General features: G+C 37.7%; 2 long non-coding RNA genes across 3 annotated transcripts; one reads left to right on the top strand and one right to left on the bottom strand.

Moving 5' to 3' along the window:
- Positions 1-5,005: 5,005 nt before the first annotated feature.
- On the top strand, positions 5,006-114,717 carry LOC110196484 (uncharacterized). Of its 2 annotated transcripts, XR_002321230.2 has the most exons (4): positions 5,006-5,236; positions 87,086-87,173; positions 112,576-112,719; positions 113,563-114,717. It is a non-coding gene; the product is annotated as an uncharacterized LOC110196484 (long non-coding RNA). The 2 variants fall into 2 exon arrangements; XR_013485897.1 differs by lacking the exons at positions 87,086-87,173; positions 112,576-112,719; positions 113,563-114,717 and adding an exon at positions 31,045-31,314.
- Positions 33,540-44,294, bottom strand: LOC110196485 (uncharacterized). The gene is made up of 3 exons (XR_002321233.2): positions 44,164-44,294; positions 43,320-43,378; positions 33,540-33,651 (listed from the first exon to the last, which is right to left on the bottom strand). It is a non-coding gene; the product is annotated as an uncharacterized LOC110196485 (long non-coding RNA).
- Positions 114,718-121,896: the final 7,179 nt, after the last annotated feature.

The raw sequence follows: 121,896 nt of genomic DNA, 5'->3' as shown, positions 1-121,896 counted from the left end.
CCATTCCCCTTGTCTTATAAGTGAAGCAATTGAGAGGAAAGAGTAGCTAATCTCAGAGCCAAGATGGTGGAGTACAACTGATATCTCCCAACATTCCCCTCCAAAATACTTTAAAAAGCTCCTCAAATCAAATTTTGGAGTGGCAGAGCCAACAAAAGGTCAGAGTGAGACACTTTTCTAGCCTGAGACAACTTAGGAAGTCCACAGGAGAGGTCTATAGCACCAGGGTGGGCACAGGTCCAGAGCATGGCAAGAGCACCAGAAATGGGCCTTGGAGACAGTTTTAACAACAGCAGCAGCTTTGAAAGCTTTCAGCCCAAAGATGGTAAGAAAGTTGGACAACTGGTCAAAAAGAGATTACAGGGGACCTTTGGCTGGCACTGGGTACAGCTGGTGCTGATTGGCACTTCTGTTGCTCATATGCAACTCTGGGTTGCAGTTCCAGGGTGGAGAGGAGCTTGTGGTCAGTTGCAAGGAAACAAAGGTCCTGGTTCACAGTATCAGGGCCAAGATGAGCTTTGGTGCTTGCAGAAGCAGGGAGACGGAGGACCTGATCACAGTTCCAGGGTAAGAGGAGCAATAGCACCTGGGGCTTCAGGGCAGCAGGGGCCCTTCCTGGATAAAGACCAGAGCACAAAGCAGGAAAGCAGTGACCACACCTCTCCCAGGATAACACCACCTTGGAAGCACCAAAAACTTGTAGAGCCCCAGAACTAGCTCTGAAAACAGCATCATGAAAAAGCTTGAAGCTTGGCACAGTGTCTCTCTACTCCAAGGTGACTAGAGCCCAACTTTAACATAAAGTGAAGAAATAGGCTGGGAAAATGAGTGAACAATAAAAAAAAGAACATGACTATAACAAGCTACCACAATGGTAGGGAAAACCAAGACATAAACTTAGAAGAAAACGATGAGAAAATAGCTATAACCAAAGCTTGTAAGAAAAAAGCTAATTGAATCCAAGTTCAACAAGAATTCCTGGAAAAGTTAAAGAAAGAGATAAGCATGCTAAAGGAAAAATTGGGGGGAAAAAATAAACAAAAGTGATGCAAGAAAATGAGGAAAAGAGAATTAAATGGCTCAGTAAAAGAAGACCCGCAAAATACAGAAGAAAGTGACAACTTAGAGAACAAGAATTGGCTTAATGGTAAAAGATACACAAAAATTCACTGAAGAAAAGAACTCCTTAAAGAGAAGAATGGGTCAAATGGAAAAGGAGGTATGAAAATTCACTGAAGAAAAGAACTTCTTAAAAAGTAGAAATGGCTAAATGGAAAAAGTGATACAAAAGCTCACTGAAGAAAATAATTCCTTAAAAATTAGAATTGGGCAAGTGGAAGGTAACGACTCCATGAGCCTTCAAGAAACAATAAAGCAAAGTCAAAAGAATAAAAAAAATAGAAGAAAATGTGAAATATCTTATTGGGAAAACAATTGACCAGGAAAATAGATAAGGAGAGGAGAGGTAATTTAAGAATAATTTGAACTTCCTGAAAGCCTTGATCAAAAAAAGAGCCTAGACATCATATTTAAAGGAATTATCAAGGAAAGCTGCCCTGATATCTTGGATTCAGAGAGTAAAATAGAAATTGAAAAAAATCCACTAATCACCGCCTGAAAGAGATCCCAAAATGAAAACTCTCAGGAATACAGTATAGCCAAATTCCAGAGCTCCCAGCTCAAGAAGAAAATATTGCAGGCAGCCAGAAGGAAACAATTCAAATATCATGGAGTCACAATCAGGATAACACAAGATTTGTCAGCTTGTATATTAAAGGAGCAGAGGGTTTGGAATATGATATGCCAGAAGGCAAAGCAGCTAGGATTACAACAATCATTTACACCCCCGCCAAAAAAATTGGGTAAATTTCCTGTTCAGGGGGAAAAATGAACATATAATGAAATAGAGGACTTCCAAGCATTCCTGATGAAAAGACCAGAGCTGAATAGAAAATCTGAATTCAAAGAGAAAACTTAAGAGAAACATTAATGATTTGTTGGTGGAGTAGTAAACTTATCTAACCATTCTAAGGAACAATTTGAAACTATGGCCAAAGGGCTATCAAACTGTGCATACCCTTTGCCCTAGCAATACCACTACTTAGTCTATACCTCGAAGAATCAAAGAAAAAAAAAGGGACATATATTTATAGTAACTTTTTTGTATTGTCAAAGAATTAGAAATTGAGGGGGATGGACATCGATTGGGGAATGGCTGAACAAGTTGTGGCATATGATTGTAATGGAATACTATTGTGCTGTAAGAAATGGTGAGGGGAGTGGTTTCAGGAAAAAAAAATGATAGCAAGACCTATATGAACTGTTGCAAAGTAAAGTAAGAACTAAGATTTTCTTGTATACAGCAATAGCAATATTGTAACAAAGATCGACTGGGAAAAACTTGGCTACTCAAATGATTCAAGACAATTCTGAAGGACTCATGGTGAAAAAATGCTATCTCCCTTGAGAGAGAGAACTGATGAACTCTGAGTGCAAAATGAAGTATAATTTTCTTGGTTTCTTATCTTTTTTTTTTATCTGGCCAGTATGGAGATACGTTTTGTATGATTTCACATGTAAAATTGATATCATATTGTCTGCCTTCTTATTGGGTGGGAAAGTGGTGGGAGGGAGAGAATCTAAAACTCAAAAATTTAAAAGGAAAGAATGTAAAAATAAATAATAATTAAAAAAAGAATAAATTGAAGGTTGGCAAGCTTAAATGACTTGCCAAAAGTTATACAAATGGCCAATAGCAGAACTGAGATTCTTCAATCCTCTGACTCCAAATCCATTGATTTTCTATATCATACTGCCTCAATTATGGTATAGTTAGTAAGAATACCTATCAGACACATTGTAAAGGAAATTCCTACTTGGAATAAGAGTTTGGACTAAATTATCCCTAAGGCTCTTTCCAATTCTGAAATTCAATGATTTTATGACAGCCTAATCTCTTAACATGACACACAAGCACACACATAATCAGTTTGTGAGATTATCCCTAAGAGGTAATGAATGAAAGATTCTTGGGGTAAGAGAGCCCTGTTTCAGCAATATCAAATTTCAAGCTATATAACACAAAGGAGGTACATATGAGGCCCAAAGAAAGAAATAAGTGACTTTCCCAGGACCACATCATAAGTAAGTAGCAGAGCTAGAATTCAAATCCAGATCCTCTGACCATGAATCTTATACTTTCATTTTTTTTCTATTATACCAAACTTCAGGAAACAAACAAGATGATAGATCAATAAGTTAAGCTTTTGAATTGTGTTTGGGTAGCACAAATATCCAGTACAGTTGAGATGGTCAGAGAGGGAGAGAGAGAGAGAGAGAGAGAGAGAGTAGGGTCCATAGCGAGGATACAGCTGGCAAGGGGAATGAGGGTGAGTGGTGCGAAACAAGTCTCAAAAGATGGGCTGGAGCCAATTTGTGCAGAGCTTTGAGACAGAAGAATTTCTATTTTATCTTAAAGGCAATAGGCACCACTAGAAGCTTTTTGAGCTAGGAGTGGAATGGTAACTGGAGGCTGGATCAAAGAGGCGGGAAACTGAAAGCGGGGAGACTTAGTAAGAGGCTACTACACTTCTCCAGGTGAGTGGATCTGAACTAGGCTGGGTGGCTGTATGAGTAGAGAATTGACAGATGTTATACGCGTGATGGAGATAGTATTGGCATGACCTAACAACTATCACATTTTATTTTGTATTATCTTTATGTTCATGTCATATCATCCACTCCTTCCTCCTTTCAAGACACTGTAAGCACCTTGAAGGAATGGACTCTGCCATTTTTTATCATTGCATTTCCAGGGAATGTGCATACCAGGTGTTTAATACATGTTTGAGTTGAGTTTAATTTTACTTGCCTATTGTCTACTACCAGATATCATTCTGCTCCTAGGTCAGCTGCAATTTGCCTATCCTTCCCTTGTCTCTCCTGTCTGGCATCATTGATTTTCACCTATTTCACCCCTGGAGGTCCAACTAAGCCCTAGTTATGATGGATTGTAGTGTTTATGAGGCCAAGGAAAGTCTTGTGGCTGCTTAATAAGTTTCTTTTTGTTGATTTTATTGCCTTCACATAAATAAGCCTAACAGTCAGACTCACTGACATCGCTCTCTTACAAGCTCACGTAGATATACACATAATCCTTTTAGCACTAACTGACAAGGTCAAGAAAACCATCAGATTTGAAATCTCAAATTGGAGCATGGAATTTACTTGAGACTCAGATGTCTGAGTCCCAACTACTTTGTGCCTTATTTTTCACCCTCCTTGTCCAGCCTTATCTCCTGTTCCAGAGTGATCCTAATTCACTGTGGAAATGGTTATAAATTCACCAGGCCTTTGTGCAATCCTTCATTGCACTTTGGCCTTATAAACAGTGCATGAACAGGCATAGCTACTACAAAACAAGAGGCCTGACAAAATATATAAAGAATGACCCAAAAAGTAAAACAAAGTCGGTCATTATAGTATGTGGAGCTGAAAGAGATTTTTAAGGGCATTTCATTTAGTCCTCTTATTTTACAGGTGAGGAATCTGAGATCCAATAACAGAATGGGACTTGCCCAAGGTTATGGAAAAGATAAGCAATGGAACTGAGATTTGAACTCAGATCATTTTATGCAAAATCCAGGGAACCAGAGTGTCCACTTCCTCCTAGACTTCAGTTATGAGGAATCTGATACGAAAAGTTGCAAACCACCTCTGCAAGACCTCATATGCTACTGGCTGTTTTGGAAATTACCTTTGTTTGAAGTACAAACATTAATAAAATTGAACATTAAAAAAAAAACTAGACAAAGTCTTTTAGATAATTTACATAAACTCATTTCTTTCATGCAGTGCCCCAAGCATTTTTTGATTGAAAGGTCTGCCTTTAAGAAAACTCATGAGCTTTTTCAGTGCTAATTATTGACTAGTCAGAAAAATTACTTCTCTGTCTGAAGGAAGAATTCTCTTAAGAAAGCATTTTTCTATGGACATGGGTCAAAGAGCCCCTGGCATGAAGCACCAAGGGTGTGATTCTTGCCTCTATTAGTTAAGTCTTTTGCTTTAAGGTAATAGTGTTAGGTGTGTTCCTCCCATTTTCCCTTAGGGAACCATAAATATCACTTTCAATTCTTCTTAGCTTACCCTTAATTGAAGAAGAAAGAAAACTAACTTTACTGGAAAGAGGGCTGAATGAATGTATTCTATAAATATCTTCAGAAGACTCTACTCAGGGGTAAGTTTCTTTTTATTTTCTAAAGGCAAGTACTTCTCTCTTTTGCTCTTATCTTTGGGATCAAAGTTCCTTGAGGGCAGGGGCCACAGTTTACACCCTTCTGAATCCCTAGAGTTGTGTCCATATTTGGTGCTAATGTTTGCTGCTGCTGAGGATGATGGGGGATAAAAAAATAGGAGCTAGGTAGGGTTATGTGTGTGGGGGGGGTGGTGTTGTCTAAGAATGAACTTCATTGGTCAGAAATGATAGACAGTATCTTTATTTCATATTAAGTATAAATTTCAGGATGGTATAGCACTGAAAGCCAAATATAGAAATGCAATTTTCAAGCAAGCATTCACTAAGATTTTTCATAAAATCTAGAACATACATATTTAAGGGTTTTTAAAAAAATATGAATAACCACCTATTTACACTTCAGATGCAAATCCTTATTAAAACCTTTAGGTCTGAATCTTCCAATTTGTACATCCATTTCCTGATGGGGGATGAGTACAGAGTGAGATGTGACACTGACCACTTTTACATGTAATTCTTATGACTTAAACCCCATCACCTAGGCCTTGGTTTGACATTTCCTCATCCTACTCATTCACAAAACTTAGATTCCTCTTATCAGTGTAATTTTTTTTTATAATGGAAAGGCTTGCTTTTAGGCACATTTAGTATGGCATCTATTTTCTTTCTTTTTAAAAAATTTTTATTAATTTATTTTGATTTATCAACAATCACTTCCATATGCTTTTAAGTTGAAATTTTTTCTCCCCCTTCCTCCCCCCCACCCTCCCCAAGATGGCATACAATCTGATATAGGCTTTACATTTACATACCCATTAAACATATTTTCACATTAGTGAAGTTGTAAGTAAAAATTAAAACCAATAGGAGGAACCATCAGAAACATGAAACAAAATTCAGCAGAAGGTAAAAATAAGTGATAGTGATTCAACTTCCATAGCTCTTTCTTTGGATGTGGAGAGCATTTTCTGACCCGAGGCCTCTGGAGGTGTCTTAGATCCTTGTAATGCTGAGAAGGGTTCAGTTTAACAATCTTAGTCATTGCATAACATGGCTGTTATTGTGTACAAAGTCCTCTTGGTTCTGCTCACTTCACTCAGCATCAGACCATATAAACCTTTCCAGGTTTTTCTGAAGTCAGCCTGTTCATCATTTATTATAGCACAATAGTATTCCATTACAGTCATATACCACCACTTGCTCAGCCATTCCCCAATTGATGGGCATTCTCTCAATTTCCAATTCTTTGCCACCACAAAAAGAGCTGCTATGAATATTTTTGTACATGTGGGTCCTTTTCCCATTGTTTGACCTCTTTGGGATATAGCCCTAAAAGTGCTATTACTGGATCAAAGGATATGCACATTTTTGTAGCCCTTTGGGCATAATTCTAAATTGTTCTCCAAAATGGTTGGATCATTTTACAATTCCACCAGCAATGTTTTAGTGTTCCAATTTTCCCACATTTTCTCCAACATTTATCATTTTCCTGTTTTGTCATGTTGGCCGATCTGATAGGTGTGATGTGGTACCTCAGAGTTGTTTTGATTTGCATTTCTCTAATCAATAACGATTTAGAGCATTTTTTCATATGACCATAGATGCCTTAATTTCTTCATCTGACCACTGTCTGTTCATATCCTTTGACCATTTATCAATTGGGAAATGGCTTGTATTCTTATAAATTTGTCTTAATTCTCTATATATTTTAGAAATGAGGCCTTTATCAGAGAGACTGGTTGTAAAAATTCTTTCCCAATTTTCTACCTTTCTTCTAATCTTAGTTGCATTGGCTTTGTTTGTGCAAAAACTTTTCCATTTAATGTAATCAAAATTATCCATTTTGCTTTTCATAATGTTCTCTATCTCCTGTTTGGTCATGAATTCTTCTGTTATTCATGGATCTGATCGGTAAACTATTCCTTGTTCTCCCAGTTTACTTATGGTATCACTATGGCATCTATTTTCAAGGTGATTGAGAAAACTATGTTTTTATTTTAGATCTTTTTTTCTGCCTTTGAGGAAAGAGAGGGGTAATTTTATATACACACAGATGTATATATATCTATGTATAGACACATCTATACATATATAGTGACATATTGCATCAAATACATGTATATATACATGTATGTATATATACATATGTGTAATTCCATGGCAGCAAAGGTCTAGTAACAGCAAAAAACCTGTCATATAATTGAGGGCTTTCCAATTGGCTGACATGGAGTCTGGACTTGTAGAACAAGTGAAAGAAATCAGTCCAGTGTGCTCAGCTGGGTGATTGCGTTTTATGTGGGACATTCTAAGATAGGACAACATTCTCTTCTGAGACCACAAAGCAGTGGGAATATTCTTGGCCTAGCTCTGCCCAAGGGATTTAGTTAAGGCTCAGATTAGAAGGCTAAAATACTGGTCAATCTGGGACAGAGAAGCTTGTTTTTATACTTCTAATTATTCTAACCTTCTAAAATCTGCCAATGATACCTCATCCTGAAACAGAATTGGCCTAGGGCTCTCCAAGTCTATGCTAATGACTAATGGAACGGTAGGACTAGTAGATGCTATCAAATTAGAAAAACTTTGATTATGGGCCCAGTTAATGACCACATATAGACTGTAGAACCTGCTTAGCTAAATTCAGCTCAATACCAGAAAGCTAAACACCAAGTGACAATATACTTTGTCTAAGACAACTCCTAATTAGAGGGGGGATATAGATGGGTCAATAAAGCAGCTATCAGTACTGCTAAAATCACAGTTCTTCAGAAGTATCAAAAGTATGGAAATCACAAATTACATTGATAATTTCATGGATCAGTGATTTTATTAGTGTGGCTAGTCCTTGTACTAATTCAGATTGGTACTCCTCCAAGTCTGCCCATTCTTGTGTGATTCTTGTCCATGGCTTTCCCTAAATTCTCCATAAAATACCAGTACTCTAGAGGCCTTCATCTTTTTGAAAACATTTCAGTTACAGCACTTAGGGGACTCATCTCTTGACTCATATTCACCATCTAAGGTCTCTGCCTCCTTTTCCAGCTATACATCCCCTTGATAATATCTTATATGCCACACATCATGCACAAATTCTGTTTGTTTGGTGTTGTTTGATGTGGTTTGGTTTGACCATGTGAGTAATTCAGGTTCACCCCCACAATGAACAAAAATAAATCACTTCACCCTGACATTATTTCTGAATCAGTATGTTCTCTTTTCCCTTGCAAATAAGTCCTAGAAAATCTACCCTCCCGGCTGGTATAACAAAAATGGAAAAGAGCGAACAGGTGCCAAACAGGGGCATCCCGTTAAAGGAAGAGAAAAAGGCATACGTGTGATGAGAAGTCAGGTGGGACAGATGGTAGGATTTAGAGCTAGGAGGCTCTAGACATTAAACAGTCCAACACCTTTATTTTACAGATGAGAAAACTCAGATACAAAGAAGCTAAATAAAAGTGACCTTACACAGGGTCACACAAAGAGCTAGCAGCAGAGCTAGAATGCAAAAACAGGATTATTTGATTCCCAGTCTAGGGCTCTGTCCTCCATTATGATGAGATCTCTGACAACAGGGAGTGAGGCAAGCTCAGGGACTGGGAGTCCAGGAGTCTCAGTGCCTCAAACCAGAGGGCTATAAATTAAGAGAAATTTAAAAAACAACAAAGGCAAAAACCCTGAAGCTAAAGGCAAGGTCCACTAGAACAGTAGGAAGATAATGCAGTCCAGCAAGGCCCAAGGTTACATTCTCTACAAACAGTGCTCATTTGCTTACAGTGTCTTCCTGACCAAACCACAAGTAACAAATGCAGGTACAGTTAGGTGAATGATACTAATTCTAGTCACTTGGACACCACATGAAAAACTATGGTTGAACTACCAACATCTGGGAACATATATGTCAGCAACTATTTCCACTGCCCCTAAATGGGCATTAATTTGAGGAGCTATTTAATTTGGGATTAGCAGATGTTGAACATCTGTATTCCATTTTCATCATTATTATCCCAGATATAACTACCCACTGTCACTTCATTTCAGATTCATTAGCCCTGACAAAGCAACTTCAGAATGAAGGTTATGTAACTGGTATGGCATGACTATTAGCTTCCAGGTTGGGTAGGATAGTTGGTCAGAAAGCAAGGACAAGAAAAAAAAATAGGGATGATAAGAAACGTACTACATTCACTGTTTACTATGCTATATACTTCCTTCACCCTACGCCCTGCTCCTTCCTGCATCGAGGAACTCTGAAGGAAGGATAGAGAACAGCTGGTTAAAGTACATGGTCACAGGACAGGTCTGACCATTTTGATTTGGCCATTTGCTTTATTTGGATACATGTATCCACTCTAGAAAGACAGACATGATCCAAATGGGAAGGAGATTCAAAAAGAAAAAGGCCAAGAGCCAAGAAAATGTGGAGGCAATCTCATTCTTTCGTTCATTCAATTAACATTTATTAAGTGCCTACTATGCAAGCAACATCACAAAATTCACATTTATTGTTGTTGTTCAGTCATTTTTCAATCATATCCAATTCTTTGTGAACTCATTTGGGTTTTTCTTGGCAGAGATACTGGAGTGGTTTGTCATTTCCTTCTCTAGCTCATTTTACAGATAAGGAAACTGAGGCAAACAGGATTAAGTAACTTGCCCAGGGTCACACAGCCACTAAGTGTCTGGGGCCAGATTTGTACTCAGGGAGATGAGCCTTCCTGACTGCAGGCCTGGCACTCTATCCACTGCACCACCTGGTTGCCCCATATGATTCACATAGGAAATGGAAATTTGTAATAGTTTAGTATAAGCACACAAAAATTTTTATTTGCCAAACAAAGAAGTTTTTTTACAGACAAAATCATTCAAAAGGACAAGAGGGATAAGGGTCTAGTTAGATTAATTTTTTGCATCTTCAAAATATAGTTCAGTATCAAATAATATTTATCATAATAAAGTCATCCTGTAAAAGGGAGAAAGGTTTCATTATGGCACATAACTTTATTTAGCAATTTTCAGATACGAAGGAGCCTTGGGAATAATTATGAAGTGGACTAAGGTTATTTGCATCCTTCCTCCCTTTTTGAGATTAGTCTCCTTTTTGCCTCATGTCCATCCTGTAGGGCCACCCCACCCTGATGCCATCACCCTGGCCCATTCCATCATTGCCTAATGCATTTTCGTGATGTCCTCCTGCTCACCATTTGGGACATGATGCAGCTACATTCTTCACTGTACCATTGAAAGTCCCCTTTTCTGTATCTATTTCCTGAGGACCCAAGTTATCGACTAGCTAACTACCCGCTAGCTAACAAACTAACCCAAATTAGAATCAAAGGCCTTACTAACTCAATTCCAGACTGCCTACTTTTTTCTTTTTTATAGGACAGATTATTAGATACTCCTAATGAGGGAAAAAATCATTTATCATGTCACATTCTTCAGATTTTTTCCCCTTGGATGTATGGATAAGAATGCATAAAGTAAATGAGATTCACAAAAGAAAAGATCTTTTGAAATTTGTGTGCATACCAGTGCCAGACAGCTATTATATATGATGTGCTCTGCTAGCATTTTTTAAAATAGTTGCAATCAGGTACTTGAGAAGTAGTTATGCTTTCTTTGAAAAAAAAAAACTTGTGGGAGTCTATGGGTATGTTGGTCTGAATTCCTGTGGCCCTAATCAAAATAAGCAGTATCATTCAACAATAATCCCTCACTGAAGACAGTGGAATAGAATGAAAAGACTGTTCGATTTCAGATGAGTTGTATTTAAATACGGTACTCAGGTGACCTTGAGAAATTCACCTTACATCTCTACTCAAAGAAACCCTCAGTATCTTTATCTGCAAGATGTAAGGGTTGGATTAGATGATCTCTAAGAGCCCTTCTAGTATTAAATTCTGTGATTGTCCAGTGCTAGTTTTGACAGCAGCCTTATGGACAGAACAGTTCTTTCTTAAGCATTATCTACTCTAATGGGAGGAATGTCAAGCCAGGTAAAATAATATCCTTCAAATGCAGAACAAATGTCCCCAGTTCTGCCTAAATAAAAATCCAGTCCTAGTGTGGTGGGAACAGTATCATAGCGCCATTTTCCATCTACGTTAGGTTAATACCTTAAAAGGCATTTAGACTTGAAAGGCAATCAAGACTTGATTGGCTCAGGAAGTTCAGGCTAGTGACATTACTTCCTAGTCTTCCAAATTCAAGGCAATGAAGAGGAGCTTTAGGCACATTCTGATATTTGGATTGTAGAAAATGATGGATAATTCAGGAGAGGGAGCTATGCTTAGCTAAATCAACTCAAGGTGTCTTCAATGCATATCCTTGTTGAACATCCTTTTACTGCTATGACTAAGTAGATCTTTTAATTGTTGAATGAACTGAGTCATATTCTGTGCTAGTTGCAAGCATAAACTACCAGGGAATGGGCATGAATCAGGTCCAGCCCATAACACTTAGAGACACATTCTGTCCATAAAAGAGGCTGGAAATTTTCTAAGATGTAGATCATTGGGTAGAGGTTCTAAGTTCTTTCATTCATTCCACATTTACTGAACAATTGCTGTAAGTTGGGTATTGTACATGGTGCTAGGGAGATGAGTATAGTCATTTATATAGAGATTTATTCTTCACAAAATACTTTACATTACTTGTTTTCTTTTGATGTTCACAAAAAACCCTATGATGGCTGTGAAATAATTATTTTTGTTTTATAGATAAAGAAATTAATTTTTTTCCTTACCCCATGCTGCCTCCAGTGACTTTATTGTCTAGTAAGGAAGAATATGCATAAATAGCCATAATTCGAGATTGTATGTGATAAATATCCTAAATGAGGGAAAACAAGGAACTATGAGAGCTCTAAATGAGAGTTAAATCCAGATGGAAGTTAGAGAGATGCTTAGGGAAGACTTCATGGAGATCATGGCACTGCCATTAAGTGAGAGACATCTCTAATGGTGGAAAGAGTTTGGGTTTTTTTGTCAGTAGACTAGGGATTTATTCCTAGCTCTACCCCTTACTGCTGGTGTGACCTTGGTCAAGTCACTACCACTCTCTAGTCTTCATTTTCCTCATATTGACTGGATGACTAATAAGATCCTTTTCTGATCTGACTTTGGTGATTGGCCTGGAAGTACCTGAAGGAGAAATAGTATTTCAGCAAATGGAGAAAAGGCACCTTAGACAGAGTACAGGATGCATATAAGGTTCAGACATACAGAACGTATTTAAGGGCCAGTGAGTAGAGTATTCATTCTACTTCATTATATTAGGAGCTCCATGAAGGCAGAGACTGTCTTTCTTTGTATCCTTAGCACTTAGAAAAGTCCCTGACACATGGGTATTGACTGACTGACCTCAGAAAGAACACACACACAAAAATAACCCCAAGATATCTTACTGGTCACATCGTTCTTGACCATATTCCCCTATAACGCAGAAGTCATGTTGTTAATAATGCCTTAAGATAAAAATAAAAACAATTAAGTAAAAACAAAACAGTTACAAACAGCTATTTTGTGCAAAGCTAGGCACTAGGTAAATACAGACAAAAATGAACTATTCTTTGCCCTCAAAAATATGTTTGTGGATAAGTAAATACAAAGTGTGGGGAGTAGATGTTCCTGGCAGTAATGTGTAACAAGCACTGGGGAAGGATTAAGTGACTATTGTTCTGTTCAGTGAAGCAAAACATTAACTTTACCTTACCCTGAGTTGTGTAACTATGTTTTATCATATTGTGAAATGTTTCTTGTTCAAGATTCCTATAAATGTTACCTCAAAAATGTCTTATAGGGAAGAGATGTCTAAGGGCATGAGGGGAATCTGTCACTTTGGTTTATTTCTCTCATTTCTCTCTTAAGTAGAACAATGCTTGAATTTAGAATAATCACAAAATTAATTTTTAAAAAATGTTTCTGGCAAGTTTGTGTGTATGGTTTAGAGTACAATATTAATATCATTTCTTGGAGAGTGCTCAGCGTATTGATGGGATTTTCCCCAAGTTGATTTGAATGGAAACCAGGGACAAATACATTACATTGCCCTAGCTTTCCACAATTCCTTTGTAGTTTTGTTAAATGGAACCCCAGGTATGATTTGAAGGATAAAAAAACAATGACCAGTGTGGTATAATCAGAGTTAAAACAAATTTTGGACTATTACTCAAGGAGAAGTTTAAATGAAGAATCCTAAGCAGAAGCTAGAGAAAAGTATTCACAAAATAGTCTAAAAATGCCTAAAGATTTGTCTAACCAGTTGACTTGATGCTGCTGGCTGGGGTTTGCATCACAAAAGATAGTAAGATATATCTTGGCGTTATAAGGCTAAGGAGCTAGAAGCCTTCAACACCTTCTGGGGGAGAAGGTCACTTAGTAGCTGATGACCAATAGATGGCAGCAAAGAGCAACAAAAGGAGCAGCAATACCCAGCAGAGAGATGTCCAGCCAGAAGGACAAAGAGAATGGCAGAATACCTCAGCGGAGGAAGAAGCTTATCCAAAGACATTACTAGAAGACGTTAATAATGCTACATCATTGAGGAAAAGAGTTTCCTTGTCTACATGTGGTTCATTCCATACCCCCTCCCTACCTCCACTCACTTGCATGTTCCCTAGTCACATGTATTCATTATGCATGCTGTCTCTTTGAAGGGTGGGAAAGTGTTTCCCTGGATATGTGTAGGATATTTTTCTGATCATTTATCTCGCTGTGCTGTTTATTTAAAAATATTTTTGAACTTTCTACTACTGCGATCTCAGTCTGATAAAAGAAATACATCAGTAGCGATGTACAAGCTATGGTTTTAAGGGGTTGATATCCCACAATGTTCCTTGAACCAAGGGAAGGAAGATGTGTACCCATGTGTAAGCATGAGTATAATGGCAGCAATATTTCCTTCGACACTGATAGGTAGGGTGGGCTAGCTTTCTCTAAGGCCCTACCCCAAGCACAGTTCTTTTCCTTAAGAGGTATTGAAACTTTCCTTGAGATTAGACTATCTAAAGCAAACCTCTTCAGGGAATTGATGTGGCTTTCTGGTCACCTGAGCACAAAATTCCTTGAGATGCTCCAGCCCCCTTTGAAGACTGCAACCACAACATATTAAATGACCAGCACTAGGAAGTTAGATTCAGCTGAATCAACATGGCACCCTCATTTGAACATCCTTCCCTTGGATTGGCTAAGTAAGCCTCCTTTTGTTAACCGTTACATAGTCTGTGAATATCTCATTGTGCTCCAGCATTAAACTCAAACTGCCAGAGAGAGTAGGGCGGAGCCAAGATGGCGGAGTGAAAGCAGTGACTTGCTTGAGCTCTCCTCCAAACCCCTCCAAATACTCATAAAAAATGGCTCTAAACAAATTCTGAAGCAGCAGAACCCACAAAAAGACAGAGTGAAACAAATTTCCAGCCCAAGACAACCTGGATGATTGATCAGAAAGGTGTATTGCACCAGGCTGGGAGCACAGCACAGCGTGGTGTGGGTGCACAGGCCGCAGCAAACCTGGAGCAGGCCTCAGAGGACTGAATCTCTTGGCAGCTGTGGAGGTTTCCAGACTCCTCAATCCACTAATGCCAAAGACAACTTAGAAGGTCAGTGGGAAAAGTCTGTTTCTGTCGGTGCTGAGAAAGGAAGGCGGGGTCTCAGCACCATTCCCCAAGAGATTGGCCCTGGGGCGGGGCAGCTGCTTCCTGAGCTTCCGGCCCACAGACTGAGGGGGAATCCAGTGGCTGATTAGAGAGGGATCGCAGGGATCTCTTTGCCAGTGCTGAGGCAGGAATCTCTTGCTTTGCCCTTGTGTGAATCTGGGTCACAGTTCCGGGCAGCGGTGCTGGGGTGAGGAGGAGCGCTGGCTTGGTGGAGATTATGGTGGCTGTACACAGAGAAACCCCTCCTCACAGTTACAGGACAGAAAGGAGTACTTGTGGTCACAGGCCAGGAAGGGAGTAAACACCTCACCCCTTATCATACCACCTTGGAAGAACTGAAAATTTACAGGTTCCTACAAGTATCTCTGAAAACAGCTGTACAAGCCCCCCCGAAGCTTGGGACAGTACATTCTCCACATTGGAAGAAGATTCATACCTTAACAAAGAGTTTAAAACTCAAGTAATTGGCCGGGATCATGAGCAAGCAGCGCAAAAAGAGTCAGACTATATTATCTTACTTTGGTGACAAAGAAAATCAAAATATACAACCAGAAGAAGACAACAAAGTCAAAGCTCCTACATCCAAAGCCTCCAAGAAAAATATGAATCAGTCCAGGCCTTGGAAGAGCTCAAAAGGGATTTTGAGAAGCAAGTAAGAGAAGTAGAGGAAAAACTGGGAAGAGAAATGAGAGTGATGCAAGAAAATCATGAAAAAAAGTCAACAGCTTGCTAAAGGAGACCCAAAAAATACTGAAGAAAATAACACCTTAAAAATAGCCTAACCCAAATGGCAAAAGAGGTCCAAAAAGCCAATGAGGAGAAAATGCCCTAAAAAGAAAATTGGCCAAATGGAAAAGGAAGTCCAAAAGCTTACTGAAGAAAACTTCCTTAAAAATTAGAATAGAGCAATTGGAAGATAGTGACTTTATGAGAAATCAAGACACTGTAAAACAAATCCAAAAGAATGAAAAATTAGAAAACAATGTGAAATATCTCATTGGAAAAACAACTGACCTGGAAAATAGATCCAGGAGAGAGAATTTAAAAATTGGGACTATCTGAAAGCCATGATCAAAAAGAGCCTAGACATCATCTTTCAAGAAATTATCAAGGAAAACTGCCCTGATATAGTAGAACCAGAGGGCAAAATAGAAATTGAAAGAATCCACACTCCTCCTGAAAGAGATCCCCAAAGGAAAACTCCTAGGAATATTGTAGCCAAATTCCAGAGTTCCCAGGTCAAGGAGAAAATATTACAAGCTGCCAGAAAGAAACAATTCAAGTACTGTGGAAACACAATCAGGATAACACAAGATTTAGCAGCTTCTACATTAAAGGACCAGGCATGGAATATAATATTCCAGAGGGCAAAGGAGATAGGATTACAACCAAGAATCACTACCCAGCAAAACTGAGTATAATCCTTCAGGGAAAAAATGGTCATTCAGTGAAATAGAGGACTTTCAAGCATTCTTGATGAAAAGACCAGAGCTGAATAGAAAATTTGACTTTCAAATACAGACTCAAGTGGAACATGAAGAGGTAAACAGGAAAGAGAAATCATAACAGACTTATTAAGGTTGAACTGTTTACATTCCTGCATGGAAAGATGATATTTATAACTAATGAGACCTTTGTCAGTATTAGGGTAGTTGGAGGAAAAAAATATATGTATATATGTATAGAGATAGATAGATAGATAGATAGATAGATAGATAGATAGATAGATAGATAGATAGATAGATAGATAGATAGAGGACACAGGGTAAGTTGAAGATTAAGGGGTCATATCTGGAGAATAAAATTAGGGGATGAGAGAGGATTATACAGAGAAGAAAAAGGGAGAGGTAGAATGGGGTAAATTATCTCACAAAAAAAAGAAAAGAAAAGTCTCTTACAGTGGAGGAAATGGGGAAGGTGAGAGGGAATGAGTGAATCTTATTCTCATAGGATTTGGCTTAAGGAGGGAATAACATACACATTCAATTGGGTGTGGAAATCGGTCTTACCCTACAGGAAAATAGGGGGAGAAGAGGACAAGAGAGCAGGGGGATTATAGAGAGGAAGGCAGATTGGGAAAGGGGTAATCAGAAGTAAATACTTCTGAGGAGGACAGGGTCAAAAAAAAATAGAATAAATGGGAGGGCAGGATAGGATTAAGGGAAATAGAGTTAGTTTTTCACAACATGTCTACTATGGACGTGTTTTGCATAACTGCACATGTACAACCTATATTGAGTTGCTTGCCTTTTCAATGAGGGTGGGTGAGGAGGGAGTAAGAGAGAAAATTTGAAACCTAAAGTTTTAAAAACATATGTTTAAAAAAATGTTTTCACATGCTACTGGGAAATAAGAAATATAGGAAATGGGGTACAGAAGTCTATCCTGCCTACAGGAAAATAGAAGGGGAAGGGATAAGAGAAGGGGGAGAGATAGAAGAGAGGACAGACTAGGGGAAGGGATATTCAGAATGCATGTAATCTTGGGGTGGAGGGAGGGGGGAGATGGGGTGAAAATTTGGAACTCAAAAACTTGTGAAAGTGAATGTTGAAAACTAAAAATAAATAAATTTATGTTAAACTCAAAAAAAAAAAAACCTGCCAGAGAACGGCCTGAATCAGGCCTTTCCTACAACAGGGAGCCCTAGAGGCTACAGAAGTACACTATCCTTTATACAAGGTAATAATTTATATGATTCATAAGCTATAAAATTTTATCAAGTTAGGGATTTTCACAGAGGGCAAAAAGAGAAGAGGTAAATAGAAAACTGTGGCTTTTGGTTCTTTTTTTTATGTTAAGGAGAATAACCTAACACAGGAATAAGGATCAAGAGTCCTAGATTCTAGTACTGGCTTGGCACTGACTTGATTAATCGATTGGACATAATAATTCTCCAGATGTGGAATTTTACTACAAGTCTGTTTATAAATCAGAACACCAGCTTGGATTCCAGAATCTATTGCCAGTTTCAGATCTTTCTGAACAGCCCAGGTGGTGCATCAGTAAATCATAGATGGCTTGGCTTGGCTTTGGTGCCTACATAATTCCATTGCAGCTGGCAATAGCATCTTCAGCCCCCTACTATGTTCACCTTGAAGACAGTGGTGTTGAACTCAAATAGAAACAGGGACCATTAAACCTTACTTAAGGATCTGTGCGGCCTTTATATTGACTTAGATTAGCATGTCAACATTATCTTCTGCTTTATTGTATTTTTACTAATTTTGTTAAATATTTCCCAATTAAATTTTAATCTGGTTTAGACTCTGAAGTTTGACACCTCTGGTATAAATCATCTTCACAAGGGCTTTTGATACTATATCCAAGAAGAAGGTGCAATTATTCCTACAACTGGTGTTCTCCATTCTCTTCTTGCACCCTGCTCCCTCTCACCAGTATTGCCTGTTTTTTTTAGAGCCATTGGGATGGGGTTCAAGTCATGGTTGCTGTTGGTACTTTATCCCTTCTAGTAAGAACTCAAAGTATGATTTCTGGTTGCCTTTCTGACTATACTAAACCCTGTTGATCTCAGAGCTAGTGGACTTTCTGATTGGGCAGAAAATCTCATAAGGTTTCTTTATTCTAAGGAGATTCTTATCAGTCCAAAGGTCGTGTGACATAGATTTCTACTCTAGAGAGAAGCTCTCAACTCTCTTATGGGGATGAAGATAAAACAAACTTCTATTGTACCAAATCAAATGTTTCTATACAGAGGATGAAAAAAGGCACAGAATGGAGGCATTATCTTGTGCCTCTGGTCTAGACAGTGTAGACAGAAATTGCAGTTGTCCAATTGGGCATAGAATTTTTGCCTGAATTTTTAGAGATAATGTTCATAATTTTCAAACTTGCTTCCTCAATATATATACTCAACCTCAGTGTCAAGACATTAAAATGCAATTTCAATTTATACTGAATATTAATCAAAAATCAGATAGGCTAGTTTTTCTATGTTTGGATTTGACTAAGTATAAGTGTCACCTGCTTTTATGATGATATGGACTTTCCAGAAGGAAATTTAACTTTAGGATCATAGATTTGGAACTAGAAGGAATGTGAGATGATTTATAATCCATTGATCTCATTTAACAGACAAGATTACCAAGTCCCAGAGGAGTCATGTGACTTGCCCGAGGTCACATGGGTTAGTAAGTAAAGGAGCCAGGATTTGAACCAAGATGCTCTGACTCATGTCCCAGGGAGTGTTTTCCTAATCTTCAAGGCTTTAAAATTCTACAGATGGGCTTTGCTCTAAATAATGACTCATATTTTCATATCATTTTAAAATAGAACACTAACATTACAATAACTTTGTGAAGTAGGTAGCAATAGGGACAAGGATGAGAACTGGACCTGGGATTTCCTCAACCACTAAAGCATTGTTAAGTGACTTGCCCAAATTCATACAGTTGGTATAGATCAGAGGTAGGACTTGAACTCAGGTCTTCTAGGTACCAAGGCCAACTCTTCACTTTGTCACAGCACTACTGTGACTTCCATTTGACAAGTGAGGAAACATAGCTCCCAAAAAGTGAAGTCAGAAATATAATTAACAATTTTAGCCCACAGGGAAATAAGAACAAAATGTGGATTAGGCAGCACAAAGCGCTGACCTTTGCAAGAATGAAGTTAAGATAATAAGACATTAGCATGAATGTAGTTGATCAAGAGGGATTAAGTATCGTTGATTCTGTATTCATAATCTCTTTCTCTCTCTTTTCCCCTTTTTCTCTCTCCTCTTTTTTTCTCTCTCCTCTCTCTTTTTCTTTCTTCTTCATTCACATAAACACCACCCTAGCCAAAATATTGATCACCTCTTGCCTATGATCTGCTTTTAGTTTTCTTTTTTATTATGATTTTAACAATCATCCAACAGTTCAATATAAAAAGAACAAAAAGACTGTATAATAAACTGTGAACAGAATTCTTTTCTACAAAGTTTGATTTACATGAATATGTGTTATACATACATATATTCGTACATATCTAATAAGGTCATAGTAAAAAAAGGCCTTATTAGTTTATGTCTCCTTCTGTACTTTATTTTTCATTTTTTCTGTGTAGTGAAAAGTGTTTTTCTGTTGCTTTTTTTTTTCATATATATCACTACCTATTAAACATGCCCCTCCAATAGAATCTTTCCCTTGTAACAAACAAATTAAATCAACACACTGGCAGTAACTGAGAACAAATTATTTTCTCTGTGCCTCTAGGCTATCCCCTCACTACCAGGTGGGATATTTCATCATTAGTCCTGGGAATTTATGATTAAATAGCATCTTGATCAGATAATCTTTCAAAATTGTTTATATTCATATTATTGTACTTATCATGTACATTATTATCTTGTTTCTGCTCACTTCTCTGCATCAGTTCATACAGGTCTTCCATGTTTTTCAAAATCCATTGTATTCATCTTTTTTTTAATGTTACAATAATTTTGCATGCAATTGTCTCTTAATTGTGCAATGTGGTAAGAAATGGTAAACGTTTTTATGTGGTTTGTTCCAGTTTCTTTCTAAGGAGGCAAGAAGGCAGTTTTTGGAGTTTAGTTAACCCAGAGGCTTCCTTATTGCCTGAGGCATAAAAAGCCTAGCTCAAGGGTGGTTGGTATTCCTTAGAATTGAGAAGATTCTCATTGCCTTGAAGCATGTCTTTCTGATTATAGGATCTGACCTGGTGGGGTGAAGTTCAAGGGTAGCAGTTCTTCTTAATAGTAAATAATATAGTTTTAATCAGATTTTGAGTTAATTTATTTTATTTTCCTAATGCTAGTGATCCAGATTTTCTAAAACCATTAGTAAAAGCCAGTCAAGCTCCTTAAGCACTCATTGACCTAATTCCCCAGGGTAAGTGTCGTACCCTGCTTTATTCCATTGGGAGGACTCCCCATATTTGGTTAGAAAGGTAATAGTCAAAGGGAGCCAGAATCCCACATCTGACTATCCAGTCATTGGATACTCCCTTTTCTGCATCACTCTCCCCCACACTTAAGCTTGAGAAATATGAAGTCTTCAAGAAACAAACCAGTGACTGCCAAATGTGCTGAATTAGGTCTAGCTCAGGCCATTGACTCAAGTTCAGGATTGGAGTTCAACATTCATTGAAAATAAAATTCAAAGAAAATATTTTTTTCACAATATAATTAAAACAATATGTTTTACTAAAACTTGACTCTGCTCCCTTCCATTTCTACATTTGCCAGAGCACTAACTTTGGGTCAGAAAGATGTAGCAAGACAATAGGGATTCCCCCAAATCTCAGGAACACTAACCATCCATAGATGGGACTTTTACGCCACAGGTAACAAGGAAGCCCTTAAACTTCTGAACTAAATTCCAAAGACAGCATCAAGGGAAACCAGCCTAGTCTATGAAAAAACTTTTGTTACTTCCACAGTTACTCTGACTCCAATCTCTTCCCTTTTTGATCTATCTTCTACATAATGGCCAAAATTATTTTCCAAAGCACAGGTCTGATCGTATCATTCCTCTACTCCAGAAACATCAGTAGCTTCATATTGGCTCTATGATAAAATGCTCGTCTGTCTAGCATTTGAAACCCATAACAATCTGTCTCCAATCTGCCTTCCTAGTCTAATTTAACATTATTCCTTGCTCTTCCTGGTACATGATATTTCATTTCCAGTCTCTATATTTTGCAGAGGCTAATTCCTTCCCTCCTCCTCCAACTTCTAGAATGATTACCATCTCATTTTTCTTTCTTAAAGTTCTTAGCTTCCTTCAAGATTTAGTTCAGAGGCCATTTATTATGAGAATCTTTTCCTGATCCCCCAATTTGTTAGTCCTCTCACCTCCAATAACAATAACAAAATTGTATTTATTTTGGTTAACTGAGTGTTAAGGTAGATCCTCCTGTGGGCAGCAAAAGGCTCTGAAACCCAAATGAATGCTGGGAATTGTAGTCCCAAACAGAATTTTCTCCTTGTCTTTGGAGGGACTGAGGCTATTTGGAGCTTTGAATCCAGGGGTAGAATTCCACCAGGCTGAGAGATTTTGAATAAAGACTTACAGTGGCAGGAGAAGTTGACAACAGTGAGCACATAAGCAATTGGTACAATGGTGGGTACAGAAAAAAAAAAAGACAAGCCGCCTGCAGGTGTTTTGACAAGGATCAGGGTGTTTCAAGTTGTCCTCAATAGCCACAGTTTATATTTGTTAGGAAAACATTCTTATGGTATTGACTAATGCTTCTCCTTTAAGATCATTGAAAAGGTTGGGAAAGTTAATTCCTCTCTTCCCTTTCCCAATCTTTCATCTGACAAAAACTTTCTATGCTATTTTTTCTAAGTCTTTAAGCTATTTTTAGTTCCTGAGGTGTTTCATATAAAACTACGATTCCTCATAAATTCTTTGTGATCTGTGCCTATTAGTGAATTATGTATAAGAAGACTGCAATGGAAGAAATTAGTAAATAGCTTGTGTTACAGCAATAAAGCAATGGAGAGGAAGAAATTTCTCTGCTTGTCAGGAGGTGCCAGGGACTCTTTTATTTCTCCCCCACCTCACTGTCCCCAACTCCAACTGGGAACTGAGCCAATTGGGAGAGAATCCTATGGTTTACATTTTATTAATAATGCTAATTAGCTAATAATCAGACAAACCATGGAAGTCACTACTAGGCTATGGAGTTGTTGGCTTGCCAGATTAAGTAATGAGAGTTTTGATAAAATTTCTGTCTTCCAGAGTAAGGAGGACCCTGGGAAAATAATCTCACTTTACCCCTGATCTGCCCTGTATTCTGGTAAGACTGACCAAACCTTGTGTCAAAGATGAGTGACTTCCTGACCTAGTCAGCCAAACCCTGCCTCATAATGCCATCTGCTGGTTACATTTCTACATGTTTTATGTTTACTCATCTGTTTTCATGTTGCTTTTCCCAATACGAAAGCTCATAGAAAGAAAAGACTTGAATTTGTTTTTGTCTTTGAATCTTCAATGCTTATCATAATAAATCATTTATTAAGCACATAGTAGTGGCATAATTAATGTTTATTGAGTTGGATTCGATTCATTTGACTTGTTACTTTTATTTATTCTTTTAAATGTAAATTTTTATTAACTTTAAATTTAAATACAAAATGAGAAAATAAAAAAGAGAACATTTCCACATACACAGAAAAACATGAGAGGATTCAATATAATATAATACATTTCCATTTCAAGAAAACCTGTACAATTAATGCTACATATTGTTTTCAAAGCTATCCAGCTTTTCTTAGCTTCCTTCTAGGTGTTCTTTTGTTCTCTGCTGTGTACTTTCTTTTTTCTTCTTCTTCTCTTCTTCTCCCCCCCTCCACTCCCTCTACCATAGAGGCTACAATTAATTGTGGAGATATATATATATATATATATATATATATATATATATATATATATAATATATTAGATAGATAGATAGATAGATAGATAGATAGATAGATAGATAGATAGATATATAGATATAGATATATAGATATATAGATATATAGATATATATAAAACATATACGCACACGTACACACACACACACACATAGGTAAGACCGAACTTCTGTTTTATTTCTTTCTCTGGAAGTAGATAGCATCTTCCTTAATTGGTCCAAGTCTTTCTATATTTTTCTAAATCAACCAGCTCATCATTTATTATATTACAGCAGTATTCCAACACATTCCTATCTGAGAGTTTGTCTATGAAAGTCCCCCCCCCCAGTTTTCTGCTTTCCTTCTATTCTTGGCTACATTGGTTTTATTTATACAAGAAAATTTGAATTTAAAATAACTGAAATTATCCATTTTACACTTTAACAATGCTCTTGCCTTATACTGTAGGTTAAGATCTAGTATTGCTGAATCACCTTCTTTTACCTTTTTTTACCCTTAGTTTCTTTGAAATTCTTGACCTTTTGTTCTTCCAAATGAATTTTGTTCTTATTTTTTCTAATTCAGCAAAAATTATTTTTAGTATTTTAGCTGGGATGGCATTGAATAAATAGATTAGCTAGGTAAAATTGTCATTTTTAAAAATCATACTGGCTTTACCTACCCATGAATAATAAATATTACTCCAGTTATTTAAATCTGACTTTATTTGTATAAAAAGCATTTTATGTATTTTAATGTAGTTCCTGTGACTGTTTTGGCATGTATACTCTCAGGTATTTTATACTGTCTAGATATTTTGTTTTTTTGTTTGTTTGTTTATTCATTTGTTTTAGTGAGGCAATTGGGGTTAAGTGACTTGCCCAGAGTCATAGAGCTAGGAAGTATTATGTGTCTGAGGCCAGATTTGAACTCAGGTCCTCCTGACTCCAGGGCCGGTGTTCTATCCACTGTGCCCCCCTAGCTGTCCCATAGTCTAGTTATTTTGACTTGTTACTTTTAACTATTGGAGGAGTGGAGGGGTTAAACTTTTGTGCTCTCTAAATTTCTGTGCAAAGCTCTACGTGTTCAGCCTAAGCTGCTATTCTGATTAAAATGAAGATCACAAAAGTGCAGGTTTCTGTAGGCTCCACATTCAGGGCTCTTTCTACTATCACATGTTATCTCTAAACAAACCATTTTTAAAGAAGCTTTTTTTAAAACACTTTGCATTTGTTCACCATGCAACAGAATTCAGTTACTACAGGTACAATTTTTTTTTTTAATTAAGGCCTTCAAAAATAAGTACAATCAGTTTTGCTTAACTTTTTTTTTTTTATTTCAAGGGAGAGAGCAATGAGTGAGCGGTGGGGATAAGATCATCAAGTAGTTGATTTTCACATAAAAAGAGAGCAATATAAAACCACTATAAACAGAAAGTCAACTTCATGATTAATAGGCTAATGTTCTGGAAAGCAATTTGGAATTACGCAAGAAAAGTTACTAAATTGTTTATACCTTTTGACCCAGAGGACCCATTACTACCCTCAAGGAAGTTAACAATAAGAAAATCCCTAACTGAATAAAAATATTCATATTAGTATTTTACATATATAGGACCACTTCTGGAATATTACTCTGAATGAAAAGATCTTACCCTTTCTCATGGTCAAATTTCCCAAATCTTTATTTCTGCAGACTAGGCCATAAATAGGCAATGGCCCTTTGTCCAGTAATCAATCACAAACCAGCTCTGGAGTTCAGAGTTTCCCAGATTTGTTTGTTTTGTTTTGTTTTTCAGTCATAGTTTTCAAGTTGGACTGGGGAACCTATCCTGGGGGCAAGATTTATTGTCTCGCAATGATATACTCGAAGCCTTGGCAGTAGCTAGATAGCTCAGTGGGCCTAGAGACAGGAAGACTTGAATTCAAATCTGTCCTTAGACACTTACTGGCTCTGTGATCCTAGTCAAGTGACTTAACTTTCTTTGCCTTAATCCATCAGAAAAGGAAATGGCAAACTATTCCAACACCCTTGCCAAGAATACCCCACTGCCAGTATTGGTGTGCTATGGTCCACTGGGTCACGGAGAGTCAGAGGCAACTGGATAACAAATGAAAGCCTCGCTTTCTTTACCAGGGGTGGAATGATCCACTCAAGTTTGAATAGGTCTCACCTTCTGTTGTTCAGTCATTCAGTCATCTCCATGGGGTTTTCTTGGCAAAGACACTGGAGTGGTTTCCGTTTCCTTTGTCCAGAAGTTAAGAGACTTGCCCAGAGTCACACAGCTTACAAAGTATCTGAGGCTGGATTTGAACTCACCTTCTACAATATAGACTTAATAGGAAACACCCTTATATCTCATTGTACCTGTAACTTGCCACATACTGCCTACAAATTTATTGAAATCTGATGGGGTCACATTCTCACATGACATAACAAAAATCTGAAAAGAAAACATGTGTCCAGTGATTAGGAGATGGCTGAATAAACTACAGCATATAAATATGATGGAATATTGTTGCATTAAAAAGAATGGAAAGTATGAATAATTCCAGGAAACACATGAGTACTTACATGAAGTATTGTGTAGTGATAAAAGCAGAGTCAAAAGAATAACATATACAATTATAATGATTTTTAAAAAGAGCAATATTAAATGTGAATAAAACTCTGGTCAAGTACAAAAAGAAATGCTGGTACCAAGCTATTGAAATTAAAGCACACATTCTTCCTTTCTGTTAAGAACTGTTAAACTATAAGGTTGGAAAATGACATGGGGTATCAGCTGCAATCATTCTAATAATACAAAAAGTAATTTATTTTGCCCTTCTGTTTTCGGGGAATGTAATTTGTAGGGGACTTTCCTTGGTTACTGGTTGGGAAATGGCATGTAGGCTGGGAACCTAATAGTGGATTCTCTGGGTCAAAGAGTAGGAACAATTTAGTAACTTTTCTTGCATAATTCCAAATTGTTGTCTAGAACTTCAAACTATTAATCATATAGCAATAAAAAAGATTTATTGATTGAAAATATACAAATGCTTTCCTTTTTAGTATTCTTAGGGAATATCTGCCACTGTATTTCCACTGAGTTTTTTTTTCTTCCCAACTTTACTTGGCTTCCTTCAAGTTCCAACTAAAATCTGACCTTAGGGGAAGCCTTTCCATATTTTTCTTAATTCTAGTGCCTTCCCTCTGTTGATTAGTTCCAATTGATCGTGTATATATCTTATTTGCACATTGTTGATTTTTAGTCATTAAGTCATGTTAGATTCTGTTATGCCGTGGACCATAAAGTGCCAATGTTGTCCATGGGGTTTTCTTGACAAGACACTGGGATAGTTTATCATTTCCTTCTCCCCTGGATTAAGGCAAACAGAGGTTGTCACTTGCCCAGTGTTATACAGCTAGTAAGTATTTGAGGTTGGATTTGAACTCGGGTCTTCCTGACTACAGGTCTAGCACTCTATCCACTGAGCCACCTCTCTATTTTGTTTGCGCAAAGCTGTTTGCGTATGGTCTCCCCCAATAGACTATGAGTTCCCTGAGAGCAAGGACTGCCTTTGCCTTTTTCTGTATCCCCTCGTTTTGTACAGTGCCAGGCACACAGCAAATATTTGTTATTGAATGAATACTATTACCGAATATATCATACCAAATGACTATTTTAAATTAACGGGGTTTTTTAACCGAATAAAGCCTCAGATATTTAGCGTTTTAATGAAGACAACGTATGATTACAGTTTTGAAAATGGTAAACAGGAATTTGGACCATTACCACTTCTTAAACCTCTTATTCTCTCTCTTTCTTATTACTATGTGATTATTTTGCTCCTGATTATCACTCCCCTTAGAGTGAGACCCAAGAATGGGAATCACTTTTGATTATTTGTTAACAGTAGTTTCCAGTATAATTTTAGTGGTATAATATTGTCATGTTGGAAATTTTTGCTTCGTAGATCTTTTTACAATTTGCCTTCATCCATAAGGTGACAATTGTTGAAAACTGGCTCTCTGTGGCTCTCTGTAATTCTTCTTGAAGGGTTTCCATTCATTCACCACACTTTTTCTTCAGAAAAGTCTACTCACTCCTATAGGGTATAGCAAATCAATCAGCAGGGGTACCAGGTATTATGAAACATTAATTAATGTATGTATATGTGTATTTAAGGTCAAAGGATAAATTTGAATCATGGGAAACCTTTTACTTATTTTAAATAGGAGTTTATTCATTCAATAAATATTTATTCAACACCTCACATGAGTAGTTGACTAAGCAAGTTACTTGAGGCAGACAAATGAAAAGACAACACAAAATTTGTAACCTAAAGGAGTTTATTAGCTAGTCATAGAAAGTTGTGGAAAGTTAGACAAGCAAAAAAAAGTGCAAGTTAAAAGAGATGTTACAAAGCTGTACAAAGAGTATCCAACTAAAGAATATCTGACCTTAAAATGATGCTTGTGGGGGCAGCTAGGTGGCACAGTGGATAGAACACTGACCCTGAAGTCAGGAGGACCTGAGTTCAAATCCAGCCTCAGACCAAACACTTGGCACTTACTAGCTGTGTGACCCTGGGCAAGTCACTTAACCCCAATAGCCTAAAAAAAAATTTTTTTTAAATGATGCTTGTAAATAGATGTTACTCTATCCCCAGTGACTCTTGCTGGACCTATGGAACCTAATGCCATAGAACCATTATACAAGAAAGTAGGGAGGACACTCTCTTTTCACCTCTGCCTAATGACTTGTGACTCCATAGATCTAGAGCTCAGGTCATTTAGTGTAGAGTTTAAATGACAGCTTCATTACTCTTGTGGAATTTATCATTTAATAGACTAGTCTGAGGAACTAACCACCACTTGTGATATTGTTTCTTTGGGAAAATGCACTCTGAATTTCAAACACAAAATTAAAAGATAAACTTTTGGGACACAACTCATTTGTGAGTTGGGGCCATATGATACAACATCCATATTAGAGTTTTATACACTCTACTTGTGGGTGCCCTCCAGTTATATAAACTTCTCAAGTCATAGGATCATAGGATTCTGGATTTAGAGTTGGAAGGGAATTCAAAATTATCTTGTCCAAACTCTCCACCTCCATTTTACAGATGATAAAAACCAATGTGGCCCACATAAATTAAGTGATTTGCCCAAAGTCTACAAAAAGTGACAAAACTAGGATTTGAACCCAGATCCTCTGACTGTAAATACAGTACTATTCCCAGTGGTCATAGGGACTCTAAAATTCTGATGATATTTCTATACTGGGACAAAAAGTGTTCCAAGACAGTTCTGGACTCGCATGGACCCATTTTCATATTCTGGGGCCCTTCTGTCTATTGAAGAAGATTAGAATAAAATATAAAGTAGCTCTTTAATCTGAAGAAAAAAGGAAATTAAGATGACCCTTATCAGGGACTTTACCCTGCCTTACTATGCTTCTCTACTTGATGCAAACGTAGTTTCCCTTAGCAGAATACCAACTTGATTGAGGTTCCTTGTAAATGGTTAAGTACCCAGAGAATGAATTGTTCATGAAGGAATCAATCAATCACTCAGTCAATAAGTATTTATTTGGTGCCTACTATGTTGAGATACTATTGGTTGTGATCCTTTATACTCAAAGAGGACCAAGCTAGATACTGTACTAGATGCCAGAGGTACAAGTAAAATGAAGGAAGTAGGAATGAAGCTTGGTTCTGAGGGATGGATTAAAAGTTGGATAAGCAGGGGAGTGAAGATAGAGGAAAAGGGAATTTCAGATCAAAGAACAGCATGAGTAGAGGAAAGGAGGTGGGAATGACTTGGCACATTCCAGGAGGACAATCTGTCATATCGAAGTATTGTAGATAAAATAAAAAGATAGTTTAGGCCCAAGACTATAGGATTTTGAAGGACGTGTTAAGTAGTTTGAACCTTATTTGGTAAGTATGAAGGAATCATTGAAGGTTTTTGAGCTCAAAATGGACAACTTTATTATTTATTATGTGAAAGATCACTCATGAAAAATGGATATAGTTGTATTAGCAACTTTACTCATAACAAAAAATCATGTAGTTGGTTAAAAGTATTAATATGGAATTGCATGATTCTCTGTAAATTTCATTCATCCTTGCCATTAACCTAACGTTGCATTCAAATGCCCCTAAAACTTTTAAAGGAGGAGTGATATTGTTATGTTAAGGGCAGGACTTACTGAAAGATATGCATGAGTAGGAGGCCTAGTCGGGAACAGACTTTTCAGAGTCCGTCCAACCCTTACTCTCAGTCTCTAGTCATCTTGGAGATAGATCCAAGCACTGGAAAACAAGCAGAGAGAATTCCTTTTCTCCTCTCAGCAAGGTGTCAGGGTGTATACCTGCCTCTGTGGGATGTGCCCTTCAGACATAGCTCTGCACACTGTAGAAACTAATAGGGTTGATCAGGGGCTCCACGCATGTGTGTCAGCCACAGATATCATGGTGTATACCTCCGCAGGAAAGATTTGCTGCCCCATTTTTGGTCTCCCCTAAATTGAAGACCAATACTCCTCTTTGCCTTCATGTAAACAGCTTGACTCCAAGAGGTTTTCTAGTTCACATACTCATCTTCAAACTGGACCATACAAGACAAATAAACATGGATTGTGTTTTTCAAGACCTACTGACAAAAAAGTTCTATAGAATTCCTTAATAATAAAGCCCTATATTTTAAGAACAATCGTGTTGGGAAATTCATCCTTATTTCCTTCCAAAATTTTTCCTCTGGCAACATAAGGTTATTTCTTTTTATTTTTTCTCCTAAGTGAATAGAGAGCAGCTGGCCATTATTTTCCATATTCTTGAGTACTACATTTGGAGCAGCCTCCAAGTCTTCTTATTCATCTTAGCTTCTAATCTTGCCTTCTGATCTCTTTCCCAGTTATTTCACATCCCTCTCTATCAGAAAAGCCACAACAAGGGCTATGTCCCTATGTCCACCTCCATGGACTCCTCTAAGAGTGAAGAAATGAATTTAGCTGATGAAAACCAGATATCCCGCTGCAGGCTGAATCTATGACACTTTTGCAAAGCTCCAGCTCCCTTTTGGATGTACTCTGTGTCTGGGCTATGAATAACACAGGACCTGATTGAGAACCCACACCACATACCAAATTGGATTTGGAGGCCAAAGACATGGTTTCAAAATTCCAGCTCCCCTGATTATTACCTGTGTTCTTTGGCAAATCACTTAACTTTTCTGAACTTGAGTTTCTTTTCTACAAAACAAAGTTGTATTAAATTATTGATATGGTCCCTTCCTGCTTTAAATCTAATGATCGCTATGATCTTTTGACCTGAGAAGTACAGATAAAAACTCCAAATCATTTCTTCTAGAAGGTCAGTGGGCAGAGCTGTGCAGAATAAACAAAGATGGAAATGGAAAGATGTGGGACTTCTCAGAATATCCCCTGGTCATTCATTCACACACTATTCCGCATACAAGATAGTGGTGACTTTTATCAAAAATTGACCAGTTGAAACATCTGTACACTAGTGATACACTGTGTCTCTGAGCTTATCTACTCTGTTCTTTCTCTAACCTTGGTATGAGCTATGCTATTATAATTAATTTCTAGTTAATAATCTCAACTGTTTTTCTCTGCACCCACATCCATTGTTAGCAATAGATGTTTGGCTATAGCTAAATATATACCAAGAAGATGCTTTTACAGTTTCTACTTGCTAAATTCCTACCTGTGTGTTATTTGTCACCTTTTAATTAAAAGACTGCAATTTTTTTTTTAAGGCATACTTGACTAAAAGGTGACAAGAATACCTGATCCCATGATGGTGCTGATTACCCGACAGACTGCACTTTCATCCTGCAATGGATCTTAGAAGTCATCTAACTCAACTCCTTTGTTTTAAAGATGAGAGAACGTAGGACAGAAGAAAAGAAGTCACTGACCCAAGTTCATCCAGGTGGCAGACCCAGAATTTTGAACCAAGGTCCTCTGCCTCTAAATCCAGCATCATTTTCCCACTTGATTGGATGAAATAAAAATGCATTCTCAAAGATTGGGCTAACAAGGTATTTCCTATGCATTCGTTAATATCATACAAGATTCCTTGATAGATGGAAAACAGATAACTTTGCCTGATGATCCTATGATTTTCAAAATCAAGTGAAGCATAAAACAGGGAGGCTTATGCTTGCCAAAATCTTTCCTATTGTTATGGAAGATATCCAGCATAGAGCCCAAATGGAAGAAGGATTCTCTATAGATGGTGAAATTTTCCAGATGCTCCCATTTGCAGATGACGTTGTCCTGATTGCACTAAGCTCTAGAATAGTGCATAGCATCTTAAATGAGACTCAGTCACTCAGGAGGGTTCAGCCTAACAATCCTCGGAAGGAGAAAAAAGGAATAAATTTAATTCAATTAAAAAATTTACTAAACACCTATTATGTACAAGCCACTCAAAAACTGCCTATTGTCCATGCTGTGGTATGTGATTGGATGCACAGCCCTTAAAGCTAGTCCATCAGTATATTTCTCTTAGGCAAATATCAGATGGATAATAGACTAGCCTCAGAATGGAATAGGAAGAAGAGAGTAGGATGAAAGGATTAGGGAAATGGAATAGCACTTTCAACCATCTTCAGTTGCTCATGAAACAGAAATCTGTCTTTTTAGAAGCATCTTCTTCCAGTGATCCTCCATGACTATGCATATGAAGACCCCAGAATCACTGAAGAATGAGAATTATTGGCAACTGAAAGAGCAGATGAGAGATATATGATAGGCATAAGCAGGCTGTGACATATTACCAATGAAGACTTGCATGATGAAGTGTTGGAAAAGATATCATACAGTAAAGAAGTTAGGCCAGATATGAAAAAAGGGAGGGAAAACAGATAACCTAAGTACCCACGTACTTTTCTTTATCCCTTTTAAATAAGTTTTGTCGATGTCTTTTCTTCTTATGTAAGTCATTTCCAGGTTACTACCCCACTTCTTGCATAGAAAGCTTCCCTATTAAAAATAGTCAAAAACCAAATGCCTTAAAAGTGACAATATATGTAACATCTTTATGCAATGGTAAAAGGCTCCCAAGGCCTCTAGCACTTTGGATGAATCCTCATAGAGGATTCGTGAAGGACCATGAATAATCTCACAAAGAATGAGAAAGTGGGGATAGTTGAGATCTGTACCATACTCTCATCTTGATCACAAATGCATGCAACCTTTTAAGTAATAAGGGAAGTATGTAGTACCTTTGTAAACCTGGACAGCTTACTAGGCATTGGGGCTTCTTGAATTCTGCGCTATCTGTGCAATTATATTGGTTGTTAAATATCTACTGGCAATGAAGTGAGAAAGTTAATATTTTGTTGCATTTTAGTTACTTCCTTGGGTAGCTTTGGGGAGCACACTGAGGTTAGATTAGTCCCAGGAAGGTATTCAGGAACAGTATTACCAATTTGGAGATGAGGTCAAGGTTAGGCTGCTCTGTTGATCCCCTCTTTCCAGGAGAATAGTACTTCACCTGGGTGATCTCCCCGGATTGTTAGATTCATTGAGATTTTCAGGAGGAAGTATTAAGTGTAGGAGAATTTGGAGTCATGTGCCCTTAGCCCTTCATCTTCCTGCTGTCTGAGGGGAAGACTAGGAAATAACAGGAAACCTTCTAATCCACTGCCTTCATTAGGAGAGTTCTTCCAATCACCTGGACTTATCCTGTAATGGTTAATATACTCCCATGCCCTATTACTCTCCACATCCTGAGGTAGTACCCCCAACAAGCCAAGAACAGTCTCCCTTCCCCATCTCCTTCTTGTCTGTTCTATCATTCCCATTTACCTCACACCTACCCTCTAAGGTTTACATTCTAGGTTTGTGTAAATAATAATAATAGTAAAATAATTAATATTTATATAGTACTTTAAGCTCTTCAAAGCACTTCACAAATATTGTGTCATTTATGCTAATGATAAACTTGGAAGGCAGGTGCTATTATTGCCCCCATTTTACAGATGAGAAAATTGAGGCACAGAGAATAAGAAGTTAAAAGAAAAGAAGGGATGATAAAAGAATATGATCAGATCACAGAGTTTCATAGTTCTTGACCATGAAGATTGAAGATAATATCAAGTGTAGGGTAGTCTCTACTTGTAGCTGAGGTTGTGGGGGAGAAGAGTAGGTTATGGGAGTTGTATAAATTGAGGAACTTGGAAGTTAGGGTACTTTAGGGTACATCTGCATACTTGATGAATTCTGTTAGTATTAGGGCAAGAGGTAGAGAGATTATGAGACCATATACTTACTGAGAAAGAATATAAAATATCCTGAGGGTCAGTAATTAATGGTCAGAATGATCCAGATTGGGTGATGGATGTGGATAGAGTGACCTTCAGAGAAGAAGAATTTGCTTAGTGATGGCAGAAATAATAATAATAGCTAACATTTATATAGCACTAACTACATGCCAGGAACTTTATAATTATTATCTCATTTGATCTTTACAACAACCCTAGGAAATAGATGCTATTATTATCTCCATGTTTTACAGATAGAGGGATGGAAGAAAGCAGGTTGAGTGACTTGCCCAGGGTCATACATCTAGTAAGCGTCTGAGGCCAGATTTAAACTCAGGTCTTCTTGACTCTAGGTCCAGTGCTCTCTCCACCATATCACCTAGCTAATGGTCTAGAAGAGGTAATGAGGAGCATATAGGATATGAGAACAAAGGGTGCAAACGGAGGAGACTGTAGAGTTCCATTCTCAAAACCTAGGTCAAACCACTTCAATTCTACAGCCTCTTCTACTCTTGCATCCTTTGTTTTCTTGTCTTATTGCTTTTCCTGCCTTGCAAAACACCAGACCTGAATTACTCCCATTATCCACCTCCACTCCTATTCATATGCAGCTGAGAAAAAGCCAGAGGATGGAACACAGTAGTGCTGACTGGGTCAACCCCAAATTTATGGTTTTTAATATCAACTAAATCCCCTTTGTATCAAGGCAATTCTTCTACTCCTCCATAATTGATTCTCTATCCTACTCACCACAGAGGCTATTCCAAGCCTTATCTTCTCTCCGTAATTCTCTCATGCTCCCCCTTTCCGCTGCCCTTTTAATTGAGCACTTCATCTAATACTTCATCAAATCAAGGCCATTGGCTGAGAGTTGCCTTCTCCCCTTCTCCTTATCTCATATCCCTCTGACATCTATCTACGCCTTCACTCCAGCACTCTGATGAAGAGGAGGCACTTCTCCTTGCCAAGACCACCCCATCTTCATGTACTTTTGCTCCCCTCCATTCCTGTCTTCTCCAGGAGCTCTCCCCCACAAACACTCCCCTCTAATCTTTAATCTCTCCCCATCTACTAGTGCCTTCCCTGTTAACCTAAAAAATTCATTATCTTCTCATTCTTAAAAAACCTATAACAAGATCCTTAAACTCTCCACCATTTATCATGCTGTATTTTACTTTGCCTCCTCAGTTTAGCTCCTTGAAAAAGCCATCTACACTCAATGCCTTCACTTCCTCTTCTCCCATCTTCTTCTAAACCTTCTGCAATCTGGCTTATATCTCATCATTCAACTGAAAACGCTCTCTCAAAAGTTACTGATGATTTTTAAATTTTCCTACCTAATGGCAATTAAATCAACTCTCATCTTTCTTGACCTCTCTATCGCATTTGGTCATAAATTTCTATAGTGATGTTGATCACCTTCTCCTCCTGAATACCCTCTCAGAATACTCTGGGTACTCTTTCTATAATTCCTTTTCAGTTTTATTTTCTGGATCTACTGTGTCTTCTATAGTGAAAAAGAGTAGTTACTGTCTACGGAATCAGATGATCCGGCTTCAAATCCTGCTTCTAACACTGCCTTTGTGACTTTAAGCAAGTCACTTCTCTTTGGGCCTGTTTCTTCATCTGTGTGCTGGACTGGATGAAATTGGAGGACCCCTCCAAATCTAGATCTATGATCTTCATCCATGTTATGCCTACTAACCTTGGGTCTATCCCAAGGCTCTGTTCTAGGCTCTCTTCTCTTTTCTCTCCATATTTTCTCACTTTGTGATCTCATCAACACCTATGGGTTCAATTATTATGTCTATGAAGATTCTTTTCAGATCTACAACTCTAGTCTTAGATTCTCTCCTAAGTACCAGTCCTATATCAAAAATGACTTACTGAATGTTTCATATCCAGTTTGAATTTTAAACTCAATATATTTGAAACAAAGCTTATTATTTTCCTGAAACCTAACTCTCTTCTAAACTTCCCTATTGATGCCAAGGACATCATCATCTTTTTAATCACTCCAGTTTCCAACCTTGGAATTATCCAGCATATCCAGTCTTATCACTTGTATTATTTCTACCTATACAACATCTTTCAATCCAGTCCTTTCTTTCTCCCCATGCACACACCTCTTATTAACTTTCACCTAAATTATTGCAAAAGTCTAACTGGTTCTTCCTCTCTCAAGTTGGTCCCTGAGCTAATTCATCCCCCGCAGTGTGGCCAAAGTGGTTTTCCTAAAGCTCAAGTCAGGCTATTTCTATGCAATACACTCCTCATTGCCTCTAAGAACAAATAGAAACTTCTATTTAGCATTTAAAGCTCTTCACAACCTTGGCCCTTCCTAGTTTTCCAGTCTTATACTCCCCTCCATGAATTCCATAATCCAACCATGATAATCTACTTCTTGTTCCTCATAAATAAACCTATGTCTCCCATCTCCAAGTCTTTACATGAGCTGTCCCCATGTCTGGCATGTTCTCCCTTCTTACTTCTGCTTTTTAGAATCCCTGGCTTCCTTTAAAACTTCACCTTTTATAGGAGACCTTTCCTGGGCCGTGAAGCTTTTCTTTTAAGGTCATATGGTGTCTAATTTGCATGCAACTTGTATGTGTGTTTTTTTTTAATTTTAGACTTAAATACTAAAACTTAAAAATACACAGTAAGAAAAGAAAAAAGAAACATTATAAACTTAAATATTAAAACTTAAATACAAAATACATACCTGTATATGTTGTCCCCACAATTTGAATATAAGTTCCTTGAGGTCAAGTTCTGGTTTTGCTTTCTCTTTATATCTCCAGAGCTTAGTACACAGCCTGGTATATAGTAAGCATTTAAAAGCCTTGTGGGTATACCCAGAGTTAGCGGGTAATCAAATGGATGAGAACTGAGTTGACTGATTCTTCTCTTTGTTGATGTCAAAGAACTTCAATAGCTTTCAATTGTATGAATGAATTGGCAGCTGCCATGGTCCAAAAACAGTCTCTGATAGAAGCTGGTATGAGGAGTAAAGATAAAATAGGGTACTGCCTATATTAAAATATGTCCCATTTCTCCAAATCTGTCTTACATAAAACCAGCACATGACTTAAACTGTGTGATATTTATCAGTGTATGCAGTACTTTAAAGAGATTTCAATTTAGGGGTACAGATCATATTTGAGGTAATATATTTAAACTAAAAAAACTTAATAGCAGTGTCAGGGCATCCTGTTGGTGGCTGCTGCACCCTGGGGAAGATGGAGACCTTTGGAGGTGGGAACTTCTAGTCCATTGGCCCCAGATTTAACATAAAATATGCCAGAGTTAATGATTCTGAGGACACAAGATTTACTTTGCCAAAGAATTCTGATGAGGAGTCTGCATAACTCTCAGGCCTCCCCCAACTTTTGTTTAGGAAATATGCTTTTCTTTCCTGTGACTTGTCTTTCTTGAACTTCATTCGTTTCTGATTTTGTTTCCAATTGTTCAGGGTCATTACTAACTTTGATTCTGCTGTCACAAGTTGCTGGCTAATATTGCTGCCCCTCCTCCCACTCAGTTTAACCCTCTGGCCAATTCAATGAGAGTGTTCTCCAGGCCATCATCCAGGTCATTTATTAAAGGATAATGCTAAGCTTCAATGTCTGTTGGTATAGTAATATCTATTTTGATATTTCCTCAATGGATACTGATCCACTGATGATCACTCTGAGTGCAACTAACTAGTAGTTCTGAGAATAATGCCTTTCTGTATCAATGAAGACCATAAATCTATTGAATGTTAGAGCTAGCTGGGACTCTGAATATTCTCTAGACCTTCTCCTCTATTTTACAGATGAAGTAACTGAGACCTTGAACAACTGAATGACTTGACCAAAGGATCACAGTCAGCTAGGGGCAAAGAGCCCATGTTACCAATCCAGTGCTTTTTCCATTTTGCTTTGAATCTACAGAAAGGAGAATCTAATCTCTTTTCTCAGAACCTTTCAGTGGAAGTAAAAAAAATCAAGCAAAAAAAGAATAAATTTTGTTTTCTGTAGATTGAAATCTATTTGAGTAACAAAATACTCATCTGGAAGCCTTGGGGTATACCCAGAGTTAGTGGGTAATCAAATGGATGAGAACTGACTTTCCTTTTCCCTGCTGGATTTCCTTTTGAGTATGAATAAGCTTTTTCTACTGTTTCTTAAACGTGAACTTTGTGAATGAGCGATAGCCAGACATAAGTTATATTATATGGTTGACACCACAGATTCTGCCTACCAGTGTAAATGCCGGAATTTTTCCTTGTTCAGTGAAACCTCCAAATTCATTATAATTTTACATTTTGTTATCCATAACAATAGCTGCGTGAATCCCACTCCATTTCTGCATAGTTAGGAGAAAGAACACAACTAGCTCTGGATTCAGAAGACCTGTGTTCAAATCCTAGCTTTGTCATTTCCCATCTGTTTGACCTTAGCTAAGTCACATTAACCTCCTAGGTACCAATTCCCTCATTTGCCAAATAGACTAGATGATCTCTGAGGTCCCTCTCAACTTGATGAGATTTGGTAGTTACGCATATACTCAAATATTATCCAAAATACATTATAAGTTATTTCTTCTGGCTTATAAAGCACGAGATAACCAAAATCATATATTCTAAATAGATTTTGGCTTCAAACGTTGTCTTCTAATTAAGGGACACAGGAGGGTTGTAGGGTAGTGAGAAGAGAGAGGAGACGCAATGTCTCTGACAAACACTAAACTTTAAAGTGAATCTGAAAAAATTATTCTCTTGCCTATTAATCCAAATGTTAAGTATGTATTTCTGAGCTTCACAAGCCAGAGCCCACACTCATTCATCTCAGCTTCTTCCCAAAGGAAATATTTTCCACAACCCCAGCTGTTACATACACTTTGTACTCCCTCCAGTACAATGATGTTGACAGAAATTTTGCTAACTCCGGTCCATTGTTGGGGAAGTGAGACCTCATTGTCAGGAGTCTGTCTTTGAACAAAAATACAGGGACTTCCTTAAACTCTCCAAATTATATCTTTGTTAACTCAGAAATCTCAGATGAATAGCTTTTCTTCTGTAAGCCCCAGATTGCTTATCCTTATCTGTAAAATGGGACTAATAATACCTATAATATTGTGATCTTACACGATTGTTGTGATGATCAAATGAGATAAAATATTTAAAACTTTGCAAATTTTAAGACAAATGTTAATGTTGATTATTATTATTCCTTATTTTTAAAATCTGACCAAACCCTTCCCTTTCTGTATACAGTTCTGTTTTGTTTTGTCTTTAAAGGTGCTTTGGGGGGTATTTTGCTATTTAAATGTGCAAGTTCAGTTTGGAAAAAAGGTCTTTGACCCAATTGATTCTTCTCCAACTCCCCAAGCAATGTGGACTCCTCATGTGCACCACTTGAAAAATAGTTGGAAGTCAAATGCGATGTTGATGCCACATTGAGTTGCAGGGGCCCTGTGAGAGATTCACGGGAGGGGACAGGGTCTAAAATGCTTTTCTTTCCAATCAACAACAGCCCTTCATGTATATGTTCATTCATAAGGGGTGCATGAAAAGGCGCGCGCTCGCGTGTGTGTGTGTGTGTGTGTGTGTGTGTGTGTGTGTGTGTGTGTGTGTGTGTGTAACTTGATTGCCACTCAGTGTGCAATTTGGCTCTGGTACAGCTTGGGATTTAGATAGAGAATGTACCACTAAGCTACAGGCATAGCTCAAGTTAGAAGAAAGGGGGTGAAACAAAGAAAGCCCCATGAGAAGGTGCTGAGAGAACTTACCAGGATACCTTTGTCATTCCTTTGAGGTTCCTGCCCCTATGACTTCAGCCAGAAAGCATTAAAATGAGTTCCTAATACAGTACATGTTTTGCAGGTGAAGGTTTTTTGAGCTTTAATTTGCTGTTTGATTCGCCCCAGGATTTTCAGGTGTTGCACGAGGGAGTAAAGTACAGCGAGTACCTCCGTTTTTTGGTTGTCGGCCATTGGATGATGGCCATAGCATTATTAAACCATCCAAGCATGCTGGTCTCAACCACAAAATTTAATTTTCCCTACTGCAGGGACTAATCAACCACCACAGACTTTAAGTCCTGAGGAGACTGTTTTTATCTGTATTTTCCCCCCTCGGACTGAAGGAGAGTTAATTTTACAGTTTTGTCTGTCCTCAGGGTTTCAAACAGTGACAGACATTCAGCTTGATGGGAAACAGATAGGTGGAATTTTTATGAATTCATCCTGTGACATATATTAAAGGAAGATGAAAGCTTAAAGGTAGCCAGTAACACTTCAGCAAATATTTTTTGAGGACCCCAGTATTCCTTCAGAAAAAAAAGGAGGCAAAACTTACCCAAGGAAAATAAATTCAGTACTTGACATCATCTAAGTCTTGTACTTCCTAAAACTGAGGTAAGTTGATTTTGACTGAAGTAACCTCTGGCTGTGAGAAGTCTCTCTTTGGGAATATAGTTTTCTCAAGCTTATTGAACCTAGTTATTCTGGGCTGAGTACATTTATTCATCAGACAATATTTATTTTTATTATTACTATTACTAATAATAATCTGTATAAGCAACTTGTTATTACTTATCATAATATTAGCTTATACTTATATGGTTCTTTCAGGCTCACAAAAAATTTTATGTGGGGTTTCAAAGTGACTGTTGTCTGCCAGAGAACTATTAAGATGTGATAGAGATTTCAGACACAAGTCATATGTGCTACCTGACCTCAAGAAACTTGCAGTCACTAGTGGGGTCTACAATCTCATTATTTTATGGAACTACCCTTATGCCACAGCTTTGATTCCTTTTATCAAGAAAAGTCTAAGAAAAAGTCCTTGTGACAAATATCCTTTGGGATCCTTATTTATTCCTGTTTCTTTTGACTCAAGCTAGGTTTGTAGATTCATGGTTCATTTTCTGTTTTATAATCACTAGAATGTAAATGCAATGGTTACAGTATAGTGACTAGGAACCTAACAGAAATAACAGAGGTATCCTGTTAAATAACAAAGGTATCCTATTATTCTTTCCAAATCAGGGGTATTAGGAGTACAATGCCCCAGTGATCTAGAAAATCTGAATAAAAGTTTTTGGCCCTCCTTTTGTACCAGGAAAGTCTGAACTTTTTCATTTGCTTTTATTGGGTGTTTACAGTACTTTATTGCAAAATTTAGGTTGGTATCATACAATAATACATACATATACACATACATATATATATATATATATATATACATACATATATACATAAAATGCATTTCTGAGTTTCTAAACTTTTTCTGTGTCATCTGTTGGCCTTCACATGTCATCTGCAGCTTCCACAATACTCCCCCAAATTTCCATTTAATTTGTTATGCTGACCCACAATATATCAAAACCACTATAGAGAAAGTCACAATGTGGAAGGGATAATTTCACTTTAAACACCTTCTTTTATTGGGATTTCTTTCTTTCTTCCCATTTCTTCCAACCTGAGCTGTGCTTGTACAATGAATCCCATGTCTTATTTATGTGAGATGAAATATACACAAATAATTATGATGCAAAATTTAGTGCAGAAAAATAAGAGAGCTTTAAAACCTGTTATGTTCAGAGGAGGACAAGATTACTTTGAATGAGGAGCAAAACAAAACACTTCATTCAGCATATATCATTTGAGTTGAGCCTTGAAAGATGGAACATGTTTGAGATCAATTGCAAATCAACCAGTTTTGTAGATGCATGTGTTTGAAAGGACTTTATGGTTAAATTAGGGAAATGGATTGAAAGAATCCGATGTTTTTCTTCCTTTTTAAGTGATCAATCTAAGTAAGCACTCATTGTAGTACAATGAAAGGAATGCTGGATTTGGAGTCATAGGAACACAGTTTAAATCCTAGTTCAATTCTTGACTACCCATGTGACTTTGGTCAAATTACTTAACAACTCTGGGTTTTAGTTTCTCACCTTGGAAATGAGGTGACTCTAATACATTGTTGGTGGAGTTGAGAAATGATCCAACCATTTTGGAGAACAATTTAGAATTATGCCCAAAGGGCTACAAAAATGTGTATACCCTTTGATCCAGCAATAGCACTTTTAGGGCTATATCCCAAAGAGTTCAAACAAATGGGAAAAGGACCCACATGTACAAAAATATTCATAGCAGCTCTTTTTGTGATGGCAAAGAATTGGGAACTGAGAGGATGCCCATCAACTGGGGAATGGCTGAGCAAGTTGTGGTATATGAATGTAATGGAATACTATTGTGCTATAATAAATGATGAACAGGCTGACTTCAGAAAAACCTGGAAAGACTTATATGGTCTGATGCTGAGTGAAGTAAGCAGAACCAAGCGGACTTTGTACACAATAATAGCCACGTTATGCAATGACTAAGATTGTTAAACTGAACCCTTCTCAGCATTACAAAGATCTAAGACATCTCCAGAGGCCTCGGGATGGAAAATGCTTTCCCCATCCAAAGAAAGAACTATGGAAGTCGAATCGCTATCACTTATTTTTACCTTCTGTTGAGTTTTGTTTCATGTTTCTGATGGTCCCTCCTATTGGTTTTAATTTTTACTTACAACTTCACTAATGTAAAAATATGTTTAATGGGTATGTAAATGTAAAGCCTATATCAGATTGTATGCCATCTTGGGGAGGGTGGGGGGGGAGGAAGGGGGAGAAAAAATTTCAACTTAAAAGCATATGGAATTGATTTTTGATAAATCAAAATAAATTAATAAAATTTTTTAAAAAAAAGGAAATGAGGTGACTGACCTAAATGACCTCAGAGTGCCTAGGCTAAATCTGTTTCCCAGCCCCTGCTTTGTACCTTGGCATACATATCTATACATATATCTAATTTGCTGTTGCTGTTCAGTTGTCTCTGAGGTTTTGTTGGCAAAGATAACTGGAGTGGTTTGCAATTTCCTCCTCCAACTCACTTTACAGATGAGGAAACGAAGGCAAACTGGGAAAGTGATTTTCCCAGAGTCACACAGCTAATAAATATCTGAGGTCAAATTTGAACTCAGATTCTCCTGAATCTAGGCCAGGCACTTTATCCACTGTGCCACCTAGCTGTCCTCATATCTATTTAATAGATTTGCTCTTATTTACATCAGGAGTCTTGTGAAAGTCTGTGAATGTTAGAGAACTTTTTGAAATCTTTAGGCAAAAGGAACAGCACTCCTGATATATGTGAAGGCTATAGAAAACTGCTGAAAGTAAATGAATATCAGTATAATTTCTTACTAACAGAACGGGAAAAAAAAGTCCACATCTGTCATCTTCTAATAATCATCTACCACTTTATAGTTTTTTTTTTCAATTTTTGTTCCTTACCAAACCAGAGATACTTGAGGAAGTTCATAGGTCCACAAGTTGTATTTAGAACAACTACCTAATAAAGAATTTCCCCCCCAAATTAGAAAGGGTTGGCTAGGTTAAAATTGCTGTCCAAATGTGGGATTCACTAAGACTGCATCTAGTTCTCGAAAGATGCATTTCCTATTTCCAGAAATGCATTTAGTAGGTCCCTCATTCTTATTCCAGGAAATTGAGACACATCAGTTTCACTTATTGAAATGAGATATAGACTCTATCACCTTGAGAAGAGGGGAGAAAATGGGAAACATCACTCCAAGCCTCCACTCTGTTATTCTAATCAATGCTGGTTTTGATCATGAGAGACATTTCTTGGAATATTCCTGAGAAGAGGAATCAAGAGAATGGCAAGGGGGCAGTGCCATGAAATAATGAGATAACAGAACTCACCAATACTGCTGATAAAAGTCCTATTCCACAGGTGGTAAATATCTCAAAAACAGTCATGCCTAAAAAGAATGAAAAAAAAGCATCAAAAAGCACATGCCTAAGAAAAGAGTCTTTCAAAACAGTTGTTCTTCACATATTACAGGAAACATCAGCTTTAAAGGAAAATGGGACATAGAAGGAAGTCCCTTCCAAAGAAAAATATTATAATTATTCTTAATTGCCTGGAAATAATTTATCACGCAGAACTGGACCATGATATGTTTCAATAAATGCTTTAGACCCATGGCTGTTGTAGTGGTTGCATATTTTTCTATACACATGGTATTCCAATTACACATTCAAGAAAAGCCTATGACTTTCACTTTTCTCTCTGATCCCCTCCTTTACCCCCTCCTCTCTTTACAATCTCCTCTTGCTTTAGAGGAGGGGGAGGGCCTAGGGGGAGGAAGAGCAAGAGCAAAATAACTGGAGAACTTGAGGCCTGCTACTCGGTGCATTTTATTATTTCAGGAATTCATTCAAAGCTGGGCTGCAATTACATTTAAAACTGGAGAATAATGGGCTATTGACATGTATATGGTTTTAGAAATATAAGGCTTCATTTTCTCAGCTGGAATTTCCCCATGATGTGCATTTGCATTACATTAGAGATGCTCTTTTTCAAAAAAGAGTATTGCAAGCATTCAGACATTTTGACATTATCTGGGTCAGGGGCAACATTTAAAAGCAATAGCCCTACACCTACTAAGACTCTCTTGCAAGCAAGCACAAAGGCATTAGGGAAGAGGAGGGAAATACGGAGAGGTGGCTCCCCTGAATTAACTCTACTTTATGACACACCTACCTCCAGCATATATTAATCTACAGGAGATAGATTGCCATGGTCACAGACCTCTTCTTGGCTTCAGCAGCATATACATTACCTAAATTGAAACCTGTACTTCTTCACACCAAGTACAGTTTGATGTGCCTGGCCTAAGAATAGTAGGCAAGACACATTATCATTGGTTTTGACCCTGTATATAATCTTCTCCCTTTCCCATGTATTTACCTACACACCCTGCAGCTGCCGGTTTTCCTTCTGGCCTGACAATGAAAGCATTATTCTCAGCTCCTTACCCAGAATCTAACTAGTTTGTCAGGCTCAAAACTGCATGGCCTGGGCCAGGTATGTAAGCAACTCAGCACCTTTCCTGTTCCCAGTGCCCAAGTGCCTAAGACATAATGAAAAAGGAATGCAGAAGTTTTCACCTGTTATAATTGTTTAATAAAGTCTTCTACAATGCACGCTTTGTCATCTTCCAAGAATAGGCCAGTTGTAAGTGGCGGTGATTATATGAATGCTTTATGTGAATAGAAAGACCTGCATAATTGGTATGATCCTGCAAGGAAAACCTCACCAAGCTTGCACAAGATGTCTATAATTTTCTAATCCACCACGTCCTAGTTCCCCAGACATGACACTCTTTATTTACCCTACACTTATGTTCCTTTCCTGAATGGGCAGGGGAACCAACATTGTCCTGTCCCCTCTATAATTAATGGGATCAGGAGAGGGTGGGCCAAGACTGGAAACACTGTTTTCTAGGGATGATGCCTTTGCTAGCTTGTTTTGTGTCCTTCTACAGGCCCAGACAATGGGATAGATTGTAAACCAAGGTTCACAGAGTCACATCTCCATTTTTCTTACTGGCACCTCACGCAATTGGACATAAAGACAGTTAATGAAAGCTGTGCAGTATGGGGGAGTGGGGAAACAAGAATATTCTCTTCTTTAGAACTTTTGTTTAGATCCAAATATGTCTACTTTATCAGGTTGAGCCTCTTTCCAATAGCACCATTGTAATAAGAAAACAGAAATGACACATTGCAGAAGCCCTGAGTTATGGATTCTATCCCTGGGCTGGCAGGTGCAGTATCAAGACAAAGCTGGATAGCTATCGTTTTGCATGTTTATCATTATTAGATAATAATAACAGATCACATATACAGTTTGACAAGTTCTTTCTTCATATCAACCTTTGCAGATAGGTAATGCAAATATTATTATCAACATAACATCTCAAGGATCTATATAGAACCAATGGAAGGGACCCCAGAGATCACTTAGTTCACCCTCCTAATTTTCAAGATCAGGCAATTTTAAAGATCACCCAGAGTGGTTAAGTGATTTGTCCAAGGCCACTTAGGCAGTGTCAGAGTGTCAGAGGCAGGAGAAGAACCTAGTACTCTGATTCCAAAGCTTAGGTTATTTCTACTGGATCAAATTTCACTCATGTTGGTATTCTTTCCACCAATGAAGATAACAGCTCAAATTCCCCTTTGAGAGTTTTTGTGTTTGAAAAATTCACCAATCTGGTGGCACACCTCCCTGAACTCAGGCTGATCTTTGGACAAGAGACCTGTAAGACCAAGATTATATTCTGTCCTTTGCCCTTCTTTGTCTCTCTAGCACTTAGAACAGTTCCTGGCATATGGTAGGTACCTAATAAATGTTACTTGACTAACTGATGGGATATGGGATGATGGTTTGGGAGAATTGACCAAAGGTTATATTCCATTGGCACAGTCTTTGAGATCCAGTCTCACCTGCATGACATAATGAGATACAAGAAGAGGATTTACAAGTTATGTGCTTCTTCAAGCTCATCAGCCTGCATTCCAGATTTTGTTATCATATGCAATACTTGGTATTTTGATCTCTTTCACCCCTTTCTATCTTCCTTTTGTGAATTGTTTTTCATCCTTAGAAGGCAAGCTTTCTGAGGGCAGGGATTGTCATAACATGCTTGGAATGTGGTAAGTGTTTATTAAAGGCTTGTTGTCTGACTGACAAGCTAAAAGTGTTAGGGCTAGGTCTTGAACCCAGGACTTCTGTCTCTGGAAATTATCTAAATTGTTTTACTCTTTGGTTGCTACCAAATATTTGAACCACAAGAGATCTGAGTAACATTAGCTATCAAAAAGTTGGTAATCAGGCCATAGTATCCATGCCATTATTCCTCCCACCATAAAAGTGAGTTCAGTTGTTTGCCTAAATCATCAAAAGAGAATAAGATTGGCTGCCAGCAAATCCAAATATGAATGATCCCAGTGAGAGATCCCTGGCAAAGGTATCCTGAACTATAGCAAGGATGTGCCCCAGTATGCAGCTTTGGAGGGATGCACTACACCTGCCTGAGTTGTATCTAAGGCCAATTGTATATGTTCACATCTTCTTGGGCAATAAATTTGCTTAATGAGTAATAGTGCACATCTACCAATTTAGCAAACTAGACAGAGTTGAATTCTAGAGCACTAGTTTAAGTGTGGGTGGAAAGCTTGAGGCTCTGAGTAGACTAAGCTCCTTTAACAGTAAATGTTCAAAAGATGTCCTTTTGGCATTAGGTACTCTTTCCAGTAAGCACAAGGAAATTGAATGATGGACTAGTAAGATGTGTATATGTGTGTGCATGTGTGTGCATGTGTGTTTGTGTTGTGCAGGCCATAAACTGCAAATTAACTGCAATTCCCTCTAGAACACCCCTGATAAATAATCAGCTAATCTTTGATCAAGATCTCCAATGACTGGTGTGGACCCACTCCCTAGGCCTATTGTTTTTCCCACTTCAAAAATGATGCTCCTTGCCAGAGAAAACAGAAGCAAAAAGGAGAGCTAAGTAACTCTGCTTTTTCTCCATTGACTGTTACTATAATCCCATCCTCTCTGAAGCAATATTCCTATCACAACTTTGATCTTCTTTCCTCAATACAACTCTCCACCATCAAAAAAAAAAAGAACTCCAATAATTTTTATCATACTCCACTTTTCCCATCAGATTCAGCCCATTCTTAGCTTTGTCACTGTATTATTGTAGGTCTATACCATGCTTTTTTATTCATCTTCAATCAGTTGTACTCGCTTCTTTGTTCTGTATCAAAAATTTAAATTCATGAATTCCCTGCAAAGTTATAGCAGATGATATGACTGCCCTATTTATTTACTGGGTTACATGGGCCATGTTATATAATCTTTCCAAGACTTGGTTTCTTCTTATGTATAATGGGAACAATAATACCTATACTATTTATCCTACTCTATTGAATAGAACAAGCCATATCCCTCTGCACATAGGCAGCCCTTCAAATGTTTGAAGGCAATTATTATATCCATGCTGTCTTCTCTAGGCCAAACATTTCTAGTTCCTTCAACTGATCCTTAGATGACATGAACTCATCACCCTTCTTCTTGTTTTTCCTCTTCTGGCTGCTCTCAAGTTAATCAATGTCCTTCATAAACTGTGAGCCAAGAACTGAAGACAATAACCCAGTTCAGTCTGACCAAAGAAGAACACAGAGGGACTGTTGCCTCCTTATTCATAGAAACTATACCTCTTTTAATATAGCTTAAGTTCTCATTAGCCTTTTTTGGGGGGTCTACTATAGTATATTGTTGAATTGTATCGAGCTTGTAGTGCACTAAAACCTCTCGTTTTAGTGTTTAGCTGTATCTGCTTCATCTCATAGTTGTAAAGTTGATTTCTTGAACCCTAGTGCAAAACTTTACATTTATCCTTACTGAATTCCAGCCTCATTTTCTAGCCTATCAAGATATCTGTTAGATCCTGGCTCTGTCATTCATTGTGTTAGCTGCCCTTCCTGGCTTAGTGTCACCTACAAATTTGATAAGTATGTCATCTATTCTTGTGAGTACCTACCTACCTATATAGGTACATATTTCCTTTATAGTAAGCATACAACTATGCAAGTATAAGAATATAATTTCCAACCCTTCTGCCTGAAGGCAGAGAGGCAGAGTTGAGGAAGGAATACAGTCCAGTTATGGGGATACCTTGTACAAAAATGAAAGAAGGAATGTCATGTACAGGGAACAGCAAGTAGGTCATTTGGCTGGAATATAACGTATAGAGTAGAGAAATATGCAATAGGCATCCAAGCTAGGCAGGAGTTAGCTTGTCAGGGCTTTTAAACAAATCTAAACCTTTAATCCAAGTCACTGAGACAAATAGTAGACAACATAGATCCCTGGAACAATCCATTCATTTCAAGATGTCACTGAGCCATTAATGAGTACAGATATTCCACCACTTCTGAATTCAATTAACTGTATTATCATCTATTCCACATTTCTCCATCTTTTCAACAAGAATATCATCAAATGCTTTGCTAAATTTAGATAAACTGTATTTACAGCATTCCTCTGATCTACCAGTTTAATAACCCTGTTGGAAAAAGGAAGTGAGGTTGCATGACACCATCTGATCTTGGTGAATCCCTGCTGGTTATCACCATTTCTTGTTTACTAACAAGATTTTAATCTGTTTTAGAATTTTACTAAGAATTGAAGTAAATGACCTCTAAATAACACACTTCAGTTTCTTTCTTTTTTTGACAATCAGAAGCATTTTCTCTTCTGCAGTTCTTCTCCTGTTTTCTAAAAGGAAGTAGTATTGGAGATTTCTGCAGTAGTACCATACCTCTTTCAAATATCATTGACAATAGACATGTAATCATGTCTGCCAATTATTGCAGTCCCCAGGGATATAATTCATCAAGGTCAAATAGATGATTTCTTACTATCTCCTTGTGTATCTTGAGTATCAACTTTCTATTAGTATTTTCTTTTTGGTCCTTTCTAATGCAAAGGTTCTCTCTTTAGCAGAGAAGATTGAAGTCGTGTAAGAATAAAGCAATCTGTTGTTAGCTCTCATTGTCCCATCCATTCTGAACAATTGTCCTATCTTTTGTTCCCCTCCAATCTAATAAAACAAAACAGTATCTCTCTTTTTTTGTCTTTAGCTTTCCTCATCACACTTAGCCATTCTGATTTTTAGCACTCCTAGCACTATTCTTACAGGACTGTGTCATGCTTTCTTATCTATTCTCCATTGTCTGCTTTTATTTCTATGGTCTGTGGCCATATACATTGGTTTCTTCAAACAACTCTCATTTTTCCTTTTTATCAAGATCGCTTCCCTTTTTATCTTCAGGTTTTCTTTCTTGAGAGCTTCTTATCCTTCCTGGCCTGACTTTCCTTGTACCAGTTTAGTCCATGGGATCCTATCTATTCTTCCTTTGCACTATTAGAATTCTTTTCTCCTACAAGAATTAATGATGAATTTGCTATGTTCAAATCACTGTGCTAGGCACTGGGGATACAAAGAGAAAAAATAGAATATTTTCTTCCATCAAAGAATATATATTCTACTGGGGGAAATGGCACAAACACAGAAAACTAAGCAGTAATTTCTGAGGTGGGTGAGATGGTACCAGCAAATGCAGAGATTTAAGAGTCTTTATATAGGAAGTAGCACTTTAGGTGAGCTCTGAAGGAAAGGAGACAGAATTGTGGAGGGAATATATTCCAGGTGTGGGGACACTTTGTACAAAGGTACATAAATGGAAGCTGAATGTCATGTGCAGGGAACCACAAGCAGGCCATTTGTTTGGAACGTAGTGTATGGAGGAGAAAAATGTGCAATCAGCCTCAAAAGGGAGGCAGGAGTTAACTTCTGATGGATTTTTTTAATGCCAACTAAAGAAATTTATATTTTACCCTAGAGAGAATAAAGATGACAGGAGTTTCTTGAAGGAAGTAAAGTGATTAAAACAGTGCATTAGACATATCATTTTGGTAGTTCTGAGAGCTAGAGCAGAGAGGGAAGATGTTGAGGACAACCTATCAAGAGGTTATTGCAAAAGAGTAGGTGAGGGATAATTAGTCTCTGAATTAGGATAGTGGCCATGTAAGTGCAAAGAATGGGATAAACGAAAGAATTAGTGTGGAATTAGAATCAGCAAGACTGAGAGACTGACTGGCTATGAGGAATGAGGGAAAGGAAATATTTGAGGATAAATCTGTTGTTGTAAAACTCAATAACTGGAAAGTAGTGGTGCTCTCAATAGAAATAGGGAAATTAGGAAGAACAGAAGTTTGGTGGGTTTTTTTTTTTAGGGGAGGAGGGTAAGGATAATGGTTTCTATTTAAAATATTTTGTATTTGAGTTGCCTATAGAACATCCACTTGGAGATGTCCAATTGGCAGTTGATGATGCAGGATTGGAGGTCAGGAGAGAAACTAGGGTTGGTTATCTGGTACTATCTATTTAAACTTTGTTAGGCATGTGTTCACTTTCCCAGTCAGTTTTTCTCTTCTGCATCCCTTGCTTTCACGTGCAGCAGTCATAAAAACACCACCTGTGTCCCTATTGTCTTCAGTTTCTTGCCCAACACTTCATAATCTTTGGCAATTGTTTCTAGGTTCCTTCTGACAAGATCACTTGTGCTTAGGTGAATCACCAGAAGTGTATCGTAGTAATCCATCTTGACAAGTCTTGGGAGGTGACTAAGCTAAGTCTTGGATATATGCCCTAGGAAGACAATAGGCTTCTATGTAGAGTCCTCTATATTCTTATCAGGTTGACAAATAGCTTCCTTGGTACTCCTGAGTAAGTACTCACCAACCACTATCACTCCTCCCATCTTCCCATCAATGCTTTACTAGATGATCCCTCACCTAACAGCTACTATAGATCTATTTTATCTCTCCTAAAGATCATCTGGTATCATTCTTTTCTTTGCAGATTACAGAACTCACCCCGGAAAGGCTGTAGGCAATGGTAACAGAGGAGAGATTCAAACCTATTCCTTCTGATTCCAAATCTAGTGGCCTTTCTATTTTACCACAACACTAGCTCTATCAAATTCTAGGCTGAATTGGGTGACTTTGGGAGACATTTCACTTTTCAGTTTCCTCATCTCTAAAACGGGCCTTAGTTTCCTGTCCTGTAAAATGATAACATTGGGCTAAATAATCTCTAAGGTCCTATGGTGACCTAAAATATATGATTTTTATGACCCCAAATCCAGTACTCTACTTCCAAGAAGAAGCAAGTTACTGTGGAAAGCTTGCCAGGTATGGAGTCAGGAGAGAAATGGGTTTGAGCTCTGTGATCACAGGGGAAAAATTACTCAACCTCTTCAAGGCTCAATTTCTTCATCTATAAAATGGGAATAATAATAATGATAATACCTAAAATATTTATCTTACAGGGTTGTAGTAGTGAAAAGCTCTTTGTAAACCTTAAAGCACTGTATAAATGTCATCTATTATGATTTCATTTTGCCTTACTCTTTTGTGATACAATTTGAATGAAACCGTGGTTCGACAACATGTAAGGTTCATCTATTTAAAATGATTCTGAATGGTTTTAGGCTCACTGCTAGAACACTAGTAAAACAAGCATTTTGGCATGTTCCAGCAGTATGCAAAATAGTCCACCTAATAGAAACTGGCACACTAGGACAGCTGCATCGGAGCCATATTTAGATGTTAATATTTTGATTGCTTTGTGCATTTTGCTAGCAGAGCCCTGAAAGCCAAAGGGACATTCCATTGCCAGAATTCATCTTATGAATTGATACCTTTTGCGATATGTGGGGAAAACATCTGTACCCATTTAAAGTCATTTATTTCTGCCCTTGCCTGAGTGTAACTCATTTGAAAGTTCTTCTTAACTAATTCTTAGAATTAAGGCCCATAGAGTCCATTTTGTTTACTTGGAGAAAGCTGATTATTGTCAGAGGACAGCTCTCCCTTCTTTGACACTGACATTCCTACAAGCAAAGCAAACTCAAACCAGAAGATGCCTGATGGAAACAGAAACACCCGCATGAGAGAGGAAACCCAATTCTTTAGGAACAATATACATAGTGAAGCATGTGTACAATAACCAAGTCAACTGGAGATGTGCATTTAAATGGCTGTTTTAGAGCATTAAGATTGAGAAAACCTAAAGTGGTTCTGTATATTTTGAAAGTTTGTTAACATCCAAACACTTAAATAAGTCTATGGCCTCATCTTTATGGGCTCTACATTCATTGCTGGGAATCAACATCCACCCTTGACTTCTCATCCCATTTATTTCTTGTTCCTACTTTTTAACCAATTTGCCATAAAATACGATGCTATAAAGGCCTTCTTCCACATTATTTAATTACTAGCCAAGCACTCAGGGTTATCTGTCTGTTATCCTTCATTCTTATCATGTGAACAGCTCATCTCCTTTTTCTTTTCTTTTTTTTGCCTTTTTTTTTTTATGGTGAGGCAATCAGGGTTAAGTGACTTGCCCAAGGGCACACAGCTAGTGAGTCTTATGTGGCTGAGGCCAGATTTGAACTCAGGTCTTCCTGACTCCAGGGCTGGTGCTCTATCCACTGTATCACCCAGCTGCCCCTTCATCTCTTTTTTCAATCATGTGTGTCTTCAGTGATACCTTTAATTAGAGATTCTTAAGCTAGTGTGATATTTTGTCTTCTCTCATTCTAGAGGGACAGTGTTTGATGGTAAATCATCCAAGTTTTTGTTACATGAAAAATTAGGTATCAGTTGTATCATAATTGCAATGGCCTGTTTATTTATTTAGTTTCTACTTTTGTAAGACTTTTTAAAAAGTCCTTTTGAGAATACTTAAAGAAATCTGGCATATATACCCTAGAGAAAATAATAATAGCTGACATTTGTACAATGTCTTAAGCTTTGCAAAATATATTATCTCATTTGATCAGAGGAAGGGTAATTTATTAATGATCATAAAGAATTGAAGGAATCCTTCCACAGGAAATGTTAACTCCTGCTATCACGGAGTTGTAGAAAGAGCACCAGGGTTGAAGAAACCTGGATTCTAATTCTATGACATGCCCTAGATGGGTGGCTTTAAGAAGTCTCAGTTTCTTAATCTATAAAATGGGAGGGTTAATATTCACATTCCTCACTTCACAGAGTTATTGTGAAAAAAAGTGTTTTGTAAAACCTTAAAGCCCCTTGCAAATCAAAAGAATTATTTTACCTCACCTAAGATGTGAAAAAAGGTGGAAAAAAGCTAAAACCACAGCAAGATGGCTCTAGGTTCATAGAATCATAAGATCGGTCAGTCAATAAGCATTAATTAACCTACCATGTGCCAGGCATCATGCTAAGTGCTAGGAATACAAAGAAAAGTAAAAGACAATTCCTGCTTTCAAGATGTTCTCAAACTAATGATTTGGATTTAAATTTACAAAAGCATGATCTTGTCCATAGGTGTTAAACATGTTGCCTGTGGGCTTCACAGGCCCACAACACTCTTGAGTATGACCTAAACCAGATGAAAATGTAACTGGGAAATATTTGATAAAATAAACAAAATACTACAAAATATAGATAATATTACATTTTAAAACTAAGTTGATAAATATACCGTCCTCAGTGATTCTTATGTATGCTTTAGGGATCCCCATTTCTATTTATACCACCAATCCAGTCCAGCTTTCTCATTTTATTTATGGGGAAACTAAGACCTAGAGAGTTTAGGGGATTTGCCAAAGGTCACCTATATAACAAGTAGCAGAATTGGAATAAGAAGCATTTCCTGACAATAAAGAGGGTTGAGAAATATTAGCATGGTCCAGAGAAGATTTAAGATGCCTTATTCCTCTTATCTTCCAAAACACAACAGCTGTTTATGACCTAGGATGGTTGAGACATAATTTAAGAAACCATTGGGTTGAAAAACAAATCAATGGAGTGAACAGAATACTGAACTTGCTGTTCAGACAACTTGAGATCTAGCCATGACTCTGCCCCTAACTCTCCATATACCCATAAACAATTCAAGCCTCAGTTTCCTTACCTAGGAAATAAACAAGTTGACTGGTTGACCTCTAAAGTGTATTCTGGCAGGACTCTTTATTATACACTCTATGCTTCCACAAAACTTCTGCCTTCTGAATACAAACTACATTGTCATGTTTAGGTCCAACATGTGTCTGATAATATCCGCAACAAGTGGTTACCCAGCCTTTGCCTGAAGATCTCCAGTGATCCTCTCCTTCCTGAGGCAATCCATTCCACTTTGGAATAGCTCTGCTTAAGGAGAAGTTTTGTTTGCTTGTTTGTTTGTAATAAGGGTGGCGGACCTGAGGCCTGGAGTCCACATGTAGCCTTCTAGGTCCTCAAGTGCTGCCCGGCTAGCTACACTTGAGGACCTAGAGGGCAACGTGTGGCCTCGAGGCCACAGGTTCCCCACTCCTGTTTAGGTTTTTGGTTTTTTACTTTAAGTCTAAATCAACCTAACTGTAACTTTCACACACAACTCCTAGTTCTGCCCCCTGGCTCCTCCAGGTCAAAGGTTTCCTGTTCCATCGGCCAATTTTCATACGGCATGAATCCAAAGGTCTCTACTTTCATGCTTTCTCTCTATGTGATTCTCTCCATCTTATGTGCTCTTGACCAGATGTGACGGATGACCAGAGGAAACCAATGGCTCACTCAGGGCAGATACAACAGAACCATGAGTACAGTAGAACTAGTCTTGTATACACTCTATGTGAATATAGCCTACAACCGTGTTAGCTTTCTTTACTGCCTGGCACGCTATTGACCTATTGAGCCCGCAGTTCACAAAAATTCCCAGCTCTCTTTCAGATTAACTGCTACCTATCCATGGTTCTTTTACTTGTGAAATTGTTCTTTTGAAACCAAGTTTCAAATCCTACTATATCATACTGTTATCCTTTCCACATTGCAGGGGTGAGAGGCACAGCGTCCTTTCCCATATCTGGAAAATCCACATACAATTTTTTGGCCCTCCCTTCATACCAGAGAAGAAGTCTGAATTTTTCTTATTCTTTTATGGGGTGTTTATAGCACCTTATTGTAAAATTTGGGTTAAGTATTTGGTCATGGGCTCTGTGTCCTCTGCAGCTTCTGCAAAAACTCCCCCCAAAATTTCCATTTTATTTCTTATGCCAGCCCATGATATGTCAGAACCACAATAGGGAAAGTCATGATATGGAAGGGATAACTGTATCATGTGAGATTTAATGCAGTGCCCTAGCTTGTCAAGAATTTTCTGAGGTCCCAGATCTATCATATATTGTGTTAACTATTCATCAGGGCTTTGTGTTATCCACAAATTGATAAGCATGTTATCTATACCTCTATCCATGTCACTGACAAACATGTTGAAGAGAACAGAGCCAAGGAGAGATCCTTGTGGCACTCTATTTGAGACTATCTTCTGAGGTCTGGCCAAATAATTATAAATATATTATACAATAACTTGTGTGCTCCATGTTCACAAGAATAGCATAAGAGACTTTGTTAAAAGCTTTACTAAAATCTAGATAAATTCCTGAGAGCAGGAATCATTTCATTCTTTGTATTTGTATCTTTGCTTCCTAGCCCAGTGCCTGGAACATTTTAGGTACTTAATAAATGCTTGTTAATTGGTTGACAAATGATATCTATTGAATTCCCGGTCTACCAGTCTAGTAATTGTCTTAAAAAAAAAAAAAAAGGAAATGTAGCTGATCTGGCATGACCTGTCCTTTTTTTATTGATAAATTTTATTTTGATAGAATATAGAGACCCTATCTAACTCACAATTTTACCTGGCACAATATACAATACCCTTTTAAAACAGTTAAGAAAGTATATGAGTGATTGCAATGAACAGTACCTATGTTGTTGTATTTTAGTAGTTTATTATTTGTTAAAAGAATGGGCAGCTAGGTAGCACAATGGATAGAATGCCCGGCCTGTAGTCATGAACACCTGAGTTCAAATCTAATCTCAGATGCTTGTCAGTTGTGTGATCCTGGATAAGTCACTTAACCCTGTTTGCCTCAGTTTCCTCATTGTAAAATGATCTGGAAAAGGGAATGGCAAGCCACTCCAGTATCTCTGTCAATAAAACCCCAAATGAAATCATAAAGAGTTCAAAACGAATGAACAGCAACAGAAGTATGCTGGAATAGGTGAGTACCATTATTGACTATTGTTTTTCATTTGGATTTTGTTGCAGTTCAAAGTTGTCTTGATTTATATAATTGTAGTCTTTTTATTGTTCTTTCTCTGTTTGGCTACATCTCCCCGTATTTCTTTGACTCCTGTGTATTCATTGTCCTTTATACAGCAATGAGATTTGATTACATTAATACACCATAATTTATGTGGCCATCCTCCACTCATTGGGCAAACCATTTGCTTCCAACTTTTTGTTTTGTTTTTGTGAATACAAATAGTTCTGCTATGAATATTTGTGTACACATATTTCTTTTCTTGCTACAGGAAGTATACTTGACGAAGCTGAGTGATCATTCTTGTGGTTACTTTCATTTCTAGAATTTGGAGCGGTGTATTAGAAACAGCATTTGCCGTTGAGAAAGAGGACTTTGATTCAAACCCTGTTTCTGGTGTTTACTACCTGTGTGACCTTGGGCAAGTCATTTTGCTCTCTATGCCTCAGTTACCATATCAGGAAAATGAGAATCGGTGGATTAGATGAACTTAAAGGTTAAATATTAATTAAAACATTAAATATTAAAGGTTAAATAGCTCTAAGTATATGATACATTCCTTTGATAATGCATTCTAGAATTTGTCTGGAAGTTTATCCTGAGCTCATTCCTTCAGATGACAATCATGTAAGTGCCTACTATATTCCATCTGAGACATCTATAAATCATTTCCTGACTTGGCATAAGCGCTTCTTAGTTTCTTGCCTTAGTGTCTGGTCATGCAGATATAACTCGTGCTTGGCACAGGACTCAGTACCTTTCATGTTGATACTTTATATAACGAACCTCCTCTCCAACCCCACCTGATGAATTGTATAAGACTACTGGATTTTCTTCCCTGCCCCACTCCAGTCACATATATGCAAATGTGTATGCACACATGCAGTGTCCTATGCCTGTGTCTTTAGAGGGTACAACAATGAGGTACAGCCAGCTGTTTGCTTCTCTTAAAACTGAAAAGATAATAATAATGGCTAGCATTAAATGTCATCTCAAGATTTGTGAGTCACTTCATAAATATTATCTTTTTTTATACTCTCAACAACCCCGGGAGGTAGGTGCTAGTATTATCCCTGCTTTACAGATGAGGAAGCTAGGGCAGACAGAGGTTAAGTGACTTGCTCAGGGTCACACAGCTAGTAAATGTCTGAGGTAGGATTCAAACTCATTTCTTCTTGACTCCAGGTTCAGAATTCCTAGGCTGTCCAGCTGCCTCAGATGTTCTGTCTTGAGTCTCTTTATTGCAATCTTCTCTGTTGTCAAAGTCTCTATTGTGCACATCCTCTATCACCACCCTAAATCTTTGCTCCTATTAAAGAAACCTCTACAGCTAAGTTGTGACATCTAATCCCTGGTACTTTCAATCCTTTTCTCTTTTAGTTTTTCTTCTTTCAACAAATTCACTCATTAGTCAGCTTTTACTATATGTAGAACGTTGTGCTGGTCACTAGAAGAAATAAGTTTAGTTCCCCTAGGATGTGGGCTCCTTGGAGGGCAGGGGATATTTTGGCCTTTCTCTGTATTCCTAGCACTTAGCATAGTTCCTGGACATAGTAGATACTTTAATAAATGTGTCAACTTACTGACTTGCTAAGATATTCTCTCCCTTATTGCCTAGTAGGAAGAAAAGACACAAATACAGATAACTATATTAAATGAGAGGGCAGAAAAAAATTTTGTTTTGTTTTGTTTTGTTTTGTTTTGTTTTGGAAAAGGTTGTCATGGACCCAGGCTTCACAGAAGGAGTGGCATTTTAAATGAACTTTAAAACATACATAAGAAATCAACAAATAAAGAGGATGAGGAAGGACGTCTTAGGCCAACATGAGTATCTGCAGGGTGAGAAAGCACAGCCTATGTTCAGAGGACAGAGATTAGTTTGTTTGGGCTGGAGAATACAGCAAGCATGAAAGGAGCATGGCTGGACATAGGTTAGAAAGTAAGATGGTGTCAGATTTTGGAAGGCCTTCAATGGCAGGTGAAGGGATTGACCTTTCTGAAAAAGGCAATAAAGAAATACCATCTCGGTTGCTTTTCTTTCACTTCTTAAATTCTATGCAGAAAAGGCATGGCTTTTACAGATATCACTTGTAAATGGATGGACTTTTTCCTTTTTATTGATAAATCAGGCAATTATCCCAGGGATATACATAATTTTTTTTTCTATTCCAAATTGTTGCCTTTGTATCTTCAGTGCTTGAGATATAGTAGGTGCTTGATAAATGTTTGACTTGATTTCAGTACTTAACATTGTAGAAATCATTTAAATAGTTACTATACAGAAGGACAATCTATTCCATGAGTTAACTGTGGCATGGACAGGAACCTCTTTTTATAGAATTCTTCATTTGAGAAGAATTCATTGTAGCTACATCAGCAAGGGCTTTTCATGCAAAGTGAAATGAGAGCTGTCTTTGGAACCAGGAAATCATTCTTTTAAAAATAAGCACTTTGGCTGTTTTTAATTTTGCTGCCAAAGAAAAAATCTTAAAGACCTATTTCACAAATCATTCAGGAGCTACAGGATACCAGAAGGCTGTTCTTGGGATAACCAAACTTCACTACATTTGAGAAGCTAAAGTGGGGAAAGAAGTAGTGTTTCATGGTGGTTAGGGACTGCCCAAGGCATTGGGAAGACCCAGATTTAGGTTCTGCCTTTGCCATGATGGCTGTGGGGCCCTGGGCAAGTTTCTTAACCTCTCGATGACCTAGGCAACTTTTCAGACTATAAGTTTCAGACAAGATGTCAATATGCAGTGTCTCAGGACATCCTCTCAGAAATCCTTATACCAATGAAATCATAAGCTCAGTAAAAAAAAAAATAATAGAAAAGCAAGCTGGTTTTCAGAAGGTACTATAGTGTGTGTGTGTGTGTGTGTATGTATGTATGTATTTATATAGTATATGCATATGTGTATTTATCTGATATATTAGAGAGAGAGAGAGAGAGAGAGAGAGAGAGAGAGAGAGAGAGAGAGAGAGAAACAGAGAGATGGAGGTAGAGGTGTTTTTGTGGATTTGTATTTCTTAATATGAGTCTCCCTTAAAGTTTTGATGTTTGGAAGGGTTCCTTGTTAAGCTTAGATGAAAGAAGACAATTCTATTGCAATCATTCCTCTGATCCTGCCATCTTCTTTTTAGGGTATCCAAAGATTTATGAGGCAGTCTCAGGAATAAGATCCGTTGAGGGATGCTTTGGATTGGCCTCATCAACACAGACTCACTTCTTGAGAAAATTGATATTGTCCTTCCCCATGGGCAGAGGCCAAGTGGAAATACAGTGCATAAGATGCTCAAAGGGGAGTTAAAACATAGGTATGATATGTGGTTTGCTGGGCACCTTCCCATGGATCAACAAGTAGGTTTTGTCAGAGAAGTTTCATATGAAGCTCAGGTAATGTGGCTGTGCTGTCTTTCTTTCTTTCTTCCTTTCTTCTTTCCTATCTTTTTCTTTCTTTCTTTCTTTCTTTCTTTCTTTCTTTCTTTCTTTCTTTCTTTCTTTCTTTCTTTCTTTCTTTCTTTCTTTCTTTCTTTCTTTCTTTCTTTCTTTCTTTCTTTCTTTCTTTCTGAGGCAGCTGGGGTTAAGTGACTTGCCCAGGGTCACACAGCTAGTGAGTGTTATGTGTTTGAGGCCGGATTTGAACTCAGGTCCTCCTGACTCCAAGGCAGGCGCTCTATCCACAGCTGTGCCCTTTCTGGGATCAGAAGCAGCTTACCTGGATCTTAATCTTGCTCACCATAAAACTGTGAAAAGGCAAAAAAGCTACAGACAGCCTAATTCTCCCTCAGGAGCAGACACCATTCTTCCTCCCCTTTAACCAGCTCAGTTATACATAGTTTCTTGGTGCTTGGAGAAATGCAGCTTAATGCATCTCAGCTGCTACTAAATCTGCTGCTACCTAAAGCCTACTGCTGGCATCGCAAGCTCTCTAGATTCTGTGAGAGTACCAGGGTCATGTGTTGGTCCGCCATAGAGCAGAGTTCCTTAACATTTTTGTGTGTGTCATGGTCTCCATTGGCACTCTGGTGAACACTAGGGAACTCTTTTTAGAATAATGTTTTCAAATGAACACAACAAATTACATAGGATTACAAAGGAAATCAATTCCATTGAAATATACGTGTGTGTGTGTATAGATATATATATGTAAAAACAAAGGAAATCAATTTTACATACATATATAAATATAAATACACATATACATGCATACATATACATACACATACACATACATACATATGTGCGTGTATATACATACGTACATATACATACACATTCATTCATTTATCTATCTATCTATTTATTTATTTATTTCATGGCCCTTAGGTTAAACACCCCTTGCCCTAGTCTATTCCTCAGGTGCAATAGCAGCTAATCCTGAGTTTGTGGCAAGTGTAGAAGTGTTGATTTTTAGGATGTAATCCTGGGGGATTAGAGAGAAACTGGGAGATCCTATAATGAGCTATCCAGCTGTCTATCCTGCTAGACCCATAGCATACGTTTCCACAGTAGACTTGGGGATCAAACTTTGTGACTATAGACACATAAATTTAGAGCTGGAAGGGACCTTAAAAACCATGTAGTCCAAACTCCTCATTTTCCAGATGAGGGAATTGAAGACAAGGCAAGTTAAGCTACTTGCCTAAGGTTGCCCAGTAGTAAATGGTAGGCCCAGGATTTAGATTCACTGCACCATTCTGAGCAGGGAAATTGTGGGGTTCAGATTACACTGTGGTGGTGGAGGAGACATTGCTCAGAAAGCGAGGAATAAGGTTCACCATGTTGTCAAGTTTATAGTATAAGATACATACATACACCATGAATTCTCTTGCTGAACCACACGGACTTCTCAAGGTCCCTTAAAACACTATGGTTCTTCTGTATCCATTTCAAACTGCATGGTTAGGTTAGGTACTGAGAAGGAACTAAAATAACAATGAAAAGAGGAAGAAAGCAAGGGCAGTGAGCTCCATGTGACCATGTGACTATGAGCAAGGCACTTAACTTTACTGACTGAGTTTCCCCATCAGTAAAATGGGGATGATAAATCATATCTGGACTACTTACCTTACAAGGTTGTTGTGAGACTAGTGCTTTCAATTTAGCACTACATAAATGTGATCTATTATTAACTCTTTTCAGGAAAAGAAGAGGTTTATATTAGCTATAGCAGAGGCATTATAAAATAGGTTTTCGTAAATATTATGTGATGCTTACATATGGTGAGGATGGTCACTTGAATTCCTTGTTCCCCTTCTATTCTTACTCATTTACCACTGTATCCTCATATTAAAGCACATTCAAAATGCTCTGACCTATCACCTTTATAATGCCTCCAAAATGCTAGGAGTGCTCATAATAACATCTATAATAACTGCATCTAGTTGGCAAACCATGGAGTAGAAACGAAGACAGTGATGGCTACATGGTAGCTACATCGTAACTGCAGCAGGAACCCTGGCCTTCTTTTAGGGAAACTTTAATTATAAATACAGTGTAATGGCTTTGCAGTTAGAAAACCTGATGTGAAATGCTGATTCTGCTACTGTTTGATCTTGGGCAAGATGCTTAACTTTTCTGGGCCTCAGTTTCCTTATCTGTAAAATGAAAGGGTAGGACTAGATGGTCTCTCAGTCCTCTTTCAATTCTAAAACATAGAACACATCATTAATTTCAATTCTAAGTGTTGTAGTTAGCTGAGAAAAATCTATCATTTCAGTCCTGCCCTTCTTGTATCTTACTTTCTAAATCAGTAATCAACAGCCATGCCTACAAAACACACCTGTGCCCATTTCACGCTGATTATGAAACGTGATGCAGACAGCAATGGGTCTATACCAGCATCAGAGCAAACCTGAGCTTAACCTCAGAGCAGATTAACCAGTCTGGATGCAGAAGCAGGGGGTGGTAGGAACCTGAGATGATGTATCCTGGGGCACCTGAATAAATATGGCCCCTTTGTTCCATGTGGAACTCATTAGCTGTTTTCCATGTCTGTCCCTGATCATCTTTCTCACTGTTCTCCCAATGAGTGGTGGGCAAACCAGATAAGTTCCCCTACATGGCCTTGTTCAGATTCTCCAGAAGGATGAATTGGTCACTAATATAGTTCAAAGCTCAGGACTGAGTAGTTAGGTGGGAGTGAAGGTCTTTCTTTCAAAGCAGCAGGAATAGAAAGGAGTCGCCCACTTTGCTTTGAAGCTGGAATTCTTTAACTTCCAGGTAATGCAGAATGTACAGTGATTTATGAACTGTACAGTACTTAGCTACAGTGAAATCGGGCCATGCAATCTCAGGCATACTCAATTTCTCCAAACACACTGATTTCATTCCCATCTTAACAGTTGCTCTGCAGTCTATAAAATATTTACATTGCCTTTCTAAACATATACATTATTTACTGTACAGTCTATAAAATATTTACGTGGTTTTCTAAAGATACTCTATATGGTGTATTATTTTCATTCACTGTGGGTTTTGGAGATGAGGGCAGGTCATGTGACTTGGAATTCTTCTACAGCCAAGACAAAGCAGTTAGAGAGAGGGGTGGCTAAAAGCCTGGGGGCTGGGGAGGCTGGGGTAGGGATGAGGGGGACATTAATGTGGAATAGGCAGATGATGTGGCTTGGTTATTAGCATGGTCTCTCTCTCTCTCTTCTCTGGCCATATGCTTCAGGGCTGCATTATCTCAGAGACCTGGTGTAGTAAGTGAAGTAGAGGGCTGACAGTTATTAGGTTAATTTAGTCAAAGCAGAAGAAAACAAAACTAAATTAGCCCTCCACATTAAAAAACAAAACAAAACAAAACAAAAAACCAAGACCAGCCCACATGTGGAAACTCCCTATATTGAATCACAGTATTTAAAGTTAGAAGGAGCCATAGAGATTACAGATGAGTAAACTGAGCCCAAGAAAGGGTAAATAACTTATCCCAAATCACATGGTTTGTGCAGAGTTCAGATTTGATCCCAAACTCATCAACTCCAAATCCGTGGTTCTTTCCACTACACCATCCTGCATTGCTGTTACTAATAACATTCATGAAACACATATGATGTAGCTGGAGCCAAATTCAAAGAGGAGCCTTAGAACTAGAATAGATCTTGGCAATCATCAGGCCCGTTTCTATCTGCCCAACTTCAGCAAAAGGCATAAAAAGTTCTGCATTCAGTTCCATTCAGCAAGCATTTATTAAGAGCCTACTACATGCTAGGGACTGGAAAAGAAACACAGGTACAAAGATAAAAAACAAAAGAGCTCTTTCCCATAAGGAAGTCACATTCTACTGGAAGGGAAACAACATGTAGAAATACCAGTAAAAATATAGTATCAACAAATTGACTTCTGGGCAGATGACACAAGTCTAATACGAAGATCAATCTGTTAACAATGGAACAAGGGTTACAGAGGGCACAATGGAAACATAGGGAAGAGTGAGATCAAGGTGGTGGAAAGATACATATACATATACATATACATATACATATACATATACATATACATATACATATACATATACATATACATATACATATACATGTACATGTACATGTACATGTACATGTACATGTACATGTACATATACATATACATATACACATACACATACATATACACATACATATACATATGTATACACATATATTCATATATAGAGAGAGACAGAGACAGAGCAAAGAGACAGAGAGAGACAGACAGGGATGGGGGAGAGAGAGAGAGAGAGAGAGAGAGAGAGAGAGAGAGAGAGAGAGAGAGAGAGAGAGAGAGACAGGTGGAAATACTGGTAAAGGAAATGAGCTTTGGCTTAGGCACCCTCCAAAGAAAAATCACAGTAATTAATTCATAGGACATTAGATTATCATACTCTTCACGGTAGCAAAGGGTAATGTTTATTTGATTATCAATATCTGAGAATTACTAGCCAATAATAATTATCATTTACAACTAACTTTACTTATATTACCTCATGTGGCCCTCACAACAAACCTATGAGGTAGTGGCTATTATTATTCTCATGTATAGAATAGGAAATTGTAACTGCAAGAGGTTAAGAGACTTGCTCAGGGTCATACAACTAGTGACTTAGGCAAAATTCAAACCCACATCTTCCTAAGTCTAAGTTCAACACTCTGTCCATTGCTTCACATAGGAAGCCATTAGCAAAGCCAGGTTTTGAACCCAAAGATATCTGATTCCAGATGTAGCATTCTTTCCACTAGACCTGTAATCAGAACCTCAAATCCTAATGGCTGTGAAGCAGGGCCCAAGAGTAGGGGTTAGTCTTTTTTTTGTCCCATGGATTCCTTCGGCAGTCTGATGAAGCCTATGGACCCCTACCTAGAATTATGTTTTTAAAGGCACAAACTACATACATAGGATTACAAAGGAAACCAATGATATTGAAAGACAGTTATCAAAATATTATTTTTAAAACAAGCTCATAGACCCCAGATTAAGAACTCCTCCAAAATAATTATTTGCATCTGAGTTTGTCTACTAATGGGTAACACAGATGGTAAAATAGGAGACCAAGCACGTTTTATTTTTTTTTTCTTTTTAAGATTATATCTAAATGACGACACAGATCTGGATGGGAACTGAAGAAATTATCCCAACATTGGTCATTTTGGTGGAATTTTGTCTACAAAACCAAATAAAGCAAAGAGCATAGCAATTTATCTATAGTTTAAAGACCTACGTAAGTTCCTTCTCTCTGAGTCAGTTTCTCCATCTGTAATGTGTTTGGATGTTGGGGGGGGAGGTTGGGATATATCATAAGATCTAAGTTTTCAATAAATTTCAATCAGATCATCATCAACGTGAACATCTGAAGTTGTTCATCCTTTGTTTTTCAAGCAGGACAAATGACATCATGTGGTGATGCCTTGACTTGTGTGTGAATTGTGCTGAATTGAGACAGAGTTGCACTAAGTTGTTAGCCTCGCTCTCTCTTCCAGAGTCATCAAAGTCCAGTGGCAAGACAAAAGGATGACTGCTGATGGCCCGGGATACAGTGGGTAATCTTGGTGTTTTTGATGTCTGCCCAAACTCAAAGCACTCCACAGCACCTGCTTCATGGCTTTCAGCCACTTTCATGGCTGTTGGAACAAACTGTTCTCATTTGCCCATTACTCTGTGCAAAGCCTTCACATGCTTGGGGTAGACATTCCTCTAACTCACCAATGGGTTCCATTGGTTATACTAACCTGATTTAGTCTGTCTGCCGAGACACTTTTCACTACACATGCTACAGTTTCTGAAGCCACAAGTGAGAGTTGGGTGAAAGGTCAGACACCAAAGGTGTTTCAGGAGCTGTCCTGAAAAGGGCTTGGCAAGCCCTCACATCAGGGGTGCTACTCCTCCCTGAACACCCCATATACCCCCGTTGTTGTCTGTCCTTCAGATATTTGAAGTATTTTTTAGGAGAAAGAAAAGTATTTATTACTTCACATAAAGTCAAATGACATGGTATTTAATCATTTGAGTATATATCTTTCATTTATTCAGTTACTTTATTTGTACCCAAAGAGAGACATATGACATTTTATGAATTGCAGTAGATGGGATGCAGAAAAATACAAATGAAGATGGTAAAAGTTGACATGCCATTTACATTTTTCTTTTGTAAAAATGCTTACTTTGTTAATAGAGGTTTGATTCCTTCAGGATTTTGTTTTATTAGCTTTTAAATCTCAGATTTTTGAGTCATTGCCTCACATATACATTTCACTTTACTAACGGAGAACTAGCCATTTTGCAAATAGATTTGCATGATTGGCCTGACTTTCTTCTACTTCCTTTCAACTTTCTGCTAACACTTAGTTGAAAACCTGAAAGCTAGATCACAGAATCATAGAATTTCATAATTGGAAAATAACTCAATGACCTTCTTACATAACCCACACCTGAAAAAGATACCCTCTGTTATATCTTCAACAAGTAGTGTTACATAGTTAAAAACTTACAGTGAGGGTAAACCCACTTTCTTCAGAGGAAGCCTATTTCACTCTTGGGAAGCTCTACCATAATTCTGAGATTAAGCCTAAATTTGCATCTTTTCAGGTTTGATGAATTATTCCTAGTTCTATTATTAGGAGTCAAGTGGAGCAAGTCCAATCTCTCTTCCATATGAGAGCCTTTCAAACATCTGAAGATAACTATCATGTCCATCTTGAGTCTTTTATTCTCCAGGTTTAGCATTACCAATTCCTTCAGCTATTGCTCATAGGATTTGATATTTCCACCCATAACAATCAAGGAAACCTACCTAGATGTTTTGGCTGGTGACATGCTACCACAGAAAGCATTGGCTTACCAAAAGAAATGGTTTATTTATAAAACAATTGCCAGTTTTAGCACTGTACTGGTAGTGAATAAAGTGGGCAAATTATTTCCCCTCTCTTAGCTTCATTTTCCGTATCTGTAAAATGAGGAGAATGGACTAACTTATAAAGTTATAGAATTATAGGTTCGATGGGACTTTAGGGATTATCTAGTCCAACCTCCTTATTTGAGGACTTTGCTAAGTCACTGATGATGCTTCCTTAGCAGAGTATTAAATTCTCTTGACAAGGTGAACTCCTTGATAAAGTGTGATGACTGTGTCTTATCCTGGGTTGCCACTTTGGCAACATACTGAGGATGATTGGTTGATTCACTGTGAGTTCATATACCTAGGCTATATTCTTGGATTTATCCTTGAAGAAGAGAGGCAATGGAGTACAATGGAAAGAGTATAGCATCTGGAGTCAAAAGACCCAGATTTAAACCCAACTTCTGATGCTAACAGCCTTCATGGCCTTGGACAAGCCCTTTCACCTCCATAAATTTCAGTATCCTTATTTGTACATGAGGTAGCTGCACTTGATGGACTCTCAGGTCCTTATAGCTCTCACCCTATGATCCTATGACACAGACACTTTTACAAAGAAAAAACCAGAGCATGAAGCAGCTCAGACAGAAATGGACTTCAGTTCCCTTGAGGGAAGTCTAAGTAACCATAAAATCTCTTCAGGGAACCATGAGCACTTGAAACCCATGCAGCCCCAGAAAGAGAGACAACAGCAGAGGAGTTCCTATACCAGGGGTGGGGACCTGCAGCCTCAAGGCCCTACGTGGCCCTCTAGGTCCTCAAGTACAGCCCTCTGACTGAATCCAAACTTCATGGAACAAATCCCCTTAATAAAAGGATTTGTTCTGTAAAACTTGGACTCAGTCAAAAGGCCACACCCAAGAACCTAGAAGGCCACATGTGGCCTTGAGGCCACAGGTTCCTCACCTCTGTCCCACACCAAATGCCCTGGACCAAATGGGGAGTTTCCCATTGGACCAAGGAAGAATCGAAGACAAGGAGCAGTAAGGAACAAAGTCGTGATGTGGAGAAACACACCTGGACCTTGACCTTTACTAGTTCTGAGTTATGTGGATTGCTCAGGCTTAGGGAAGAAGATCAATCAGTCAATCAATGAATCAATGAGTTTTTACTAAGCATCTACTCCATAGGAATACAACTAAAAAGAAACAATTCCTGCTCATGAGCAGCTTACAGTCTAATGGGAGACACAACAAGCACAAATAAAAAGTTAATAAATACAAATATCTCTTAATATATACAAATAAATATACAGAAATACACATAAATATATATTCCTTGAAAATAGATTGTATACTAAATGTTAGGTACTTGTGCAATCTATTTGCAAGGGATAGATATTCTATGTATACATATTTATATGCTATATATACTATTATGTAGTATATATACATGTTAATAATATATTGTATGTGTGCATGCGTATATGTAACACATGTGTTTATATGTGTACACACATATGTACATGAACATGTATATGTGCCCATATATACATATTTATATAATCTTCATAGAGAATGACAGAATGATAGTTAAATTCAGGGGTATGCTGCAGTCAGCTCAAGTTGGTTTGTGAGAGTTGGCTTAAATTTTCGGTGTAAGCATTTACACCTTGGAAATTGACAAACTACAAATTAAGGGGTGGTTTATTGTTTTTTGATGGTCTAGATTTACAAAAGTGATGGAGGAAATGTTTATGATACAGGTTAAATTCAAAAGTGTGTCATGTGTACATTTCTCTCCCTCCAGAGAACCAGTTGTTATATATTTACCAGCATGCACTCAGTTAAATTCATGAAAGTTAATGGTGTTACTAAGGGAGAATGCATAGAGGAAAGGTACTTAACCTTGGGTCTGTGAACTTTTCTTAATGTATTTTTATAACTCTATTTCAATATAATCAAATTGCAATTAATTGTAATCTCATGTATTTTATCCTGTGTATTAAATGTAATCTCTTATAATCTTATATATTTTACTTTCTTCATTTAAAATATTATTACGAGAAGGGGTCCATGGGATCACCATCCTGCCAAACAGATTCATGATAGAAAACCAGTTAGGAGCTGTAATCTGCCCAAGAATTCCTGGTGTAAGGGGAGGGACAGCAAATAAATACAACAGAGAGAGATAGAGAAGGATGAAGGCTGAAGAAAGTCAATGAGATTCAGCAATTATGATATCTCTTTAGAATCTCAGAGTGATTTTCTGCAATGAGAGAGAAGACAGACTCAAGCTTTGGATAGCATTATTCATCTGGATGGCTGTATAGATCACTGGGGAAGGAGGGTTCACCAAAGCAGAGGGTTGCTTGTTTCTTGAGTAACCCTAGGTACTTTGTCCTTGAGACAGGGGCCCTCAACCAGTGTCAAGTGTAGAGTATAGGTCCGTTTAAATTGAATAAGACTTCATTAGAGTGGCAAGTAGTGTTATCTCTACCATTTATGGTATCAGGTGTGATTATTGGAATTGGGGGGGGTATGTAGGTTAACAGAAGCCTGCCCCTATATTCAACATCATACTAGCTTGAGTGATCGTAATAGTACCCTTTTTCTTATTGTTGTGTAGACCTAGACACAGACTAAATTCAGATATTGCCAGAAGAAACACCAAGAGAAAGAGAAAACCTGGTCAACAAGCATTTATTAAATGCCTACTATGTGCCAGGCCCTGTGCTGAGCTTTGGGTCAAGTGAAAGAGAGATTTGTATGAGAAGGTTATGAGGCTGAACCTAGTAAATGTAAATCCAGAATTTTGGTTTACAGTAGTTTACTGGTTTGGGTTTATACTATGGAAAGGATATTGAAGCATTTAGAAGGGAATGAAAGACAAAAAAAAAGGGTGCATATAGAAGAAAAAGAAAACAAGTAAAGAAACAACATGACTCCTATCAATAATGATCATATCACCTTATTATTAACATCCAAAGAGAAATTTTAAAAGGACATGGGTTAAAGGGGAGAGGATGAGTCATTGTCCATGTGATTGAAGCCCTCCATGCAAGACATGGCACTTTTCTCCTCTGGTTATTAGCTCAGTGAAAGATATTTACATTGACATGACTCCAATACTTAGTGGACCTTCCCAGGGACCTTGCTGCCAGAAATTCTGTCCTGCCACTTGCTATTGGCTACCTGTCCATTAGGAGAACATACTGTGAGTAGCAATTAGAGTTAGCAAAGCACAAAGCAGATTAGACAATGGCCTTTATATATTTGTCTTGGTTTCTCACTAAAACGTTCAATGCAGCCTAACAGAAAGCAGATAAGACTGTTAGTAAGGATGTCTGAATTTGAGTTCTGTTTCCTTTATCATATGTGTAATTTAGGGGAAATCACATGATCAGTCTGTACCTCCTTTTCTCCATTCTGCAAAATTCAGCCAGTCGGTCAACAAACATTTATTAAGTGCTTGCTATGTGTTGGGAACTGGCCTAGGTGCTGGGGATGCAGAGAAAGGCTCAAAACAGCCCCTGCTTTCAAAGAGCTCACATTGTAATGAGAAGACCACATGCAAAGAAATGTGCATCCAAGACAAATATGGTGTAAATGTGATCAAAGCTGCATGTAGATGGGTTGGCCTTAGCCTATTCAGTTCCGTTCAACAAACTAAGTACTCAGTGCCTACTTTGCACAGATCCCTGCATATATGGTAGGGAGGACATAAAGTTTAACTGAGACATTCTCCCTTCCTTCATAGAGCTCAGATTCTATGCAGCGACAACTATGTTACACCCTATTATGAGATAAATACAACCAGAAGGGGGCAAAACAAAGTGTTGTTTTAGACAGAAGCAGGGGAAAAGTTGTGATTGACTGTGATGATTAGGGAAGACTGCCGAGATGAGATGTGGCACTTTAGCTGGGTGTAAAAGGATGTGTAGGAATCCAACAGGTAAAGAAGGGAAGGGAAGGCATTCCAGGATTCCATCTGTAGGAGAAATAGAAGACAGCATGAGCAAAGGTAGCAAAGAAAACCCAGAATGCTTTGAGGGGACAAATAGCATTCCTGTTTTACTGGAGTACAGAATGTACAGAGGGTAGTGATATGGAATGATGCTAGATAGCATCCATTATGTAGAAATATAATATTTGACAATTCTCTATTAATTCATCAAATGTTTTGAGGTATAAAAAAAAACTACTCAAATTTTTTATGTACATCCTGTGTGACATACATTCAACAGATCTTTGTCAGGTGTCTACTTTGTGCAATCCATTATGTTAGATGTGACCGGGGATAAAAGGATGAGTATAGTCCTTAAGGAATTTATTTATAGAGAGGATAAGACAAGTAAACACATAGTTGTCATAATAGGTAATAACTAATAAATAGTATAATAGTGGCATAAATAAAATTCCATAAAGTTTAGAGAGGGGATAATTTGGATCTGGTTGGGTAGATCAAGAAAGTTAAGTAGCATTTAAGATAATCCCTTGAGAGATGAGCAGTATTTTTTGACAAGTGGATTTGGGGAGAAAAATGTTTAGAGAAGGATGCTGGTCCTCAAAAGACATACCCACCACAAAATCACTGAGAGTGGAGGAAGATGTGGGTAGGAGATGTAGAGATAGTCTCCTTTGCTGGCTATTCCTCCAGGTCATGGCCAGTCACCATGGGCGACCTACAGGGCTCTGTTCTGGGTCCTCCTCTCTTCTCTAAACTATTGCACTTATTGATCTCATCAGCCCCCATGGATCAATTATCATCTCTATCTTATGATTCTCAAATCTACTTATCCAGCTCTAACCATTCTGCTTACCCTTTCTACTTACATCTCCAACTGTCTGTCAGACATCTTGAACTGTGGTTACTATACACACCCTAAACTTAACATGTCCAAAGCTGAACTCATCATCTTTACCCCTAAAACCTCCCCCGATTTCAAACTTTCTTATTATTGTCAAAGACACCACCATCCTTCCACTCACCCAGGCTTGCAACTTAGGTGCCACCCTTGATTTCTCTCTATCACCTCGCCCATATCCAATCTGTCACCAAGGTCTATTGATTTTACCTTCATAACATCTCTCACATACAAGAAACATCTTCCTGCCACAAGTGTCTTCCCTGCTCCACTCCATTAGCTGTCAGTGTTCTTCCTAAGTGCAGATCTGACCATATCACCTTTCTGCTCAGTAAAGTACAGTGGCTCCTATTGCCTCCAAGATTGAATAGAAAATCTTCCGTTGTCAGTCAGATCCCTTTATAGCCTCCCTCCCCTCCCCATCACATATACTTTTCCTGTATTCCTATACCTTCTAGCCCCTCCAACCCCCATTCTCACATGTACTCTGACAATGACACCAGCTTATTTGCTCTTCCTCACACAAGACACGTTCTCTCTTCCAACTGCAGACATTTTCACTGGCTGCCCCCATTCCTGGAATGCTCTTCTTCCTCGTCTCTGTCTCTTAGCTCCCCTGGCTTCCTTGAAATCCTACCTTCTACAGGAAACCTTTCCCAATATCCTATAATTCTAGTGCCTTCCCTCCATTGATTATTTCCAATTTATCATGCATATTGCTTATTTGTGCATAATTGTTTGCATGCTGTCTCCCTCATTAAACTATAAGCTCATTGAGAAGAGAAACTGTCTTTTACCTTTTTTTGTGTCCCTAGTGCTTAGCACAGTGCCTGGAACATAGTAAAAGCTTAATAAATGTTTACTGACTGACTAACAGGAATCCCAATTCCACATATTGCTTGGTCCCAAGAATTGCGTCATTTAGATATACAAGGCTCACAATGCACATATTTATGCATTAATCTGTCAGATACTAATAATAGCTCTGATGTGAGGCACATGTGAGGTCCCCATCAGTGCCCTTGATATCAAGAGGTCATCAGGAAGGTTTCCAGCACATTGGATGGACTCCCCTTGCTGAATTTATGGGAGAGCATAGATGAGAGTCCCATAGGATAGGCAGGCATGGCTGGGTTGTGATATTTATTATTGGAAGGAATACCCTAAGCAATTAGATCACAGATGCATTAGAGAATTGCAGACAGAGCCCAGATTTATCTAGTGCCTTAAGATTTGCCAAAAAAAAAAAAAGAAAGAAAAAGAAAAAATCCTTCTCAAGAGTCCTGAGATAGGTAGTACAGAATTTATTATTCTCATTTGGTTGAGGAAACTGAAGCTTAGAGAAATAAAAAATAACTTATCCAAAGTAACATCAATGGCCAGTGGTGGCATATTTCAAATCCATGATTTCTCCTGACACAAAATCCAGTGTTCTTTTCATTATATTATTTGGTTTCCCATTATATAATGATTTTGGCCGATTTTTTTTTCTATATCTTTACCTGTGCAGTATCATGTGAATGAGAGAAGATGGAATGATAGAATTGCAGAATTTCACATGTTGAATGAGTATTCCAGTTGATATCCTCTGGGAGGCATTGAGGAAGCTTGTGGTGTCTGCTTTAATATGGACAAAACACCCATCTACGTTAGATCAATTTTCAGATTGATTTTCAGCCTGGGGTTTTGCTTCTTTAAAGTGGCCTTTTATCTAACAAATGACTTTTCATGCTTGTGATTCCTGGAAGCAATGATAACATTCAGAAGCCTCACTTAAAGGAAAAAAAAAAACATAAAATAATTCCACATACTGTGCTCCATATGATTTCCAGGGGTGGCCAGCAACATCTCTCCCCTGTTTCTCACACAACCCTCACTCTTACAAATACTCATACATCAAATACTCAGACAAATGGATTAGCAATGCTAATGACTCCAGTATCTTATGACTGTTTTGTAGATGGGAATAGATAGAGATGATCTTGAAGGTTCCTTGCCATTGTAAAAAATTTATGACTCTAGGATTCTGTTAAGAATAACATTTTTACTGCTACTCTGCATATGTGTAAGTAACGAACACACTCTACAATACAAACAAATTGAGCTTTTTCACTGTTCCTCATATTCCTTCTCCCATGTCTGTGTCTTTGCACAGGCTGTAACCCATGCCTGCCACATATTCTCTCCTCACCTCTGTCTCTTAGAACTCCCAATTTCCTCCAAAGTTCAGCTTAAGCACTACTTGCTATACTACATGAGGCCTTTTCTGATCCCTCAGCTGCAAATACCACCCCCCATTACCATGTATTTTGAATATATTTTACATATACTTATATGTATATGTATGTAGCCTGCCCAATAGATTGTAAGATGCTTCACGGCAGGAACTATTTTATTTGTTGTCTCTGTGTTTCCAGTGCTTAGCAGAGTTCCTGGTACATAAATGCTTCTTGATTGGTTAGTTGATATAAAAGGAATTGTAATAAATTCATAGGATCTTAGTGCTGTAAACAGTGCTATATCTAGGAATCCTGATGCTTGAGAATAATTCAACTGAGCAGGGTAAAAGGGTTCAAGAGAATACCGATATGGCTTGATTGTTCTGAAGGTATACTAATTTATTATTAGGCAAAGATCTCACAATTAGAATACATGCTTTTAGACTTTATAAAAAAAGCATTCTTGGCACCCTTTCCCTTCTTTTCCTTTTTTTTTTTTGTTGGTGAGGCAATTGGGGTTAAGTGATTTGCCCAGGGTCACACAGCTAGTAAATGTCATGTGTCTGAGGCCAAATTTGAACTCAGGTCCTCCTGACTCCAAGGCCGGTTTTCAGTTCTTCATGATGGAATTTGAAGCCCTGTTTATTTTTCTTGTGTGTTATGGGGTTGTCATGGCTAAAGAAATTGTTGTCTAACTATCCAATAAGCCTCTTCACACTTGAATGGGTTGGTCCTCAGGTATTAGATTCAGTCTGTTGCTACCACTATACTCAAAGCTTTACCAGCTTAGTTAAACTAGTCAGAGCATATGTTCTACTGGCATATTCCTTAAGAACCAGGGTTACTGTTGAGCCTTGATGAAACATGGGAATAGGACTTCTTGTAGGCATTTGTTATTTGTCAATCAAACAATCAACCAATTAGCATTTGTCAAGTACTTCTCAAGTTATGCTCTATGCTAAACACTGAGGATACAAAGAAAGGCAAAACCAATTCCTGCCTTCAAGGACCTCACAGTCCAATGGGGGAGACAACATATAAATAATTAGGTACATAGAAATTAGATACAGAGTAGGAGGAAGGAAATCTGAAAGAAGTTCTTTGCAGCTGAAGGAGAAACCTACCAAGGGTGCGTTTAGAGCTGATTCTTGAAGAATGCCAGCAAAATTAAGAGGTAGAGGGACATGGGGATAATGGCACTTGTATTACCTTTGCTCCCTGGATCATTGTGAAGGAAACGTTTTGTATATTATGAAATGCTATTGAACTAGGATTTAGAACTGAAAAAAAGTCTTTCATTTTATGATCTTCTGTAATCTGGTTCTAACCTATATTTTCAGTCTGATGTCATGTCATCTACCTTCATACACTCTGGCTAAATGGACCTAGTTTCTGTTCTCAGTCCTCAGCATTCCATGTCCCACTTTTATAATTCCATTCCTGGGATGCTTTCTCTCCACACCTCTGCCTCGAGGAATCCCTAGTTCCCTTCAAGTTTCAGCTAGAGTGGTTTTCCATTTCCTTCTCCAGCTCCCTTTACAGATGAAGAAACTAAGGCAAAAAGGATTAAATGATTTGTCCAGGGTCTTACAGTAGTAAGTGTCTAAGGCCAGATTTGAGGAAGATGAATCTTCCTTACTCCATATCCAGTACTCTATCTCACTGGCCACGTCAAAAAATTGTAAGTCTCTTTCTGCCTTTTTTTGTACATCACCATTAATAAACTATGATTTGTTCAGTCATTTCCCAATAGGTGGACACCACCTTAGTTTCCAGTTTGGGGCTGCTATGAAAGAGATACTAGAAATATTTTTGTAGATGTATGTCCTTTTCCTCTTTCTTTGATCTCCTTGGGCTATAGATTGAGCAGTGGCATTCCTGAGTTAAAGGTCATGCTCAGTTCAGTAACTTTGGGGACATAGCTCCAAATTACTATTAAGAATGACTGGAACAATTCACTGTTCTACCCACAGTGCACTTGTGTCATATAGATTTTGCTCCTCAGCCAATATATTATTTTCTTGTGTTTACAGTATTTTTTGAGGGAAACAAACAGGAAATACTTTGCATAAAGTACATAAATACATAATTGGTCTATATTTGGAGGGATCATCAGTATTTTCATCCTTTGATAATAAATATATGATGGTTCCTGTTAAGAAAGATGGGATCAGGCTTGCATCAGAGAGGAAACTGATAAAGTGCTTTGCTAGTAATTTATATACCCGTGTGAAGATCTCGAGCTGATAATTGGACCCACTGCTTCATGGTTTTACAGAGGAACCAGACTTTTAGTCACCTCCCTTGGTATAATTACTCTGTCATTCATTATATTAATGGTATATTCACATTTAATCCAGTTTTTGTTTTGTTGGACTTTTTGTGACCACCTAGACAACTAGGAATTTTCCTTGTCCTCCCTCAGGGGTTTTCAACTTTTACAATACCATTTTATAATGCAGAATTGTTTATTGTGTGTTTGTGTGCACACACAGGATGCTTCTTCTCTTTGTGTGGCTCTATACTTTTGCCTTTTTGTTTTCAATCATTCATCAAGGATATGATTCATCCTCATGTTTATTTTGTATTATCTCTAATCAGCCAATATGGTATTTAAGTTTCCTACTGTAGGTACTGGCTAGTTATTGATGACATCTCCCAATATTTTTTTCTGTGGTTCTCCAATAGTTTTCTCAAGCTCTTTCTCTCATGGTGTTATTGGACACCTGTCCTTACAAGGGTTCTTAGATAGGTGTACCTTTCTTCCTACTCTTCTTTTCATGGCAGTTGCTGCAGCATATATTGGTATGTGCACATCCTAAAATATATTTATTAAGGATGGTTATAGCAGATAACAACCTTTCTGAATTAGTGCTTTGAAAAGACCGGCCTATTTATTGTATTCATGTCATCAAATTCAAAAGGGATTTTTCAAGGAGTAAGGGTGTCACCAATCAGGAGAGCAGCTCTTCAGAGTGGAGATTTATTCAGAGTGGGGAAGGGGCTAGGGAGAAGTCCATAGAATAGATCAAGATTGGAGCCACTTACTTTGAAATGAAATGTCATTGTTTAAAAAAAAAATTCCAATTCATTATGCGATGTATATATGTTATACTATAATCAGTGATCTAAACAGGATTAAGGACAATTTTGGAAATGATTCTCATCGATCTTACTGGTTAAATTGCAGTATCTTCATCCTCTCTGGGTCTCTGATTAAACTTGGGAATTTTGCTCTTCTTAGGCCTGCTGAGACAGCTCCTGGTATGCCTATTTTGACTTCTCCATCCCGCCTTCCCCAGCCTGTTGTCAGTTTATTTTGCCTTCGGGCTTAACAGAGCCTCTCCCTTCCTGTTAGTGCCTTTTCATTGCTCAGTCAGCAAGTTATCAACTGTGCTGTCTCCCCTGCAGACATTCCTCCTCTTCCCCAGGCTCTCTTCCCTCTTGCCTTTAATGTTCAGCTCTATGACCGTCCAGCAGTGTCCTATCCGCCCTTTGGAGTTATGGGTAATCTGTTCCTTATTCTGGAGTCTAATGAGCCATAAGGAAGAGGCTCTAGCTTTCTTGCAGGCTGTAAGGAATCAGGCTGCTGGAGGCCTCTGTGAGGGAGCAGAGCTGATTCCCATGGCTCAGACAGGCCAGAAGTTATTGGCTTCAGTAAAGCTGTTACTTTGTTTTAAGAACCTGCATGAGGCTGTTTTTGTTGGGTACCCTGGAGGCTAATCACTCAGGGGGAGTTTGATTCTGTCCTGTCTGAGACAGAACACTGCAGACTCTTTGTTTTCTCTGCAGAGGGCCTACCAGCCCAACAGCTCCCAACATTCTCCCTACCATCCTTTCCTGAGGAAAAAAGGCACTAATGCAACCCTCAGAGGTGGAGAGCGGAAGGGAAGCACACAGTTTATCTCAGAGCAAAGCAGTGCCAGATTTTCTCCTCAGCCTGTTTTACTCCCCACAAAAGTCTACAAGTAATTATTTTTAAATGCTCTTTTCTTTCAAAACAAAAAATATCAACAATCCTCCACATGCTTTAGGAAGATTAAGCAGGTTTTTAACATATGAGATTCAATACCATGAATAAAGGGTAAAGGTAGACTAGATGTGGGGTCGGCAAGGTGGGGTAACTAGGATGATGTGGGGGACAGAGTCAGGAGCACCTGAGTTCCAATCCGGCCACTTACTAGCTGTCTGACTCTGGGCAAGTCACTTAACCCAGTTTGCCTCAGTTTCCTCATCTATAAAATATGCTTGAGAAGGGAATGGCAAACCACTCCAATATCTTTGCCAAGAAAACCCCAAATGGGGTCATGAAGAGTCAAACATGACTGAAATGATCCAGCAACAACAAAAAGGAGTCAAGAAGACCTGAATTCAGATACTATGTGATTTGGGGCAGGTATTCAACCTTTCTCTGCCTCAGTTTCCTCATCCCTGAAAATGGGGATCAGAGCTAGCTGGCACAGAGAATATAGTGCTGGACCTGGAGTCAGGAAGACTTCAGTTCATGTCTGACCTCAGACACTGTGTGACCCTAGGCCAGTCACTTAACCTCTGTCTACCCCAGTTTCCTCCTCTGTAGAATGGAAATAACAATAACACCTACCTCCTAAGGTTGTTGGGATAATCATATGAGATATTTGTAAAGCACTTTACAAACCTCGAAGTTCTACATAAACGCTAGCTATTCACAAGGTTGCTCAAATGTGATAATGTATGTAAAGGGGCTCGCAAACCTTAAAGTGCTATATTAACATCAGCTTTTATTTTCAATTCAATCAACCAAACCTGAAAATGAGTGATGATATATGACCTGAAACCAACACAGTGGATACATTCATTCATTAATTCAATAAACATTTATTAAGCACCTACTGTGTGCTGCTATTCTAAGCGCTATATTGCAAATATTGGATTTAATCTTTTTTTGGCTTTGGCAAACACTTAACTCTTAATTTTCTGCCCATAGGTTATTCAGTTTATGATATTTCTGTGGCAAAATTTTAATCTTAGGCCTACTTATTTCTGATACTCAGGATACTCCAAAGCTTATGGACTATAGGCTAATTTAAAAAGTAACCTAAGCAAAAAAAAAAAATCTTTTTCTAATAGGTAAATAAATAGCACACTGCAGTAGAAAGAGCACTGGCTTTAGAGTCAGGGAACTTGGGTTCAAATTCTGCTTCTGATGCTCACTCCCTATGTAACTTCAAGTGAGTCATTTGACTTCATTTCCCTTAGGTATGAAATGAAGAGGTTGGATTAGATGCCTTCTGAAGTCTCTTCTAGCCTTGCATCTGTGATCCTATAATAATACTAACTCCAAAATACATCACAATGTATATTCATTAAGTACCTACTGTAGGCAAAGAGAATACTATGCTAGGTTCTGGAAGAGATACAAAGTTTTGAAAGAACCATCTCTCCCCTCATGGAGCTTAGAGTCTGTTAAGGGGACAAGACACTAATACTGCCTAATGTAATACACAATATTAAACAATAACTTCTTTGAAGGTTAGAATAGGAAATACTAGGAGAGGTCTGATGACAAAGGTTGTTAACCAACTGAGAAGGGAAAGGAGAAGGAGGAAGGAGAGAGATCAGATAATATGGTAAAACACCATCTGCTAAAATCTGAGACTGAACCCATAAGGACTCATAGATTTGAAGATGTAATGTACTCCCAACTGAAATGTTTCAAAGAATTAAAGCTATATATTAATTATTTTTGATTGTCTGTAATCTGGGATTCTCCCCTCCATTCCCATGGATAACTGAATATTGAATACAGTTCAATGTCTTATGACAATCTGGGAATATTGTATTCTTTATTCTTCCTGGAATTATATTCTGGGAAGGTGGAAGAGTAGGTCAGAAATAGGAACAATATTTAGAAGACGTTGACAACACTTACCCTTTAAAACTTCAGAAACAAATTAGCTTGACACCTAGTTTGCAAGAATAATTAGTTAAAATATGAAGCCAGTAGATTGTTATTCTAGTGTCTGGAATCCTTAATAAAAGGATCTGTTCTGTGAAGTTTGGATTCAGTCAAAGGGTAGCACTTGAGGACCTAGAGGGCCACATGTGGCCTTGAGGCCACAAGTTCCCCACCTCTGTTAGTCCTTTCTACCTTCTCATCCTGCCCCAATCCCTACCATTCACATATCCACCATAGGTAAGCACTCCCACAGACCAGCCCCACATTTCTCCCTTTCTAGCACTGCAGTGGCCTCACAGTGTCTCCACTGAATTTGCCTTAAAAAGTTGATTTCAAGCTTCTTGTTCTGTGTGAGATAATTTCAAGTTATAATTCTTTTCTTGAGCAAAAGAGGAGACAGGCGGTCTGGTGTATTGGCCAAATCCCTGAACTTATCAAAGAGCCCAAAGACCTGGCTTTGTATTTTTGCTCTGCTACTAACTCATTGCATGAGTTAGTTACTGATCCTCCCTTATCTCACTTATAAAATGAGGAATCTGGATTAGATGATTCCTAAAATCCCTTGAAGGAACCTAGGTAGCTCAGTGGATTAGAGTGGGAGGATTAAAGTCCAGTAGATTCCTCTTTCTGAGTTCAAATCTGGCTTCAGACACTTAGTAGCTGTGTGACCCCGGGCAAGCCACCTAATTCTGTTTACCTCAGTTTCCTCATCTGTAAAATAAACTGGAGAAGGAAATGGCAAATAATTCCAGTGTCTTTGCCAAGAAGATCCCAAATGGGGTCACAAAGAGTTGGACAACACTAAAATGATTGAATAACAACAACAAAAGTCCCTTAATGAGCTTACATCTTTCATTCCCAATATCCAGCCCTGAGTTGGTTCTGGCCAGGATAGAAATCACCTTGGCCCCTTTGGCAGTGATTTGGGGAAAATGGCGTTGAACTGAACTCTAACAGCAACACCCCCCAAACCTCCAACACACACGCACACGCACACACACACACACACACACACCCACATCATTCATCCTTCTGCTCTTCCACAGCTGCTCTCTACACCTTCCTAGCAGCATTAGTAATGCATGGAGTCCTCTCTATGGGAATGGGATTCTGCCCACGGGTTATACAGTCACCCTGGCTCTGCTCCATCAGGACCCAGACATTGATTCTCTTTGATCAGCACAAAGCGAATGTAATGGGGACAATGCTCTCTAACCTCCTGTTTCCGTGTTCACTTTGGACAGCTACGCTCACCCACACAACCATAAATGGACAAACTCTTCTCTTTATCAGGAGCAATCAAACAGAACTCATTTAGCTTTAAAATCAGACTTTGGGCCAGGTTTAAGTTAGCATCGAGGAGATTAGGATACTTCTGCTATCTCTTTGTGTGGCCTTGGGCAAATTACTTTATCTCTCTAGGACTCAGTTTTCTCTCTAGTAGAATTGGGAAGAATAAATGATATTTAAAATCCCTTCCATCTCTGACTTTCTGTTGAGTTCCCACTCTTTCACTATGAGTCACCTACAAAATGTTATTTCATACAGTACCCTGTGATACGCTCTTCAGCCTACAGTCCTTCTAGAAATATTAACTTAAAGGTTTAAATAAGTGAGATTTCAAGCTAATAATGTCTACCGTACATATGGCATTTTAGCCAAATAACTTTTGCACATTACTTCATCATAAGAATAGATTGAGGGAGAGATATTGTAAGCTGCATTTTGCAGGTAGAGAAAATTAGATTGATGCAGGCAAGAATGCTAGACTCAGAGCCTGAGACTCCTGGTTTAAATCCTGCTTCTGGTATTTATTAGCTGTGAGATCATAAGCAAATCATTAGAATTGCTCTAAGCCTTAATTGTCTCAACTGTACAGTGGGTATAATAATACCCATGGTATTACTTCTAGCATGTAGCAGATTGATAATAATAATTACTAGGTTAGAAATTTCATGACAGCATGAACTATGAGAAACTTTATTTCCCCCAATTCTAGCAGTAAGCTTGGCAAAGAGTAAGTATTTTATGTATGTTTCATGATTAAAATAACTTACCATATTCCAGGGGGCTTGCAGCTAACCAAGAGGTAACTGCAATCCTTTCTGATCAAAAACCCTGCATCCCAAAGTCAAAATGAATCAAAGTATTTATTGAGTGTTTATTATGTACCCAGTATAGAGTCCTCGCCCCTGCCACTGCCCTTTGCATTTTGGTCAAATCCATGGAAGCTTGCTTGAAGTGGACTCCTTTGAAGAATTTATCATCAAGAGCCCTCCCTCCCAACACACCTCAGAACATGAGCACACTTCTTCTGACTGTTTCTTGAGGTCATGTCACAGTGCCTAAAACGTGTAGGTGCTTATTAAGTGTTTATTGACTGACTGATTGATGACTTAGAGGTTCTTACTGTGTGATGATGAAAAGTCTTTTAATTGGCTGCTGAGCTGGAATTCCACAGATAATTTGAAGTCTCCATCCCTGTCCCTGTTCTCTCTTTTACAGCTTTTGAGGAAAAGGATGGCTTTTTAAGCTTTTGAAGGAGGATTAAGTAAGGGGTTCATTTCCACACACCTAGCCAAAAGCAATGAGCTCACAGTCTCCTAGGCAAGCGTATGTCTTATACGTGATTACTTCCTGTTTGTGTCTTCTTACCACTGTTATAGGATCTTGTGACAACTCCAAAGGTAATTGCCATCCTTCCCTACCTGAGCAGTCACAATGGCAAGAGCAGCAGGAGCAGAGAGGAGCAGGCAAACAGAGAGAGACAGAGACATAAGAAGAGACAGAAACAGAGGCAGAGACAGAGAGACACAAAGAGAGAAAAAAGCGGTTTGCCATTTCCTTCTCCAGCTCATTTTACAGATGAGGAAACTGAGGCAAACAGGGTTAAGTGACTTGCCTAGGGTCATACGACTAGTAAATGTCTGAGGCCAGATTTGAACTCAAGAAGATAAGTGTTCCTGACCCTGGGCTGGTTGCTTTATTCTCTGCACCACCTAACCACCCCAATCCATATTTAGTTGTGTTTGCGTTCTCTCCCTCGTTGAAAGGTGAGCTCTTTGAGGGCAATGACTATGTGTTTTGCCTTTCTTTGTATCCCCACCACTTAACAAAGTGCCTAGTACACAGTAAACTAGAAATAAATATGTATTGAATGATTCACTATTTGACTTAGAATCCACTTGTCTCTGTTATCTCTGTACCTGATTCATGATTTTACTTTGGGTACCATTTTTTCCCTAGTTGATAAGAAAACTCTTAAAACTTTTGTAAAAAACAATTGTCCCCAGAGTAGCTAGGGTTAACCAACAACTGTAAGAATTGTGAACCTACTTCCCCTTTGGAGATCTCTGGATCCCTGAGCAAATATGGATCTGTGGGCAAATCAGGAGGGAGATAAAAGGCAAGGATGGGAATCAGCTTGGGAGCCTCCACTGAGCAGTGCTTGGCTAATTACTTTGTTAGAATGGCCTTGTCCAATGCACTGTGGGGAATATGCTCAGTGAAACATGATTTTGCCTAGATAGGTACTTCACCAGTGATTTTTGGTACTTGAAAAATTAATCACCTGTTGGTGAACCTTCTGATGTCAAACAAACACACTATCATTGTGTCCTTCTTGGAACCTTTCTGACAGCTTGGCAATGCCTTTCACTTGATAACAGGTTTTAAGATTTGCAAAGTGAGTAATATGGATTTTCTCATTTGATTGTCACATGTACCCTGTAAGGTAGAAAGCATTAGTAAGAAATGGTTTGCATTTGCTTCTCTTTTTTTTTTAGCACTTTTTATTTTTTATTTATTTTTTACTTTTTAAAATTTATGGAATAAAACAAACATTTCCCTAACATAGCACAATTAAAAAATGATTGCACATGAAACTGCAAATTTATAATGTATAATTTGCTATTCCTTTTCAACATATAATGGATTTACTTCTTATCTTTCCAATTTATAGGTATTGTTTCCCCTGATAGAGTGTAAACTGTATGAGAGTGGGGATTTTTTTTTTATTTGAATCACCCAAACTTTACACAATGCCTGTCCTATAACAGACACTTGTGGAAGCATGACTTTGGAATTAGAGGACCTGGGTTGAAAAACCTAGCTTTGAGGGGCAGCTACATGGTGCACTGGATAGAGCACTGGCCCTGAAGTCAGGAGGAACTGAGTTCAAATCTGGCCTCAGACCAAACATTTGACATTTACTAGCTTTGTGACCCTGGGCAAGTCACTTAACCCCAATTGCCTAAAAAGAAAAAAAAAAGAAAGAAAAATCTAGCTTTGATGCTTGCTACCTGTGTGACCTTGGTAATTCAGTTAACCTCTCTGAGTGTCAGGACTATATCACCTCTGTGGTCCCTAAATACAGGATCCTTTGAACCTATAGCCACTTGAGAGCCGAGACTGGTTTTTTTTTAGTCTTTGTATCCTCTCTCTGAAGCTCAGTTTTCCCATCTGTAAAGGGGGACAATAATGCTTGTGGTACTCGATGTAAAGCTCAAATGAGATAATATATACAAAGTACTTTACAAACTTGAAAGAGGTCACAGGGCAGCTAGAGGGCTCAGCAGATAGAGTGCTTGGCCTGAAGTCAAGAAGACTCATGTTCCTGAGTTCAAATCTGACCTCAGATACTTATTAGCTTACTAGTTAAGTGACCCTGGACAAGTCACTTAACCTTGTTTGCCTCAGTTTCCCATGAGCCAGAGAAGGAAATGGAAAACCACCCCAGTATCTTTGCCAAGAAAACTCCAACAGAGTCACGGAAAGTCTGAAAAATGACTGAACAATCAGATGCGCCATTTATTACTAGTAGTGTGTACCTCTCGGGATTGTTGTGAGAAGCGATTGGCATGATGTCAGAAAAGCATTATGTAAACAGTAAAGGGCTATCTGACAATGTCACCTATTAACATTCTGCCTACAGGTCTCCCCAGTTCATTTGCCCTGGACATCTCATTCTTCCTCATCCCACATATCAAGTCCATTGCCAAATCTTGTCATTTACCTCCACAATATCTCTGGCATTCAACCCCTTTTGTACTCACAAACCATCTCATTCTAGGATTTCATCATTTCGCACCTAGAAGAGTAGAATATTCCATGTAACTAGCCTCCCCGCTTCAAATATCTACCCATTCCAAACCCTTCTCCACAGCTGCCAAAGTGATTTTCCATTAGAAAAGATTTGGCCATGTTATTCCTCCTCTCACTAAAGTGCAGTGGCTCCCTATTGACTTTGTGATACAATAAAAGCTCTTTGTTTGGTTTTTTAAAGCCCTTGAGAATCTGTCTCTCCAGCCTCATTATACACTACTCCCTTTCCTACATCCCACAGTTTGGCCAAATTAGCCTTCTTTATCTTCCTCACTCACAGTGTCTCTATGTCTTTGTACTGACTGTGCCCCATGCTTAGAATGAACTCCTTTCTCATTCTACCACACAGCCTGTTTCTCATACTTCATGATGCAGTTCAAGCACTATCTACTATATATGTAGGCTTTCCTGAAACCTAACCAATTGTGCCCCCCTCTCAAATTCCCTTACATTTATTATTTTGGGTTTTGACATTGATTATGTACAAATATTATTCTCCAAATGTTTACATATGTATATTATGTCCCTGGATAGAACTTAAGCTTCTTCAGAGTAGATGTTTTTGGTAACCTCAGCACTTAATATACTATCTAGCACACTAGTAGGTACTTAAAAGATACTTACAGATTGACCACATTACAGTCATTTTTAGATCTACTGTGCTTCCTCCTTCACCATACCCTTCAACCCTCCTTTGTAATCCCATCAATGTAATGACCAGGTCCCATGACATAGAAGGCATTCTATACTCAGCCCCCTACTTCTCTAAAAACTAGGGGGAGATGACTCCTTATCTCTTCTCTTGGAGTAAGACAACTCAGCATTCAGTTGTTTTTAACATTCTTTTTATCTACATTATTGTAATAATTGTGTACATTGTCATCTTGGTTCTTCTTCATTCTTCATAAGTTCTTTCAAGTCTTCTCATGTTTCTCTGAATGCAAAAGGGGGGCTCTTGAGGGAGAAACTATAGTTTTTATTTAATTTCTAATTTTTTCAGGTTAGTATTGATGGAAAAACTGGTTCTAAACTGATAAGATATTATTTCCCCTGACATGACCCCCAGCCAGAGTCAATTGTTGATTAAGCTGAGTTATGTTTTTATAAGAAAGGTGTGCATGAGTTCTCCTTTCCTTAGTTGGCTCTTATAATTCTAACATTATTACATAATGTAGCTTTTGGAAATAATTTTATTTTGGATCAAGTTCATATTTTTTAAGCTATTAGGCTTCTGAACCATAACTATTCTATCACTTTCAAGACTCGTGAACAATTTTAGAGGCTATCATAATTTTTAAAGCAGTCTTTTGATAGCCAATACCTCAAAAGATTACTATTATTATTTCTAAAACCTTTCCTTTTCCTTCAGAAGAAGATAACTGGGAACTTAGATAAGGGGTTTTTGAGAGACAAGTACTCAGTGGGTGAAACAGAAGTTATTCATCAAGATGGTGAAAACTGCTTATCATCCACACCCTTGGAGAAGAGAAGGGAGTTTTCTAGGTCTGTGGATATAGTCCTCCTGTAACTCCCTATTTTCCAAAGGGAACAGCTTGGCAGTGCTATAATTTAAACCCTTATTTCTATCTATAAATCATTAGTTTGCCCCTTGAGTTGACAGTTTCTGCATAAAATCTGAGAATTACAAAGTGTTCCAGTGTACAAAATGCATAAATCTCATGCTTTTTCTACCCACATCAGCAGCTACATTTTTAAGAAAATGCAGACAGGAGAGTTAAGTGCCAAAGCAAAAAAGAAAAAAAAAATTAAATAACAAAGTTGTATTCCAAATGAGGGGGCACTTTTGTAACTAAGCTAATTATTGAAAGATGGACATTTTTGTTTTTAATGGTCCATGAGTTACCCAATGGAGAAAAAGGAAACTTAAAAAAATAAAGAATCCAGGGGCAAAGTCAACATTATGCATCAAGCATTTCTTGGCTTCATAATGGAGTGTTTGTGGAAACAGCATGGAGGATCAGAAAGAGACACTAGTTTAGGAATCAAAGGAGCTGTGTGCAGATTTCACTGTTCCACTATTTAGAAGAATAGCATCATAGATTTGGAGATGGAAGAAACTTTTGAGGTCATATGCCCTTATTTATAGTTGAGATAGCTGGAGCCCAGAGATGTAGCTATTCAGGAGCCAGCATGTACCACTTGCAAGGACTGACTACTCCATTTTCAGCAGGAGTATACCTCAGCAATTGGCAAACACTACAAATCGGGGCTTGATTTATTGTTTTGCTGATTGTCTAGACTTAAGAAAATGATGGTGGAAATGTTAATTATGTAAATTAAAAGTATATTCTGTGTACATCAAAAGCCAGTTGTTAAACATTTACCAGTACACCCCTAGAGAGCTTGTATGACTCACCAAAGGTCATGCAGATAGTAAATGTTAGAACCTTGTTTATTAGCTTTGTAACGTAAGTCAAATTTCTTGGCCTCAGTTTCCTTCCCTAACCATGCTCTTCCCTGGCCAGCTTCCTCCCATGCTCCCCTGTCATTTCTGCTGCCTCTTCTACTGTTGCACATCCAAACAGAACTTTTGGAAACTACGTTCTGGAAAAGGTAAGCCATTCAGATTTGCACCCATAGACCTGGCTTCATGCTTAGTGAGAGGCCACTATATCAAGCTATCTCCACATCCCTTATCATGCTTGTCTCCAATCAGCTTCTTTCCATGCCTCCATGTGGGCATGACCTCTCTACCTCGTACTTTAGGAATAGCAATCAAACCAACACAACCATTGCTTCTGGAAAGGAGATGTCAATCTACTACTCTACAGCACTTAGACTTCCCAGAACAAAATATCTTTACCTATCCACCATTCCCCTGCAAAGGTTGTCTTTGTAAGGAAGAGAGAGAGAAAGAATTGTCCCTCTTTTATATTTGGAATCCCAGCACTTAGGAGAGTGCCTGTTACATAGTAACTTAATAGTCTTTTTCATTCATTCACCTATCTATCCATCCATCTATCCATCCATCAATTCAGTCATTCATTACTAAAACAAGAGATTATACTAAATGGTGACTTTTAGCTCTAAATTCTCTATGATCTTATTTGTCTTTCAGGCCATAAGGTTACTAATAGATTTAGTAGCTATTTCATCAAATTAAATATGACCCTTGTGGCTTTAAAGCATTGAAATCACTCCCATAAGTGTCTGGTTTACCAAGATGGCCTGTATTACGCTCAGGAAAATGATGAGGCTGTATACCTGAGCATCTCCATTTGTAAAATAGACACAACCAACTTTATCATCTATTGTCCTCACTGATTAAGCATGAATATATCTCCATCTATAAATTTGCTAAAATTCTTCAATAGGTCCCTATCACTTATAAAATAAAATTCAAATTCCTTTGCTTGGTATTCGATACCTTCAGTGGTATGGTGGAGATAGCTTACACCAGCTTGTGAGAGCTGATTATTAATTTTCTGTATAAGCATTTTTGGTAGATGCTATAAATCAGGGCTTGATTTATTGATTTAGTGATGGAAAATATTAATAATGCAAATTAAATTTTAAAAATGTGCCATACATTCATTTTCACCTGAGACCCTGTGTTAAACATTTACCAGCCCTCCACAGACTGGTACTACCTACATTTTTAGCTTTATGTTATACCAATTTCTTCCCTACACTCTAAATTCTAGCCAATGTAGACTGCACATTCCGCTCCACACATGACCCACATTTTTTCTGTATGTCTGGTACACCTTTCTGACCACCTCCCCCATAAGTTCAACTTCTCCTTGTTTTTTAAGGCCTAATCAAATGCCACAATTACCTCCTTTCCTTATCATCTCAGCCAATAATGACCCTTTGGACTGTACCCCTTATTTTTCTTTGGACCTCATCCCTCATGCATTCATTTTTTAAAAGTTATTTATTTTAAATGTTAATTTAAAAATTGAGTTCCAAATTCTCTCCTTCCCTCCCTCCCTTGCCTCCCTCACACATTGAGAAGGTAAGTAATATATCAGTTATACACGTGAGGTCATGCAAAACATTTCCACATTAGCCATGTTATGAAAACATTATCATCAACAGCAAAAAACAAGAAATATAAAGAAAATGAAAAAAAAAACCTTATGTTTCAATCTTCACTCAGATTTCTTTAGTTCTTTCTTTGGAGGTAGATTGCATTTTTCATCATGGGTCCTTTGGAATTGGCTTGGATCCTTATATTGATCAGAGTAGTTGAGTTTTCCACAGTTGATCATAGTTACAATATCACTTTTACCAGGTCCAATGTTCTCCTGGTTTTGCTCACTTCATTTTGTGTCAGTTTACATAGGTCTTCCCAGGTTTTTCTGAAACCATCCTGTTCATTATTTCTTATAGCATAACAGTCTTCCATCACAATCATGTATCACAACTTGTTCAGCCATTCCCTAGTTGGTAGGCATTTCCTCTATTTCTAATACTTTGCCACCACAAAAAGAGCTGCTATAAATATTGTTGTACATATAGTTCCTTCTCCTTTTTCTTTGATCTTTTTGAGATAGAGTATTTAGCATTGGTATTGCTGGGTCAAAGGATATGCACAGTTTTATAGCCTTTTGGACATAGTTCCAAATTGCTTTCCAGAATGGATTGTTTGAATTTATCACTCCACAAAGAGGGCATTAGTGTATTTCTCCATATCCCCTGCAGGATTTGTTTTCCCCTTTCTGTCACCTTAGTCAATCTGATAGGTGTGAGATGTTTCAATTTACAATTCTTTATTTGATAGTGATTTAAAACATTTTTTCATGTGACTATCGATAGATTTGATTTTTTCTTTTGAAAACTTCCTGTTTATATCCTTTGATCATTTATCAATTGGAAAATGGCTCTAATTTTTAAAATTTTGCTCAGTTCTCTATATTTGAGAAATGAGGCCTCTATCAGAGAAACTTGGAGTAACATTTCCCCTAGTTTCCTGTTTTTTTTCTAATTTTGACTGCTTTTATTTAGCGTGTACAAAACCTTTTTAATTTCATGTAATCAAAATTATACATTTTACTTCCCATGATCCTCTCTATCTCGTGTTTGGTCATAAACTCTTCCCTTATCCATAGATCCGACAGGTAAAGTTTTCCATTTGCTTCTATCACCTTTTATGTCTAAAACATGTTGCCGATTTTGACCTTATATTGATATATATTATGGAATGTTGATTGCCAAATGGCTCTCCAGTTTTTTCCAGCATCTTTTTTTTTTTTAATTTCAAATGGTGAGTTCTTGCCCCCAAAACTTGGATCTTTGAGTTTACCAAATACTAGATTACTATGGTTGTTTACTATTGTGCACTGGGGCATCGAGGTGGAACAGTGGATAGAGTGGGATCAGGAAGACTCATCTTTCTGAGTTCAAATCTGGCCTCAGACACTAGCTGTGCGACCCCGGGCAAGTCACTTAACCCTATTTGCCTCAGTTTCCTGATCTATAAATGAGCTAGAGAAGGAAATGGCAAAGCACTCCAGTATCTTTGCCACATGAACTCCAAATGAGGTCATGAAGATTTGAACATGACTGAAACAGCTGCACAACAACAAAAATTGGGTAAATAATCTATTTCACTGATATACCACTTTATTTCTTAGCTAGTACCAGATTGTTTTGATGATTACCACTTTGTAAAATAGCTTGAAACCTGGAACTGCTAGGCCACATTCCTTAATATATTTTTTTATTCATTCCCTCTATATTTGTTATTTTTGTTCTTCCAGATTACTTTCATAAGTTTTTTTCTAACTTTACAAAATAATTATTTGGTATTTTGATTGATATGACACAGAATAATTAAATTAATTAGGTAGAACTGTCATTTTTATTTAATTGGCTCAGCCTATACATGAGCAATTAATATTTCTCCAACTGTTTAGATCTGTCTTTATCTGTGTGAAAAGCATTTTACAATTGTGTTCATTTAGTCCCTGAGTTTGTCTTGGCAGGTAGATTTACAAATATTTTATTTCTGCAGTTATATCAAATGGAATATCTACCTATATCTATATCTATATCTATATCTATATCTATATCTATATCTATATCTATATCTATATCTATATCTAATCTTCCTACCAGATTTTCTTGGTAATATATGGAAATATTGATGATATATGTGGGTTTGTTTTATATCCTCCAACTTTGCTAAAGTTGTCTTCTGAGTTTGTGTCTTGATCTTCCTGGTCATCATAGTAGTTTTTGATGGTCAAGTTCTTTCTTTGTTGTATGCTCATTTTCCCAGCCAACTTCTTGATCTTGAACTTTATTCTGGGTCCTGTTCCTATTCACAACCAAAGTCATGAGGTGGTTAGGGGAGAGGGTGGGTCAGGGTGGGGGGAGGGAGACACTGTCCCAACTTTAGGCTTTTTCACACTGTTGTTTTCAGAGCTAGTTCTTGGGATTTTGAAGTTTTTAATACTTCTAAGGTAGTATGATCTGGGGAAGTCACTGCTCCCTTGTGACCAGAAGAGATACTGTTCCTCAAGGCCCTTGCTCCTTTGGGACAACAAGCACTCCTCTCCACCCCAGAACTGTGACCCAGAGGTGGGTCTAGGCAATGGTTCTGCAGTTCTGCACCCACCGCTAGCACAGGGGTCCCCTGTAATCTCTTTCTGACCAGTTACCTCATCCCCTTAGCAGGTTAGGTTTTAGAGCTTCCAAAGCTGCTTTCCTAACTCTAACCACTACTGGTATTGCTGCCACATAGTCTCCAGGCCAACATCCACTCCAGTGTCACATATCTCTCCTTCTAACTTCCTAAGATGTCGGACTGGAAAAATGTCTCACCTCAAGTTTTTGTTAGCTCTACTACTCTAGAATTTAATTTGAGGCATTATTTTAAGATTGTTTGGAGGAGAATGTTGGAAGAGATTGGTTGATTTTTCTACTTTACCATCTTGGTTCTGTCCCTGAAAGTCCCCACAAATTGACTTCTAAACATGTCCTTGTGTATTCTGTTTGCCATTTTATATCAGATTTTTGTATTGCCATAGCTCTCTACTACCTAGGAAACAATGAAAGTGGGAGCTGTGTTTTAGCTAAACTATATATATCTTTCTATGAGTGCCCAGCACAATTCTGTGAATATAGTAGGCAATTAATATATTTTTTTTAAATTAAATTAAGATGAAAACATGTCCTAAACTCCCTTTATTCTTGAAAAGAATGGAGTCAACATTTATCTTTGACAAATTAATCAAATGTCAAAATGTGGATATTTATACTGACTTTTACATTTTCCAATTATTTTTATAAAGTAATATAAAGGACAAAATGAAAGAAGCTTTAAAACTAACTCTTTAAAATTATATAGTTTCATTCCTCTCTCTTTTTAGTTTTAAGTATCTTGGCTAATGCCATAATATTGTACTTATTTGTAATGACCAGTTAAATTGATGAATAGCAGAAATAGGGACTATAATATCCTGAGATGACATATGCTTAATATTTTTGCTTTTATCTTGAGCTATTTTCTGTTAAATGAGTTAGTTTTAAATGGTTATATCTTTCTTTCCACCCTCCCTGAAACTCTAAAACATGGTAAATGATGATAGCAAAACCCTTGTCCTTAGATTGAGGACTTTTAAAGGATAAGTAGGGTGAGGACAAAGTCTGAAATTATATATATGGTAATGTCTTAATGCACTGTGATGGTGGTATTGATTGGTATTGATCGCTTACTCTGTACATTTCCATAAGACCTATCCCTGTGGCAGCTATTTTGAGCCCTGCAAAATGTTTCCCACTACACGCCTTTATGTTCACAAGCCACTAACTGGATAGAACTCTGTTTTTGCTGCACGTAATTTTAGCCTGACTATGAAATGTCTTAGCAGGTCCCTTTCCCTTAACCGTAATCACACAAATTTGTTGAAATAAATGTTTGTGGCTTTTTTAATGCCATGGGGTTCAAATAATGATGGGTTCCACACCGAGAATGGTTTGATGAATAGCCCAGCTAAAAGGACATATGTCTAATAGTGACATAAATCCAGAGCTACAAGGGGACCTTATTCCAAGTAAAGCATGAATGACCAACATAGCACAAAGTGAACTTGATTGATACAGGAAAAACAAGTCTTTATTAGTCATGGATAGATAGAACAGTTGGGTTTATAGTTAAATTAAGCCTTCAATGATTTCCTGTTGGCTCTAAGATAAAACTACAAACTCTGAGGAGTTTGTAGGCTCTGAGGAGCCTTATATCTACAATTTGGTTCCACTTTACCTTTCCAGATTTCTTCATGTTTCTTCCCTTCACAGACTCCTAAATGACTGACAGACTAGGCTACCAGACATAGCCTAAACCCAATATGCCATCTCTTGCCTGTGTATCCCATGCCTGGAATGAATCTCATCTTCCTTTAAGGCTCAGTTCAGGTGCCACCATTTAATCTTCCTTTGATCTCACCCAGCCAATGCATTCTCCTTTCTCAAATACTATTAGCACACTTTTCTCTGATGTTCTCTCTACTCCCCTCATTCCCTACATTAAATTCTACTTACACACACAGACACACACACATACATATATACATATATGTACATATATGTGTGTGTATGTGTATAGATAGATATAGATATAGATATAGATATAGATATAGATATAGATATAGATATAGATATAGATTAGATATACCCATCTCTCTGGAACTGAAACCTGAGACTCCTTGAAGACTAAGTATGTGTCATTTTTATATTTTCACCTCCAGTACCTAGCATAGTGCCTCACACATGTAGTAATAGCTCTAATGAGCTACATCCTTAGATCCCCAAAGATGTGGCTGTGATTGCTGAGCTAGTCACCTATATCTGAAATATCATGGAAAATTGAAGAGCTGTGACCAGCTTGGAGAAGGGCAAATATTAATATTTTTATGGGAAGAGAATAGAATCGGCAAATTTTAGACCAAGGGACTCAAAAAGAGGTTAACAAATAACTGAAATCAGAATCAAGTACTGTGAAAGGCCAGCATGGCTTCATCAAGAATTAGTCATGTGTTGAAAACTAAAAATTAATAAATTAACAAAAAAAAGAACTAGTCACGGCAGATTAATATCCCTTTTTTGGACACTATTACTAAAGTACCAAATGAAGAGAATTTGGTATAGTTTATATAGATGTTAGCAGAGTTTTTGATAAGGATATCATAATATTGTTGTGGAGAAGATGGAGGGACATAGACAATACAGATAAACTGATTTGGAATTGGTTGATTATCTGGACTCACGAAGTAGTTATTTATGCTTCAATGTCAACATGGCAGTAGGTTTCCAGTGTAATACTCCAGGAATTTGTCTTTGTCCCTATGCTATTTAACATTTTTATCAATGACTTTGATAAGGACATAGACAATATGCTCATCATATTTGCAGTTGACACAAAGCTGGGAGGGAGAGCTTACATACTTGTCAAGGTGGATGTCACCCAAGACTCTTCAGATGAATCAGTCAGAGGTGTGAACTCACTATGAACAAGACCTAGACATTGGTGTTGTATCGGTCAATCAGTCAATTCTATTTCACTTATCAATTAACTACCTTAAGCAGATGAGTACAATTTATTGAATTAATCAAGCGATCACTTTGGAGTAGATGTGAAAAGTCCTTGATTATCCAACGCCTATTGAATAAAATGGAATGATACACACAGGTATGTTGGTATTATCCAAGGCATGATCTTTCTCTATAGCAAGACAGTGTAAAAGAGAGAGTGGAGCACAAGGATTCCAGTATCTAGCTAACAAGTAGTGTAAACAGTTTCAGCCAAACCCATGGCAGGAAAGTACTTGATGTGGGTGTGGGCAGGGGGCAGAAAGAAGAGAACATTGCATCCTCCTCACCTTGACTACAGTAGGGCTGTATCAAATTCAGAGGGTCAAGTGATTTGGACTTCTCATCCACGTCCTAGCAGTGACTGGTGGCGACATCTGTACCTTAAACCAAGAACAAACTAAATATGTTGAGGAAAGGCAGTTTCAGGGCTCTCTAAGGAGCCCAGTAGAAAGCTACACCATATCTAAGGAGAATATCTTGGAGACTCCAACAAAAAGACTTCTATGAATTGTTGGTTATCTCCTTTGCAGCACTTGCTTTAAACTTGAGTAGCCTCCAGCTATGTATGTATTGTTGGAAAGTATGCCACAGACTTTTGGGAGATATTTACGCTAATTGTTATGAGTATAGGAGAAAGCACTCCAGTGCGGGCTAACGAGCTATAACATGAGAAAACCACAACTCCCAAGAACCCCGAAGGGAGAAGCAGCAGCCACCCAGTGGGCATTGGACATGTCAGTGTGTGAGTAGGGGTTGAGAGGAAAGTTTCAGAACATGTGTTGTACATTGGATGACAGTAAAAGGATCCAAAGGGATCTTGACAGGTTAGAGCACTGGGCTTAATTAAATATGATGAAATCCAATAGGGATAAAAATGGGAGTCTTGCACTATACAAAATCAACTGATTGATTTGATACAAAAATCAACTCTATGAATACAAGATGGGAAGGCATAGATAAACAGTGCTTGTTTTGAAAAAATGTGGAGATTTTAGTGGATTGAAAGTACAGTGAGTCAGCAAGGTAATATAGGCTACATTAGGAGAGACATAGCTTCCAGGAATGGAGAGCTGATAATTCCATTGTACTCTGCCCTTTTCAGAGGGCAGTATCTGGAGTATTGTATTTAGTTTTGGATGCCTACATTTAAGGACATTGATGAGTTAGAGAATGTCTTGAGGAGGGCGACCAGGACAGTGAAGGTCCTTGATTTAATAATATATGAGGGTAGGTTGAAGAAGCTGGAAAGGAGATTTAACTACTTTGTATATTTATGCTATATGTAGGTATACACACACACGCACATATATATACACATATATGTATATTATACGTACTCGTTGTCTCTCCCATGAGAAGCTAAGCTCATTGAGATTACAGATCATCTCATTCTTTGCACCTTCTCAGTGCCTAGGATAATGTGAGGCATATGTGGTATATGCGGTATTCTAAGCACTTAATAAAGGTGTTGATTAGTGTTAGATTGACATAATTGCTGTGTTCGAGTATTTGAATGTAATGTAACAGAGGAATCAGACTTGTGTTTGGCCCCGGGGAAAAACCAGGAACAATGGATGGAAGATGCAGGGAGGCAGTTTTAGACTTGAAGGGAGGAAAAACTTGTTAGCAATTAACACTGCCTAAAAGTGGAATGGACTGCCATGAGTGGTGGTGGGTTCCCCTTCTTTGAGTTCTTCAAACAGAAATTGAACAGCCACTTGTTGGGCATATTATAGAGTAATTCCTTCATGCATGGTTTAGTCTAGACAGCTGCCGAGGTCCCTTCCAACTCTTCATTCTATTATGATTTTTCTTAGTATCTCCAGTACCTAGAATAATATCTTGCACATAGCAGAGGTTTGTTATATTGAAATTGAATATTTCATGATTATAGTCTTTGATATTAATTTTGATTCAATGTGTTTTTCTCCCAGCAAACTCCGAACTTTTAGCACAGAGTCATGAATTAATTCATCTTTTGGCTACGTTTGGGGTTGTGGGCAATGTCATCATTCCTCACCACATCGTGGTTTCTTTTACGTGGCTTTTTTGGTTCAGTGGAAGCCATTCAGAGGTCAAGTGATTTTTCTTTTTTAAAAGAGAGGGACAACCTGTGGTCAGAAAATCTCGTGTCCAATGCTAATGAGGTTGTTTTCACTTTATGGGTCTCAAAATCAACACAATATCACACAAATGGTGTCTGCCAGAATTTCACAAAAAAATACTAGGCTAACATTTCCTGTGGGCAGAATTTCTCAATTCTACAGTACGTGCTGGTCAGGCAAATTTGTCTGGGGTTATTGCCAATTCATGTTTCCTTCTAAGTAAAGAAATGTCTATGTCAACCAAGAGTTCTTAACTTGGGGACCCCCAAGGAGTCTATGAATTGATATTAGGGTGTCCTTAAACTTGAATGAGAAAAAGATATTTTTATTTTCACTAGCCTCTAACTGGAATTTGGTGTTTCTTTCAATTATGGACATAGGGAACAAAGATTATTCTGAAAAGGGGTCCCTAGGCTTCACTAGACTGTCAAAGGGGTCCATGACACACAAAAACAATTAAAAATATCTAGTGTCAGGTCATTGTTGATAGATGAATTTGTCCTTATATTTAATCTTGCTCTTTTATAAGTTGGTTCAGTGGACAGAACCCCGAACTCAGAGTTAGAAGATTTAAATTCAAGTCTTTTCTCTGTACTTATTCACTATGTGACCTTAGACAATATAGAATAATCTTTTGATGCTACACATTGGGGATACCAAGAATAATTATCACAGAATTGGAGAAAAGCAACTGTCTTTTACCTTATTTTGTATTCCCAGCATTTAGCACAGTGTCTGATGCATAGCAGCTGTTAAATAAATGCTTATTGACTGACTTTTGGCAAGTCCCTTCACTTCCTTGGACCTCAATTTCCCCATTTGTAAAATGTGGAGATAGGAGAAGATAATCTCCAAGGTCCCCTCCACTTGTTAAGTCTCAGATTTTTAGTTAGTAACACAAGGATAACAATATTCACATAGCCTACTTCACATGGCTATTGGGGAGAAAATTGGCATTTAAACTTTCAAATACTATGTAGATAAGGTGATAAACATGATTAGTGTTGCAATTATATTCTTAAAATTCCTGATTTCTTTCAAAACTCAGCTCCAATGACCTCTTCTATATAAAGCCTATCCTGATCCCCACTTTAGGAGGGATCCCTCCTTTCTAAAGCAACTTCTATTCATTTTGTAAAAATCAGGATATAACTTTGTGTGTGCATGCTTTTTCCTTTATTAGAATGTAAACTCCTTGAATAATGATAATGATGATGACAATGATGATGATAGCTAACATTTATTTAAACACTTTAAGGTTTGGAAAGCACTGTACACAAAATTATCTCACTTGAAAGGTGAAACTATTTTACTTCTGCTTTGGATCCCCAATGTAAAGAATAGTATTGGGTATACAATTGACACTTAAAAGATGCTTACTGAATGAACATGACATATAAATGCTATGAATATAAATCAAATTCTAAGTAAGCTTAAGGGTAACTTCTATATTGGAGCAACTTGATTATCTTCATTTTTTTGATTGTTTATATTGTTTTTACTATAGCTTTTCTACTCAATGACTATTTTCTCTGAAAAAATAAATTAATAATTCTACTTTGATGATCCTGATATTTCGCTTGGTGCTACTGCCATTATAGTGAAATACTGAATGATGTGGTAACATGATTTTTGTTAGTAATCAATGAGTTAATTAATTAAGTCATAAACAGTAAGCATTTATCAAGTACCCACTATGTATAAAACAATACGCCAGGTGTTGGGGAAACCAAACAAAAAGATCTCTTCTTTCAAGTAGCTTATGTTCTAGACCCCACAGGACTTCTCTTCTTAATGGCATGCATGTTTCCTTGTTATATTTGTTAACATCTATATGTGTTTTCTTTTCCATGTCTCTGTTATTTATATTTTATGTATAGCTCTTTGAGGGCAGAGACAATGTTTCATTTATCTTTTTTTTTTTCAAATCACTTTTTTATTTCCTCCTAACCTTAGCATAATGCCTTGCACATAGTTGGAATTTAATAAAGACTAATAGAGTGAATGAAGGAATGTTTCCCTAAGTGAATTTTAAGTTTCTTCAGGACAAGGATATGCATCTTTATATCAATGAATCAATGAATCATCAAACAACACATATGTGCTGAAGTGAGGAGGTAATCCACTATATCATGCTCATCTTATGTTCACACACACACATACACACACACACACACACACACACACACACAGAGCCCACCAGCATAGGGGACAGACTGTGCGAACCACAAAGACATGTTCCAAGCATATCACAGAAGCTGATTTCCTTGCAACTATCTTTTTATCAGAGAAATAGACACTCTACTGAATGACTGCTGAGGAAAAACTATTGGAAAAATGGCTTGACAAAAACAAAATGCAGGTTATTCACAAATAGCTGCCATCATATAGGAAACAGTATAGTTATAATAGAAAGAGCACTTTTTAAAACATTTTGGATGACCTGGATTTGCACCCTAGTTCTGACACTTGCTAGCTATGTAGCCTTGAAAATGCTAATTTTCTTCCCAGCTTCCTTATCTGTAAAATTAAAGGGTGGCTGGAGAAGAGAAGACTTAGGTAGAATAGGCCATGTCAGCTGTCTTCACATGTGTGAAGGGCTTTCATAAGTCAGATCTGTTAGACTTTTTTTCTTTGTTGGACCCAGAAGATAGAACCAGAAACAATGTGTAGAATCAGCAAAGAGGTACATTTAGACTTGCTCTAAGGCAGTAGTTCCTATTTGGGGGCCTGTGAACTTGTTTTTAATTTTTTTCAATACCTATATTTCAATGTGACTATACTTTGTAATACTGTGTGTTTTATTTTATGAATTTAAAAGCTTTATTCTGAAAAAGAGTCCATAGGCTTTATCAGATTCCCAAAGGGGTCAATAATATGCAAAAACAGGTCCTAAACTCCTATTCTAAAGACAAACTTCCTAATAATTATTGCTCTCCAGAAGTGGGAGGCTACCTTGGGGAGCTGTGAGTTTCCCCTAATTGAAGGTCTTCAGACACAGGCTGAATGACCTCTTATTGGTTAAAGCACAGAATGGAATTCTGTTTAGCTAGGGGCCACTCAATGGCCACTGACATCCCTCCCAACTTGTAGTTTATGTGTTACTTGATGAAACAATAATAACAATAGTAGCTAAAATTTATATAGCAGTTACCACGTGCCAGACACTGGGCCAAGCACTTTACAATTATTATCTTATATGAACCTCAAAACAACCCTGGGAAGTGGTGCTATTATTATTCCCACTTTACAGACAAGGAAACTGAGTCAAACAGATTAAATGGCTTGTCCAGGGCTACACATATATTAAATGTATTAAATGTCTGAGTCCAGATTTGGACTCAGGTCTTCCTGATTCTAGGTCCAGCAATCGGTCCACTGCACCACGTATAATCTCTGGTATTTTCCCTAGCTGGAGTCCTGTGACTCTACACCACACTCAACCACAGACTAGATTCATCCATTTCTCTCTGTAGTTTCAGACCAGGTTGCTTTTTGTTATTGTTTTTAACCACAGAACTCCTACGATCCCCTTTGTTTCCATAATGTTTTGATAATACAATACTTTTCACCCAGAACACTGGAAAACAAGGTAGCTTCCCCCCACACTTTCCTGTTCATGTGGTTAAAGCTATTTTAATGTTTTCATTATAAACCCTGTTTTTTAGAGACATTTAGACATCCCCTGTTTCTGCTTCATAAAGGCATTTTTGTTTGCATCAGGTTAGACCTTGACCCTCATGGCCTCAGCCTCAGGGGAAATTTTCGTTGTTGTTGTTGTTTTAAGCTAAATTTGATTGAAATTGGTTTGGCTGGTCCCCTATAACTTAGGAAGAGCCAAAAACAATTCTCATTTGGACAGTTTGGGGAGACTTTATTTGCCCTTCTCTGGCTTGAAAAGGTTTCATTATATGAGTAAAAAGTTGCAGGCTTACAGCAAAGAATGTGACTAGGACTTTTTCTTTTTCTTTTAAATTTTTTTTTAAAAGTCAAAGGATTGATAAAGACTAGTACAACAAAAATTCTTCTATTGTTCATTTGTGAAATAACTTGTTCATTTTTCCCCTTCTGGGCACTTCAGGGCAACAGAACCTCATACTGTGCAAGTATATTTTTGAGGAGAGAAGAAGCCTCTTTCTGCTGCTCCTCCATTTTTTTTATTAGACTGAGTTTATCATCCCATTTAAAGAGAGAATAAATGACCAGCAGTTGGCAGCCTTCTACACAGGACGACTTTTCTGTGACTTCCACTCCTAGTGTACTCCTTAGAGTGGAATCAAGAATTTTCACTCCATTTCAAGGGAATGCTTAGGGGCAGGAGGGGTATAAATGGTAACTATTTATCCCTTGGAAGTGAGAATACAGAGGATTTATGAAGCGTTTACAGAATGGAGAACCCTACAGATTTTCCAACCCCTCTACACAATCCATCTCCCCCTAAGCACTCAGTGAATATTCAGAGGACTTCACTCTGGATACTTTGATGAACTCAGTGTCTGACCTACAGGTCAGAGAATTGGGATCAACATTCTGTTTCAAAGGGTACAGGCACTTTCTATTAAGACTTTCTTTACACTCTGTCATCTTATGATTATAGGAGGAGAGATATGACTTTCTGGAAGAAATGTGGTCAGCTTGTAAACAGAATACAGTCTCCCCCAGTCCTTCAGGGAACAGGACTTTATTTAAGACAAAAAAAGAGGTAATGGTAGCTGAGAGACATTAGAATTCTGATGCCAGTTCTACCAAATCTCAGTAAATAGGCTTATGGATACCATCTGCCTTCCGGCTAGGTCACTGGGCATGTGTTATAAGAGCAGAGGTTTCCTCCCCTCAGTCTCCAGTGATGTTTGAAGATGCAATCGCCTAAAAGCTTTTACTGCCAAGAAATAATAGTTGATTGCACTTCTCATTTATCAAAACAGGAGCAACGTTTTCCCTGAGCTTTTCAAAGACAGGTCATCATACCTTCAGTGAAATGGGTGAATGCTTACATAAGAGTTTGGACTCCTGAATGCCTTAATTCAATTTGGACTTCCCGTCCGCATAAATCACAAATAATGTGGTAATGTACCAATCTCAAAACCAGATTGCTTCAGTATATTTTCTTTCAGGATTTTGGACAGGGTAGAGGAGAGAGAAATGAAGGAGGGAGGGAAGGAGATGCATCTGTTAAGCTATATCTAAGTATACCATTCCATCTACTACAAGAACAGGAGAAATCAATAAACAAACATTTATTATACACCTACTGTTTGCCAAGCACTGTGCTAGGCACTGGGGATGCAAATACACTGAATGAGATAGGCCTAGATCTCAAGGAACTTACATTCTAATAGAGGAGACATCAAGCACATTCAAAAACATAGACAATACAAACCTTAAGCAAATAAATACAAATATATACCCAGTAACTGAATACAAGGTAGTTTGAGAGGGAGAGCTCTAGCAGTGGGGGAGATCAGGAAAGACTTCACGCTGAAAATATTGCCTGAGCTCCATTTTAAAGGAAGAAAAGGACTCTTGGAGGTGGCGGTAAGGAGGAAGTATACAGATGTGTGTCTATGGGTCTTGGAAGTGGGGTGGCAGATAAATTAGCAAGCTCGGTGCAGTGAATGGAGGAAGATGAAATACCGTGCTCCATACAATTGTCTCCCTGGGGGCTTCTCAGGTGTATACAAACACCACAGAAGCATACACAGTTAAAAGTCTTTTCATATACAACTAGGGCCCCATCTTCCAGCCTCACCCCACTCCCTTGAACTAAAAGGTTCTCCACATCTCCACTTCCATTAATGTTTATGGAATCCATGGAGTAGATAACACTAAGAAGGTTGGAGCATAATGTTAGTTTAAGAATAGGAAACTGCTGTCACGGTTTCCTTGACACAACTTCTGCCATGATTCCTGAGTGTGCTCAATTTCCCTAGGGGGAAAAAATGGATGACATTGTAGCCATCCAATATGATAGAGAGAATGTTGGCCTTTAAAGAGTCAATACCTTGATCTACTTTCATATTTGCCCCATTGGGTAGGTGGTACCATAGCTATTATTATTCCCAATTTACAGACGAGGAAACTACTCATAAGCTACTTGCTCGTTGCCACACAGCTAGTAAATGTCAGAGGTAAGGTTCAAGCTTAGGATAATTAACTATATCACGTTGTCTAATACTATTGAAAACTTGGTTCAGCATTTTCAGGTACTTTCCTGTCTTCTGGGATACCATCTCTAGCCTTCATATTAAAAGTAGGGATTAAATTTTTTGCCAATGTCCAGCAAGGTGGAATAGCTTTTGTAACATCATCATTTTTCCACTATATCCTAGGGCTACCATCTACAGAGACTTTTCCCTCCATGGTTCCCTGAAGACCTAGGAATGGGCTGCAAAAGTTTCTCCATGGAGAGCTCCTGAAGTTGGAAATCTCATTCTCTCTCTCTCTCTCTCTCTCTCTCTCTCTCTCTCTCTCTCTCTCTCATTCTCTCTCTCTCTCTCTCTCTCTCTCTCTCTCTCTCTCTCTCTCTCTCTCTCTCTCTCGTTGATCAAAGGAGTGGGTTAACCCCACCCACCCCAGGATGTGGTGGCAGACACATCTGTTCACTCTGGCTTACTGCCAACAGGGGATTTACTTTCTGGAGTGGAGGGGAGAGGAACTTTTATGTAAGGAGGGGATTTATTGTTGGCTGACGGGGTGTGGCGAGGGTGAAGGGTGGGAACCACTTCAGTTTTGTGGCCGGATTGTCTGCCTTTTTTGTACTGCAGAGTTTAATCTTTGTATGTGGTTTTCAGGACTTTTGTGAGGGGGGCAAGTGCTGAGTCAGTGAACTTTAACGACGAACCCAAATACTTTTTGAGAATAAACTATAGACCCCAAGGAGCAAGCAGATAAAAGTAGAGGTCGGCTCATTATGTACAGTGAAATACAGTTTAAAACCAAACAGTTGAAGATCAGTTCTGCCATTACTGACCAGACAGGTAGCATGGCTCAGTAGGCGAAGCAATGAACTGGAAAAACAGGCTTTGTCACTGGGACGGGTTCAGAGGCTGCTTTTGCCACTGACTCACCAGCTTTGTGAATCGGAGGAAGTCCATGGACTTCCAGGCTCTGCTCTTCTCTCACTGTCATAACAGCAGTCATAGGACACTTAGGACTCCACTAAAGTATGCTTTGTTCTAGGGAGGTGTTTGGGATGAGGAAAATTAGAGTAAGTTTTGATTTTGGACCACATCCAGGGGATATTGCTTACTAAAGTAGCAAAAGGCCATCATAGTATCATAGCTTTAGAACTGGAAAGGACCTAAGAGGTCATATAGCTCACTTCCTTCATCTTACATCTAAGGAATCTGTGTCTTGGAGAGGTTAAGTGACTTGCCTGAGGTCACAGAGCTGGTAAGTGGAAGAATTGGGATTCAAATCCATGCCTTTTGACTACAGATTCAGCATCCTTTCCATTGTACCATGTTACCTCATACTAAAGTGGATTTCACTAAAAAGTGGTGTTCATATTTTCACTAGAAGGTGGTATTCCTATTTAGCACAGTGTCTTGGATCTGGTAGATTATTAAGAAACATTTGTTGGATTAAATTGAATTGAATTTCAAAAAGTATGAACCCCAATCATAGCATTCTACCCAGAATCCCTAAAATTATTGGATTGTGTAATTAAACAGGGTCAGATTTTTGAGGCTGAATGATACGCCTGACACAACACCTCCCTCCCCATGCCTGACACAGCAGCTCCCTCCACCATTATCTAAGGAAGTCAACCACAGAATTGTTTAGTCATTAAATATGTATCTCTCTTATTTAAAAAAAATATTACCAACTTAACAGTTATCAACAAGCAAGAAAGTGAGATGGGAGGAAATTGAGGCATCTAATATAGATGTCTTTATCAAAGAATTAATGGAGGAGGGGAAAAGAGGTATAAGATGATAGTTAGTGATCCAGTAGGTATTTTTTAAGAGAAGTTCTCAGGGGATGCCAAAAGAAAAAAAAAAGAGTGAGAAAGGAAAAAAAATTAAGATGAAAAGAAGTTTGTTAACTACAGTGGAAGGGTTAGGAAGATTTGGAGTGGGACATTATGAGGTGGGAGGCATTAAGTTGGGGAGAATAGAACTGGTCAGTTAGGAATGGGGAACAGGGTTTGAATATTAGGAGTCATGGGTTCAGAATCACTGGGATGAAGAAAATAAAAGGGGGTGGGAATACACTTACCACTGGGGAATGACTACAAAGTATCAGTGCCTGGAGAGTGCTTTGTTGAGAGAGGGAGTGATTACAATGTCAAGGTCCTCCCTTGAGGTTCAATCTCTGGCCTACAGTAAATGGGTAGCAATTTGTACCACTGGAGATAGTACTAATACAATTGAAATCACAGACCCATTTAAGTATTTACCAAATGTTCATTGTTGCTCAGTTTTTTCCATTGTGTCAGACTAATCCCAACTGGATTTTCTTGGCAAAGATACTGGAGTGGTTTGCCATTTCCTTCTCCAGCTCAGAGTTAAGTGACTTGCCCAGGGTCACATAGCGAGTAAGTGTCTGAGGCCAGATTTGAACTCAGGAAGATGAGTCTTCCTCACTCCAGTCCTGTCACTCTGTTCACTGCACCACTTAGCTGCCCTATTGACCAAGTACGGCTATGGCAAAGATATCTATATACCTACAAATACACACACACACACACACACATACACACACACACACGCACATACACACATGTGTGTATATATGTACATATATATGTGTGTACATATGATTTATGAGTGATTCCTGTCATTCCATCTTCCGCCTCAGTCTTCCACATATGAAGAGATAGATAGATAGGTAGATAGATATACACACATGCATGTTTGTGTATGTGTATGTTAGTGTGTTCATGTATTCTTTGTAAAGAGATCTCATTTTATAGTGGTTGCCTCTTCTGGGGCCACCAAAAAGTAGACAGAACATTAAAAAAAATTGGAGTGGGGGACAAAACTGAGATCTAGAAAGTCCTTTAAAAATTATTTTATATATATATATATATATATATATATATATATATACACACATACAGATAGATACAGCTATCAATATTATCTATATTTGTCTATGTGCATCTCTATATCCAGATATAGACAGACTGACAGATAGATACATAGATAGATTCGGAGATAAGCTGAAGCCAGCTCATATCTTTTCACAAAAGCCTATTTAGTTTCTAATGTGAGCATCTACACCTTAGAAATCAGCAAACACACCCACGTGTACAAAAATATTTGTAGCAGCTCTTTCTGTGGTGGCAAAGAATTGGAAATTGAGGGGATGCCCATCAATTGGAAAATGGCTGAACAAGTTGCAGTATATGAATGTAATGGAATACTATTGTGCTATAAGAAATGACGAGCAGGTGGACTTCAGAAAAACCTGGAAAGACTTATATAAACTGATGCTAATAAAATGAGCAGAATCAGCAGAACATCATACACAATAACAGCCACATTGTGCGATGAGTTTGATAGACTTAGCTCTTCTCAGCAATGCTAGGATCTAAGAGAACTCCAAAAGACTCATGATGGAAAATGCTATCCACATCCAGAGAAAGAACTATGGAATCTGAATGCAGATGGAAGCACACTGTTTACTCTCCTGTTCTTTTCTTGTTTTGTTTTGTTTCTTCTTTCTCGTGGTTGCTCCCATGAGTTCTAATTCTTCTTTACATCATGACTAATGTGAAAATATGCTTAATGTGAATGTGTAAGAAGAGCCTATACCAGATTGCACGCCATCTTGGGGAAGGGAGAGGAGGGGGAATTTAAAACTCAAAATCTTATGGAAGTGAATGTTGAAAACTAAAAAAATAAATTAATTAATAAAAAAGAAATCAGCAAACACTACAAATCTTAGCTCAATTTGTCATTTTGTCGATTGTCCCTGTGTATGAGGGAAAGCAAAAAGGGCAGTTTGGGTGTACCTTAGAATTCATGAATGAGAGTAATGTCTAATAAGACTGGAAAGGTAGGCTGGAGTCCAATCATAACAGATTTTAAATGCCAAACAGAGGAAACTGTCTTTGATCCTAGATCTGTATTTGATTGTATTTGATCCTAGGGAGCTGTTGGAGTTTATTGATCAGGGCAGTGACAGGGTCAGACCTGTGCTTTAGGAATATCCCTTCAGCAGCTGTGTGGGGAATGCAGGTGAGAGGGGAGAGACTTAAGGCAGACAGTCCAATAAGAAAGCTATTATAATAATCCACTAAAGAAATGTCTTCACTGTCTTTGTGGGTACAAAGAGATAGACCTAGATTACTATGCTCAGTTCTGGGCATCAAATATCAGAAAGGGCATTGATACTACGTCCAGAACAAAAAGACTTAGAATAATAAGGAAGCTCAAGACCACACCATATGTGAACAGTCAAAAGAACTAGATGGGGAGGGAACAAGAGTGGTGATAGTTCAGAAATATTTGAAATGCTATCATCCACAAAATGGATTGATTTTATTCTATATAACTCAGAAGGATAGAACTAGGGCCACTGGTGTCAGTGATAGAAGGCAAAGTCTAGCTCAGTATAAAGGAGAAGTAAAAATCAGAGCTCTCTATTTCTAGGATTGGCTTGCAAGGAAATGAGTTCCCTGTCATTGAAACTGTTTAAGGAGAGACTAGATAACCAGTCTCTGAATATGTTGTAGAAATGATTCATCTATCAATTTGGACATTAGATGACCTTCAAACTCCCATATTCTATAATTCTAAAACACAGTAACTGGCTACATAACTTTCAGTGCATTTACCACTTAATATGAAATGATGGAATTAGAACATTATTGTATTTTGGCCAACATGTAACTTAAGTATCTGAAAACAAATGACTTTTAAGTATTTTATGATGCAACCAATTCACAGTCCACACATTATGAGTCCAGCAGAAATAACTTTGCTACCTCTCCGGCCCTTCTTTCTTTCCTCCCTCACTTCCTACATGTCAGGCTCCAGTTTCCTTTTTGGTCACTGTGCAAATTAGTAGGGACTTCTCCTAACCCTATCAGATTGGCAGTGGCCTTTAGTCTGTGTCTTTCAAAGTCTTGCCAAAATAAGCCTGGTCATTTAGCTCTGTTTGTTTTCTGTTTTCAGGCACCAGGTTTTGTCTGAATTCCAGTTCCCATACAAAAGTGCAATCTGTCCATTAAGCCTGCAGAGTGTCTCTGGGATTCTTGCTAAGTTTGGTGGGTTTGACACTAGACCAACTGATAGAGTATCACTAGAAAGCATCCATTTGGGCTTGGCCTTCCCAAGGGATTTCACATTTCCAGGGACAGCAGTAAATTTGAGAACAATGCTGAATAGTAAGTAAAAGGCCCCCCACACCAGTGGCCCCTCAGCCTTATTTTAAAGCTAGCAACAACTCCTTCTCTACCATACTGATTAGGACCTCAGATTTAGAGTTAGTACCTCAGAGATCATCTAGTTCCACTTTTTCATGAGGATGAGATAAGCAAATTGAGCCCCAAAGAGGGGAAATTACTTAACCAGAATCATTTAGGTAGTATTACCTGAGTGTTATGATTCAAACTTAGGTTCTCTGTTTCTAACTACACATTCTTTTTTTGGTTATTGTTGGGGTTTTTTTGGAGGGGGGGTTGGGCAATGGGGGTTAAATGACTTGCCCAGGGTCACACAGCTAGTAAGTGTTATGGGTCTGAGGCCAGATTTGAACTCAGTCCTCCTAAATCCAAGGCCAGTGCTCTATCCACTGTGCCACCTAGCTGCCACCTAGCTGCCACCTAATTACAACATTCTTTCTCCTGAACCATACTACTTTAAAAAAAGAAAGGCCAAGGTCTCCCATTACATCCAGGGCCATCTCCAGTCATCCTGATCTTTATCTTGCCATTGAACCCATTGAAGGAGAAAGTGAGACTGGTGACTTTGCACAGCCCTCCGTCACTTAAATCCAATTCACTGACAAGCCATGGCATCACGTTCCTGATGTCATGGTCCTCTTCTAGAATGGAGGACAAATAATAATAATAGCAACAACTTTATGTCATATATATTACAATCTTGCCTTTTTATGTATAATGGGGACTGCCAAATCTTGACATTGTTCTCCCATCCCCAAGTCAAATGCCATACTCTAGATATGGACAAAGTAGCCCCCTGGGATTTGAATAAATCCATATAGTTGGCAGCAGAGAGACGTGTGTGTGTGTGTGTGTGTGTGTGTGTGTGTTTTAAAATGTATTTCATTCCGAACTTAAGAAATAAAACATACATTTCCATAACACAGTAGAATAGAAAAAAAAGATTTCACATGAAACTACAAGTCTATTACTCACAACTTGCTATTCCTTTCAAATATATAATCATGTAACTTTATTTTTTTTCTTTTCTTCCCCCTACCCTGCCCTAGAGATAGCTAACATAAGACACACACACACACACACACACACACACACACACACATATACACACATATACATATGTAAAACCATTCTGTACATAGTCTATTTATCAGTTCTTTCTCTGAATGCAGACACCATCTTCTTTCATAGGTCCTCTGTAATTAATTTGGGTATTTATAATAGTCAAAATTACTTATTTGCTCAAAGTTGTTATTAAAACAATATTGCAATTACTGTATACAGTGTTCTCTTGGTTCTGCTCATTTCACTCTTCATTATTTCATGCATGTCTTTCCATGTTTTTCTAAGATCCTCAAGCTCATCATTTCTTATCGTACAGTAGTATTCCATCATGATTATTTAGCCATTCCCCAATTGACAGGCATCCCCACAATTTTTAGTTCTTTGCCACCACAAAGAGAGCTGCTATAAATATTTTACAGCACATAGATTCTTTTCCTTTTCCCCTAATCATCTTAGGAAACAGACTTACTAGTGTTATTACTGAGTCAAAGAGTATAGGCAGTTTAATAATTCTTTGGGCATAATTCCAGATTGATTTCCAAAATGGTTTGATTAATTCACAGTTCCACAGTGAATTAGTGTCTCAATTTTTCCATATCCCCTCCAACATTTGTCACTTTCCCCTTCAATCATTTTAACCAATTGGATAAATATAAAAATGATACCTCAAGGTTGTTTTAATTTGCATTTTTCTTATCAATAATGATTTAGAGCATTTTTCATATGTCTCTAAATTGTTTTGCTTTCTTCATCAGAAAACTACCTGTTCACATCCTTTGATCATTTATCAGTTGGTGAAAGACTCATATTCCTATAGGTTTGACAAAATTCTTTATGCATTTGAAATATGAGACCTCTGTCTGAGAAACTGTCCATGAATTTTCCCCCTCATTTTCTGCTTTCCTTCTGATCTTGGCTACATTTTTTTTTATTTGTACAAACGACAATTTTATCTAAACTATATATATTCTGTTTCTTTTTTTACTCATCCTGGCAGTTTATATTTTTGCAAATATTCTTCCATTTCACCTAAATTGTTAAATTTATTAGCATATAATTGGGCAAAATATCTCCTTTTTATTGCTTTGATTTTATCCCTTTGATTTCAACCCTTGATAAATAACACCATCTTTGTGACCTAACTCAACCTTCCTGTGTCCATCTCTAAAATATCTCAATGACATCCAAATTTCCTGCCAGATCTAAATATAATACCTATGAGGTAGGTATTATTAGCACCCCCTTTTAATAGATGAGGAAAACAAGACTCAGAGAGGTTAGGTGACTTTTGCTGTATTTGAATACGTCTTCCTGCTTTGAGCTCTAGAAGTAACACTTACCTTACCAAGGGCATAATTGTAACTGACTGAGACTATATAACCTTAGGGTTGCTTGTAGGCAGATGGTGTTCTTTATCAAGTTTCCTTTTTTCCCAATAGGGACAAGGGAAGAGAGAGAAAGTACATTTTTGCTTATTGAAATTTTTTAAAATAAAATTTCATGAATAATGTTGTGAGTCCCATTTTGTTTATTTGGCCTATAAATAAACCTTCTCAATTTCTGACTTTGTGAACTATGTACTCACAAAGAGAGCTAGTGACACTACTACGACAGAACTCAGATGGTCTGGCTGTGGATATTAAGTAAGAGAAGTGAGAAATCCTTCAAAGTTTTCTCAAATCCTTCTTACCATTGGAGAGCCACTGACATAAGGATTGTATTTGATATGTAACCCATTATCTTCACTTAAAATTATAATTTTAAGTTTTCTTAAAGAAAACTTCCTTTTTTCATTTTCTTAGCTTATATATTACTCCCTAGATTTATAAGTTAAATAAAAATATTCTGAATTTCAACATTTTCATTCATTCATTTTGAATTAGAAAATTCAACTCTTCCCCCGAGTATAATTTCCTCTTAGATTGATACCTGAAATCAAATCTTTACTCAATGTAGAATTTCTTTTGCAAACCCATATTTCTTGAATTGGGGAGTCAATCATTCTTTGGATTTACCTAACTGCTTTTTAACAAAGGCTCTCAAAGTATTCCACCTACACTTTACACCCACCATACCATAACAGTTGCAAGAAAATTAAATTAAAGAGAAATTTTAAGACATTCAGACCAATCATCCTGCATGTTAATTAAAATCAAAAGGGGAGGAAATAGAATGAAAATCTAAGATGATATGATCCTACAAAGAGAAAAAAACTACAGTTTCATCCTAAGGAAAATATTCATGATCATGTAGATGATTGTTGTGGAATTACTTCCTCCCAAATCATTCATGTTCTGATGATGAAAAGTAAACATAAATATAAAACTGTTTGGAATGATTTAGATGCAGGCCTACTTGAAGAAATGGATTTAATGGGGAAAATTTTCAGAGATCATCCCTCCAAACCTATGCAACCAGTCAGGAGTGTAAGCATGAAGTATGGAAGTCTGACTAATGAAGATTTGCCTCCCAGATATCTGCACTCTACTCAGTTCGTTATCTCTTGTTTAAGGAGGTCTTACTTACTACTCTGCTGGTAATCCCATCTAGTAATGGAGATCATAAAAAAGAACCACAACATTTTGAAATAATCATTTCTAGACAGAACTTTCAACAATTCACCAATCACCCTTCTACATTATTTTACTGTCTTATGTTCAGGCATTTTTTTTTAAGACAGTGTTCTTTTTCTTTTTCCCTTCCCTTCCCTTCCCTTCCCTTCCCTTCCCTTCCCTTCCCTTCCCTTCCCTTCCCTTCCCTTCCCTTCCCTTCCCTTCCCTTCCCTTCCCTTCCCTTCCCTTCCCTTCCCTTCCCTTCCCTTCCCTTCCCTTCCTTTCCCTTCCTTCCCTTCCCTTCTCTTCCCTTCCCTCTCCTCTTTTTTTGGCATAGATATGCTTAATGACTCAGTTACTTCCCACTCATGTTAGGTCACCATTATTAAATCCCTCATTTTTTCAGATCAACTGTTCTGTGATTATCTTATCCCTATTCTCACTCAAATGCTGTCTTATGAAGCAATGCACTGTCTGGCTCTGATGTGAAAAACATATTGGGGACCCTTCTACAGGCCAGGGTTCTCAACTCTGGTTATGTGATATCCTGAAGTGACTGCATTTATCTGAAGAGGTGTTGCAATATTCTTAAAATACTGATGTAATAGATAAGAATGCTGGACTTTGAGTCAGAAGAATTTGGGTTCAAATTTCACTCCAAATAATCACTAGTTGTGCCTTATTCCACACCAGTAGCCTACCACTCCTCTGCTTAGAGGAGGGAGAAATGTTTCCCCGGCATTGGCTAGTTCTTGTATTATTATTGTTGTTGTTGTTGTTGTTGTTGTTATTATTATTATTATTATTATTATTATTATTATTATTATTTTCCCCAAAGGCCTTTAACAAAAGATTTGGTTTAGTTCAATTTTTATTTAAAATCTCTCTGAGCCTTAGTCTCTTTACTGGAAAAATGGGGATAATAGTAACAACCACCTTTCAAATGAGAGGATGAAATGAAGTAATGGAAAGTGCTTTGCAAATCTTAAATTATTTTATGAATGTGAGCTATTATAATTATTAATTTACTTTAATAAAATAGATATCCATTTAAGATTTTAAGAATGGAGGAGGTCTGTAAAATTATAAATTTAGGGACCATAGGATCATAGATTTTGAACTGGGAGGAAGCTGAGACCATCAAGTCCAACCCCTTCATTTTGAAGATTAGGAAACTGAGGCACAAAGAAGTAAAGTGCCTTGTCCAAAGTTATACAGCTAATAAGTGTGTGAAGTGGGCTTTGAACCCAGATCTTCCTGATTTCAAATACAGTGTCCTATCCACTACACCATTCTACCTCTCAGTCATCATCTCATTTAATGTCATTATGTTACAGATAAGGAAGCTAAGGCCCAATAAGGATGCATGACTGCAGGATTCCCAAAGTTGCAAATAATGAATGAAGACATATCAACTGCAGTCAAATGCAGAATGACAACATGAAATGATTAGATTTTCTTCTAACAATGGAGAGAGCAAGGTAAAGTTTAGTCCTTTCCTAATCTGGCCTCTTTCTATTTCATAGGACCCCTGTCCAAATGAGAGTTTGCTACACAGTCAGGGGTAGAATTGTCTACACAGTCAGGGGTAGAATTGTCATGTCAGTCATGGGAAGAATCAAGTCTAGAATCCACTATTCTGAACCCATGGAGCTCACATTTAAGGTTCCTCCAGAAGCATGGGGTTCCATCTGACCAATTAGATCCCACTGGAAAAAGTGACCAAGTCTTGAACTTTTCACCATTCTAGGATCACATCTCGCTTACATCTCACTTACATGAGCTACTTGGGAAATCAGTGGAAAACTCTGCATGTGAAAGAGATATTTACTCATATGCTTGCTGAATGTAATCATTTTAACCCTATTGGTGGCATAGAGTTGAGATAATTAATAGGTCTACATGCCAAAAGGAGTAAATGAAACAATTATGATGCATCATGTCACAATCTTATCTCTGCCACCACCATTTTCAAATAAAAATAACATTTTGCAAGTTGTGAGCCATGCATTTACAAGTGGGGTGCCATGAAGTTGTCATGGGATTTCATGTCTGGGGAAAAATGTGACTGATAATATAACTAGTGCCTTAACTACTTTAGAATATAAAATTGGCACACAGACCTTGTCTGCTCTGTGTACTAATTACTGTAATTTGATTATTATAAAGGTGATAATTTAATATTCACTTTATATGACATAGCCTTGTAACACTACCTGTCACATCAGAGTAAAGTTGCTTATAACATTTTGGTAGAAACTATTATATCTTATCAACAATGTCTTTAGTATCTTAATTATGATATGTCTTTTTTATTTTTACAGCACTTCTTACAAAGACTGGTTCCCAAAGAGAGAACATTAGAATTCCAAGAGCCTTATCAGAAATCTTTTTTTCATTAATTGCCAGTTGCAATTGCTAATACAAGTTCTATTTTTTCCAGGAGTATGTATTAAGAATGGCTAAATCAATTGGGGTAAAATGAAAATTAAGTCTTCATCCAAGCAAAGAACAAAATTAAAGCTTTAGTTAAATGAGTATGAAAAAGGAAGACTGATACATGAGCTAGTCAGTGCAGAGACTAGTGTTGAGACAAATTTCCCTCCTCCTCTCCAGTAGAGAGGTGATGGTCTGTATGTACAGAATAAGCCTACATTAATAGACATAGCCAATGGGTTAGATTGTTTTTCTAAACTATATCTCTTTGTTACAAGAAAATCTAGGTGAGGGGGAGAAGGGAGTAGTACAGTTCTAGCCACTGTATTGGCAAAAGACAATTTTTTTAAAGCATTAATAAAATATTTGTCAAAAAAAGAGAATTCACCTGCATGCTGTTTTGGGAAGGAAGGAAGGTAGGGGGAAAAAATTTAAAACTCAAAAGCTTATGGAAGTGAATGTTGAAAACTAAAAAATGAATTAATTAATTTTTAAAAAGAATCAATGACTTAAAAATGTAATAGTGGTTTGCTTGCAGAAGAAGAATTTATTTATCAACCTACTAAATTAATGTATTTTTCCATAGGGGGCAAATGTTTATGAGAACCAATATAGATTTTCTAGAGCCATTGTGGCCAAAGAGCAGAAAATTATTTGAAGAATTATTAAAAATGTCTCTATTGCATCATATTAAAGCTCTCTTGGAGCCATTTTACAAATGCTTATGATTTTAAGTCAAGGTTTCTGGTTTTTATACCTGCAAAGCAAGAGGTAAAGCAATTATATAGATAAGACTTCCCTGCTATCTATTTTTATCTCTAACAGCCAGGTATTTGAGATATAAATAGAGGGAGTAGAGTGGGGTTTCTTCTTGGGATTACTCAATCATCTTCATTTTCTAATTCATCTTTTAATAGCAGATATAGAAAGTCATTCTTCTGAGGATTTTCAATCAAGGTCAATCCTTTTTGTTGATACATGCAGTTGTTTCTAATATTTCCAATGTATCAAATAAGATTTGACAACTTAATAAAATGAATAAAGATGGCAGGAAAGAGCTTTAGTTCTGAAGTCAGTGTCCTGGGTTCAATGTCAGTTTTGCTATTTACTACATGTGTGACCTTAGGAAAGTCACTTCCTCTTTGATAGATTTTATAGTTTCATAGATTTAAATAGGGAAGGGATATGAGAGAGCATCTCATTTCAAAGATGAGCAAATTGCAGCTTAGAGAGAAAAAAGGTCTCGTGTAAGGTCACCCAAATGGAAAGTGGTAGAGGTAGGATTTGAACTGTGGTCCTCTGATTCTAGGCACAGCACTCATTCTACTATACTACACTGCCATTCTGTACCTCATCTCTTTTCCTCGTGTGTAGGATGAGAGAAGTTGGATTAGATAATCTCTGGGGTCTTTTTCAATTTTAAATCCAATGAATTTATGATGCAGAAAAACAACAAGCAAAGAAAGAAACATTTCATTCCAGAACATTGGGAACCAGTGAAAATTTCAAAAAACTAATTTTGAAATCAAGAAAGTTAAGGCCAACTTTCCCCCAATCAGTTTTACAAATGAGTTCACTGATACTAATCTTCCATAAATGTTGATGAGAAAGGGCCCTGGTTGTAGACCCTTCCCAGAAGAATTTGTAATTCCTAACCCTAAACCCTAATCCTAAATCCTTTCAAATGTAGTGACTCAGTGTTCTTTTCAGGCCCTTAGGGGCCGACGGAAACCATGCTCTCATATAAGGAGTATTTCAATGTCTCAGAGATAGACCTGCTTCATACCACTCTAAACAACCCTCTGACAAGGATCATTATGTGACCCGAAAACTGAGGTCTTCCAGAAAAAAAAAAAGCACAGGAAGGAACTTTCTAGAAGCAGACTTGTGACACAAGCTTAAGTAACACAAGAACTCCCGAGACAAGGGATGTCAATGGCTGATACTAGAGCACTATCCCAGAAACTGATAGAAATTGAGAGGTTTCCACAGCACATATAATCAAGCTACAAGTCAACTTCATAAAGTCTAGCTTAAATAAATGGGAAGTAAATAAAAGTAAACAAATAAATAATAAGTACCGTCAGACCTTAGCGAGCGATTCCAACCCAATAAGCTGATGGCAACAATGGAGACCAAGATTGTTGCTCCACTTCTGAGCTTTCATATTGAACCATTGTTTAATTAGGTTTTTGTTGGTGAACAGAAGGTCATTTCTAAATAGGTAGAAAATGTATCTGTTCAAGTTTGTGGGTAAAAAAAAAGTTGGCTGAGAGCCAAAAGAAACATGAATTAGATTAAATGCACCCGGAAGAGTTTGTAAATCAAATAGCTGCTGAGTGGTAAGGAAGTTCTCTTGAGAACAGTGTGTGACTGCATTAGTGCTGCAGGGAGACCAGTTTTCTATTTAATTATCAAAGATATAGTTGGCGCCCACTGGAAAGGCCAAGCATTGACTCTGAGAGTTGGCTGAACTTTGCTATAGCTCTTTTTTTAATTACGATTTTTAAAAAAACTAAGCCACACATGGTGCTTCTCTTACCATAACCCAGGAGGCCTAGTTAAGTAATGCTACATGCTTTCCAATTAAACCATAACTTTCACATGTGCATTTTGTTGTGTGTACTGGCATTATTAACTAAATGTATAACACCTGAACAAATTCTGAGCCCCCAGCGCACAGACTCTGGGAACTACTTTAGCAGTGGGAGGTTGTATTTGTTTTTTTATTTTTTATTTTGAGCTCAACAAAGAATTTAACAGAATTGGGATTAGGACTTTAAAGCAGTAGTGACAAAAGTATGGACTTTGATTAGAGGTGAATCTGAAACCCACCACGAAGTGCTTCTTTTTTATATGGAGGTAGCCCTGGTTCTTGAAATCTATGCCAATGAAGCATATAAACATTGTAGTTCTCCCAAGCTTATTATCATGGTAAATGAAGAGAAGTGGAAAGAAATTCTGGAGAGGAAAAGTCTTGGAGGGAATGTGAAAGCTGTCTTTAAGAAGACTAAACTGAAAAGTGGACAACAAAGAGCTGAAAAATGAAACAGATTGCCAATATTTTTAGATTTATCCTTTGTTATCATTAATAACAGTGGAACCCCCATATTTGAAGTCTAATGCTTTAACCTATATGTGCCATACAAGGAAGTAGGAATAATGTCAAACACATAAACCTGAGAAAAATATCTGACCTAGATCTATACTGGAAGTAGACATTTCTCAAAGCATTAAGGGATTCCTCAGTGATATCTCTCTTTTGGCAAGCTAGAGAAAACAAATAGTAGTTAAAAGATATATATATATATATATATATATATATATGTGTGTGTGTGTGTGTGTGTGTGTGTGTGTGTGTGTGTATATACACACACACATATGTATATGCATACATATGTATGTGTATATATACATATATAAGCTTTATGTATAATATATATACATATGTATATACATACATGTGTATGTGTATATATATACATATATAAGCTTTATGTATAATATATATACATATGTATATACATACATATGTATGTGTGTATATATACATATATAAGCTTTATGTATATGTGTATGTATATATATGTATATGTATATGTGTGTGTATATATATGTATATATATATATATATGCTTTGTAGTAACATAAATGAAAAGGGAAATTTCTATACATACATTGATACACTGTCGTAGATTATTCCACAGCTAGTGGGAGAGTGAGCACCTGGTCAGGGAACACATTTAGTCAGGATACTTAACATTCCCTGGGCTGTATTTTCACTAGAAATGGTCTGTGCCTCCAATGATTCTGCTTGCTTCCCTACAAGACCATTAATTTTCTAGTGTGATCATTGGGCTGTATGCTATTTTCTTTGCTGCTGCTGCAAACTTATAGGGTCCTCATTTAACTAGTGTCTCCGCTGTGCTGCCATCTATTTGTAGAGCTGTTCTCTGATAAATCTCTACTTCCTTCTACTGGTCTTCTGCTGAGTTCCTGCAGTCTTCAGCCTTTGTCACACAAGAGAGAAGGCCTCAGCTCTTTATCCTTAAAAAGTCCAGTGATGATTTTAGCTTTCTTGCGATGGTGATTCAGATCCATAGTTATAGCTAGCCAACTATTCAACCAGCCAATCAGCTAACCAGAAAAGCTCTTAGCCATTAACATTAACATAAATCAAATATAATTCTTCTGCCTCATCTTCCAGTCTTTGAAGTCTTTAATTTTTTCCCTTAAATTGGGGTGAGAAAATTCTTTTCAACTCCCATCATACCCCTGGTTGCTAGCCGGGATCCACGAAAATCATCAGAGTTGACAATCTCTGTCTGCCTTTTCTGCTGGAAATAAAATGACTGCATTTGACCCTAAAAAGAAAAATCTATTTTTAAAAATTTTCTTTGCGTAAGGTATCTACATGTTTTATGTTAAGATCATGCAAGATTCGTTGACCCTTAATAAGCTTATAGGTCAAAGAAAAAGTGCTACAAAAAAGCCAGAAGAAGAATTCAATTCAATTTGCTTGACTATTGAGTACTCACAGTTCGGCTCACACAAAATTTAGCAACAGCTACTACTCCAGAAGGCAAAAGATCTAAGACTAAAAAAAAAAAAAAGAAAAAACCAACACCTAAGACTAACTTACTCAGAATAAATACATAATCCTAATATATAACACTAAGTATAATTCAACAGTAGGGAAATGGACCTTTAATAAAATAGACTTCAAAGCATTCCTGACAAACAGACCAGAGCTGCAGCAAAACCTCGAAATACAAATAAAGAGGAGTAAAGAGAAACATAAAAAGGTAAACATGAGTGAGCAATTATGAGTTATTAAAGAAGGATGAACTGTTTACATTCTAATATGGGGAGATGATACATGCATCCCTTAAGAACTTTATCATCAGGAGTCATAAAGAGAATCTAGTGACACAGAAGGTCTGGGAGTGTTTTTATGAAGTTTTGATGATCTTAGGGGTAAAAAAGGAGAAAAAATGAATATATCAGGGGATGAAAAGGAAAGGAAAGGTTGGTGAAATTATCTCATAACTTGGGTGCACAAGTAGAAGGCTGTACAAATGAGTAGGAGAAGGTGGGAGGAAGTGGGCAATGCTTGAAACTCACTTTTTTCTAACCTAGTCAAACGAGAGAGAAATATATATACAGAATTCAATGCAGAAATACATTTCATTCAACAGGAAAATGGGAAGGAAAATGGAGAAACTTGAAGGAGGATTAAGAAGGTAGGCAAATTAAGGGAGGGATTCCTTTCAAGCAAAACAAACTGTAATAATAGAGGGCAGATTTCAAGGAGGGGTTTAAAAGGTAGGGAATAAAAAGGATAATAACTTGTCATTGGGCTCAGGATAAGGAAAAGAGAAGACGAACCTGAGGAGTAGAATCGTATCACATTAAATCCAGAGTACCAGTGCTGAGCACACTATTATCATCATCTTCATCTGCTTTATTAAGAGGAAGAAAGAAATTGCCCAATACAATGACCTACCACAATTCCAGAGGACTCATGAAGAAACATGCTACCTACCTCCTGAGAGAGAGGTAATGGATTCAGGTGGTGCACACACACACACACACACACACACACACACACATGCATATATGCATATATACATATGCATATGTATATACACGTACACATACACATGTATACATGTATATTATATATAATATATACAAATACATAATTGTGTGTGTATCATTGCCAGTGCAAGAATTGTTTTGCTTGACTCTTCCTATTTGTCACAAGAGTTTTGTTTTTATTTCTTTTTCAATTGACAGGGAGAGGGGGAGGAAGAGAAGGTGAATTTTTTATAGTTGATAAAATAAAGTTTTGTTTTTATTTTTTAAAGAGGATGCAATTTGAATGAATAGCTAAAGTTGGAAGGGAAACAGTTAATTGGAAAAAAGTCTTTGCAGCCATTTTCTCTAATAAATGTCTCATTTCCAAGTAATAGAAGGAACAAATTCAAATTTATAAGAATAACAATTCCCCAATTGAAAATGGTCAAAGGGATATGAACAGGTAATTCTTAACAAAATAATTCAAAGCTAACAATAGTAATATGAAAAAATCCTCTAACTAACTAATAATCGGAGAAATATAAATTAAAACAACTCTGAGGTACCACCTTACACCTATCAGATTGGCTAACATAATAGAAAAGGAAAATGGCAAATCCTGAAGGAAATACAGGAAAATGGGAATTCTTGGTGGAGTTGTAAACCACTATTCTAGAGAACAATTTGGAACTATACCCAAAGGGCTATAAATCTGTGTAAACCCTTTGACCCAGCAATACCACTACTAGGTCTGTATCTCAAAGAGGGCAAAGAAAAAGAAAAAGGACCTATATGTTCAAAGACATTTAAACCATCTCTTTTAGTGGTGGCAAAGAATTGGAAACTGAGAGGTTGCCCATCAATCAGGAAATGGCTGATCAAGTGGCGGTATATGATTTGATGGAATATTATTGTACTATGAGAAATTACAAATAGGATAAATTCAGAAAAATCTGGGAAGACATATCAGCTTATGCAAAGTGAAGTGAGCAGAACCAGAATGACATTGTACACAGTAACAGCAATACTGGAACAATGATCAGCTATGAAAGACCTAGCTACTGTAATCAATACGATAATTCAAGACAGCTCCAAAGGCCTCATGATGTAAAATCCTATCCATGTTCAGAGAGAGAACTGATGAACTTTGAATGCAGATTGAAGCCTGTGTTTTTTTTAATTTTCTTTATTTTTTTTGCTTTTTGCAACATGGCTAATATGGAAATATGTATTTCATGACTTGACATGTATAATGGGTATCATATTGTTTGCCTTCTCAATGAGTGGGGAAGGGAAAGAATGGAGACAAGGCAAGAATTTGTAATTTTAAAAAAATGTTAAAATTTTATTTATTTATTTAAAAATAAAACCACTTCTTAAAAATGTCAAATCCAGGACCAGAGCTGAGTTCTTTGACTGTTTAACTTGTGTAACTTGGGGTTCAAGTCTAGTTATATGTATTAGACTTATCAATAACAGTAAGAATGATAATTTAATGTTCCAGATCTTATGAGGAGAGAGATATTTTCTTCTGGCTTCTGCCTTTGAGACAGGACGGTGGCTCCAGGATGTCTTCAGGGGGAGCTTTCTCTACAGGAAGAAAATGACTTTGTGAAGCCAACATGTAGAGTTTAATATATCTCTATGCCTATCCTCTGGGTGAAATTGAGGTTCTCTTTCTGTCTCTCTGTCTCTGTCTCTGTCCCTCTCTCTCTCATGCTTTTTCTCTCTATGTGTCTCTCTGTCTCTTTCCCTATCCCTCTCTGTCTCTAACTCTTTTCATTGTGTATTTTCTGGTGTATTCTAATCTGCATTATTTGTTTTCTATCAGCTTGGATAAATAGGTTTATTTATTATCGAATATTTTTAATTATGCTAAAGTATTTAATAGGGATCCAAATCTTCAGCTATAGCTTAGGGCACTCTTTTTTCATTAAGCCATAGTGATCAGATGAATAGTGTGAACCTAAAAAATAATCTCCTCTAGACTAGCAGTATTTAATGGGGGATATATATATATATATATATATATATATATATATATATATATATATGTAGTTCTAGTCTACTATCTGCTCTCTCAGGAGAGCAAAGAAGGCCAGCTTTATGACCCCAACTTCCTGCTCCCCTCCCACCAGGCTGGAATCAATCTTCATTGGAGTGGGATGGGAAATATTCAAGAGATATCTATTAGTAATTGCTTATGAAGCCATATTTTAACAAACTCATATAGACATAGATGATCAACACCTACTCACCTTGCACATGAAAAGTATGTGATATTGTGTGGTTTGAATAAGGATTAATTAATCACTCTGGCATTTTATTTTTTGGTTTAGACCTATGATTTAATCAATATAGGGAATTCTTGGTATGGAAACTTCCTCTGCCAATACTTTTGGCAGTTCCTCTATAGCTTGTAAATTTAAGAGCTTACCTCGGGGCACTGAAAGGTTAATTCACTTTCCTATGGTCCCATAGTCAAAATAGGTTAAATAGAGGACTTACAGTCATGTCTTTGTGACTCCAAGGCCAGTCCTCTATCCATTGTGTCATGCTTCCTCTCTCCTTTGAGAGAAGAATACACAGAGAAAGAGTTGTGTTAGAAATATTTTATATCAACCAGTTTATTTGTACTATAA

The sequence above is a fragment of the Phascolarctos cinereus genome, unplaced genomic scaffold (genome assembly GCF_003287225.1).
Source record: "Phascolarctos cinereus isolate Bilbo 61053 unplaced genomic scaffold, phaCin_HiC Scaffold_4;HRSCAF=312, whole genome shotgun sequence".
NCBI classification, from domain to species: Eukaryota; Metazoa; Chordata; class Mammalia; order Diprotodontia; family Phascolarctidae; genus Phascolarctos; species Phascolarctos cinereus.
This window is presented reverse-complemented; position numbering and strand designations above follow the sequence as displayed.